The sequence below is a fragment of the Arvicola amphibius genome, chromosome 3, assembly GCF_903992535.2.
Source record: "Arvicola amphibius chromosome 3, mArvAmp1.2, whole genome shotgun sequence".
Classification (NCBI taxonomy): Eukaryota; Metazoa; Chordata; class Mammalia; order Rodentia; family Cricetidae; genus Arvicola; species Arvicola amphibius.
The window spans coordinates 111,719,842-111,862,568 of record NC_052049.1 but is presented as its reverse complement, the minus strand read 5'-3'; the positions used below and the strand labels follow the sequence as shown (position 1 = coordinate 111,862,568).

The 142,727-nt window shown below is 50.5% G+C and overlaps 1 protein-coding gene and 1 long non-coding RNA gene across 2 annotated transcripts; one reads left to right on the top strand and one right to left on the bottom strand.

The window, feature by feature from the left end:
- Positions 1 to 34,466: 34,466 nt before the first annotated feature.
- Nectin1 (nectin cell adhesion molecule 1) lies at positions 34,467 to 97,854 on the bottom strand. Its single transcript, XM_038322325.1, has 6 exons — positions 96,196 to 97,854; positions 50,717 to 51,067; positions 49,946 to 50,248; positions 49,536 to 49,653; positions 47,732 to 47,883; positions 34,467 to 38,322 (listed from the first exon to the last, which is right to left on the bottom strand). The coding sequence occupies exons 1-6, from the start codon at positions 96,269 to 96,271 to the stop codon at positions 37,778 to 37,780; spliced, it is 1,545 nt and encodes a 514-aa protein (XP_038178253.1). The 5' UTR covers positions 96,272 to 97,854; the 3' UTR covers positions 34,467 to 37,777.
- On the top strand, positions 97,011 to 104,753 carry LOC119809504. The gene is made up of 3 exons (XR_005284640.1): positions 97,011 to 97,831; positions 101,603 to 102,563; positions 104,656 to 104,753. It is a non-coding gene; the product is annotated as an uncharacterized LOC119809504 (long non-coding RNA).
- The last annotated feature ends 37,974 nt before the right edge of the window (positions 104,754 to 142,727 follow it).

Sequence of the window (142,727 nt, the reverse complement as noted above, 5' to 3'; positions counted from 1 at the left end):
TGTCTCCTGCCCCTCCCCCACTGCTGGGACCCAGCTCTGTCCCACTCCAGCCCACCGTGCAGCGGGCATTGTTGTCGTCAGGAATTGGGAAGAGTACGGTGGCGCTGGCAGGATATACCTGTTGTCCAGAGCTGGGTGAGAGGCTAGGGGTCAGTGCTCAGGTGGGCTCAGCTGGATGGTGGCATACTCAACAGCTTCTCTGGGCCCCAACACAGCAGTCTGTGGCCCTGGTGCAAGTTCCAGGACTGAGGTGTCCAGCTCTGCATAGTGAACGTCACTGTCTTTTAAGCAAGAACTCTGGGAATTGGGCAGAGAGCGGAAGGGGGCAGGGCGAGATGGGAGTGTGTATGTGTGTGTAGTGGGAGTGGAGGGCGGAATGGAGGATTGGGGAAGAAGGGGGTAAGAAAAGCAATTCATTAGTGACAGCAGAAAACCAAGGTATGAGAGAGATGTTGTGGGAGAGAGAACGGGCCAGAAGGCATCATTTCTGTGTTCTGCTAAGCTGTGACCCTTTAGACCAGTGACTCTTACTTACCTGTGGGTCATGATCCTTTTGGGGGCTGAATGACCTTTTCACCGGGGTTGCATATCAGATATCCTGCATATCAGATGTTTACAGTACAATTCATAACAGTAACAAAATTACAGTTATGAAGTAGCAACAAAAATAATTTTATGGCTGGGGGTCCTCACAACATGATGAGTTGTATTAAAGGGTCCCAGCATCAGGAAGGTTGAGAATCCCTGTTTTAGACCCTGGGTGTGGGTTTGGAGGAGCCAATGGGCCTCTTGCTCCTCCTGGGCTGGGTTCTGAGGATTGATTTAGATCTCCTCTCTCAGTTTTCAGGGGAAGAGAGGGGCTCTGATGTGCCTGGGGTCATGGTAGCTTTCAACAGCGCGGCTGCAGAGGAGTCGGGACGCCTGCCTTTTGGTTGTAGCTGAGCCACTTGCTGTGACTTGCCAGGCAGATTGTTCAACCCACCCAAACTCAGTTTTTCATTTGTGACATGCAGACATAAAATTTATGAGCATTATCACTCCCGTTAGAGCCCAGGCTTCCCTCCCATCCTGGGCTATTTGCGGCACCGCTTTACTTAGGCTCTTGGTTTGATGTGGAAATTACCAAGAGAGGCTGAAAGGCAGACACCCTCCGCCTCTTGGCTGATTAATTCAGCACTGGAGCCCAGCCAAGCCCTTCTTCCCAGGCCTCAGTTTCCTTTCCAGCAAAATGTGAGGCTGGCCTGACTGCTCGAGGTCCCTCTGGATCTTACCTCTGGTTCTTTCTTCATGGCTGCCACCTCCTGCAAGACTCTGTGCTGGTCTTTGGGCAGAAAGACAGAATGTCCTGTCTACAGAGCCCAGGAGGGCAGGAGACAGGAACAGGATTAGGAATCCATGCAATTGGAGGGGACCCCTCCTAGATTGGCCCTTGACTGTGCCTACTCTTGGTTGGGTCATCTGAGCAACAGACGAGGTCCAGTGGTTGTCCTCCAGTAACGCCCAGGTGAAGCCCATCAGTGCCTGAGTTCAGGGACAGGGCAGAGCTAAAATGAGGACAATTAGCTTCCGATCTGTCACAAGTGAGAGTCACACCCTGGCACTTTTCTCTGCAGCCTCCTGTCCTCTGAGTCAGACTGTAGTGTGTGTGGGGGTGTGTGTGTGTGTGCAATATCTCTTCCAGAAGACAAGAGCCCTTGAAGGAAGTTGGTTAGAGACAGAAGGAAGAGGATGGGTCTAGACTGGCAGGTGTCTTCTAGGTCCTAACTCTAAGCTCAAGGGCTTGGAAAGTGGCTGTGTGTGGAAAAGAGAAATGCAGGCAAATAGGGCAGTCTGCATCTAGCAGTGTAGGGAATGTTGACTGAACAGAGGATAGTTGCATGCTAAGACGGTGTGGAGCCGTCCTACTGTGGCCGGGGTCCGTCTGACATGTGGAGTGTATGCTCATTTCACATCCTCTCATCACAAGGGTGCCTAGACGTGGGGTTCCAGTGAATGGGAGGTCAGGAGTTTCTGGGGACTTTCCAGGCTCCATAGAGCCCACCAAGATTCCTGTGGAGAGACCACCAGTATTCTGGTAAGCTCTCTGTAGGTCCTTCCCAATGACCCTAGGAGATTGAAGGCAGGGTGCCGTCAAAGGTGGTTTGGGAACACCTTATCTAGGTAAGTGGAGGGTAGAAGGGGTGTTCACTTTACAAGTTTCAAGGGCTGGGGGCCCAGTGAGTCCTGAACACATGATCTGAAAAAAGTTTGAATAAAACCTCCCAGAAATGGACAAGAAAGCAGTGACCTCTGGTTCCTGTTGGGTAATGCCAGGGGCAATCCAAGAAAATAGGCACAGAGGGTGGAATGGAGATTTGGGTCTAGTTTCCTCACTGCTGGGCAGTAAAGACTCCAGCTCCAGCAGCAAGTGGGGCATGCAGTTACTGGTGCACATCTGTAATGCTAGAATTTGGGGGCCAGAGGCAAGAGGTCAGCCTAGTCTAAATAGGGAGTTTCCAGCCAGTGCGGGCTACAGAATGACACCCGGTCTCCAAAAGCAAAACAAAAAATGAAATCCCCCCACAACAAACAAACAAAGGGCCAGAAAGATGGCTGAGAAGGGAAGAGCATTTGAGACACAAGCCTGATGACCGCCTTCAATCTCTGTGGAGAACTGACCCTGGGAAGTTGTTCCCCTACCACCACACACATATACAACCAAATTACAGTGACATTTAAAACAAGCCAGTGCCCGCCCCCACCCCCTAATTGCTTGGCACGCAGCTTTGGCACGTAGAGGAAGCTCTAGGCCAGCCTGGGTTGTGCAGTGAGTTTGAGCTAAATGAGACCCTGTCTCAACGAACAATCAACTCCAAAAATAAAACAAGTAAAAACAAAGCGGGGCACAGAGTCCCTAGCACAAGGCCGAAGCCACCACTGAATATTCCACCAGTGATGACCTGGGAGAGCATGTTGGTGGAGGGACCCTCTGAGAGATAATGAGGCAAGATATCTGAAACAGATGCAGGGGACACTGACTTTGGGGACAGCAGAGGCGGCTTGTTATGGAGTTATGTGGACACTGAGAGGAATAGTGAACCCTCATCGGGAAAGGCTCAGTAGGAAAGCCGATCTTCTGGTAGCTTCTGATAGCTTCTGGTCTTTCTGCACTGGAGAGGATTCAGCTGAGACAGGACCTGGGAATAGGATTCACAGAGAGCCAGAGGGCTCATCTTGGAGCAGAGTTTGCTATGATGAGGTAAGAACCGTGCTGCAGACAACCCTAACCCAGCTGAGAGAGGATGGACAGAGGTCCTGGGAGCTGGGTCCCCAGAGCAGGCAGAGGCGGCTCCTCTTCCCTGCAAAGAGCTACTACCGCTTCATGCAAGAGGCCACCTCAGAGACTTCTTTCCCAAAGAACAACGCTGGCTGCAGGCTGGTAATTAGGGTTAGAACCTTATATGGCCCAGCTGGGAACAAGCTGGGCCCAACTGAGGAAGAGAAGTAACGTCCCTGAAGTAAGGAATTATCTGGCGAGCACAGCAGAATCGGACGGATGCTCCCGGGTTAGTTAGTTTTCCTTTTGCAGTGTTGTTTTTGTAGGTTGACTTCCACTTTCTGTCCTCCCCTCTTAGCCATCTGAGTAGCTGGGATGACTGGTGTCCAATTCCACATTTGCCTTCAGGGTGGACTTAAAGGATTCTGGTCCAGGAGGACAGAGCAAGAACCAGATAAGAAAGACATTGACTTTGGGGCCAGTTTCTCAGAACCTGGGGTCTGACACTCTGGATCTTCGTTACGATTTGAGTCTGAGATGTCCTCCACAGCCACATATGTTTGGTCCTTAGCTGAAGGATATTTTTTTCCAGTCGTCTTAGGACTGTGTCACTGCGGGAGGCTTTGAAGGTTATTCCTGCTTCTGGGTTCTTCTTTCTGCTTCCTGGTTGGCCATGCTATGAGGAGGAGTGCCTCTACTACCACACGTTATCTCGCCATGATGGACTCTACCCTCTGAAACTGTGAACCAAGACAAACCTTCCGCCCTTAACTTGCGCCTGTCAGGTATTTTGTAAGAGGACAAGAGACATGACTAGCGGCACCCCAGCAGACAGGCAGTTCACCACCAGGGCTGTGACCTGTCCTCCACACGGGAGTGTAGTATTGGGGTTGACATACTAACACCACATTGGCCTCTTGGTCTGTGGGGGAAAGCCAAGTAGAAATCACAGGAGCTGCCTGTAGGTAAGAGAGTGTGTGAAGTGTCACCCCTGAAGACCTAAAGGATGCAGGCAGGTGCTCCCTGTCTTAAGTCTACTTCATTTGTCAGTCTAGTTTATGTAGAAACCAGTAGACTCTAGAGTGACAGCCGATGCCATGGCCTGAATGCTGGTGGCCTCTAGTTCTTATGTTGAAATCCTGCTAGGAGGTGGGGCTCTGGTAGATGAGTGGGGACCCATCCATTCTTCTACTATGCAAGGGCAGCAAGAGAACGCATCATCTAGAAAACACAACACGGTGCCCCATGAACACTGAATCTGTTGTGAGTTGACTTTGGGTTTCCCAGGCTTTGGAGCCATGAGATACATAATTCCTTTTATTTATAAGCCAATGGTCTATTAGATTTTTTTTTAATAGTAGCCTGGACAGCCTAGGACAGTCAACTACTTACTCTGGATTCAATCAACTGTTAGTTAGTCCCAGTTCATCTGCTGGAGCAGTCTCTCAAACGCTAGCCAAAGGACTAGCTTGGTAGCAGTACATTTAAGCATAGCTTCTGAGTTAGACTTATTTTGTGTGTACATGTGCTGGTCCATGCAGCAGGCCACAGAGCATGTATGGAAGTCAGAGGACAGCTTGCAGGAGAGAGTTTTCTCCTTTCATCACGTGGATTCCAGAGATGAAACTCAAGCCATAGGCTTGTAGGAAGCACCTTTATCTGCTGGCCCTCTCTCCAGTGCTTTAGTAGTACTTTGAAAGGCCTCTAAATGGAGTTGTGTCCCTTAAAAGAAGAAAACATGAGCCTGAGATCCAAAATGCACAAGCCAGCAGGAGTGAATTCTGTCGGCCCCAGTACCAAGTGGGGAACTTTGTGTTTCCATCCCCACATGGAGCTCTGCAAGGCAGAGGGTCCCATTGGGCCAGAACCTAGGGCCGCTGCCTGACCCATAGAACTCCTTGTATTTAGGGACTAGCAAGCAAGGTGAGGAGTCTTGTGTTGGTAGGGTTGATAGCAAGAGAAGGCCAGCTGCTGCTACTTGATGAAGACAAGGAATGTTTAGAATTTACACCTGGGCTGGGCGGTGGTGGCGCACACCTTTATTCTCAGCACTCTGGTGGCAGAGACAGGCAAATCTCTGAGTTCAAGGCTACAGAGTGAGTTCCAGGATAGGCTCTAAAGCTACAGAGAAATCCCGTCTCAAAAACAACAACAACAGCCGGGCGGTGGTGGCGCACGCCTTTAATCCCAGCACTCGGGAGGCAGAGGCAGGCGGATCTCTGTGAGTTTGAGACCAGCCTGGTCTACAAGAGCTAGCTCCAGGACCGGCTCTAAAGCTGCAGAGAAACCCTGTCTCGAAAAACCAAAAAAAAAAAAAAAAAAAAAAAAAAAACAAACAACAACAACAACAAAAACTTACTCTAGGTCTTCTTGACACATCTTCTGGCCTGACTGTGAACTAAGAAACACAAAATGCCTGGGTGAGAAGGGCGGGCTTATTGAAGACCCTGGGCCCTCAGGAATGGAGGTCTGATCATTTTGCTGGCTTAGCCATCAAGACCTGGCAAGGAGGTGGCTGGATGAAGGGAGTGAATGGACTCAGAATGCAGGAAGTGAGCTCAGGGTGGTGGTGCATGCCTGTAAACCCAGAGCTTGGAAGGTCGAGGCAGGAGGATCAGGAGTTCAATGTCTTCCTTAGCAACATTTCAAGTATGAGACTACCCTGGGCAACATGAGACTGTCTCAGAAGCAGACAAAATGAAACCAAACAAACAAAAATAAAGAGAAAGAAAGGTGAGGGCAATACCAATCCTGACCCTAAGGTCTTCCATAGCTACAGGGCTCTGTCTCTCATGAAAGGGACCATAGACAATCTGAATTTGGGTGGCCTGGACATCTCTGTGGTCTCAGAGATGCTATGGCAACTGTCTATAGCCTTACCTGCCACCCTCTGGGTCCCCCAACAGTATTTGTGCCTAGGGTACACAGGCACACATCTACTCAGTGAGGACTGGTCAGTGCAGGTCAATTCCTATGGGATGGCCATGATGGACTAAGTGTTCTCCATTGCCTGACCAAACTGTGTTAACATCCGAGATTTCCGAGGCAATTCTCCTCTGGCCCCTTCCTTTCACGAGCAATAAGGCAGCCTTCTGGTCAAAAGCTTTATTCCTTCTGTGTCCCTCAGAGTCATTCTCTTAGTGACCCTCTGCATGTCTGATTTCACTGTGGCATCTGCTTCTTGGGGGAGACTGGAGACAAGTTAGTGGCTTCAGAGTCCCAGGGGTGATTGAGTAGCATCTTCAATTTCTAGCCTGGACTATCTGCTCACAGGGATAAAGGAGACATAAGCCTCTCTCCTTAAAGGCAGGGCCCTGCCTCCTCTCCCCCTTCTCTCTTGGACATCATGGATCTTCTGAGATCCTCCCTAAGATCTAACCTAGGGTTGTGCAGCTTTCCAGTAGTACCTGGGTAAATTCCTAGCCCAGAAACTTCCACAGGCATCCAGGAGAGTGTCAAAGCCTGGGTTAGCACTCTTGGGTAAATGTGCAGCATGGTCTTGGTTCACACAGAGAGGAGAACTTAGGCCCACTCAGCTTAGGGCTACTGAGCTTGGTTGAGCATGGATGAGCCTGAAGTTGCTAGCCTGGAGGCTTCTGAAGTCTTCCTGGCCTCTCTGGAGCTCTGTCTCAGCGAAGAGCAAATGCTCCCTGACTCCCTCTCTCACCAGTTGTTGAGGAGAATTGATGACAACATCAATAATGTGACTTGTATACAAGCTGCACGGACAACAAACCTGAGCACTGGGGATAAATCCTTTCCTGGCCAGTAATTGCTCTGTAAGGCAAAAGGAATTACACCTTTCTTGGCAACAAGAGTGGAGTCTCCCACGGAGCCCGGACTCTCCTTCCCCTGGAGATCTGCGCACCCCACACCACAGGCCATTCTTTGTGGCCTCTGTCCACACCGATATCCTTGTTACACTGCCTCCTGGCTCACTCAGGACACAGGGAGGAGACAGATCCTCATCCCATCTCCTGCCCGCGACTGGTGAGCAGAGGTAACTCCCTCTCCTCTCAGAGACTCTTGATGGATAAGCTTACAAAATAGTGCTTCTCACCATGTGGGGCTCCACCCTCTAGCATATCAGATATCCTGCATAGCACATATTTACATTATGATTCATAACAGTAGCAAAAAGACAGTTATGAAGTAGCGATGCAGTGATTTTATGGTTGGGGTCAGCACAGCATGAGGAACTATTAAAGGGGTGCAGCGTTAGGAAGGTTGAGAACCCCGTTGTAGAGGCTTCTGTTAGTCCAGTTGCAGCAGAGGCGGAGAAGAGCAGACTGCTCAGGAGGGAGGCTTAGAGCCATGAGTGTGGAGCATGGTGCTTGGTGGGGACAAGGGACGAGGAGCGTGTAGTGGGGTCTGAGGGGTAGGTCCTGTCCTTGAGTGGAAGCTGCAGGGTGCAGCCTGGCTCCTCGCAGGTCCCCAGGGAGGCCTGTGACTGCTCGGTGGAAGGGGCAGCTGGCCGGGAGCGAGATGGAGGAAGTTGTGGTGGGGATTAAGGCCAGGCACAGCTGTCTCAGCGCATCACAGCGATTGTCACGGTGTGTCTAGGCCTGCTCTACAGGGGACCCCACTGGAGTCTATCCACAGCTCTTTGCAAATTGCAGACTTCCATCATCTTTTCTCCCCGTGCCACAGCCTGGGTCCCTCCTCCCTTGATCCCCCCACACCTCAGTCCAGCGGGTGAGGCAGAAGGAAAATTTTGCAAATCTTGGAAGGGGGGTGATTTTCTCTTCTGGGGATGGTGGACCTCTTCACTCTGTTTTACCTCACCCACTCCCAGGCACCTTGCCCACGCCTCTCCTTGCTGGACTGGACTGCACAGGCAGACAATGGACCTGGGTCCTTCTGCATCAGTAGGAAGCAGAAAGCTGCACAGGGCCTGCTCTGGGGCCCATGTCTTTCCTTCATTCCGTATGTGTCTGGTGGTCGCGCTGGCTACTGCACACACAGCACCTTGAAGCAGGCTCTCGAGGACCTGGAGGGTGTCCTAACGCTCTCTGGGTGGTCTTTGTCCAGGCTCTCAAGTTCATTGAGCCTCAGTTTCCTAATTTATCCAGTCAATATCAACAAGGCTTGTGGTTTAGATTGCTGGGAGATGAAACAGCGTTTGGAGAACAACTGGCACGAGGCCTGGGGCCCAGCCAGCACTGCACTGCCACTTTGATCTCCTTTGTGGGAGCTGGCAGCGCCATGCTGCCTTCCCTCCAGTGGGGATGGAAGTGGAGTAGGGGTTGCTTTCTGAGGAGTCAGTTTCACGTCGCTTCTTGGTCTGACCAGAGGGTGGTCTTTTGTACCCTGCATTGTATCAGAAGGTGGAGGCTGGGATGTCCTTTGGGTGCAGTCCCTCGGAAGGGAATGTGACCGCCCTGGGGCCAGAATTTGGCACCTATGTTGGGCCTTCACTGGCACTTCCAGCCAAGAGGGAGGATAGCTGTGTTGAGGAGACAAAAGCCTGCCTTGGTCACCAGTGCCAGGAGAGAGGGTGTTATCTTTGGGCCCAGCCGCTCTGGCCTGGGTCTCTAGGCTGGCACCATATGGTACCACCTTCAGTTCCCAAGCCTTCTGAAAGGAGCTGGCCGTGGGCAGAGGTAGCAGCCATTCAAGTGGTGCTGGCCCTGAGAGCAGCTGGGAGTGGGGCCAGGAGAAGGAGCCATGAAGGAGCTTTCTGGTGGCTGGTAGAGCCTGGAGACACGGGTGTGGGCACGGAGCTGGGGGTGATGCTTGGGGGAGTGAGAGCTGGGCATAAGGTTGGTATTAGCAAACTTGGAAGTCCTATCACCCCTCTGGTATATGTAGGATGCAGCACCCCTTGCCCAGGGGGACTGAAGTAGGGCTTCCTTCTCCCCATCCCTCCTGACTAAGGATCTTGTGTTCTTTCTCTCCCCACACCACCCTGTGTGTGTGTGCGCACAAGAAACACGAAACACGTGAGCCACAGCACACCGAGTCAGTGCTCTCCAACCTTATGCGGATCACCAGGCTTACCTGCCGAGGCATCTTATTGGCATTCTCCCCCCCTCTGAGACAGGATCTCATTGTATCCCAAGCTTGCTTCAAATTCTCTGCATAGCCAAGACTGACTTCAAATTTTTCGACCCTGCCCCCTTGATTTCCCAAATACTGGAATCACAGGAGTGCAGCACTATGCCAATTGAGCTTTATTCCCAGCCCAGCATCTCATTCTTTTGTCTGTTTTCTTTCCCTCTAAGGCAGCTAGACTGTGGAGGAGCTGGGCTATGGCACTGTGCCTAGGGTTTAGCCAACCTTACCAAGGGTCGGTAGATGGGGGAGACTCCCAGGTCATAGTAGGGGGGCTGTAGGGGCACATCTTCTTCCTGCTGTCTCCCCAGCTCTAGATGGAGACCCTGGAAGGAAAGAGGACACTGCACAGACCATTCATTCCGCACTATGCTCTAGATGATCGTTTCTGCCCTGGGGTTGGTGGGGATGCTCCTCCTGGTCCATGGGCCCCATATTCACCATAGTGGTGATTGGTTTAGAGATGATAAAGGCACCCTGACAGGAGCCAGCACAGGTCAGGCACCTCACAAGTGCTCAGGGATTAATACAGTCTCATGTGGCAAAGTAGCCCCTAAGCAGCCAGGGCTGGTCTTGAGTGCTCTCCCTCTTGATTTGATTTTTTTCCTCCCTATCTCTCTTCATCTTTTTAAAAAGAGGGTCTCACTATGTAACCCTGGCTGTCCTAGAACTCACAAAGATCCACCTGCCTCTGATTCCTGAGTGCTGGGATTAAAGGCATGCGCCACCACACTTGGCTTGCTCTTTTTTTTTTTTTTTTTTTTTTTTTTTTTTTTTTTTTTTTTTGAGATAGGGTTTCTCTATGTAGCTCTGGCTGTCCTGGAACTAACTCTGTAGACCAGGTTGGCCTGCCTCTGCCTCCCAAGTGCTGGGACTAAAGGCGTGCACCACCCCCATCCAGCTTGGCCTGGTCTTGAGCTCTTGGTCTTCCTGCCTCCATGTCCAGAGCACACTATCTTACCGAATCTATTCAGTGCTATACCTTGAACCTGGGACTTCATGCATGCTAGGCAAGCACCCTACCAATTGAACCATCTCTCCGTGGGTGGTTGGGAGGCAGTGAAAGTTTCCTCTGAGGACTCTGGGTTCCTGTGAGGACTCTGAGTAGGACAGCCTGAGTTTGCCGCTTTTCAGCATGGGGCCATGGAAGGCTTTGACCTAACATGGGGACACTGACTGGTGCATGAGGGCACCATACTCCCTTCACGACAGACTCCCTCCTTGAAGCTAGCTCTCATTCCCCCACCGCCGCCCCATTCCTGTCTCCTCAGGCCAGGGATCTTGCCCTGTGCTACCCTAGGCCTACCTGAAAGGCCTCAGGGGCTGATTGGCTCTGCCTGTCTGGAGGTGGCTCCAGCTTCTGGTGGGGAGACATGTCCATCCTAGAGGAACAGAGCGAAGGTGAGTTCAGTGCGGGTTTGAATGGGGACCTTTGTTCCCGTCAGGACACCTGAACATTACTATCCTCAGAGCCCCGAGTCCTGCTCCCAGGCAGCCGCAGGTGGACAGTCTGAGGTGTGGCTGCACAGCAGTGGTGAGGAGAGGTGGAGGGCGACCTGTCCTTCCCAGGTATCCTTGCGATAGTCCAACCCAGCCTACCTAGGACACTGTAAGAATTCTGAGTCTCAGCTCTCCCAGCTCCCAGCAATAGTGAGAACTTTACTGACTGCTCCCAGGGCCAGGGGAAGGAAAACCTAGGGACCAAGTGTGGGCCAGTGACCATCTCAGCCGTCACAGCAAATCGTATTTAATGCCATGTTTTTCAAATGAAAGTTAGTGTAGAAATCCATGACGAACAAAGTAACATTTTAAGTAAAGAGAGGATCAGTAACAGCATGCTGAGGTATATTGGAGCCTGAGGCAGTGGAATCAGTCGTTCGAACTCTGTCTCTATTTAAAATGTGGATGTTTTGTTCATCCTAGATTTTTTTAAAACACTGATTTTAATAAAGAAAATATTGCATTCAAACTTGGCATGAGGGTTGAGGCAGGAGAATGGTTTGGACCCAGAAATTTGAGGCTAGACTGAGCAACATAGTTAGACTTTATCTAGAAAAAGAATAAGAAAACAAAAAAAATCAAAAATCAAACAAATACATCCATCAATTCATATGTATATATATAATATATAATATATAAAATGAAAGAAATATAATATATAAAATGAAAGAAAAGAGTTAAAATGTTATTGATGGTGTTGGCTAGCGTTTGGGGCTCCTCCACGAACTTTATACCTCAATGGCTTCCAGCCCCACTGTTGGTCAGTGACTAGGTCCAGCAGTTCTCAACCTGTGGGTCGTGACCCCTTTGAGGCACATATCAGATATTCTGCATATCAGATATTTACATTACGATTCATAACAGTAGGAAAATTACAGGTATGAATAGCAAGGAAGTAATTTTATGGTGGGGGTCGCCACAATATGAGAAGCTATACTCAGGGTCACAGCATCAGGAGAAGGTGAAGTTGTAACAGCTATATAGCAGTTTCTTGGGGCCACAGTCTGCCTCACTTTGAGCTGGTGTAGGGTGAACTGCGTCTTTGTGACAGGATGTAGGCAGAGTGACTGCACACAGGACTGTTCTTCCAGCTGAGACTACTAATGCCTGTCCCCCTCCCACACGGGTTGAGGAGCACTTGACCCCCTGAATCCCTGGGAGGGCAAGTGCTTGCTGGGAGTTTAAGAGCCATGGGGGATGGCAAGGAAGATAGGCTTGTCTACACTCACCCGTCTACGTCAGTTCCTAACTGGTTCTTCTGCTGCCAGCGGTACAGAAGGAAGACAGCCAGAGTCACGACAAGGACGAGGACCATGGCCAATGCACCCCCAATGAGCCTGGATGCACTTCCCGGGCCCCCCTGGGGGAGGGGCTTTTCTGGAACCAAGAGACCAGGGGGAGACAGAGAGAGAGGGAGAGGAGGAGAGAGAGGCTCATGAGCCAGGGAGAGTTAGTAAGGTCAGCATCCCTGCGACAGCATCCCGTGTCCCCTACCACACTCTGGTTCTAGGAGGGTGATTGCCTGTTTCGACCAGGAGGTCAGATCTCTCCCAGAGCTGTCACTCCAGTGCATGCCTGGATCCAGATCTAGGGCAAGGAGGTGTGTGGGGGGGGACCCAGGGTTGGCTGAGGGTGCTCCGAGATGGGGTCCCCACCCCCTTATTCCATTTCTGGCCCTGTAGGGGAGATCCCTGATGAGGAGTTTAATTCCTTCCCCTCCCCACCCAATTAACCAAGCAAATGAGCTAATTGGAGCCCTGCCCTCACAGCTTTGAAGAGGATGGGATCCTGAGGGGAAGAAGGCTAGGAGATTAGATGGGAAAGGGGTGCCTGGAGGCTCCTGAGGGTACCCTTGTCTCTTCAGTCTGGAGGAGCTGAGTACACCTCCTGTCTGGGCTGAGGTGTGGGGCAGCCCCTCTCAACTTGCTCTATATGGGGTATGCCATGTCTCTGGGCCTTAGAATTGTTGGGGCATGGGGAGCGAGGTCCCAGTCTGAACCGAGCTTCCAGCCCACCGTGTGCCAGGAGTACAAGCAGCCTTCTGACTCTGCAGATTTGGCACGTGAAGACACGGAAGGTGCCAGGCCCTTGTTCCTCCCTCTGCTGGGCTCCATGTCTCACCTCTGATCTTTGTAACACTCTGAGAGGAAGAAACTGAGGAGGGAGTCAATGGAGCCCTTTCTCTCCTTCCTCCCCTCCACCACATTATACCTAATTAAACATGGAGAGGACCTGAATAGAGATGCTAAATTGCAGTTTGCAATAAACATCATGTAGCCAATTTTCCTAAAGTGGATTTGACGAGTATCGTCCCCTCCTCCACAGTCCCAGTGCTGTGAAGGAGAGGAGGAGGACTGTCTGGCAGGTACCCCAATACAGCCTGGCTATCATAGACTCTGTAGCCCCCCTTTAGTACTGGCTTCTGGTATTCAGAGGACAGTTTCTCCACAACAGCTCCAGTCTCAGCATCCCGGCATCCGTACACAGCTGTTGGCCTCTGGCTCTATTGGGAGGGTTGTGTCTCCTGGAGGGAGGCCTTGCATGGTAGTTATAGGCTCTTGGGGCTGGGTTGCACACGTGTGTGCATGGTGTGTGCATCTATTCACAGGAGCTAGGGTGCCTGAGGCTCCCTTAGACCCTCTGCCTCAGCATCGTGTCTTTTGTTCACAGACTGGGATACTCTAACCAGATAAACAAACCTTGTCCATCTCGCCTCTAAACGCTGGTATCTTGCACGAGTACCTCTCATCCGTATCCCCAACCTTCCTGCTCTTCCCCACCTTCTGTAATGCTCCCCTCTCTTTTCTCTTTGGGTTTGGCAGGTGCAGACAGGTAGGAGCATCTGGATTGTTCCACAGTTGCACCAGTCCTGGCCACAGAGATATGAGAGGGCGTGGTCGTGCCTCTGAACTCCACCAGTTCAGTTCTGCCTACCTCCAGGGCTGCTTTATCATCAGCTGCTATCATGAGCTAAGCGTCTCTCTGCAGCCAGTCTTGTCCCTTGAGCTGTTCTCCACTCTCCATCCCAAGTGATATTATTTCCTTCCTCCCTTATTTTTTTTTTTCAGACAGGGTTTCTCTGTGTAGCTCTGGCTGCCCTGGAACTCACTCTCTATAGACCAAGCTGGCCTCAAACTCACAGAGATCCACCTGCCTCTGCCTCCTGAGTGCTAGGATACCACCATGCCTGGCTTCCTTTCTTTCTGAGGATTCAGTCTCATGTTGCTCAGGCTAGTGACCTTAGACTCCTGATCCTCCAGTCTCTTCCCCGAGATTCTGGATTACAGATGTGTACCGCCACAGTCACTTTATGCAATGCTGGAGCTCAAACCCAGGGTTTAGTATAAGTTAGGCCAGCATGCGCTCTACTGCCTGAGCTACATCTCCATCCCCAGAGTGATCTTCCTAAACTGCAAATCTGATCAGTTCCCCCCTCTCCCTTACAAGCTTTCGAGGCTTATGGAGGAGTGGTCCTGGTGTTTCTGTGTCCCCCTCCTCTGACTGTGCTGGATCCTCACAGCAGGATTCCGGCTACCTCTCTTGCTCAGGTATTGTGGAGCTGCTTTTTGCTGGGGCCTCTCGCATATACTCCTCTCTACCAGGTCAACCTGGCATCTGCTGGTATCTATTACCTCCGCTCCAGTGGCTGTCCTTCCTGGCACTCTCTTTCACTGTCTGTTCTATGGACTGTGCCTGAGTAACTAGTTCGACATGGCTGTCATGTGCAGGATCAACTAGTTTAGTGGAGGTTGGCTGGCCGGTCCCCAAAGGGCAGTTGTGGAAGCGAGGGGGCCCAAGCACTGGAATCTTACCTTCCACCAGGGGGCGCTCTCACCATGAGCTGCCTTTATGTTTTCCTGGATAAGACCCAAGTATATCTGGTACCCTGTGCCCAGTAGAAGCAGGCTGGCATTTTGGAGGTGCTGAGTGGGAGGAATGGCAGAGGAATGAACACATCCCCTGTTTGGCACTCCTATTTCAGGTGTCCCTTCTACCAGTCCACCCGTAGGACAGCGGCTACACCAATGGGGCAGAAGGGAGGGGCAGCATTAGGGCCAAGGACTGGCGTCTCAGACCCATGCACACTCTCTGCTTATACATGAAGGACCAGGATACAGGGCCTTCACCCATCACCCTCTGGGATCACTTTGGCAAGGAAGATGGCAGCTGTCCTAATAAGGGGCCTGGTATCCAACTGTGTGACATATAGCAAAACAAAATAAATATCCGGGGAGGGTTTGTATATGTGCTGGAGTGGATGCGTGGGTGGGATTAGGAGAACTAAGGCCCCCAGAGGGTAGAAGGCTCCAAGCAAGCCTCACATGAGCCAGGGCCAGGGTGAAGGCCTTTGACTTTGTTTCTTCTAGGTTTGCCCTCTCAGAAGAGCTACCCACATTGTCCCTGGGCTCTGCCTCATTGACCTGGAGGATCCCCCTCCCCCGACTCAGGGGAATGGGTACTAGTAGAGAACAGATAAGAAAAGGAATCTAGAAAAGAGAAGGCCAAGGGAAGAAGTTGGCTTATGCCTGTGGCTTGCCAGGCATTCTGCCCGGTGCCTTGGCTGATTTCTGGTTCATTTGATCTTTACATTGAGCTTACGGAATTAGATAATGTTCTTCTTGATGAGCAAAGTCCAGCTTAGAAAGCTGAAGTCATTTGTTCAAAGTTGATCGGAGTAAACTGGGACCCAGGAGTGTGTGGCTTTCCCTGGCCCAGACTATCAGGATTTCTTAGAGATCCTGGTTCCCTTCCACTGCACAGACCTGCTGTGGCCACCCTGTCCCTTTGCAAATGGGGCCCCACCTAGCCCTTGCCCCCAGTGAGGGCCCCTAGTTGCTTTGTCTCGGAGCCTCCTCTTGACAGCTGTGAGGAGGGGGTCTGGCGCTGGCCCCAGCTGGAGCACTGGCACCAAGCCCCCAGACACTCTCTGGTTACACCGTGACAAATGTGTTCCCTAGCCTCAGCTCCACGGGGTTTAGAGCGGGCTCTGTCACCTGCAGGCAGCCGGACATGGCTGGGAGGAGAACCAGTAAGGGGCCAGAGAAAGCTGGGAAAGCATGTGGAAGAGGAGCGAGGGCTTCCACAAAGAACCTGCACTGAGTGTGAGCCCAGTCTTTGCCAGCCTCGTGAGGCTGCCTGTGTGCCGTGCCTCTTGTTCTACTGAGGATGCTCAGAGAGGTTAAGTCACCAGTCCAGAGTTCCACAGCCAGGATCACCACTTAGATCCAGCGTGACTTTTCTTCTTATTTTTCTCCTCTCCTCTCCTCTCCTCTCCTCTCCTCTCCTCTCCTCTCCTCTCCTCTCCTCTCCTCTCCTCTCCTCTCCTCTCTCCTCCCCCTCCCCTCCCCCCCTCCCCTCTTCTCCTCTCTTCCCCTCGGTCTCCTTTCCAGCCTCATGTAGCCCAGGATATCCTTGGCTCTACTACATAGCCTAGACTGACCCTGAACTCCTGCTCCTATTGACAACAAGCTTTTTCCATCCTGCAAACCGAGCACGTGGAATCCAGTCAGTTATGAAAGAGGCCAGGGCTCCGGTCTGGTGGCTTGGACCAGAGACAGGGAAGGACCAAGGCTCCTTCAGGCACCAGTCCCACAGGCTCCCTGGAGAGCTGGGGATCTTATTCTCCCCTCCATGCCTGCCCAGGTGACTGTGCTCTTGACTCAGGGCTGTAGCCTGCCTCCCAGCTTGTTGCCTGTTCCTGCTGAGCCTCCTCTGCAGTCACACCTTAAGCTCTAGATGCTAAACGCTGGGGCAGGAGCCTTTCCTTGGGGAAGGTGGGATCAGACATAGACACAGCAAGTGCCCCACTTTAAGATACCTGCCTCGAGAGGTCTTTACAAAGCCCAGGATGAGGATGGAGACGAGAGTGTTTATCTCTGGGAGTTCAGGTTTCACAGAGCTGGACCCCTTGGTGGGGTTTTGAGAGTCTAATAGGAGTTCCCAAAAGTAGAAAGGGACAACAGTACAGACAGGATTGTGCTACGGGGACAGGTGTACAGACTGTGAGGTAGGTGCATGAGAAGAAGCCTAGTTATTGCATATGGCAAGGGAATGGGCTCCAAAGTGGGTGGGGGTAGGAAGCTGGTAGTGGGGACTGGGCAGAACATGCTTAGAGGTTTAAATGGTAACAGTCTCTCTCACGGTGTCCCTGCCTGGGCACAGAGACCCTGCCTTTCTGAGCAGCTGGATTGACTTCCCCAGTGTAGCTTCCTCAAGAGCCCTTTACCCAGGGCTGTCCTGGGTGGGTCACCTCCTATGGAGCAGGCCAAACAAACTTTCTGAGGGAGTCTATGGGTCGTACAGGAAAGTAGCTGCCCTGGTGGAGGGGAGGAAGAAGATGGGGCTTTCATTTTGGTGACTGTTTGGTTGGGCATAGGAGAGGGCCGGACAGAGGAAGGGCTGGCTGAGTTCTCTGCTCAAGGCCCACCCAGTGGGTCACATGGCCACTTCCCCAGCCCAGATGTACAAGGTGGTTTCTGTCTGCTGGTTAGAGGGAGGGCTGGCGGAGGGTACTGTGGGAAACCTAGCCTTCCACAGGCTCACCCAGCTCTCTAGGTCTAAGTAGAGCAGGTGTTTCATGATTATTTTTTTCCCCTTAGCCTTTTGAGACAGGGTTTTGCTATGCAGCCCAAGCTGACTTTGAACTAACTGCCACAATCCTTCTGCCTCAGCCTCCCAACTGCTGGGATTGCAGGTCTGTATCACCACACCTAACTCATTTTAGTGTCACAGTTGTATGGAAGCCTGGGTCACATGACCTGTTTCATGGGAGCAAGAAACTTCTGGCGGTACAGGTCACAACAGATGTGAGGCTGGGGCCAGGTGACGTACAAGGACATCAGGACTTCTGGTGTGGCACATCACGATCAGTAATTAGCAGCCACCGCCCCTACAGGCCTGTGGCCTTGGCATCTAGACTGAGTGCCTCAGCTCCCTCAGACCGTGTGCGAACTCCTTTGCCTGACCCCAGTCATTTCCCACCCACACAGCCCTGCAGCTTGTTGCTTGTTCAAGTTCTCTCCAACACTGTCTCATTTCAGGTCTGTCTTCCCAGGACCCCGAGTGTAGCTGGCTGCTTTATAAGCATACTTGGGGTTGTAGGAATGCCCCCTTTCTGCCTAGAGATGACTGTATCTCTGTATCTCTCCTCTGCCTATGGGAGCCAACTCTCTCGGGCTCTTCCTTTTGACCTGGGCTGGTATAGAATCTACCTAGAGGCGTGTGGAAAAGGAGCTATAGTTTGCTTTTCTTGTTCTAAGTAGCCGATGGCTGTGTGACTCAGACACAGCCAAGCTCTACTGTTTCCTTCCCTTTGGCTACAGGGCTAGGTATGGTCTCTATTCTACCACCAAGGTGCTCCTGGGCTGGAGCTGCTAAGAGCCTCTAAGCACCTCATTCTAGAGCACCTGCCTAAGGTCTGGGCTGTCTGTGCCTGGCTTGGTGGCCCCTCCAGTAAGAAGAGCCTTTCTCCTTGGTGTAGAAGTTGCTTTGGCTTGGATGGTGGCCGGAGGTCACTTTGTAGTCACAGTCTGCAGTCCTCGTCTCTTTGCTCTCCTGCCCTTGACTTCCACTTGGCTTGCCCGGGGCAGGCATAAATGATGTAAAGTGCTCAGCCCAATGCCTGGCACATAGTCAATATGTAATAAATGGTTACTATTTTTGTTATTAGCTATTCAATAAGTAGCAATTGATGGTGACGGTGCTGGAGGTGATGATGATGGGGATGAGGCTACTGCTGCTGCTGGTTGTGGTGGTGGGGATGGGGGGATGATGATAATGGGCACATTATCACTGCTTCTCCCCTCTTTGGAGATGATCTGGGTGGAGATGAGATGGCTCCTTTTCTTCTTCCTCTCCTCTTCCTCCTCTTTTTTTTTTTATGTTTTGAGACAGGGTTTTATGAAGTCCAGGCTGGTCTTGAACCCACTATGTAGACACAGCTGGCCCTGAAGTGCTGATCATCCTCTCTCTACCTCCCAAATGCTGGGATTACATGGGTGTACCACAATGCCTGACTCAGAAACATGGTTTGACAGAAGTGACACTCAGCCAAATCATACTTGCCACGGAATCATCATATCAATTGTGCCATACATATACTTTTACTTAAATTGTCTCATTTGACATCTCCAGTGCTTAACCTCTGTAGACAGATCAGTAACTGAAGCTCAGAGAGAGTTCATGACAGGGTCGAGGCCGCATTGCTGGTGGAGATGAGAGAAGAACTGGGGGAAGCCTGATTCTCGGGGCAGTGTTTTGGGTAGCATGAAGGAGGATCCTGCCTGAGTACCTCCCCCCCCCTTTGGACCAGCCTCCAGCTCTCCCGTGCTCTGCAAGGGAGACAGGCAACTCAGCCTTGAGCTTCCTTGCAAGGCATTCAAAACCTCCAAGGGCCAGCATCTCATCTGGAAGATGGGGATAAAACACATAGGTTTCAGGTGTTATTCAGCTAACACATGTTTGAAGCTTTCGCATAAGTGCCTGGTCACACTGCTGACAAGCATCTCTTCTTGTAGGGCCGCTCAGGAAAATATGCATGCTAGTCTTCTCCTGCCCATAGCGTTCCTTAGTCTCCTCACCATTATGATTGGCTCATAAAGACACCATTATGAGTGCCTTTATAGGCTTAGGATGAAAGACTAAATGTGTGTGTGTGTGTGTGTGTGTGTGTGTGTGTGTGTGTTGAGGACAGTCATTTTCCATTGTGCCTATGATGTTCCTCCTCTCTGGAGCTCTTCAGAGTGGCCAGGCTCCCTTGCCCCTCCTACCTAACCGTTGCACCTTGAGTTGTCATTACGAAAGAAGAGCCAACTTAAACTGAGCCCTTCCAACGTCAGACGCAGCTGGAGAGAGTTACTGGGATTTCATGCACATTCCTGGGGGAGGAGGAACTATCTTCCTAGTGGGGGCCTTGCCCTGCAGGGACCTGACCCTCAGCCTCTTGAAGGGCAGGGTATGGCCCAGCCAAGTGAGAAGATCAGGAGAAGCCCCTGTGTCACACAGCCATCCTTTACCCTTCTGGGAACCTTGGTTCCTCTCCTTTGTCAGCTCCTGTTTCTTTCCCAGCTGGTCTCAGAGAGCTGCCTTGACTTAGGAACAAGGACCCGAACTGGAAAATGTGAAGGACAGTGTGAGAAGGCAGAGGCCTGATTCTCCACCTTTAGTGACACCTTCTCTGGGCTGAGACAGCCTGTTTGTGCCTCTCGGGAAGGAACAGATGCAGGGCGTGATGGCCGCTGTAATGTGGAGAGGGAGCAGGCCACAGACAGCAGCACCTGCCAAGTCCCAGTTCTTACTGTTTTCTGGATAGGAATGGCGGGCAGGGGAGGGAGCCTAAGTTCTGGAGTCACTATCCAGGGTCCAGCAGGGACTCTGGAAAGAGCAAAGGGCTCAAGACTAACCTCATAGAAACTAAACCTCACTGGTAGTATGGGCTCACCTGGGAACAATGCAAACAGCAGATTCAAGACCCAGGCCAGGCTTAGATCACTGGAGTCAGGTCCAGGAGCCTTGGGGTTGAGTCTGGGGTCTTTCTCTGGGATCCCTAACCACCTTCCCATGCTCAGCTGTGGGAACCCTTGTATATTTTTCCTGGGAAACCCTTGTATATGGGGTGGAAATACCCAGGGAAGCACCTCTTCAGCCTGCTAAGGGCTCAGATTCCCATGGCCTACCTTCCTGGGACTGAGGACTGAGAATTTTCTGTACCACAGTTAGGAGAGTATGTGCCTAGCTTGCTTTAAGCCCTGGGTTCCTCTGAGGCAGTGCTGTGGACTTCCTGAACTTGAGGTACTCTAAGCAGATCTTGAAGTATCCTTGGTGGGGAAGGACCTCAAAAGGTCATTGAGTATTGACCCATCACAGCATGGGTGTAGAAGTCAAGAGATAATTTTGAGGAACTGGTTTTTTGCTTTGACCATCTGGGCTCCAGGGATGGGATTCCATGTGAAGATGGCATTCCTGGGCACAGGACCCTTGTTTTGTATCTCAGGTGAACTCACAGGGACTCTGGAAATGAACATCAGTGTCTTCTTTACTCTGTTGGCTTCAAGTCTTCAGGTTCTTCAAAGGAAGCCTTGGGACTGCAAGGGACTCTAGACCTGGCCCCACCTTGCGCTTGTGTGTCTAGGCTGTGCCCTAAGATTCTTGGCTACTGCCTCAGACAGGCCTGGGGCTCTTCTATGCAGCTAGTAAATTGCAAGTCAATGGAACCTGTGGGCCACAGTTTCAGCTCAAGTCTTTTTTAATTAGTTATTTTTATTTCATGTGCATTGGTGGTTTTGACCTGTATGAGGGTGTCATATTCCCTGGAATTGGAGTTATAGATAGTTGTGAGTCGCCATGTGTGTGCTGGGACTTGAACCCAGTTCCTCTGGGAGAACAGCCAGTGCTCTTAACCACTGAGCCATCTTTCCAGCCCAAGTCTTTCAAAAACAACCAAAACCAAAACAAAACAAAACAGAGTTTTACTCTGTAGCTCAGGCTGGCCTTGCATTTACTGCAATCCCCTGTTTCAGCCTCCTGACTGAGTGTTGGGTTACAGGCATAAGCCTTTATACCTGGATCACCTCAGATCTCTAGTGAATGTTTCTAAGGACAAGAGTGATGGAAGGAAGGAGAGAGTGTAAATAAGTTACTAAAACATTGAGTGAGTGAGAAAATGAACACACTTGTTTCAAGAACCTTCCTTGTGTGCTTAACTAAATTTCGTGTGCTTTGAATTCCCCATAAAATCCCCTAGTTCTTCAGAATGTGAATTCTCTCTCTCTCTCTCTCTCTGTGTGTGTGTGTGTGTGTGAATGCATGTGTGCACACACGTGTGTGTACAGTGAGTTGAATACATTGCAGAATGCTTGGCTTGGAGTCAGAAGGCATGGGTGTAAGTTCTACATCTGCTATGCATTACTCTGTGACTTTGGGCAAGATGTCAACCACCTCTGACCTTGGGGCAATCTCCAGTTAATTAGGTCAGGCAGGTCTGCCTCTTGCTTACCTATCCAGGGGGTTATGGAGATTATAGGACACAAGTTTCCATTTCAGAAGTCCAGAGAAGCTAGTCATTTGAATCCCTGCTTGCTGTTGACATGTTCATGTGGGGCTTTGCTCTGTCCTAGTTCTGTGGGTTCTGACATTTTCTCCAGATCACGTCTGTTTCACAAAGTTACCTTGAGATTATCTTTTCCAAGAAATCTTTTTTCATGATTCCTTCCTGCCTCTCAAAACTCGATTTGATATTAAACATGATTCTCACAAGCTCAGACTGTACCTGCCTGCCTGGGGCACTTACTGTTTTGTGGATGAGCAGAAACATGTATGGGGCCCACATTCCCCTCCCAGGAATAAGTAAGGCTGGTGTGTGACCCCTTTCCTGGACCTCTGCTTAATGTCTCTCCTTGGTATACACACACCACACACCACACACACCACACACCACACACACACACACACACACACACACACACACACCCCACTCCTCTCCCCAGTGTCTGCCTAGGTAGCAGCCTGACTTTGAACTCACTGGTCTTGAACTCAGGACAATCCTCCTGTCTCAGACCCCTCAGCCCTGGAATTACAGTGTGGGTCACTGAATCTCCCCTTGTCTTTATTCTTTGCCTTTTTTTTTTACTTTTATTGAATTTGCTCTAAAATAATTCTATATGTGTATGAAGTGCTTTACGACTACTGCATCTGCTCACCTGCTCACACCCTATGAGCCTCCCCTCCTTTCTACAACCTCCTTTCCCACATTCATATCTCACAGAGCCCAGGCTCTCCTCGAATACGTGATGTAAACGTGCTGAGGATAACCTTGGACTTCTGATTTTCCTGCCTCTACTTCCCTAACACTAGAATGGTAGGACTGGTTGTGTATCAGCATGTCCAGTATATGCAGGGCTGGGAATTGAACCAAGCTAGACCTCATACTAGAGAGCAGTCTACCAAATGAACCTCTGGCCTGTCTTTGGTCTTTATAGTGGTGGTGGCCAGGAAAGGGAGGGACCGCAAAGAGGTTAGAGGAGTGCATAGCCTTTGAGGCAGCCTAGCTGGAGTTGACGCCAGCTCCTCTCTGGCTGACTCTGTAACTTTGGACAATGCTGTCTGCTCTTCGTTTCCCAGTGTCTTTGGATGATGGTTGTAATACTAATGTCTCCCAGGACTGTGGCAAGGGGCTAACATAGTAAAGTGTTCTGAACCAGACCCAGTCCTCCGTGCGTGATGCTGTAAGTCAAGTTGCTATTAATATAGCCGAAGTCACTGTGTGATTTCTAAACATTGTATAAACATAAGGATTTCTTATCACATTTAGGTTCCTGGGATTCAGTGTCCTCATTTGAAGGCAAGGGGAAATGATGGCTGAGCTTCCACCTGTTCTAAGGCTTTATACCATGAGTTCTCTGTATGTGTGATCTGTATTGGAGATCACCAAGTATCTGCGATCTTCAGTCTCTGAGGATATTCAGGAGGCTGGCGAGATGGCTCAGTGGGTAGGGGTGCTTGTGCGCACAACCCAGTGGCCTGAGTTTGCTATCTGGAACCCACAGGGTGGGAGGAAACGACTCACTCTTACAAGCTGTCCTCTGATCTTCACCATGTACTGTTCCACCCTCACAAACAAAGATATGGATGTAAGAGGCAGGTGGAAATCTATGAGTTTGAGGCCAGCCTGGTCTACAGAGTGAGTTCCAGGAGAGGTTACAAAACCACAGAGAAACCCTGTCTCGGGAAAAAAAAAGATGTAAATGTAAAAAAATATTCAGAAGTAATCATACCTGGGTACGATTGTGTATGGCTGCAATCTCAACAGTTGAAGGACTAAGTTAGGGGAATTCCCATCAGGGTAAGGGTTAGGGTTATGAAACCTGGTCTATGTGGTGAGACTGCATTAAAAAAGAAAGCAAGGCATTGGCTATGGTTTGGGTCTGCTATGCCCCCCGTAGACTCGTATGCTGAAGATCTGGTGCCTGGTGCTGACTGAGAGGCAGTTGAGCCACTAACCTCACAATGAAGTGATCCATTGAGGAGCTCAGGGATGAATGGGCTGCTAGGAGGTGCGGCATGCTAGAGGAAGTGCATCACTGGGCTGTGCTCTGGGAAGGTACAGTGTGCCCGTGCCCAGCTTCCTGAGCCGTGAAGTGAGCACCCTTCCTCTACTATGTGGCATTTGGTCTTTCTCACCCAGGCCTGGATACAGAGCAGGCGAACAGTTTAGAACAGAGTCACAAGAAACCTTTCCTCCACTAAGCTCTCCTCGGGTATTAGGTCACATTGGTGGGAACACTGAGACCACCTCTGTACTGAACACATGCTGACCCTTCCTTGTTGAAACAATATGTCATAACAACTATTTACATAACACTTATGCTGTATCCAGTGTTAAAAGTCATCTAAAGTTGGTGTGAGCTATGCGGGAGGATTGTGTGGGTTCTGTGCAAACACTTAGGCATTTTATAGAAGGGGCTGGAACACCTATGGACTTTGGTATATGGAAGTCTTGGACTCTAATGAGATTAAGGATGGTCGTCTCTTAAAGACTAGATGATAGATCTTTTGCTGGAGATTTTCACGTGTTGAGCTTTGAGGACAAAAGCAAAGGGCACAGGGCAGAACACCAGTGGCTCCGGCTTTGAGAGAAGCCTCCGACCTCTGAGAAGGGCTGGTGGCAGGGGTTGGAGGGTGAGCTCCCTAGTTAGTTGGGCCCTGGTGCCATGCTTATCCTGGAGCCTCCAGGAAAGCCAGTACCAACCAATCGGCTGCTCTCAGTTCCACAGGGTTTCAGGATGTCTCCTGAAAGACTTTTACATAAGCGAATCCAGTTTTCATTGCTTAAACCTGCTTCTTCCTCCAGTGAACAGAAAGGAAAACTCTGGGGACAGAGTAAAGGCACAATTTTCTTAGGGGTCTATCTCTGCCTCCACTACAACATGGGAAGACACTCCTGCTGTGGTTTTCCCCGTAGGAAGGACTTCTCTCCTCATCTTGTCATAGAGGGGGCTTGGATCATTTTTGTTACCACGGCGGATCCTTCCTTTCTCCGCAGGGGAAGACAGAGTGGTGGTGGGGGGCTGTCGCTGATGAGGTGGGTCAAGCAGTGTGACTGGGCTGTTCCTTCCCCCCACTGCTGCTGCAGTAGCCAGGTTCCTCAGCAAGCCTGCACTCACACTCCCGCCCCAGGCACCTGGCCTCAGCATCCACTGAAGTAGACATAGGCTGTGGAATGGGGCATGGCAATTCATCATTGTCAGTCTGGGGGAGCTTGGGGACTCGCTGTCCTAGCCCTGCAGCTTTGTCTCCATGTCAGGAGAAGCCACCATGCTCTCATGTCCCCAGCTCTCTGCTCCACATGTAGACAGGGATCATGCCCTAGTCAGTTCTGTCATGGAATCAGAGAGCTTACTTGGTGAGACATAGAGTAGGGGAGGAGAGCCCGGCCCTGGGATTCAGCCAGTCCTCTCCAGTGCTTTCCCTGCCTCCTGCCTGGGGTCCAGTTCTAAGCAATGCTCTTCCCTTGCAACTCATGATAGTCACTGGAGAAGAAACGTGAGGAATATTATGGAATATTAGTTTAAGATGTGTCATATTTGTTTATACTATGAAATATTTGTTTAATAATATAAAGATGTGTTGTATTCTTTTATGTTGCATTTTCTTAACTCTGTAAAGTTGTGTTACTTTGCCTGCCTAAAATACCTGATTGGTCTAATAAAGAGCTGAACAGCCAATAGCTAGGCAGGAGAAAGTATAGGCGGGGCTGGCAGGAAGAGAGAATAAATAGGAGGAGAAATCTAGGGACTAGGGGGAGGAGTGAGAAAAGGAGAAGAAGAGAGAAGGATGCCAGGGGCCAGCCACCTAGCCACCCAGTCAGCCATGGAGAAAAAAAAGGAATGAAGGAAGGAAGGAAGGAAGGATTAAATATAGAATAAAGAAAGCTAAAACAGTCCAGAGGCGGGGGCTGGAGAGATGGCTCAGAGGTTAAGAGAATTGCCTGCTCTTGCAAAGGTCCTGAGTTCAATTCTCAGCAACCACATGGTGGCTCACAACCATCTGTAATGGGGTCTGGTACCCTCTTCTGGCCTGCGGACATACACACAGACAGAATATTGTATACATAATAAATAAATAAATAAAGTCCAGAGGCAAAATGTAGTTTAAGAGAAACAAGATAATTTAAGCCAAGCTAAGACTGGGCATTCATAGGTAAGAATAAGTCTCCATATATTTATTTGGGAGCTGGGTGGCAGGCTCCCAAAGAGTAAAACAAACAAACAAAAAACAAAAAACTACAATTCTGAGTTGTTTAGGAGTCAGCTATGGGGGTGGGGTGAGGGTGGGGTGGGGGTGGGGACAGAGAAAGTTTCTAAGCAAATTCTACTGGGCAGTCAAGGCAGCAACCTTAACACCTCAAGCCAGTCAGCCAGCCACTCAGGCTGTCATGTTCTTTACTGCTGGGTTTCCTTCTATTCTTGGACAGCCCCTTCCACCCTCTTCTGACTTCCTAAGTCTCCTAGTAGGGACTTGTCCTAAGAAGACTCAAGTTTACCTGGATGGGCAGACATCAGCCCTCCTTCTGGGAAACATGTACCAGTAGGCTTCCAAACTCTGTGTGTGTGTGTGTGTGTGTGTGTGTGTGTGTGTATTCATGTGTGCGTGAAGGTGTGCGTGAAAGTGTGTGTGCACATGTGCTCATAAGCCAGAAGTGGACATTGGGTCTACCTTTCTCTGTTACTCTCTCCCTTAGGTTGTGAGATAGGGTCTCTCACTGAATGTTGAGCTCACTGATTTGGCCAGACATCTGGGCAACAGTTCCCAAGGATGCTGTCTCCTGCCTCTGCCTCTGAAGCACTGGGATTACAGGAGGGTGCCAAGCTCTTTTATTTTGTTTCTATAGAACTCTTTCAAAAGATCAAATTATTTATTGTCATGAAAAAAAAAAAACAATCGAAACGTCACTAGTCATCAGGAAAATGCACGTTAAAGCCACAGTAAGACACCACTAGGTCCTTGCTAGGACAACTGAAAGTAGAAGGGAAGATGGTGGCAAGGCAGTAGGGCCACGGGCACTCACACACTGCTGGCAGGGTTCTGCTTAAACAAACCAGGCTGTATGTCTGTTTCTAATCCATTCTCAGGCGGGTGCCCACAGACACAACTGTGATGGGCCCCACAGTTTCATACGATGTGGGTAGCAACTGGACGTGTAATCATGTCAAACAGGTGATCCCTGTCCACAGAATATACACACTGTGGCCCCCCCACACAACAGAGTAATACACAATGAGGACACACGCACCAGAAGAGAACTGACTCCTGCAGACTGTCCACTGACATCTACACACATGCCACAGAAATGCACATATGACATATGTGTAACACACACACACAGACACTACTACTACTACTACTACTACTACTACTACTACTACTACCAACAACAACAACCACTAAAATAAATCTTTGAAAACTATCAAGGAAATGTATATTTCATGGCTCCAAATGAGGGTCTTGCCTATAGGTGTAGTGTGTGTGAGCTTCTGTCTTTTTCTTTTTTTTTATTTATTTATTGGTATTTTGCCTGCATGTAACTCTGTGTGAAGGTGTCAGATCTTGGAATTACAGACAGTTGTTAGCTGCCATGTGGGTGCTAGGAATTGAACCCAGGTCCTCTGGAAGAGCAGTCAGTACTCTTAACCACTGAACCATCTCTCCAGCCCCATGAGCTTCTGTGTTGATAGGGAGCTGATTGTGTGTGTGTGTGTGTGTGTGTGTGTGTGTATGAAGCTGAATCTTGACAGTCTAAGCATTTTACCCTTTGCAAATGAGGAAGCTTATAAATTAAAAGTGACTAACTCATACACAAAGTCCTGATAAGTAAAACAGACCAAAGCTGAGACCTAGTCTCTTACTTCCCCTAGGATACTTCTATTTCTTTCTCTAATTAATTATTTTGCAGGGCTGAGAATCAAGGCCTTCTGCATGCAAGGCAAGAGCTCCATCATGAGCTACAGCTCCGGGCCCCTCTTTCTACAGATGAAACTTTGCAGGGGGTGGAACCCAGAAGTCTTTGCTCTGAAGTAAGCATGGTCTTTTGTTCTGCAGTTGGTCCCAGCTCCCCACTAATAAAGATAAACCAGTGTGGGGATCCTAGCCAAGGCTACCTCTGCCAGCTACCACACCCAGCCTTAAATTGGGATGAGGTAGAGCAGGGAGAAAAATACTAAGAGGGTGGTGGTCACCATGGCTTGTACGGTGCAGAGCTGGCATCTTAGCTATGATTTGACATGTTCTGACAGCTGACGTTTTCATAACCAATCCTGACACATATACTAAAAGTTATGGTGAGTAATTTATCCTCTCAGCTAAACCTAACTGAGCCCCCCATCTGTCCAGGAATATATGCGGAATGCTTGACAAGGAAGTTGTTTTTGTTTGCTCCATACATAACAGCAGCCTGTGGTGGGTACCACTCTTATTGGCTCTCCAAATAGTTAACTCTGAACCATCTACATATCCATCCATCCATCCATCCATCCTCCTGATCTTTCCTCCCTCTTCCTTCCCTCCTCCCTTCCCTTCCTCATTCCTCACCTACCCATCTACATTTCCTTCCTTCCTTCCTTCCTTCCTTCCTTCCTTCCTTCCTTCCTTCCTTCCTTCCTTCCTTCTTTCCTTCCTTCCATCTATCCATCCTTCCATCCATTCCTCCATCCATCCTCCCGATCTTTCCTCCCTCTTCCTTCCCTACCCCCTTCCCTTCCTCCTAATCTTTTCCCCTTTATCTCCTCTCCATCTACTCAGAAACTCAATTACCAGGATGGAGCCTTTCTATGTTCCATGCCATGACTATGAAGACAGCTGCTTTGGCTATGCCCACTGCACAAGAGTAGTTAGATCAGCATCAGGGAGGACACACAATTTCCCACCCCGGCACCCTAATCATCTCCTGGTCAGGCAGTTGCAGGCCACAATATTTCATCTGGCTCAGGATGAGAGGGAGATGATGTTTCGTTCTCCCAGGAACACTGGGATAACTGGGGGCTTGACAAAAGCAGACTTTATTTTTTTGGAGTAATTTCAGGTTCACAGTAAGGCTATATGGAAGGCAGAGCGATTTCCCAGAGACCCCCCTGCCCTTACATACAAACAGCCTCCCACAGTCTCAGCAGTCCCGCAGTGGAGTGGTACGTTTGTTGCAGTGGATGAACCCACACTGACACCTTGTTATCGCCTGTAGTCCAGAGGTGACTGGGGCTGGGTGATGCCAGCCTGAGTGCTTTCACAGAGCTTCCGACCAACTGCACCAAGACGTAAGCCCAGCCTGGCCTGACTCCCAAGGGTACGACACGTGCCTCATGGCCGTGGTGCTCAGTGGCTGGAACATTACTGTTCAGGCCAGGGAAAAACAGTTGGGTAAACAGTGACCATCTCACAATATCCAAAGGGCTATCCTAGGAGGCAGGCTGAGTTATTCTGTGTGCCCAGATCCATGAGTGAGACTTGGGGAGGGAATTTTTTTTTTCTGCTGGTCAGACAGCCCCTAGAAGGCCGGGTTACCCATGAGCTAATCAACTACCCATCAACAGATGCATCGGGATGCTTAGGAATAGCCCTGCCTTGGGAGAGGTCAGCCTGTGTGATCTAAAGTTCCCTTGACTATCACTTTGACAAATTCAATTCTACTGAGCACTAACTGTATGTCCCTCTTGACTTAGTGCTGGGGATGAGGAAGGTGCTCTCTTCCTCTGCTGGGACTACCGTCAAGTGAGGAAGGCAGCTTGTGTGGCTCCATTACTTGTTGCTCCTTGACTTGTAGGCTGTAGGTTTCTCCTGAGGCTGAGGGTCCCAAGGATGTTGCAAAATGCAGAGGAGCTATGTGCCAGCTAGTTTTATGTCAACTTGACATAAACTAGAGTCATTTGGGAAGAAGAAACCTCAGTTGAGAAAATGCTCCCATCAGACTGACCTGTGGGCAATCCTGTGGTGCGTTTTCTTACTTAGTGTCTGATGTGGGAGGGCTGGCCTACTGTGGGTACTTACTTCACCCATGGCAGGTGGCCCTGGGACATTCAGAAAGCAGGTGGAGCGAGACTTGGGGAAGAAGTTGGTAAGTAGCACTCCCCTACGGCTTCTGCTCCAGTTCCTGCCTCCAGGCTCCTGCCTGAGCTCCTGCCCTGACTTCCTCAGATGATGAGCTATGATGCCGAAGTGGAAGTGAAATAAACCCTGTCTTCCCTAAGTTGCTTTTGGGCATGGTGTTTGACCACAGCAACAGAAATCCCAACTAAGACAAGCTAGACTCTTCCGTTGAGAAGAAATTAGGCATGAGGAGGTCAGGGAACTTGCAGGGCTCTGAATCAGCCATCCTTTAGACATTTTCATTCACTGGGTAATACAGTCCTTCTCGGGACATGTGGGGCCAGTCTTCAGACAGGGAAAAGGGCTTAAAGGGTATAAGCATGGCCACCTTTCCTATCAAGGGAACTCAGCTTCCTTCTTGAAGCACATTCGCTTCTTTCAGCACCATGGACCAAAAGTCTTCATTCACAGAGGGTCTGTGGAACCTCCCTTCTCATCTGGAAGACTCCTAGAGCTCCCACATCTGGGAGCAGTGTGGCAGCAGAACACCTGCTCAGTTATTGCTATCTCCTGGCCCCCTACTTACCTCCAGGTGGTGGCCTCTGTGACAGGCATCATCATCAGGACATCGTGCTTTGAAGGGTAAGGATGAGGGCGGCTAATAATGATGATAATGACATAGTCGTTACCTAAGTCCTACGCACACTGTCTTGCCATCATCCGACTACTCCTCCACTTTGCTGTTCCAGATACCACACTTGTTATGTGCCAATAGGTCTCTCTCTCTCTTCCTCTCTTCTTAGAGTGTTGCTTTCTATCCAAGGCTTGTATTGAACTCACAATCCTACCCCAGCTTCCTGAGTTCTGGGATTACATGCATGCATTGCCATGCTTAGTCATGCTCCATCTCAGGACCTGCTTTTTCTTCATCACTGACACCTGAGGATGCTCCCAGCTTCATGTTGGAGGCTTGAATCTGACTGTCTTTTAGACTGTCCCAGGTGGTTTACTAAAAGCTCCCAAACTCCAGAGGTTCTGCCTATACCTGCCTGGGGCAAGGCTTAGTGTTTTAAAACCTCAGCTGTGGCTGGATGTGGAGGTGCATGCTGCCTTTAATCCTAGCACTTGGGAGGCAGAGGCAGGTGGATCTTTGTGAGTTTGAGGCCAGCCTGGTCTACAAAGTGAGTTCCAGGATAGCCAGGGCTACACAGAGAAACCCTATCTCAAAAACAAAACAAAACCATAAAATCCAAACCCAAACCAAACCAAACAACTGTGATGGCTATTCTTTTCTTTTCTTTCTTTTTTTTTTTTTTGGTTTTTCGAGACAGGGTTTCCCTGTAGTTTCTAGAGCCTGTCCTGGAACTAGCTCTTGTAGACCAGGCTGGCCTCGAACTCAGAGATCCGCCTGCCTCTGCCTCCCGAGTGCTGGGATTAAAGGCGTGCGCCACCACCGCCCGGCTGTGATGGCTATTCTCGACTGTCAACTTGATACAATTTAGAATCACTATGGAAACAAATGTCTGTGAGGGATTATTTAGATTAGGTTAGTTGAGCTGGGAGGGTCCATCCTAAATGTGGGTACCACCATTCCCTGGGCTCTGGTGGCAGACTGAAGGAAAGAAGAGAAAAGGAACATAAATGTTCACTCCTCTCTACTTCCTAACTGTGGACCTTCCTGATGCCGGGACATCACCCAGATGAAACACACTGTCAAAGAGTGAGTAACCAGGATCCAAATAAACCCTTCCTTCCTTCCTTAAGTCGCTTTGGTCAGCTATTTTGTCATAGCAACAAGGCAAGTAATTAACACGTAGGGTGATTCTGGATTAAGTACTCTGTGCTCAGCGGCACTTGTGTACATAGATGGTGCTGTTGTGTTGGCTCTCAAGGCAGATTGTGCTAGTCTTAGCCTGGAGTCCAGGGTGAACAGAATATGATAAGGCCAGAGAAGGTGCAGAGTATGGGGTGTGAAGTGTGTGTGTGTGTGTGTGTGTGTGTGTGTCTGTGCCTGGGGAGGAGTGGTTGTCAGAGGGGGAAAGAGAGGGAACAATGCCTCTGACAGTCATCTAAGAGTTGGTGGCACAGATGAGGAGTGACAGAGCAGTCCCCAGAAGACCAGGACTTGGTGGTCATCATCAAGTGTATCAACCAGGGGGAGAGACTAGGGCTTGAGGACCACAGAGGTTAGTGTCAAGGTCAAGCCTGAAGACTGTACCAAGGTGTTTCCAGAAGTGGAGTCCAGCCAGTGCTTATTCCAGCCATCAGAAGCCTTCCTCCATCCACTGTGCCACCATCCACGTCCCTGCCATTGTTTTAAACCAGCTGTTGGCATCTTTCCAAGGAAGTCTTCCTCTAATATGATTGGCAGCTCTACTCGGTACTCAACGTAGCTCCTGCGTGCCTACCTTATGCTCCACTGGGGTCTTGTATTGATCTTCGGTCAATGGAAATTTGTTCTAGATCTGTTTTCCTGTCCCCTCAGTTTCTTGACACCCCTCTTCACACTCCCCACTCTCAGAGGTGGCCCTGCTCAACATGAGCAAGCTCAGAATACATTTACTGGGGTGCGGCTGGGTTCCTAGTTTCCACTCTAGACTTCAGACCTCTGCATACAGAGTGAGAGGGTTGGACTGGCATGATCACTTTGGAACAAATAATGTCTGAAGTCTGTGTACTTGTGACCCTAATATCTGCAGAACCCCTATGTATTCTTCAAGGTCAAGGCAGAGGTCGTGTCACCCCCTTTCAAACAAAGCTAGCAATACCCATCCTGTGCTGCTACAGCTTTGCTCTGCCTCAGCTCTTGGTCAGGAGGCCAATGTCTAATTCAGAATCTAGAGTCCTTGGTGTTCTGAATTCTTGGAGTGGCCATAATCACAGACTAGCACAGTGGCCTGGCCTCCAGTGACCCAAACTGTGATTTAGGTGAAAGAATATGTGACCAAATATATGAATCCTGAACATCGAGTTTATTCCCTTAGTCACCTGCCGCGAGAGATTTGCTCGGAGAATGGTTTCTAGAGAACAGGGTACCAGCTGGGAGTAGGCAATGGTGGCATGCAGGAGGCAGATGGCCCTACTTGGGCAGGAACTGGTTCAGGATACCCACCCAGCCTTGGGTTCCCTACTCTGGCCAAGGGTTTGGGTTTGGACAAAAGGAGGAGCCATGGCCTAACTAGCAGGAATTTTCTCCCAAGCCTAACTCAACTAGGAAGTGAGTGTGGACGCTAGCTAGTATCCTCAGAGTTGGGTATCCAGCCTCAGGCCTAGGGAAAGTGTGGGTCTGGCTTCTCCAGCGCAAAGCTCCGCCCATAGAGGCTGTGCCTGAGACTAATTGGCTTGCCCTCCTTCCTCGAAGCCGGAGAAAGTCTTGGCTAATTTGCCGGAACGCTCTAGTTAAATGCCAATTAGGATGTTCTGTCCACTGCTCTCTTCCAATATATTAATAATGTAATTAAGCATTTATTGCTCGCACAAATTAAAAATTAACTTAAACAGACAGCCTGAAAAACTGAGGAAATAACCGCTTAGACAACCAATTTGCATCTCATTCGAATATCAACATCTAAACACAGCTCTGTCTGTCTTGGGTGCCTTGGTTTAGCCTTCCAGTGAGGGGCTCAGCCAGCTGCCAACAGCTGCGGGCTCCTCTTCCACGTTGGATTCTGCCTTTCTTAGGGGATCTAATCTTAGGTGTGGAGGAGGTGGCCTTGTTCCCACGTGGACCTGAGGACTTGCTAAGCAGCTGTCTTGGCTTCTATGGTCCCTCCCCCCTCTAGAGCCCGAGGCTCTATGGGGTAGATCTCTCAGTAAAAAGAGATGCCACCAGGGGTGAGTAGGAGGGGGCAGTCCCTGAAGCCCCCGTCCTCCCACCCTCAGGGTTGATTTGTCCTGCATTCCAGCCCAGGAGATGGGAAGCAGATGTTGCTGGCATGGGGAGGTGAAGAGAATGGAAGAACAAGAAGAGCCCCCCAACAAGCCCCCTGGGAGGGAAGGGTTAAGGCTGGGACCAGGGAGAGTTGTTGGGGGACAGGGCGGCAATACATCCTCAGAATAGAGGGAAGGATAGAGTCGCCCCGCCCCCATCTCCGGGGATCTGTCTAACACAGCAGGTGCTCCACTGCGTGTTTTCTTCTCCTCAGAGCCACAGGGGACCTGGCAGGGAGGAACAGGATTCGAAGGAAGTGGGCAAGAGGGCACCAGCCCGGGAGAGGGGTGGTGACTGAGGCAAGAGCTCTGGAACAGCGGCTGCCTGTGGCTCGAGCCAGAGCACGCGGTCCTCAGCTGTGTCCTTCTGTCATCCCTTTCCTGACCCCCCACCCCCACCCCGCCTGGGCCCTGCCCAGCAGACGCCAACCATCCCCCTGTGCCCTACTGCTATGCTCAGCTCATATCTCCTCACTGCAGGATGGTGCCATTGCAGCCTACCGGCGCTCAACCAGAGATGCCGGCAAGGTGGCTGGTGGGGCACCTCAATGAACCAGGTGTTCTGGTTATCTATAGTGTTCCTGCATCCTCTCTGCTGTCCGGCTGTCTTCTCTAGCTTTGCCCAAACCCTTTCAGTGACAGGATGCAAATGGACTTGTTTTTAAACACTTTATTTATAAAAAAGTACATTTTTTTCTCAGTACATTTTCAACCCATCTTTTTTTTTTAATACAAGTAAAAGGGGGTGGGACACCCCCCCCCAGGTCAGAACCAGGAGAATCTGCTGGGCTGTCCCCCAGGACCAAAGAGGAAAACGGTGACAAAGAAATCGAAGCAAAGGAAGCTGGCCACACTCAGCGGCGGTAAGGGTGGCAGCTTCTCCTGGATTTTGTTTCCATTGGTTAACATAAAAACAAAACTCACCCCCGCCCCCTCCCAAGCCCGTTCCTCACAGCCAGGGTCAGAAAGCAGCATCGGGGAGACTGGATTCCTCACCTCTGGGTGCCTCTGACCCAGGCCAGCTTGAGCCACCTGCCCTCACTAGGAGAGGGTGTTTCAGTTGGCAGTCAGGCTTGGGGAAGTCTCTACCTGGACCCCCAGAGGCCTGGGAGCACCCCCCCTCCTCCCAGTAAAGGGAATGCAGTGTCTGCTGGGCTCAGGGCGGCCCCACCCACCTGACATGAGTCCTGATTCTCCCACCTCAAGGGCAGCAGAAAAGTTATTGCACCAGTGACTGGGGCACAGAGGGCACCTTCCCAGGGCTGGGTCCCCGTCCACTGTCTCGGGCCTGAGCATTCACAAGGGCTTCTCGTTCCTCATGTGTGTACTTGTGCACACACGTGCCTGTGCTTGGTCTATGAAAGGCGGGTGCCAGTGTGCTGGGCATGTGTCCACTGATGTGTGCTGCTGTTCTTTTCAGGGCCTTCCGGTAAATGAGACTCAGAATATCAAAATCTGCAGGGAAACAGGAGTCCAGGGGCAGCAGAGGGAGGGCAATGAGAGATGACAACTGGAGAGGCCTTGGCACAGTTAACACACCAAGTTTATCCTCTGTGCAGCAAGGCAGATGCTCAGCTTGGGTTGGGGCCACGAAGGTGAAGCAGAATGCCCTCTGCTCTGCTGCACTGGGCCTTCCACGGTCACCTGGACGTCGCCACTGTCCCACAACAAACAGCGCCAAGAAAGTCCCTGCTCCTTAGGCCCAGCAACTGACGCCTGCCTCATTTCCTCTCTTAACCCAGGTAGCAGCTGCCTGGTAGCAGCACCACAGCTGGGATCCAGGATCCTGCTGCAGAGACCCCGTAAATTGTGCTTTGCTTGGGGGAAAGGCGTGCAGGTGTCTTAAGGGGAGCTTAGGTGCTTTGTCCGGGCCCAGGGCCTCCTCAGTCCGTCACGAAATAAGGAATAAGGGGGTGACAGTGGAAGGTTCGAGAGGTGCAGCAGGGTGAGTCTTTTCAGTCTTATGGTTCCATAGGGACAGAAATGCCCCTGTGGGGCAGTCAAGGTTCTGCCTCCTGCCTCGGGAGTAAGGGGACCAAGCAGAGGGGCTAGAATTGGCATGAGGAGGAGAGAGGCGCTGTGACATGGGAGGGTCACTAATACTGCTGGGAGAAGCAGCCCAGCTCCTCCACCTTCCTCTGCCCTGTGGCTAGAAAGGCCCTAGAAGTTTCTTTCCCAAACTCCGCCCCATCCAGTGTCCCCAATGCCAAGAGGGGAGAGCCGCCACAGGGCTGGCATGGCTTCAGACTTCTGCTACGTGGCTACTGGGCGGCCTGGGCTGGGACTAGGGCAGTGAAGGCCTGGCGAAATGGCCCCAGCTGGTGGGCTGAGGGGTGCCAGAGATGGCGCTTGGACTGAGAATTCAATAGCAGCACCAGGGAGGGGGGTGGGGCGAGGGCTGGGGCTCCCTTAGGAAGCCTATGGCAGGGTGGGTCAGTGCCCGTGGGGCACAGAATGCTCTGCCTCCCTCTCCCCAACACCTGCTATCCCTCAGAGTGTCACCTTGGGCCAAGTTAGTTGAGACCCTAGCAGGCAGGCCCTAGGGCTCTCACAGCCCACTTTGCCTACCCCAGGGCATAGGCATGCCCATTTAGAATGTGGGGAATTTGGGGCACAGATGGAGAAACTGAGGCACTTTGAGCTTGGGGACAGTGAGCTGGGAGGGCCTTTCTCCATGCACTCAAGGGAGGGCCCTTCATTGTCCACCTCACCTCAGAATGGCACTGGTAGAAACTGAGCAGGAGTCAGACTGTGGACAAGCAGCAGGTTCCTGGGTGCTCCTGCACTTTCCTTGAGACCTGTGACATCTATGCTGGCCTTCCTGTATGAGACGTTAGCAGTCCCCTGCAGTCTACCAGATTGTGTTTGCGGAGCTTCCATGTAGACGCCCTCGCCATATAAATACTTCTTTGCCTCAAATTCCTTCCTGGGATCCCAGCCCTGACTTCCCAGAAGAAGTCAGTGCTGCTAGCACTTGACAGATAAAGAGAAATCCGAGAAACGTGCACAGTGCTCACCGTTGGAAAGGTCGGAGCTACACTGAAATCTTAAAGCAGCAGGAGCCGGGTGGTTCATCCTCCCTGTCTCTGGATGCTTCTGTGGACTGATCCCTCCCTGAGCAGAGGAGGGTGGGGCCTGGGGCAGTGTTTAGCCTGGGCAGGGCGTGAGAGCACTGGGGGAGACCCAGTGGTGTGTGTGCATGTGTTGGAGGAGGCATACAGGGACTGTGAGTAGAGTCCAGCTGGGGTTACCTACTCTGTAGAGAACAGACTGGGAGTAAAGGAGAGCGGTATATGACAGCTAGGCCAACCTCATTTTGTAGGCCAGCAGAACAGAGAAAGCATAAAGCCACTCTTACCAGGAAAACACAGTGCCCAGGACCCCAGTAGAAACCTCAGCTCCATCATTTCACAGACAAGACTCCCCTGAATACCACAGAGAACGCCCCTATAACCTTTTAGGTGCCCTGGCTGCATCACCAGTTTAGAGTGGGGGGACATTGGGCAAAGGAGCAGCATACGGGGTGAGGTGAGGGTGCTCTTCATCTTGAAGCCCCCCTCTGCCCTCCCTCCCCAATGAAGAGAACACAAACAAATTCCAGTGTTGGGGGGTGGGAGAGGACTGGCTCCCCAAACCCTGGAGGGACGCCCAAGTACACAAGACAAGAACAGGGCTCCCAACACAGAGGGCAGTGGATGGGGTCCTTAAAGGAAAGATACAGCAACACCAAAGTCACAGTCGAACACAACACCGTGGGGAAGGGTGGGAGAGGGCGGAAATAAAAAAACGAAGCCAAGTGGGGTCTGCCCTGAGCTCCCCTGGCTCCCCAGGAGTTTGGGGCTGGTTTAGGGCAGCTGGTCAAGTCTCTGTTGAGCTCCTGGGGCAGTGGACTGTGGGGGTGGGCAGGGGGCGTGCGGGTAGGAGCCAGGGAGAAGTGGGCACAGACAGAGGCTCCGGAAGGTGGGGCTACACATACCACTCCTTCTTGGAAATGAAAGACCCATCGTTCTGAGAAACCATGTTCTCAGCCAAGTCCAGTTGTTCAGGGTCATACTGGTAGCCCAGAGTCCGGTCCCCATAGCCGTCCTGACGGGCCTCTGCTTCATCCACGGTGAAGTAGGGCCGTTTGGCGTCCTCGTCATATTTGGTGTGGGGTCCGCCCACTTTGCGTTCACCCCCTCCACCGCCCTCCTCCTCTTCTTCCTCCTCATAGCTGCTCCCGCCCAGTGGGCCGGCCTTCTTTTCATCATCTGAGTCATCAGGGTACTGCAGGTTCTGTGCCATGGGCGGGTGATGCTGGGGGATTCCTGCCTTGCTGTAGCCATTGCCATATACATGCTTCTTGGTGCTGTAGTCACCCTTGAATGTGTGCCGGCGCCGGCGCAGGGCTACTATGATCCCTCCAACCACAATCAGCACCAGCAGGACACTCCCTGCCACGCCCCCGATGATGGCTGTGGGCACCTGCCCCGAACGCCGCCCATGTTCAGGAGACGGGGTGTAGGGGAATTCTGGGTGAGGAAAAGAAATGGAAGGGACAGAGTCAGTGTCTGCTCTTCGGAAGTCAATAGGGGGTGTAGGGAGGCAGGGGAGGGAAAGGCCCAGGACAGGATGTCCACACCCCGTGTTTGAGCAGTCCTGGTTCCAGAAGTTCCTAGCATCCCACCTCCTTGAGGTCAACGTCAGCTGCAGCACTGGGCGCTAGAATAAGGCAGGCATGAGGAGAGAGGCAGCTAAGGCAGCTAAAGCACCCAGAGCACCCAGCCTTCTATCCTGACCATCCCTGGAGGTAGTGCCAGTCCTGTTCCATTCCATCATGGTGCAGGGGCACATCTGCAGGTACCCAACTGTGTGCCCGTCACCGCCACCACCCTCCAAGGGTGGTCTGCTATTCATTTCTATTCAGTGCAGGAAACAGGGAGGTTAACTTACCCAAGGCCACTTAGCCAATGAGATATAGTATTGCTGCTTTTTTGGTTGTTTTGAAAAATAAACCCTGTGCACATGTCACCAGTGTCCCTTTGCCTGACAGGTAGACATCATTGCCCCAACACCAGAAGTCTAGTAGGTATTCCAGGACTGGTTTCTTTTGCCTTCTGGACATACAGAAAATGGGTTTCCAAATTTGGCTCAATAGATACCCTGTAAGAGCTAGGCATCTGCCAGTGTGCTACAGACCAGGGTTGTGACTCTTGGTAGCAGTCCTGCTCTGCAGAGCAAGGTGGAGATCGGTTGGGGTTGCCAGGCTGGGCTATGGGGTTGAGACACCAAAGGGACAGATGGTTAGCACAAAGTAAGGACAGGCAGAACGGGGCTGTGGAGGCCCACATGTGTATTACAGACCAGGGACATACACATGTATGAGCATGTTTAATGGCCCACAGGCCGGGCCAGGCACAACACATGTGTGCACAAAGATATGCAGATAATAAGGACAGACTGAGCCAGGCACAATCACTCATATTTGTAATTTCAGGATCTGAGAAACAAAGGCAGGGGGACTGCTATAAGTTCAAGGCCAGTTTGGGCTATAGAATAAAACTATCTCCAAAAATAAAAAAAAGAAAAGGAAAAATAGAAAAAGAAAAGGAGAAGAAAGGTCAATAATGCGGGCAGAGTAGAAAGAAAAAGATAATAAAGGTGGGGGAAAAGACTAAGAGTCTGGAAGGAAGAGACGGTGGGTGGGTGACTTTTTTTGACAACCCTGTGGTCTCTTTTTTTCTCCTTTGTCTTCCAGGCCTGGGAGGTGGATGGGAGAAGGCTAAGGGAGGCCACGCCAGGCCAGAGGCCAAGAGGTCCCAGAGCAAGACACAGGGAGACGGTTCCCAGCACTACCACAGGGTGGCACCGGAGACCATGACTGGCCTTGGTAAGGAGCTGGGGTGTAGACTCAGGGCAAGCTGCTGCCCAGTCCTCTCTCCAGCCTGGCCCAGGAGAGCCAAGGCCAAGGTAGCATGCCTTTCTGGGCCCATGTGTCTGCTCCTGGGAGCCCGCTACAGCCGGCTCACTCCCTAATTCAGCATCACTCACTCCATCGGAATCTTACTCCTCCCATGGGTCCCATGTGAGTGTGTGGGGTGCTGTTGGCTAGCAGGCAGGAGCAGGGCGGAGGTTTGGAATGGGGGAAAGGCTTTCCCGTGGCTCACGGGGGCCGCAAAGAGGGGAAAACACTTGCCTGAGATCACATGGCTGAGTTGTGGCCACCCAGATGCTCCTGAGCCTGGAGCTGGTGGAGAGAAGCACAAGCCTGGGGGACTGGGTCCCCGTTTGTCACCAGTGTAGGTCACAGAGGAGACGGTCCATAAATGTTTACTGATGTCTGTCTTGACTGCCTATCCCTGAAACAGTCTCTGGGAGCAGTCTCAAGTTCCTCTTGGTTTCCTGGGTCCCATCTGCTCACTGCCCTTAGAAAGGAAGCACCTTACACATCTGTACAGAAGCACCTTACACATCTGTACCCTCAGCCTGCCTCCTCCTTCAGTTCTCAGATTGGATCCTCTGCATCTGCCTCCATGTCTTTCTTTGCTTGGTTGGTTTGGAACAAGGCCTCACTAGGCCAGGCTGGCTTTGAACTTGAGATCTTCCTGTTTCGTCCTCTTGAATGTTGAGGTTACAGGCTACCACCACTCCTGGCCCACCCTTACCTGTCTACTTCCTTATTCAGCTAGCAAATATACCCCAAATATCTTTCTCTCTAGTCATGGCATTGCTATGGAACCAAATGACATGCCTGGAGTCTCAGCAGCAAGCAGGCAATAGGGAGCTGGCTGTAAAGTGCTCAGGAGTGTAGGAGAAAGAGAACGCTGTTGGCATGCACCTAGAAAAGGCTTCTTGGAGGCTGGACTTTGACCTGTCTGGAAGGATGGTATGGTCTCAGAGAAGCTAAGATAGTAAGCGAGATGTCCATAAGGAACTTCTCAACTGTGCCCCTAGCTTGCTGCATCGAGACTCCCTGGGCCCTTGGCTTTCCCTCTTGGGCTTTCTCCAGCTGTCCTAGTGGAGGCTTTGTCTTTGGACCTCTGTCCCCTACTGTCTTTGCTCACGACAGAGCTCATCTCCATTTCATGATTAACTGTGATCCTCTTGATGTCCCAAGCCACTTCAAGTACACAGCTCTCACTCAGCTGCAGAACAGTATCTCTGAAGGTTTCTGGGATACAATTTCCCAAACTGTACCCCAGGAGACCTTGAGCCATTGACTCAGAGCTCAGCAAAAAGCAGTAGGATAAACACTCAGAACCATTGGCTTAGATGACACACGGGAGCCCTTCGCCTTCTCCCACACCCTGGACTTCAGAGACTCAGGGTGGACTAAGTCCCAGCTTCCTGGAGATTGACCCTATCTTCCTGCCCATAGGATCATCCCAGGGAACTAACGTTTAGGGTTATAGAGTTGAGAAACTTCTGGAATCACCAAGTCAAATCCCACCTGCTCCAACAAGACTGTCTGTCCTCCTTCCTCATCCTCTCTATCCACCAGTTCTCCACGGGGCTCCCAGTGCCACCAGCATCTGTCCACTCTGACTCTTCCCTCTATTAAGCCAGTGTTCCTCTCTGGCTTTGGCTGTTTGTAGAAGATTCTCGGGCCTCTCACCTTCACTGAGTCTCTACCCTCTTAGTTGTCCTACTCACAGTGAGCAGATTAATTTCCACTGTGTAGTCATGGGCACTCTCTATCCCAATGACCAGCAGCAACTCCGCATTGCCTGCTGGGCCTTAGAACCTGGCCTCTATCACAGCCTTCACGACTGTCCTCAGCAAAGGCCTGGGTACTAAAGGCTTGGTTGCTAGTTCATGGCACTACTGGGAGGTGTTGGTACCATCAGAGCCTAGTGGGAGGAATTCCGATCATTGGGGGTGTGTCCTTGAAAGAGATATGGGGATCCTGTCCCTTGTCTGTTTGCTTGCTGGCTTCCACAGAATGAATGAGTTCTTCCACCTCAGAGTCTTTCCATGCTGTCTCATCAAAGGCCCTAAAGCCTAGGTCAAACAACCATGGACTTATGGGCTGCAACTTTTGAAACTGTATGCTAGAATTAACCCACTGCCACCACACACACACACTCCACCCCCACTAATACAAGTGTCTCACTACGTAGACCAGGCTGGCCTTGAACTCAGAGATCTGCCAGTATGAACTTTTTCCTCTTTTTAAATTCACTATCTCAGGTATTTTATGACAGTAACGAAAAGCTGATTAACTGGGTGGTGGTGGTGCACACCTTTAATCCCAGCACTTGGGAGGCAGAGGCAGGTGGATTGTTGTGAGTTCTAGGCCAGCCTGGTCTACCAGAGCTAGTTCCAGGACAGGCTCCAAAGCTACAAAGAAACCCTATTTCAAAAAAAAAAAAAAAAAAAAAAAAAAAAGGCATGAAAAGCTGATTAACACATTATTCTTGCTATCTAAGTGGGCTCTCTCTCTCTCTCTTTGTGTGTGTGTGTGTGTGCGTATATGTGTGTGTGTGTGTGTGTGTGTGTGTGAGAGAGAGAGAGAGAGAGAGAGAGAGAGAGAGAGAGAGTAAGGAATTAACATAGAATCCAGCACAAAGCCAGGCAAGTATTCTACCACCAGGCTATATTCTTAGTTCTCTTTTGAGATAGAGTCTCACTAAGTTTCCCAGGCTGGCCTTGAACCTGTGATCCTCTGGCTTCAGCTCCCCAAGTAGCTGGGATTACAGACACAGCTTCAAGTGAGTCCCTATTCACAAACAAGCTTTGGCTCACACCACCCACTCTGCCCGCACCCTTCACTCTATTTTAAACTATTTCAGATTCCAATTTATTAATTAAAAATTCATCACTAATAAATGCAAATTAGGATTAGCCACAGTTGGTTCTGATTCCCCTTTCAGTTGGGATAAGAGAAGGGCCGAGGGAAGGAGCCGCTCATCCTCTGGGGCTGACTCACTGCAGCATGACCACTGTGCATAATGTAAGTTCTACCGTGGTTACTTTCCTGCTTTCCCAGCAAAGAACCAATGAAAAATACCGTGCTCTTACATTTAACTCAGCTAGATTGGATTTCCTGACCCCACTAATCACAGAATGACAGGGTTTGCTGTATCATCTGTCTGATGAGAATGGTCGGTGCCCCAAACTACTCTGTAAATTATATTTTGAAATAAATCTAGAATCTAGCCTGTTCTCGCCATTCCATCCCAACCACCTTCATCCAAGACACCACCATCTCTCACCTGGACGATTTATGGCTATCGACACCTAACTGCTTCCACCCTTGGCTTCTAAGGACTATATCTGATACAGCAGCCAGCAAGAGCCCATCAATGTGCAAGTCATACCCCGTCGCTACCCTGCCCAGAGCCCCTAATGACTGTTTTCCCCTCAAAGAATGCCCAAAGTCACAGAGTCTAGAATGTTCTCCATGACCTGTGCCCTGCTCTACCTCTGACACCATCTTGTTCTGCTTTCCTGCAGGCTGAGGGCTCTTTGCCATGGACTGGAGCTTCATGCCATCACCTACTTCAGGGCTTGGCTTGAACATCACCTACTCATGAAAACTTTCCCCACCCACCATCCTTAAAAATGCAACGTACAAGTCCCCCATCTCCTGCACAGTGACCTTTCCTTCACAATTCTTTTCCCTACATCACCCTCAGAACCCCATAAGCTTCACAAAGATGGAGTCTGGTCTGTTTTGCTCACTGATTTATCCCAAATGCCTAGATCACATGGCAATGAAATCTCTGTTAAGTTAAAGAACATATTCTCTCACACCATGGCTCTGCCTTAAAAGTGAGGCTCACTCCAGGTGGCGGAAAGCATTCAGTACACAGATAAAGGGGGCCTGGGACACACTGGGGACCTCATTTTATAGGAGTCGGAGTAGGAGGAGAGCAGTGGCTTAGAGACAGATTATACTTGGTTCTCTACCTCTGAGCTCCCCCGTCCAGGTCCTCTACTTTATTTTTCTTAAGCTCTGGAGAGGTTTACTGTTCCTGTGGGCCCTTTTGTGACCAGAGGGAATCCACGTTATTCTGACTACTTTAGTGTCTGTATAGAGCACAGGAATGGCTACGATGCCAAAGTAAACACATCAAATGAGTGAGGCGGAAGAAAGGGATGGTTAATTCATGTGCCAGCAGGGAAAAGGGACATCCTGCCCCTCTCCTCCACCCCTCCATTTGTCACACCCAGCAATATCTGTGTCTATGTCAGAAGCAGAACCATAAGGGCCACAGCTGGGTAGAGGGAAGAACCGAGCACTGGGGTCATTTGTTCTTGTTGCTGGGGGCCCAGCTGGCCCCTCTCACATCCTCTTACAAAGTAGCCCACCTGGCCCTGCTTTTGAAGGGCTGCAGGCTTCTGAGATGGACAGGACCTCAGAGCAATGGGACTTCTCATTCTGGGTCCGTAGTTCCTAGACTAAGATGGGTGACCCACTGTGAGGGGCTTTGGGTAGATCTGAGGTGATCTGGAGTTAGGGTTTATAGTCTGGAACTAAGCTCTAGGTTCAAAGAAAATGTCTGGGCTTGCTTCCACAACCAGTGTTGAATGTTTTAGCTGCATGAAGTGACCTACAACAGATCAGGCCAGGAAGTTGTGAGAACTACATTTCCCAGCATGCAATGAGATCAGCCACAGGGAGAATGGGAAGGCCTGGGGTCATACCCTGAGAAACCCTGTTGTCTTCCTGGAGCTGAAGCAGCTGTGTAGTTCCTCCATTGTCTGGGGGGAGAGGGGGCTCCTGCAAATTGGAAGAGCAACTCCCAGAGGTACGGACTCAGCTGCATCCTCAACTCCCAAACGCGTGCCATTTTGCTGGCTTAGAGACAGGCATATTTGCCCTCAGCATAGCCCCAGGCTTCCATTTGCACACTCAGCAGGCAGACAGTGGTTTGCCTGCTCACACTGGCTTACACATGCTTACAGAAGAACACACCCACACTCATGTCTGGGCACGCACACTTGCAGAGACACTCCCTGTGAAGGCCCACCATCCTTGGTCCAAAGAACTGGCCTAACTGGCATGCCCACGGGACGAGCCCAAACTTCACCAAGAGTAAGAGTTGGGACAGACACACTAAGCTTGAGTAGCTTCCCTGCCCCACTCTTGGGAGTGGCAGTAGGCCAATCTGCCACTTTCCTCCTAACGCCCTTAGGGATGAAAAGCTTAATCCTATTTGGTCAAGACCATATCCTGGACCCCTCCCCACCATTAGTGTTAGCCCTCCTGGAAGAAGGTTGGTCCTCTAGCTACTATGTTGAGGATCCCTTACCCAGCACTCTGAAACTACTTCTCAGTACAAGGCCTTGGACATGGGCTTCTTTGAGTGGCCAGACACTGTTAAATGCATCATCAAATTCCGCTAGGTTGTTTCTACAGCTTTCTTATCCCTATAACCAGCTCGGGCCTATTTCACACTAGGGGTCATTCACTGTGACAGTGACTGACTACTCCTAGTGACACCATGCAGCAATCTTAACATAGCCCTGCTATGCTGCTTCATCATGGGTCATCCTTCTTCCATCCCCCCCCTTCTATGTGTGCCCCCTGCCTACCCCACCCCAGCTGCTCTTTGTTCCACTCTCCAGATGTGCGCAGGGCAAAGCTATTACCTAAAAGGATAGTCAGAATGAAATATTAAATTCCCACTTATCCCTCTCACTCATGCATTGCCTTCAGACCAGTGGGGCTGGGAACACAGGGCCTGCCTATGCTCCTTGGGGGCGATCCCCAGAGATTGCAGAAGCCACTTGCTGATGTGGGGAAAATGGCTACGAGATCGCCTGCCACTTAAAGAATCAACAGCACTGGAAAGGTTTAAACATCTGGCTGAATCCTTCGAAAAGGCTGAAAGTTGCTCCCTGTGGGGCTGACCCACAGCTCCTGAGCCCATCAGGAGAGCGAGGAGTGCCATGTTTTCTTGTCTCTTGGCTCCTGACTAATAGATGTGCTAGCAACAGAACTGACATGGTATGACTCTTTTCCAGCTGGAGCTCTGGCATGCTTTAGGCCACCTATACTCGAACACACTCCAGATGTTATGTGCAGGCGAGCACACACCACCACCTAGATAGACCTGACCACGGGTCACACAGCAGGTACCGGGTACCCATGGCAGTTCCTCCCCATGGCTAGTCTCTTCTTCCTTCTCCTCCTCTCTGCTCCTACATCTGAGCCCCAAGGAGCAGCCCTTCCTCAAGACCACCGCCTCTGTTCCTGGACTTTTGGAGAAGGGAGGATGCACCCTCCTGCTGGCTGTGATTCTGAGCTGGGCATACTTGCCCTAGCAGGGTTTCTGATCAGTCTTCTCATGCTGAGAAGTAACATCAATGAGAGGATGCTTCTAGGTTCCTTACTTCTACCAAATTTCTAATCAGCTCCCCCCCACCCCCAGTTCCTGGGTGGCAGAGTGGGATGCTGCGGTGGCTTTGGTGTTCCTGTTGGAGGGAGTGCTCCACGATCACATGGACAATGGGATGTAAGTTGGACTACCTCTACATTACAAATAGGGAAGTTAAGGTTCAGAGAGGTAAAGAACTTATTCAAGGTCACACAGCCAAGAAGAATCCTTGTGCAGACACATTCCTGGCCCTCAGGTAACACTGCTCATCACACTTGGTATGATGGCTCCTCACAGAAGGCAGTTGTGCATTTCCTCATCCAACCCCACAGCCTCAGGGCCAGAGCTCTGGACCCTATGTGTCTCCAACTGGTCCCAGAAAGGGGAAGAGTGGTTTAGTCCGCTTCTGCTGTCTGTCCCTGTCCTGGCAGGTGACCTTGGCTGTTAGCGGGGCTCCAGCCCTGGCACCTCTACTCCTATAAGCATTCTCAGAGTCAGGGGCAGGATGCTGAAGAAAATAGCAAGTGATCACAGCCTCTCGTTCCTAGGTGACAGGACAGCCCCAAGGACAGGCCAGTGTGGTCCCTGGATAGCTCCAACTGCTCTCTGTGCAGATGTGTTCGGAATGTACTCGCAGATGATGTCCTCAGGGCTCCCCCAAACCTGTGTCTAGCTGGACTACATCGCTGCCTCGTTTCCTGGAAGCCCAGGATCACGCTGTGCATATTACACCCTGTCTCCTTTGGTGGCAGTGGCATGCCCCTTCCTGGTTTTTGGAGGTTCTTCGTGTCACTTTCTCACTCTGCAACCAGCTCAGGTCTGATACTAAAAACACCTCCTCCCCTTTTGAAGTTTGGTGGCAATTTACTCCTTGGTGCATTTGTTTTGATGCTCCTATTAATGACAGTGATAATGATGGGGGTCGCGACAATAATAACAGAGCCGTGGCCACTTACTGACAGGCTGGGTTGTGCTAGGTTATGTGACCTGCATTATGTGTCATTGGACATGCAGCCTTTCCTTCAAGGCAGGTCACACTACCCCCCGTTTTACAGACGAGGCTCACTCAGGTCACATCCCAGGTGAAGTCTCTCTGTGGAGCAACACAGCCCTCATTTCCCCTGACTGATTCACCCCTCCTATAATGATAGAGGAAGATCCGGGAAAAGAGCAATTCGGTATCCAGTGCCTTCAGGGTGCTTGCTCACTCTAGCCTCTACTTTCCTGTCTGTCTAGTGTTCTGCTGGAGGCGAGCCTCGCCCTGCAGCCCTGCAGGCTTCCTCAATTCCAGCTGCAGAACTTGGAGGATGTGAGCCCACCTGCAGACCTGTTCCACCAAGCCAGCATGACTCCCTTGTGCAAGCGTTCAGCCATTGCTGGAAACAGCACTTCCGGCCCCCGAAGGTCACTCTGACTGCACCCTATAATGCCCCCCCCCCTCATAAGGCAAAGAGGAAAGTGTGAAGAACGAACCATGGCCTGAGCTGCAGAGAAGCAGGGGGGGGTGGGAGTGGTACAAAATCACAAACTTCCCACTGGGTGCAATGAAAGGAGTGGATGTGGCTGTGGAGGAACCGGAGGATGGGAAGCGGGAGGGGCAGCCAAAGACTCCTACCTGTGATATTGACCTCCACCTGGCCTGAGCGGGTGCCAATGGGGTTGGTGGCCTCACAGATGTAGGTTCCTGCCAGGCTGTAGTTGATGGGTCCTCGGAAGAAGAGGGTTCTGTTCTGGGCCTCCACACCCTTGGGGAGAGAGCCATTCAGCCTGTAGGTATTGGGAGACACAGGGAAGGATTACTACTGACTCTTCAGCTCCAAGAGTCAGCCCCCCGGGCATCTACCAGCTCTTCTGCTGAGTGCATGTATTAGGGGCTGTTTGCAATGGAGGAAAAATAGTAACAACAATAGTGTCTTGCATCTCAGTTTTCTATTATTCAGGAATTCATGGGTTTTGAGACAGGGTTTTGTTACATAGCTCAGGTAGGTTCTGAACTTGCAGCAATCCTGACTGGGCCTCCCTGGTGCTGAGATGACAGAATTTGGGCCACCATGCTTGGCAGTTCATGTTTGAGCATCATGCCACCGAAACCTATTCAAGGCAGGTGGGTACCACTCTCACATTAACAGATGAAACCTGAGATTCAAGGCCAAGGGCACACAGCTAGGAAGCAGCAGAGCAGAGGCCAGCTGGATCTGCAGACCTCAGGAGAGTGCTTGTTCTACCGCTCCTGGGGCTTCTCCTTGGTCCGTGTCTCCTTGGTAGTGTGTTGACAACAGGGACACCTGGGTCCTGCCCCTAGTTCTCCTTTGGTGGGGCCACTGAGGCCAAGAGCATTGGGAGAAGCTATTCAGATGCGGAAGCAGGCATGGCTGAACTCCTACTGCTCATCTTGCCATTGCTGGACATGTCTCAAGATGTTTTCTTGTGGGGAACATTCTAGGAGTTTGCCAAGTACAGAAAGCCTTCATCCTTCCCTTGTTAGCTGTTCGTCAGTAAAGTCAACAGCTGCTCTGGCTACACGGCTGATGGGCAAGCAGGTTCTTCCCACCCTCACCTTCAGAAGCGGTTTGTGCCTAGAAATGCAGGCTGAGAGGGAGGGCCTGCCAGGGTCCTCTGCTTCCTAGGAAATGGTTTAGACTCACTTTTAGCTGCTGACTTCTGGCCATCCATGACAACTTCCTTAGCTCCCCCCACATCCTGAGTCCCACCTAGGTCTCTGGAAAGAATGATGGTTTGAGATGTTCAAGTTGGCTAGCGGGGAGAGATTCCCCTCTGAAGGTCAAGAACCAGACTGTAAGCCGGGTGGTGGTGGCGCACGCCTTTAATCCCAGCACTCGGGAGGCAGAGGCAGGCGGATCTCTGTGAGTTCGAGGCCAGCCTGGTCTACAAGAGCTAGGTCCAGGACAGGCTCTAAAAAAGCTGCAGAGAAACCCTGTCTTGAAAAACCGAAAAAAAAAAAAAAAAAAAAAAGAACCAGACTGTAAAGTCAAGAACGGGATAGTGGGACACAGGTGTCCACTGCTGCCTCTACCCAGAAAACCTGTACGGAAAGACTAGGAACAAAGGAAGAATGGGGTGTTCCAGAACACCAGCTTCCCAGGGGACACCTTGGTAAAAAATGAATAATGGGCACTGGGGTGGGATGATTCACCAAAGAAAAGTGACAAAATCCTTTATTAGTGATTGAAGGGAAGCAGGTCAGAAGGGACACCCCCGCTGGCATGATTATTATTAGTCCCAAACCCTAGCACTCGTATGCAGAGGTGTGTGTACACAGTCTGTGTGTTTACGTGGGATCTCTTAAATCAATCCCCATGGAAAAATCTGAGCCTAGGCTCTAAATCCTCCTTACTCCCTGGAGGTGTGAGGTCCAGCAAAGGGTATTTTCAGGGGATGGGCCAGCCCACAGCACTCACGTGGTCCAGTGGTACTCGGTGGCTGGGGGGTTAGCATCTGCTTTGCATGTAAGCTTCACATCTGTCCGCTGCAGGTACCAGTTGCCATCAAAGCCCTCAATGGTCACCTCAGGTTCATCTGTGGGGCAAGGGAGGATGTTGGAAGAGGGTGAGGTCAGGGGAGCAGTCAGGGAAGGGATAGAAGGAACAGTTAAGGAAGGGACCCCAGGAGCAGCTAGAAGGAAAGGCAAGTTGGCATTCCAAGACCTCAGAGCAAAAGCAGCAAGGGGAAAGGTTAGAAGGAGGGAGAAGTGACAGAAAGAGAGGATGGGGAACTTGCAGCATCTTGAAGGAGAAAGTCATGGGGAGAGACTAGGGGACAGAAGAGGAGGGCAGAGAGCAATGGGTGGGAGGGGCCGGCCCTGGCTCACATTGCACGTTGAGCGTGAGGCTCTCCCTGAAGCGGTCCAGGTGATAGTTGACGATGCAAGCCAGGGACTGCCGGTGGGCTTCCCGACTGGGCACCAAGCGGTAGCGGCTGATGACTGTCACTGTGCCATTGGGGTTCCGAATTTCCTGGTACTCTGCCTCGCCCTTTAGCCGCGTTTCCCAGGACACCACACTGGGCGGCTTCCCGTTGGCTGAGGTGCAGGTGGCCACCAGGACCTTGTCATCCTGTCCCTTCCTGGCTCGAAGCACTGCATGGGTGCCCTCGATCCAGTTGGTAGGTTTGGCTGTGGGCACAACATCATGGCATCAGCTGAAGTTGCCCGTCACCCCTGCCTCTCAGCTGTGCTTTGCCAAAGCCCTTCCCAGAATTTCCCTTGGGAAGTGCCTCCTGCCAGTAAATCCTTCTTGCTGCACGAACAGTCCTGTTTTAGATTTCCTAGAGTCTTTGCATCATCAAGCCAAGCAGCTTCCTTCCTTACTACGGTGTCCCATGTACCTGCCTGTGTCCTAGTCTCCAACACAATGTCCCTTAGTGGAGGGCTTCAACCTAAATACTGCCCCTGCCCAAATGCTAAGGTCCCATTTCCAATCTTGGAAATTGTGGACAGCGTGGCTTAGTCAAGTGAGAGGCACTATGCCTGGGGCTATGGGAACATGCCAACCCAACAGGGATGTCTGGGGCCACTAGGGCACATGCTAAGGATGGTCAACCCCTTTAGACAGGCAAGGGAAAGAGGCCCAGGGCATCTTACCCATCACAGTGAGATTGAGCTGGCTCTCACGGTTGCCTGTAGGAAAGGTGGCAAATTCACAGATGTACATGCCCTCGTCCTCCAGCTCCAGGCGGGAGAGGCGGATGGTGCCATCAATGAAGGAGGGTCGCAGGAACTCCACTCGTTTCTCATAGGGAGGCAACACGGAGACGCCCATAGTTGGGTTGTAGATGGCCATGTTCTGCTTGGAGCCATTGGTGGACTTCTGCCACGTGACCTGGGTAATCTTCACACTGGGCAGTGGGTTGGCAAAGCTACAGTGCAATACCACGTCTGTGCCGATGAAGCCATACATGGAGTCGTTGACCTGCACCACCTGCGTGTGAGTGCCTGGTGGACGGGAAGACAGGAAGTGGTCAGTGACGGGCACCACTCCTCACACCTACCAGTCTCTGTCCTTTGCTCTTAACTTTTACAGCAGTCATTACTTTTATGAAAATAATCACTGGGTCTGGTGGTTTGCGCCTAGAGCCCCAGCACTTGGGAGGCTAAGCAGGAAGATTGCTATGAGACTTTGACGCCAGTCCGGGTTACATAGTAAGGTCCAGGACAACCTGAGACACAAATTAAACTCATTTAGAATCTCCCCCAAAATGAAAGAATTAATTACCTGATATAAAAACCACCTGTTAACGTGGCTCAGTGGGTAAAGACATTGGCCACCAAGGATGATGACCTAAATTTGATCTCCAGAACCCACAGGGTGGAAGAAGAGACCCCCTTTAAATTGTTCTCGGACCTCCGTGTGCCCACCACAGCATACACACACATACATAAAATAAATAAATGAATTTAATAATAAAATCTCACTCTAGGTAATTCTGAAAAATACCACGAAGACAATGACACCATTCACTTGTAGCTCAGAATGACCCTGGATTCATGGTCCTCATATCTCAGCATCCTTCCCCTTCCCCCTTCCCAGAGACAGGGTTTCTCTGTAAAATAGCCCTGGCTGTCCTGGAACTCACACTGTAGACCAGACTGGCCTTGAACTAACACAAATCCACCTGCCTCTGCCTCCTGAGTGCTAGGATTAAAGGTGTGCACCATCACAGGCTGACGTCTCATTTCCTGAGTGCTGTGATTCTCCATCAATACCACTACAATGCCTGGCTACTACCTGTATTTTTTGTTTTGTTGCATGTGTGCTACACATGCACACAGAGGTCTGAGGTTGATGCTAAGTAAACTCCTCAATTGAGTTCCACCATATTTTTCTTTCTTTGGACAGGGTCTTACTATCTGGCTGGCCTGGAATTCACTGTGTTAACCAGGCTGGCTTTGAATTTGCAGAGATCTGCTTGCCTCTGTCTCCTCTGTGCTGGAATTAAAAGGCATGAGCTTCTTTGCCTTATATTTTTAGGTGAGATCTCTCAGTTGGACCCAGATGGTGTTAATTTGGCTAGCCAGATTGCTCCAGGGATCCCATCTTTGCCTCCTAGGCAGGCCACTATGCCCATCGGGCATCTGTGTAGGTGCTCTGGTCCTAATGCTTTTATGGCAAGCACTTTACCCAGTGAGCCATCTCCCTAGCTCTCTATATTTAAAAAAAAAATCAGAATCATACTGTACAGATTGTCCAAATGGTGCTTTTCACTTAGTGATGTGGGTCAGTGTTCCATGTTAGTAACATGCATCCACATGCTAGTTTCTCCCTTTCATACTGTGGATGGAGACAACATGCCCGGCGAGTCTTCCACTACTGAGCTACATTCAAGCTCTGCCTCCCCTTGCCTTCCCAAGATGCCTCTGAAGGCAGTTTTTGACTATATAGTCAAGTCTGATCTTAAACTAATCATCTTCCCACCTCAGCCTCCAGAATTTTAGGATATAAGTGGTGGCACCTTACGAACTTAGCAAGCTGTTGTTTTGTTTGTTTGTTTGAGGGTCGAAAGCTCTACTATCCAAGCAGAGCTCTAGTTAGGAGCTTTTCTGGGCCTCGGTTCCCTCATCTGACAAATGAGCCAGATGATCCAGTCTTCTCTACCTCACCCGTTGCTGGGGAACCAAACAGCATACAGGTAAGAAACGACAAGGGGGCGGGGGCAGGAACTAGAGAAGGTGCACAGATGCACAGCAGCCAGAGGGCCCCTCCCCTTCAGCTCCTGTGAGGAACCCACTCAGGCCCTTTTGTTAGGAAGCTCCCAGTCCGATCTTCCAGGTTCCTCCCAGTACAGCCTCCCTGTCTCAGAATACGGCTGTGTATACCTGACTTCTCTCTTGGCCTAGCAACTCTTGCAGGGAGTTCTTTCCCTTCCTGAGTCTCCAAAGCCCAGCCCAGCTCAGCATCTGGCCTACACAGCAGGCTTCCGTGTTTTCTTTTCTCTAGTGTAGCAAATATTTATTTCTGGGCAAACTGCAGTGGTAGCCAGGAGAATGGAGACTCCCAGGAAGGAGTGGGCAGCGGGTGGCAAGGCATAAGTTCCCTCCAGTCTCCACTACAGAGTCCTTGCTTTTGAGACCCTTAGCCTGAGCCAACCACCCCAGACCAGGCTCTGCCCTCCACTTCTGTCCATCTCAGAGTCTGTCCTGCGATTGACAAGTGACTATATTTGTGTTCTTTATACCCCACATCCTCATTTTACTGAGTACCATCAGTACCTCTGCTGACGCAGAGGCAGGAGGATGGCTTTGAGAAGCCTAGGATCCAAGAGCGGGAAGCTGGGGCTTCCCCTTGCCTCCTCTGTGTGATGGAGAAGTGGGGGTTCTTAGAAAGGTCCCAAAGCCCATGGTCAGTTCAGCACATTGCTTCCCATTCCACTCTTCCAGAGATCACATTGACTGTGGGATCTTAGGGGCTTAGTATACAACATGCTCTCAGGAAATGCATGCTGAGCCAGGCACGGTGAGATGTGCTTGTAATATTAGCCTTCAGGAGTCAGAGTCAGAAGATCTTAAGTTCAAGACCAGTGTGGACTATATAGTGAGACCTTGGGAGGCATGTGTAGGAAAGGAGAAAAGGAGAGGGGTGTGTGTGTGTGTGTGTGTGTGTGTGTGTGTGTGTGTGTGAGAGAGAGAGAGAGAGAGAGAGAGAGAGAGAGAGAGAGAGAGAGAGAGAGAGAGAGAGAGGCCGAAAACATGTTTTAGGCTTTCCCAAGCCATGTCCTTGGCATGGAGAATTTCATGCATATCCCCATTCTTTCTGCCATTCACACTAAAGTCTTAATGAGCACATTGGGTGTTCCTGCTCCCGCCCTTCCACCATTGGAAGTATCAGACACCTCAAGCAACTGGGGGCTGGGGGAGCTATGAGATGAGGTGAGGAGGGTGTATGGCACATAGCTGGGGGCTGAATTTCCGCCTACCTGTGAGACCCTAGCAGTCATTCCCCTTGCCTCTGTAGAGGAGCAGGCTGCTTGCCTGGGTCTCCAGTATCCTTCTGGCTCTAACTATCTCACGGCAGCCCCGCCCACACCCTACCCAGAAGCAGCCTGAGAGGAGGTCAGTGGGTCAGATGGTCTAGCACTCTTGCTGACTGGTCAGCTGGCAAACAATTAATTCTTCCATCCTCCCTGACAGGATAAATGGGTGCTCCCTGATGCTCCTCCAGCCTCCACTCCCCAAGCCTGCTGGAGTCTGCCCAGCAGCTGAGATAATGTGGGCATAATTGGGGAACTTGCGCCACATAAAGCCAAGAACTGGAAAAGCCAGTTGGGAGGGCTTGGGCCACAACGTGAGAGTTGGGGGAAGGGGCATGGGTATCAGGAAGCATCTTGGTGCTAGGTATGGTGGGCCTGGAGGAACACATGGCCCACCGAGTCCTACTACCCCATCTCCTCTCATCCCTTCTGCAGTTGTGGGGCAGGCAGGGGGGAGGCCCTGATGCACTGACTGATTGATATTCCTGTGCTGTTTCCCAAGCAGTGACCTCACCCTTCAGGGATAAGTTGGTGCCAGGAGGGGAGGTTGCTGCTGATGCCCCATGTAAGCTGGGGAGGTTTCTGTGCCAAAGCAGGTGTGTGTGTGTGTGTGTGTGTGTGTCTTCCCTACCTAAGTCTATGCTGGATAGAAGCCATTTTTCTCTCCCCTGGGTTCTCCCCAAAGCAGCTTCATGGTGTAGAGAGAAGCATTCCTGGTGTCCCCTCATTGTACAAAGGCATTTCTGGCCCTGCAATGGACTGGGTGGGGACATGAGGACCTTTCAGTAGCAGGCCTGCTCACATTTACTCTTGGCGTCTGTCATGGCTGGCTATTAACAGAGCCTAGGAGGTAGTCCATGGGTGGCATGTGGGGCTCCTGAAGTATTAAGGGTAAAGCCCCCAGTGTCTTGGAGTTGAGAGGGGAAGATTAGCACAATTAGGCCCCGCTTCAACACTCTAGCCTGAGGGACCTGGTTCCCAAGCTTCTGTGGGGGCTCCCTGGCTTGGACTAAGCATGCCAAATCAGATCTAAGTATCTAGCTCTTAGGCTGGGTGGCTTTCCAAAGGGAAAAGGGCTCACCCTTGAATATGGAGAGGAGGGGCCGGGTGGAAAGCCTGAGAAAAGGAACAGGATTGGTGGGTGCCTGCAGGGGCAGGTGTCAGGAAGGGAGGTCTTAGAGCATGCTCAGTTTTCTCCATGCCTGCTCCAGCTTCACGGTCTGGAAAACGACATGGGTGGCTCCCAAGCTCTGCATGGCCTTTCTGGCACCTTTATTTGAGGTGTGTGATGGGATGGGGAAGAGTCTGCAATATGAGTTTGCATTCTGCCTCTGTGCCTTCCAGTGGGCCAATGACTCGACCTCTCTGTGACTCAGTTTACACCGAGGGTACACATCTGAGAAATGGGGGTTCTAATAGCTAGTGCCTGCCTTATAAAACTGCTGTAAGGATGGGATGAAGGCGTACATGGGAAACTTAGAAAGCAGCACCAGCACAAAATAACCAATGTTGCTTGTTGCCATCATCGTCGTCGTCATCATCACCAACAACATTATCTGTGAAGCAGTAGGCCTCCCTTTCTGGGACTTCAATTAACAAAAGTTTACTGATTATCTACCTGGCATGAGGCACTGAACGGGATGCTACAGGCCCCCTTTCCTAGGACACTGAGATGGCTCTCACTCCTGACTTTCTGGTGGGCACTTCTACTAAGAACCCATGCAACTGTACCCATTACTATTCCCTGCACTTGTGCGGAGTCTCTATCCTGTCACTCAACGGATGTCTAGCTACCATGGGAAAGGCAGAGATGTCCTTGACCTTGGGCTGCGTTGATCACGTCGTGCCTGCCGTGGTAGGCAGCATGGTTTGGGGAATCTGCTGACGCTCTGGTTACCCGAGCAATAAGAAAGCTTCCCCTGCAGATTATAGAGTAGCACTTATGACATGGTAGTGCACGAGGGCTCAGTGGATGGGGCAACCTGCCACTAACTAGGTCAGGAGGGGTTAGGTCGACTGCCCAAGAACAGACTAACCCCTCTGGCCTAATGCAATTCCTACCCTAAACCAGAGTCTGGCTCAATCTGTCTCCCTAGGGACCTTGTTGTGGGTGGTAACCTTCTGGGAAATACCCTCAGAAACCTTTGAAAATGACACAAAAGCTAATCCCAATACCCAGCCCTGGTATTCATAGGTGCCTAGTGTTGACTGGGGGTCAGAAATGAAATCTAGTGAGCTCAGACTGGAGCGCCTACAGAAGGCTGTTATGTGAGCAGTGGGAAGAGAAAAGAGTAGGGGGCAAGGGGTGCAGGAATCATAGAACCTGTACCTACAGAAGGGGTGTTCTTACACCTTAGGGTACACAATGAGTCTTTCCCTGCCCCGACCTTAATCACTGCCTAGATCCTCCCTGACCACCCTATATGGTCAGGGTACAAGACACAGGTCTCTGGGACCTCAGTTTCCTTAACAGAACACAGGCGAGGTGGTTGGGGTGACCTGGCTTCTCAGAAGTGCTGAGCCAGCAAGGCAAGCGTCGGACCAGCCCCCCTACCACGTCACAGGGCTGCAAAAGCCCAAGCTCAGCAACAAGACACAAAGGCTCTTCAGTTGTGGCAGAGGAACCTGCTCCCCAGGGCCCTGCCCTGCTTGCCGTGGAGCTGATCTGCAGGAGGGTGGCAAGAGTTCCCACGCATCGGGCGTGGCCACACGAGCAGTTTCTCTTCCTGCCCTTTTTGACTTTAGAATCCCTGTCCTAGCTGGGCAAGCTGGGTCTGGGCTCAGGAGGTGGGTGTGTAAACGAGGGCTTTTGTGAGGACCACTGTGCCCAGACCTGGCCAGGCAGATCTTCTCCAGGCCTTCATTTCCTGAAGCTTGCCTCAGTGTCTCCAGCAGCGGCTTGAGCAGAGTGTTAGCACAGAAGAGAAAATAAAGTCTGTGTGTACAGGTGTGGGCTGCTGGGCTCTCTGACAAGGACCTGCACCAAAACAACTTCTCAAAGGTTTTACTTTGTTGTGAGACAAAGTCTCACACTGTAGCCTAGGCTACCCTAGAACAAGACTATGCAGTCTAGGCTGTCCTCAAACTCATGGCTAGTCTCCTGTCTTAACCTTTTGACTAAGTTTCCTGACCAGTGTGGGATTAGTTACATGTGAGAGCTACCATGACCATGACTCCTGGCATGACTCCTTCCCCCAAGTGTGTGTGTGTGTGTGTGTGTGTGTGTGTGTATGTTTAGGTCTGGGCCTGTATTGGAAATCCAACCCAGGGCCTTGCACATGCTAGCTAATTAAGTGCCCTACCAGCAAGGTACATCCTGAGTTGAAACCAATATCCTTTGCTTCTAGGGCTTTCTAGGCATGCTCCCTCCCTCCCCTCCAGGAGCTGGCAGACAAGACAGGACTTCCGGTGGTGAGGAACAGCTAAGCAAGTGGGAATGACTCACAAAGGGGAGGGGGAAGGGTCCCTGAAACCCTGCTGAGTCAGCGAGGTGACCTAAAGCTTCAGGACCCTCCCTCCCCTCAGCACAGCTTCTTTCCGAAATGTGATCCCTCAGGAAGTCCAAGCGGGAAGCATTTTAGGTAGACCGGCAAGGAAGACGTGGGACCAGGAAAGAACTCCCTTTCTGGGGCTATCTCTTCTCGGAAGGTTTTGCCAGCCTGTCATCTGGACCCGATGGTTCTGCCAGACAAGAACCCATAAGGGCAGGGCGCTTGCTGAAGCCCTTTGAACTTGTCCTTTCTCGTCTCTACGCCCCAGGCACGGTTCCCCATTAATTCAGGAGCTCCTTGGCTCCCAGGCTGCATCGCCTGCTTCCAAACTCCCCTTCATACCCAGGACAGGGCCACAGTGACCTGGCTTAGGGGGCACTAGGGGAAGACAGAAGAAGTGTCCCACTTCTTATCCCAGTGCCCAGCCAGTCCTCCCTGGGGAGCCACAGCAGGAAGGCATAGCACGCATGTTTTGTGCACAGTGCTTAGCAGCTCCATTTCTCACCTCCTGCGGTTCAGGGACCTCTGCTGGTGAGAAGGCCTTGGGGACAGGGCTTCTGGGATGGTCCCAGGGGCTCTGTGTTCCGTGCACTTTCACCACCAGCCACTCACAGTAGTGATAATGTCCTATGATCCCACAGTCAGGGGCTAATTGCTACTGTCTGAGCCCAGGCGCCTCCACCCCCAGCTCTGGGGTCACAGAAACTGCCCATGTTTTCCTCTTGGCTAAATGCTCCCCCAACTCCCCATATGGAGTTGGCTAATGATGGGCTGTGGGGCTGGCGCCGGTTGCCTTTGGGTGGGGGAGCATAGTGCGTGGGAGAAGAGGGGGCGAGGCAGCCTGGGAAAAGACCCAGGAGGAGCCAGGGCCCAGGATCTTCCAGACAGGCTGGGCCAGCCCCAACCTCCCTGGCAGTGCAGAAGCCCCAGGGATGGCAGCAGCCATGAGGGTGCTCTGACAAACCCAATCTCTTCCTGAAACCTGGCAGAACAGGCTGGGGGACAAAGATCAGTCAGGGAGCTGGACTTTGATTCTCCCATCAAGGAACAAGGGGTTGAGGATGCCTGGACCACCCCTCCTGCAGGTTCATTCCCTGTTGTCACCCCATCCCCAGGAACTCTGGCAAGCAGGGAATCTACAATGGTACCCTAAGAACATAGGGCCTCGCCTCTAGCTCTGTCTATTTCCTTCAAACTGTTAGCTCTTGGCCCATTCTACTTCCTCTCTGGCATTACACCTGCCACATCCCTGCCACCTTTCCTCTGGGCAGTGGGAAATTGGGAGAGGAAGGCTCTGGTTCTTACTACCTGGTCCCTGTTATCACCCGGGCTTGAGTGTCCTTTTCTGTAAATGGGAATGGTGGACCTGAGAATCCTGGAGGGTTTCTGTAGCTCTAGCCCGCTCAGCTCACTCTGCCTCAGTTCTCCTCCTCCTCTGGATCTACGTTCGGGAACCTGTAGCCTGACCAGTTGGTCTCAGTCTTGGTATGTTGGCCAACTGCTGGAAGTCCTGCAGGATCAAATCCAGCCCATACCCCAGCTTTGCTGTGGTTCTTTCACAGCCAACCAGTTACTCAGTCCAGCCTACAGAAGGTCCCTAACAGCTCTGTTTCCTGTGCAGCATTTGTCCAGATCTGAACTTCCCCAAGCCGCCAGCACCCTCATATCCAGTAGCCTCTCAATGTTCCTGGGCTGGGCCCCCATGCATAACCCCTTCCTTGGTAACCTCAACCCGCATGTCTTAGGCCTTTTTCATTCTCTTCAAGCCTCACCCCTGTGCCTCTTACTGGTCCACTGCAGGACAGCATTGAGTGTAGAGCCTCCTGCCTGGAGCGCCGATGTCATAGAGTAAACTTCCTGAACTCCTCAAGATCAAGCCCAAGGTCACCTAAGTGGGTTTTGAGCTCATGGCAGTCTGTCTGCCTCAGCCTCCTGAGTGCTGGAATTATAAGTGTGAGCCACTGGGCTCCAAGGGAAGAGGCTAAAGAGCCCCAGATTAGGAGGGTTGAGAAAATGAGGGCACAAGAGGCGGCTAGAGGTCTGGCTTGCTATCCCTGCTAAAAACACACACTTGTGACTTCTGTCCTTCCCCAATGCCCCAAGACTCGACTTCCTGGAGCCCTCTCCTGGCGCTGTCAGGGGTTAGGTGGTACTATCTGCTTAGAGTGCATACATGGGTATGCTCCTGTCATAGCACATTAGTCCAAAGCCTGACACTCAGAACTCACAGGGCACCTCCACTGGTTGGTGGAGAAGGTTGCCCACTTGTGGTCCTGGGCCAAGACTAGCCATTGTCTCAGGTCCAGTGGCAGCATCCTGGGAAGTGCATTATTCAAGGGGCAGAGACAGAAAGTGAGCCCTTAGCTGTATAGAAGAGACACAGCTTAAGGCCTGGCTCGCCTTGGCTGCCCAGAAATGGGAAGCAACATCCCCACAGGATGTGGGGCAGTTTAGGGGTCAGTTTGACCACCTGCCCACCTTTCAATTTCATACCTTCCTGCTTGCTTTCCAGCTGACAGGCTTGATTCCCTCTCCCTCTCTTCTGTCCCAGTTCCTAGCACCCCGTCTCCCTTCCTTCCTCACACCAGAGTAGAAGGTGAAAAATTGTTTTCTCACCTCAGCTGCTGCAGAGAGCCCTCGCTCCCACCACCTAAGCCTGTTTATGCCCGCGTGTTCACCAGCTCAACGCCCTCCCTCCACAGCCCCGGGCCACTCCTTGTCTGGCCTGGCCTTTCTTGACTTGCAGGCAGAGAGGCCTCTGGTTCTGAGGCCAAGATTCAGAGAGGTTCAGTGAGGCAAGGGCAGCTGACACCGCAGTGAACCCCACTGTCTCTCAGCAGACACAGCCTGGGTTTCCTTCCATGAGCACAGAAAGTGTAGGCAGCAGCCTCTTTGGAAGACAAATGCTGAGGAGGGAGGGGCTGGGGGCTGCTGAGAAGGCAGAGGAAGAATTCCCTAGGCTTCCCTAGGGGAACCTTCACAAGGCTCAGGACTGACATGTGCCTTCCTTGCCTCAGCCCTCAGAGTTCCAAATACAAATATTCAGCTCTCTGGTCTGCCTTGTAACCAAGAAGGGCAGGATGGGCCACCCCAGCACCCACCTCTGTAGATGCTCTTTCTTTTGGGATGGCTGCAGGGAGTGGGGGGTAATCAGGCAGGTACAGCTGCCTGCCTACAGGGAAGGCTCACTGTAAGACAAAGGACTTGGGTGGCAGGAGTGATGGATAGAGAAGGGGTGGAGAGATTTAGAGACTGGTCTGTGGAGAGGAATGGGATGCATGGAGTAATTAGTCCAGGAGCACTGACTTCCGGCTCGGTTCGGGCAGGATGAGGGTTTGCATGTGCCGCTCGTGAACTGGACAACTGAGTTGCATGGATCTCCCCAGTCCTCAGTTTCCTCATATATAAAGTGGGCTAATGACAGTGCCGTTTCCTAGGGCTGACATGAGGGTGGAATGAGACCATTCCCATGTGCTCCTAGCATGGCATCTGGCACATGGAGATGCTGCATGACGCCTGGGAAAGACCTGCCTGGATTCGGGTGAGCCGGCTTCCTGAGCATGAGCACAACTGACCTAGATACTGCTGACATTTGGGGCCAGACAATCACCTCTGGTGGGAATCTGTCTTGTGCCCTGTAAGTCACTTAGCAACATCCCCGGCACCTACACATGAGATGTCAGGAGCACCACCTTCATTTGTGACAAAAATGAAATAAAATAAAAATCATATGGAGATACTATCACATGCCCCCAGGAGAACAAAATGGCCCTGGTGAAGACCATGGGACTAGAGGAGGGGACTATGAGCTCAGGTAGGAGAGGTGAAATGCATGATGGGTATGTATGGCCAGTCATGGCAAGCTGGGTGTAGAGGGGGTGAGGAATACATACTACTGTGGGACGTTCCAACCTTCCTTGTACGTCCTGAGTAAGAAGAGAGATGCAGGCCTCTTCCTGTCTGAAGGAAGGCCAGAGCTGAGCTATGCATGGGGAGATAGGTGGTCAGAACAGTGGGCTCACAGGGTAGCTGTCTGACAGAGCACAGGCTGTGGAGAGACTTTCTTGTCTCCAGAGGATGCAAAAACACAGGGAAGGCCAGCTAGGGGAAGGGATGCAAGCAGGTAGACCTGCTGAGGGAGCATGGCCAGAACCCCTCGTCACGAAGCGGGGGGGGGGGGGGGGCTGTGAAGGCAGAGGGCTTGGTTTGCTCAGGGCTGTGCTCAGCAGAACCAAGGTGAGGCAGCATCTTCCTTCGAGGGTAAACTGCTATCATTTTGGAAGGATTTTCACCTCATTTGGTTCCTGCTTAAGAGAAATCCACAACATGTGTTCTCTGCATTAGTGGAGTGTTTGTGCTTAATTAGTGGCAAATTCTTTCATATTAAAGTCATTAAGTTTTGCTGTTTGCTCTCCTCACCCTGGGCCTGGCTCTCCTGCTTTTGCTTTAATGTGGGAAGGCCTAACTGGAGAAACACAAGTCCCTACAGCGTGGTGGGCTCAGGAGGTATTCATGCAAACATATGCACACGCATGTGCGCACACATGCACGCACACACGCACTCACACACGCATGCATCCTGTGGCATTCAGATTCCACTGGCCAGTCCTGATGACTGTCCCACCCAGGACTGGCATCTGTCCCTCCTGGCCCTGTGTCCATACCCCCAGGCACCTGCACGTGGCACTTTTGGAGCTACCTTATAGGAAAGGCTAAAGGTCAGAGGAGTATTCCAGACTACTGAGTGAGGGCCTGCCTCTCCAGCGGAGGGACAGGGACAATGCAATGTGGAACACACAACCGCACAGCAGGCTGAGTTTCCATGATCCCAGTGGGCAGCAGGACTGAGCGCAGGGAACCAAGGGCCACTGAGAGATCCTGGGATAGGAGAGAAGACAGGCCTTGCTCCCACTCCAGCCCCTCTGGAAGGATTGTCTTATCAGTTCCTAAGGCTGAAATACAGAACTTGAAGGAGATGCTTTGTAGTCCAGAACTACAGTGACCCCAAATTCTTACATATGGCATGGATGCCCTTAGAATATTAGCTTTAGGGGTCATAGCCCAACTCCCTAACACACCCAGTGTAGACCTCCAAACCATCCTCCCCCAGCTACCCAACATAAACCTCGACAGCAGTTCCAGCCTGGTTTCATGGCAACCCAGACCATAACAAAACCAGGATCATGACTTCAACCTGAGTGCTGACCTCTTCCGGGTCTTAACCACAGAACACAGCCAACCCAGTAATTCCAACCCTGCAGGGACAGTCCTAGTCTCTCCTTTTTAGACACAGATTTCCCGGGCTAGGCCTGGAATGGTGGGCTTGAGAGAGCCTCTTGCCTCTGCACTCTGAAAAGGATAGCTGGGACTACAAGAGGGTGCCACCACGGTAGCTTCCCTTCAATTTCTGTGGAACTCCAGGTCTAAATTCAGCCAAGCTTACTGTCACAGAGAAGCAGGACACTTATGACTCGGTGTGTGTGTGTGTGTGTGTGTGTGTGTGTGTGTGTATGTGTGTGTGTAGAAGATGGCAAGATCTTCAGAGGGCACTTCACGGAGAAAGAGGCTGCCTCACTGGGGCACCCTGCTGTCACCTTCAACAGGTCTGGGGACACGTCCAGGTTCTGCACAACTGACTGTCCTTCGGTGGCCTTGCCCCCAGCACCCAGGAGGCTGAAGGTGTAGTAGTGGGTTCAGGATTTCCTGACTGGCCTGAATGGGCTCAGTGGTTCCCAGTGTCAGTGCTCATGGCCAAGTCTCATGCCCATCCCCAAACCCAGACTTTTCACTTCCGACCATGAGTCCCAGCGTCACTCAACTGGGGTGAGGTCACCTCCCCAGTCCTGGGCAGCTTCCTCTGTTCCTGGCACATGCTGTCATTGTTCCTTCCTTCTTTCTCCACAACACTCAAAATCACCTTACACTTGGCAAAATGCTGAGGGGAACACCTCCCTGTCGCCACTGCAGCCTGTCCTCTTCCTGCCCTGCCTGGCAGGGACACATCGGGTGAGGGGACCCGAGAGTCAGAAAAGGCTCTGAGTCCAGTCACCTCCCCACATCCTCCCAAGTCTCCTTCTCAGCTTCCCCTTTTGGTGTGACAGTTTCAAGTGTGGGGTCTTTCCCACCTTCCTCCCCACACCGACCGTCCCTCTGCCCAACCTAAGTCTATCAGGAGCCTCACCCAGTCCTACTTCCAGCTCAGACTTGTCAAGGTTTCAGGAGTCATTGGTAGGGGCTGGCATGCCAGGGCCTGTTCCTCATCCTGCCTTGCAGAGGAAGCCAGCACGTAGGCACAGGGCATGGCGCCCAGCTGCAGAGATGTAGCCGGCTTCTGCGGCCACCTGCTTTCCTTTCTCCCATTCCCTTGTCCTTCTGACCCTGCCCAGAGTGGCCTGAGAGCCTAGGAGCAGTCGGTAGCAGTGATGTGCTTTGTGTGCAGCCATCCCTCGTCCTTCAAGTGTGGGAGGAGTATTGTCCCCTTCGACCCCCAAGATACGGCAATACCCTGAGCAACAAAAGCCTTCGGATTCCTGAAGAGACACAAGAGGGTCAAGTTCCCTGCTGGGCCCCTCCTGGAGATGGCAAGAACAGTTAGCATGGTGTGTCAGTCGCGTGTGCCAGGCCCAAGTCTGAATGTTCACAGGTAATTTGTTAATTCTCAGGACTCCTAAGTCCTAGGCGTCATGACCATTCTCTTCGCAGAAATGAACTCAGAGAGGGCAAGTAACCTGTTCAAGGTCAAACAGTCCCTGAGGTCACTTCTGGTTTGGACAGCCTTCCCCGAGGCTAGGCCTTCCATCCTGGCACCTGATAATAAGTACGCATCTTGCTCCTGTCCCTTTGGGAGGTAGCAGTGGTCTACACTTCGATGAAAGAAACACGGAACCTATCTGATGCAAGGAGTCCCTACGGGAGTGTGGGCACCAGCCCCTCTGCCAGGTGCATAGCTCCAGGAAGAGATTGAGTCTTTCACCCCTGCCCCCTACCTCTGCCTGGCAGGGCTGCAGGCCAGCTGAGCTACAAAGAGACCCGACTGAGCACTGAAACACACATCATCTCTGTTCTTCCACGCTGCCTGGCTTGGGCTTAGTTTTTCTAGTCCTCTGCTTCTCAACCTGGGAACTGTGTGGTGTGAGCTGCAAGGAACCGGAGACAAAACACTGAGGATTTCCAGGAATCATAGAGTGGAGGGTAATGGTGGCTACCAAGGAGCTAGAGTCTGAGTGTATGTATGTATGTATGTATGTATGTATGTATGTATGTATGTATGTATATATGTATGTGTGTGTATATGGATTTAATCTTTACAACCACCGCAGGAGGGGAGTTTCCCTCAGCTGCAGACCTAGGCAGGTATGTGACTGCCAAGCTGTCCTTTCCCACGGCTGGAGGAGGAAGGTGTTGGTTTTCTTTCCTGTCTCATCTTACCCCAGCCCATCCTACCATCATCAGGCTCCAAGTCCAGGAAGCCATGAGACCCCCAGCCCTTCCCTGAGTGGGCCTGGAGCTTCACGGTGCCCTCGAGGTGATCAGGGCTTGTCCCACCTCCACCACCACCAAAAGTTGGCCAGCTCCATCGCTGGCCTTCCCACCAGAGGCTGCTGGGATAGCATGCCAAATTAGCTTAATGAGTGAGGCCCTGGCTTTAATTGGGGCCCTGGGCTTTGCAGCACTGACTCCTGTTTTCATTTTTAAAGCTGGGAAGGGGTTGGGTTTTCTCTCTTCTCCCTCTCCCATGCATTTTCACCCTGGCTAATGGTTCCTCACTCAGAAAGGCCCCTACAACTGCTAATTGGATTTAATTACTGGGGTAATTAATGATTTGATTGGGAAACTAAAATGTGGTGGGTGAATTCTGGTACATAAATAGGAAAGTCAAAGGGACAGAGGACTTAGATTGAGATCCAAGGAAAGTCTAGGGTGGAGAAGAAGCAGGCTTTGGATTCTTCAGTGGTCCCTTTAGTTGGGGACTAGCTGTACTGGCTCCCCATGTGTCCAGGAGAAAAGAAAAAAAATCATAGAGGAATTAACTGGTCCAACAGTTGTAAAGAAGTTGGTAGGGATTAGAATTGAGGAGCTGGCTGAAGAGGGGTGGGAAGGCATGGCTTGGCCTGTGATGGCTTAATATGATGATAATAGTCACGAGAGCACCTGGGGAAGACTTGTTAGCCAGCCACAAGACCTTAGAAATGTAGTATGCTTGTTTCTCATGTTGTGGTTACAAAGGCCTTGCCTCTGGGTCACAAGATAGGCAAATGGCTCATCTAAGAAACCAGGTGCAGCCAGAGCAGTGGGTGTGTGGCTAGAAGGACCATACATCTCTAGCCATATGTCTCTCTCCCGCTTTGGCCTCTTTCTCCAGGTTCAAATGTTTCCTAAGTCTCCTGACCTTCCATTTCTTTCATGCTTGGGTGACTCTGCCAGGCTGCAGAACTGGGGGAATGGGGAGACCAAAGAATTAGCCAAAGAATTAGCCTCTGGAACTTTATAATAACTTATGGACTTTCTACGACTTTCAGAAGAGGCAGATGGGGAAGAAATGAAAGATAATAGAGGTGTGGGTAGCTGGACAGTAGCTGGGTCTATAATTTCAGCTGCTCAGAGTGGCTGATAAAGGACTGAGAGTTCAAAACCAGCCAGAGAAACTTAGCAAGAACATGTCTTGAAAGTTAAAACAACAAAACAAAACCAACTAACCAGGAGCTGAAGTGATGAGAGAGAACAGGCTGCTCTTACAGAGGGTCTGAGTTCAGTTCCCAGTACCCACATAGAAGCTCACAACGGTCTGCAACTCCAGGTCCAGGGGATCTGAACACCCTCTTCGGGCCTTCATGAGCACGGTCGTGCACACGATGCACATATATATGGAGGCCAATGCTCATGTACATAAAGTAAAAAATAAATACTAGTGAGCATGCTGCCTGCCCATCGCTCCCTTACCACCCACAAGACTCAGGTCTTCAGCTACAGCAGTGCTGTGGCTTCTGTATAGTTCTCCGTGGGAATTTCTAGATATACTCTAGAGCTTCCAGTCTTTACAAAACTGAGGGTAGGTAGCGCTGAAGCCAGCGAACCATCCCTGAGAAGCACCCACGTCTAATTGTGTGAGGTTAGGCAACAGATCTCACAAACACTCTGTTAAGGCAGGTGCCACTGTCATGCTGGGAAACTGAGGCTCAGGCTGGCAAAGTGATTTGTTCAAGCAACACTGCTAACAGGTGGATCTGAATATAAACCAGATCTTCTGACACAGCCTCCTGCCCTCTCCACTGCCGTGGGGCAGATCTAAACCAGTATCAGGCCTTCAATCTACCCCGCTTAAATTCCCAGCTTCCTCTCCTACCCCTCCCAGGTCTCCACCCGCCACACCTCTTTGAAGTGGAAAACTCCTACTTCCAGCAGAATCACCTGTTCTAGTCTCAGATTCCCACAGCCCCGAGCTCCGCCTTGCTCAAAGAGCAATCCTTGGGCGCTCCATGATTGGCTGTGCCGGAATCAGAATCAGAATCAGAAGCCTATGCTTGCACTGGGACCACATTCCATCTGATCTCCCTGATGAACTCTGCACTGGAGTCCAGCGCTGGGGAACAGACTCTGGGATAGTCCCCATTGGCTTCCCAGGTCACTGAGGGTTTTTAATCATGACTTCTTAGGAAGCTGAAGGATCAAAGGAGCACTGGGCTCCCTGGCAAAAGCCATGATTACTTGCCAAAAGAGAGAATTGTCTAAGAGAGGAGGGCTGAGAGCCACGAGGCTGGGGGAGCATTCCCTCTCACCTCTGCTGGCCATGCTGGCCAGCCAGGGCCATCCCACCACTCCTTCCTCCAGCATCCCGAATCCTGAAGCAATCGAAGGGGAAGTGCTGACCATTTTGAGGACGATAAAGTGGAGACATAGCACAGTGACCTGACTTATAGTTAGGTATACAATAAATGAAAGAACCAAGGAGAACCCAGGACCCTTTTCACTTTGTAGAAAAACGGGGAAGCAGGGCCAGCCACTGCGTGAGAAACAGCACTCTGAGCGTGTCTCTCGGGGGCAGGGGGGACAGGTTGGATCCTGTGCACACTGCTGAGAGACCCAGTACAGCAGGATCAGGGTGAAAAACGGTGGTACCCCATCCCCCCCCCACCCCTAGGCTGCAGCTGCCCCGGCAGGGCCTCTTGTGGGTACAAACAGGAGGTGCTCTAGAGTTCAGCCCTGGCCCCCCCAGGGTAAGGGGGTGGGTGGGAAGGAGGCCTGAAGAAGCAGGCCAAAGCCAACTCTCCCCACTGCCCCACCCCCAGCAAGAGCAGCACAGCCAAGCCTGTAGGACCAGAACCCAGCACATTGTCCTGACACGTCCAGGAGACACAGCTTGAGTGGGAAGTAAGGGAGTGAGTCAGGGCTTGGAGGTGGGTAGAGGGGGGTAGATTGGGGAGGGAGTTTGAAGGTCTGTCCACCTTGGAGGATCAAGGGGCCGGCAGGCAGCAGGCCAGGGTGGCATCTCCACATGGGAAGGCGGCACTTAGGGTCAGGGGTCCCTTGTCCCAGACCTCTGTCTCCCTAGTATGACTGAGGTAGGTTGTAGAGCAAGGCAACCTCTGGTAGGTGAGGGGCAAGGCGGGAGTACCTTCGTACCTCCACTGTGCAGGGAGAAATCAGGCCTGGACTAGATAAAAGCGAGAGTTGAGGCTTGAACCCGCACAGTGCACTTCACCGGCTGTGCCCCCTCTTGGCTGGCACTCCAGGCTCTGCCCACCATGGCAGCACAGTCTGGCCTTGGGAGTGGCAGAGTCCACACCCCACCAGGGAAAAGCCTCTTGCCCACAGTGGTGGTGGGGGCGGGGAGGTCCAAGTGAGGATTAGGGCGGGGAGACGCTTTGAACCCCAGAAAGACTGGTGGGAACTGGTTCTTGACTCACGGCAGAGAAAGGGGGTGGGGAATGACAAGGCTCCTGCCTTTTTATTATTATTGTTATTATTATTATTTCTCCCTCTTTTATGAGATGTGAACTCAAGCAATTAAAAATGCACATCTGACTTTAAGCCCTCATCTTTGTTCCAGCCCTGGTCCCATCGGAAGGCCAGCAGTTCTCAGCAAACTTCCCATTCCGAAACACAGATTGAATAAGCTTGTTCCCCATCCTTCTGGCTCTCTGAACCCTAAAACAACAAATAGTGGTGGGCAGAGTTTGTACTTCTGGCCCTTTTAATCGGAGAACTGATGGCTCTACTCCGGACTCTTTCTATGCATTGGGCACCCTCTTCTGGAACCTTCCACTTTCACTGCCATCTTCTGGAGCAAGTCTTGACACTCCCATTTTATAGAGGAGGAAACTGTGGCCCGAGGTTGGGTGAGAAATCCGCCAAGTTACACAGCCAGGGCAGTGGAACCAGGACTCGGCGCTAGCTAGGCCTTTTGTCTGAGCCGTGTCCTGGGTCTTGGAGTTCTGCTCCCTATCTGGCGTGGCAGTGTATTTGCTGAAGTCTACAAATCTCTTTCCTAAGAGAAAAGGGGCATCATAGGTTGATGTGCTCAGTAACATACCTAGTCTGGGATCCCTTTTGCCCCTTTTAGGGGAAAGGAAGAAAGCAGGTGGGGCTTGGAGCGGCAGTGTTCTTAGATGGGAATCAGCTGGTACCCAGACAGGTAGTTGGGCCATACCCGCCCAGCCTCTCAACGCTGCCCCAGGCCTTGGCTAGCAAAGGTGCCCAAGTGGACTGGAATAAAAGTCTTTGGAAAAGTGACGGGCAGATCAGATCTGACTCTCTTGGCCAGGAAGGAGCAAACTCTACCCTTCTTAGTCCCAGAAGGAAACTTCCCAACAGAGGGTTCAGAGAGGGGCTGTCATACACTGCCTATGGCAAGGCTGACCTCCACACCTCCCACCCAGTTACTGACTGAGCTCCTTCTCCTTTCAGGGTCTCCGGAGTATGGTGCTTTACCACTGTCCCTGGGCAACTGCTAAATTACCCATACCCTTTCACTTCTGGGGAAGTCTGTCCTCAATTCTTCCCGCTGCAGAAGAAGCACACCCTGTTCCACTGTGTGCTTATTAGACCTGTTTGGCCAGGCAGCAAAGCTAGGGGGTCATTAAACTCTTCCTCCAAAGGAGAGAAGTGGGAGAATAGAGAGCGAGCTTGGGAGGCAAACAGAGCCTGGTCTGGGCTCGTCTATTAACTAGAGTCCCAAGAGTCTCAGTTTCCTTACTCAAAAAGTGGGTATCTTATCTCAAAATGGCTGAAATAAAACAACACACAGCTGCCTGGTCAAGGAATTGCTCAGGCGGGGGAGTTTGATAGAGCTACCGTGGGATTAAGGCTAGAGCCAGAACCTGACACCAACCCTCAGGGCTGGTGGCACCTTTTCCAGCTCCCTAAGGTGCCATCTAGATTCATCTTTCTGGATTCTCTAAGCTGCCTTGTAGAAGTCTCAGAGCTGGACAGCTCAGCTGCTCCCCATCCAATCAGCATCCTGATTTTGACCTACAGAGCTGGGCCAGGTCCTGAGGTCTCATGGCCAGAGGGCCAGAGACCCAAGGCACTGGGCATCTTTCCCGCAGACATTAAGTGCAAGTGGCAAGTGGCCCTGTGTCTTGCCTGGTCAGGGTGCAAGGGTGTGGTAAGAAGCATGGGGCGTGGCTACGTGGTGCAAAGGGGCTTCTCAGTCTCCTCCTCAAGTTCCTCAAGTCCAAGGCAGTTCCAAGTGGCCTCAAAGGAACTCTGAGACTCCCTTCCATGTCCAGCCCACAGACACAGACACCAGCCTTGCCAGGCCCCCTACCCCCCCCCCCAGCCCCTTCCCCACTGGCCACCCAAAGTCCTCCTGCCTAACTTTGAAACCTGGAGAGCAGAGGCCCCCATGCCAACTGCCTGCTCCACTCCTGCAATCCAGCACCTCTTTCTGGCAGGCGCACAGCAGGGCAGCCAGGCAGCCCTGGTTAGAGTCACAGGATGGCCGCAAGGGACCCATTCCATCCCTGCTTAGTGAGGAGGGAAAGTGGCAGGAGGCTGGGCGGGGCCTTTTGAAAGCTACTCGGGAGATCACTGGGCACTGGAGCCACCCCAAGAGCACCACACCCACGGCTCCTGGAGTCCTTATATTTCGAAAGCAGGTATTCTAAAATGACAGCGGGGAAACTGAGTCTCAGCTGCACTCAAGGACAGCCAACGTCACAATTACAGGAAAGCCAGGATGCAAACCCAGGTCTGCTCATTCTAGACACTTCATACTGCTAATGAAGAGATGTGGCAGGGCTCTTAATGTCCCCAAGATCAGAGGGGTGTGTGTGGGACTGTGACCTTGCCCCTGGACACGAATTTTGTAGTCTGACCTCATTGAGTGTGTGCCCCACATCCCCCAGAGGTTTGCTTGGATCTAAGAGTCCCTGAGGTGACAAATTAATTTACTTTCAATGTCATTTATAAAGCCCTGACACCTGTTCATGAGTCGCATGGCCTGGAAGTTAGGAGACACAAATGCTAATCCTGGGGCTGCCTTGACCCAGTAGGCTATAGCTCTCTCTCTCCAGGCCTCAGTGTCCTTGTCTGGGTTACAGGAGGCTACTCAGTGTTCTCTCTCCTTAGCCTGGCCAGTCTGGGGAAATCTCAGCTCTGTGCAATCTCTAACCAACTCCAGCGGTGACAGGCTTGGGAAGGAGAGCGGGGTTTCATCTCTACAGTTCCTAGGCATCTGGTGTTTTGTGGGCAGGTGACAATGTCCTAGATGCTGTCGGTACTGTGGGACCCACAGAACAGGCTGAATTTTGCAACCCTCCAAGGCAGTGTCTACTGCAAGGCGTGGCCGTGGAGAAGTTTCACAGAAAACCACTCTGACACAGCAGGGCTGGGTCCGACTCTGGGAAGCAAGGCCAGGCTCTCACCCAAAGCAAAGGGCAGCTGGGGTGGCTTCCCAGCTGGGTGAATTTGCACTCGCCACCAGGAAGTGAGACAACAGTTAGTAAGACTCCTTGAGGTGAGTCAGGCCCTGTGGTGGGGGAGATGGGTGGGCAGGGCTTAGGAGACATGACCAGGGAGCTCTTGGGAGCTCTGTCCCTCCCCACTAGCCACTAAGGCACATTTAACCCCTTAATCTGTCCTCTGGAGACCACTGCAAATGTGAGGCCCTAAGGACCTCAAGGGTGAAGACTATTTTTTTTTTCCAAGACAGGGTCTAGACTCTACACAGCCCAAGGTGGTCTTGAGCTAGCAACAATCCTCCTGCCTCAGCTTCTTGAGTGTTAGGATTATGGGAGAAAACTACCACTTATAGGCTTAGGATAAAGGAAGAATTCTGAAGAGGTTCCAGCAGTTCTCCCAAGTGTCTACAATGGCACTCGATGCTAGACACGGTCCCCATAGCCTTGCATGAGCCAAGCAGTGACTGCTTCAGTGACAAAGTGACGTGAGACAGGGTGTCCTGGGGCTCCGTGACCCAGGGAAATGGACAAGGGTGTAGGGTCTCTCAGCTGGACTCCACAGGACTCCCTTTGAGTGACAGGTCTCTGTCCTCTATTCTAGGGGTGCTGTTAGGCGTGGTTGGGACAGGGACCCTGAAGCCCACACCTGACCTCTTGCAGACTTTCCTCCTTCCTGCGCTGAGGGTATCTGGAGAGGAGACAAATCTCAGGGAGCTGTTAATTAGTTCTGACAAATTAATAAAGAGACCCTAATTTATTTTCCGTATCTAATTTCCTTTTCTGTGTTTTATTTTCCTGCCCAACAAGCTGGTGCTGAGGAAATGGAGGGGAAAAGCGGAAGCAGTGGAGGGGGTTGGTCTGAGACAGCCCAATCTCCCACTGCCCCCATCTCTGGCTCCATGCCCTGCCCCCACCCCACCCTGCTCTGCTCCAGGAAGCCAGCCCTAGACATTAAGCTGTCACACCGCTCCCAATTATCTCCCTCTATGCCCGCTGGCTTCAGGGGCGACAGTTGTAGCAAGCTGGTGTTGACTCATTCTGTCACCGGCTTGCCCTGCTCTGGGAAAATGCAATTTAATGAAGTCCAATGGCAGGGCTGGAGCAGATGGGGTGTCCTAGGAAAGAGGTTGGGACAGTGTGGGGATGGCCAATAGTATCTCTTTTCTGTGGGGCAGTGTCTTTGGTCACCTCCAGACCCTAGCGAGGTCACTTGCATACTTTCCCTCACTTCACCTCCCACAAGAGCTCTGAGCAATGACAGCATTAACCTTCTCTGCGAGGGCCTCCACCTTCCTGGGCTGCCCGTTTTAAAAGCGTATGGTCCTGACAGCTGGGAAGGTCTTCCTGCTGTTTAATCTCCATCCTTTTTCGCTGAAGGGGAAGTCCATTTCCCCATGCTTTTTGATACTGAGCCCAGGAGTGGATCTGTTATGCCAGACACCACCCAGGCTAGGGTTAGAGATGGATACTGTCCATCCACTATCCAGTCACGACCGGTGCTAAATCCTGGGAGATTCCCTTTTGTTTGGGTTAGGGTTAGGTCCCTCTCTCACGCTGCCTTCTTGTTCCACCCAACCAGGGACTCTTCTGTCTCACTGTGTAGCCGAGAACTCTCTCTCTCCAGTTGCTGGACCCAAAGCCCCCCTCTACCACGCTAGCTTGTGTGACTACATTTTCAACTCCCGTGTCCTCATCTATGACCACGGAAAGAAAGCCGAGTGTGGGAGCACATGCCTGAAATCCCACGGCTGAAGATGCTGAAGCAGGAGAACCATACCTTTAAACTAGACTGCGCTATCCAGAAAAACTGTTTCACTGAAGAGAAAGAGGGAGGGAGGGAGGGAGGGAAGGAAGGAGGAGAAGGGAGGGGAAAGAGGAGGGGACAAGATCATCATTTCCTTATTCATTGATTAGTTATTGGAAAGATCAAATGACTAAAAAAATTAACTACATTTTTATTTATGTTGTATGCACGTTTGTATAGGTTGCTGTGTGCTGTGGCACATGCGGAGGTCAGAAAGCTTCTTGCAGGAGTCAGTTTTCTGTCCACCACATGGAGATTAAAGCTGGGTTCTTAGGCTTGGTGGTGGGCACCTCTACCTGCTGAGCCATCCTGCTGGCTCTGAAAGATCAAAGGACTTTCTATAAGCTGAGTCTAGGAAGCTGACCCTGACTCGAAGCACATGCTAAGTAATGCCCATGAGTCTCATGAGCACACATGGTCCTTCCTTGCTAACAGTGGGGTGCTTGGAGGCTGCCAGGGTGTTCACATGGGAGACCATGAAGAGCTGACTGGTGAGCCGCGTGACCAGGAGACCAGGGAATCCTACTGATTCTCCAGGCCCCGTGGAAAGGACTGGGGCTTCGTTTAAGTAGAGTTTTGACCTTAGGTTTCTTTGACTGACCCTCTAGAGCCCACATGCAGAAGGCCCTAGCTGTCACAAAGGGCTCCTGAGCATACCAAAGGGACAGCTAAGTAAAGGCCTTACACAAGAGGTGGGAGGCATCCCCAGAGGCCACAAAGGTCTCGGCCCTCACTCTTGTGCAACTTGCTTGTTAGTTTGTTAATGCTTTGACAAGAGGTAGGAATGGGTGGCAGATTCACATACATCCGCTGTGCACAGAGCATGGGAGAGAAAATCCCAAGAACCTCTTAGGAGCTACAAGGCCAGATTACAGCCAGGATCATAGCAAACCACTTCCCGTTGATTCCCATCCTGGTGTCCTCAAACACTAAAAGCCTCAAAGGACTGATTGTGGAACCTGCAAGGCCTGCCCAACGAGTAGTGTGCGTGGGACAGCACATACAGGCGCTCGTCACGTGAAGACACGATCAGCCTTCCTTACCCCTGACTCAGATCACACACTTACTGGGCTTTCCTCTTTTCCATTCAGCTCTCCTTGCAGTCCTGCCCAAACATCCAGGGGACATAGTTCTTCAGCCTGGAAGGAGCCACCTCTGGTAGGTGGTTCACTAAGGGCATTCATTGTACCATTTTCCTGACCTTTCACCCGAGAGTAGGGTCTGTCTTCCTCCTTCCTCTGGCCTTCTGGGACAGCCTCAGTGTTTCCTGAGATGTAGTCAGATAGATGGGAAGGACTTCAGGAGGGAGGGCAAATGGGGTCAGAGGCCATGGACTAAATTCCTTGGTTCTAGCCTAGGGGAGAGATTCCTAGACCCTTCTAGGTCCTGTGTCCATCTGTAACTATAGGACTAACATAAGGAGGGCTCAGAGTGAGTTCTCTCCTCCTTGGAGGAGTAGAGACCCCTCTACTCCCAAAGTGCCTGAAGATACTCTGGGACAAATGGGACAGATGGAAGACGCAGGAAAGCGACAGGAAGCTCACTGTGGCCATGTGGACACCAGGGGCAGTTTCCTGGAGCCCGCCCAGGTGAGCAGAAGATGTGTGCACGTGTCTGCAACATGAGCGTGCACAGGAGGGTCAGCGTGTGCAAAGGCACTGGCAGTGGCTTCCCTCTGGGGTGTCCGCTCAGTAAAATAGCACTGTTATCACAGGGTCCTATCAGGTCCTCAGAAAAATAGCACTGTTATCACAGGGTCCTATCAGGTCCAGGGATCTAGCACTAGATAAACCATGAAAATTCTCTGTTCCTGGGAAGCTTGGAGATAAGGATGGAAAAGAGAAGAAATGAGAGGTGAAAGTATCTGTAGGTGACCTGGCTTCTCACCGAGAAAAGACATTTGAAGAAAACAGCAACCATGACAAGTATTTACCAGGGAGAGCCACATTCCAACAGAGAGCAGAAGGTGCAAAGGCCCTGAGGCAAAAGGTCTGGAATTTTTGGCCTGTGTTGTTGAGGTGAGAAACACAGGAGTCCCGTGACACAGGGCCTAGACAGTTCCTCTGAGTGAGATGGGAGGCTCCAGGGGACGCGCGCACGGAGGAGGAGGCGTCTGATCTGGCTTGTTTTCCCCAGATCACCGATAACTGCTAGGAATAAACCTGGAGGGAATGGAGGTAGAGAGCTGCACCCGGCTACTGTACCAGCCAGGACACTTCATGGAAACCCCCAGGCCTGATGGTGGAGCAAGGCATGGGGAGGCCTCCAGCTCTTCATAGCCAACCTGTCCCACCTGTGCAGGTGACAGCTGGCAGCCCACTCCCTCTCCCTGCAGACAAGCTGTCTCACCATCCTGGCCTGAGGGAGGAGGCCCTTGGGTCAGCTGACACAGAGAGAAGAGCCTTCTGGGGTGGCCTCCCGGCCTGGAACTGGAGCCTGGCCACACTCCTCCCTCTCCTTACACTTTCCCAGACACCTCGAGATCAAATAACTTTCCCTCCAGGGGAAGTTCTCCTTTCCACTGGGCACACACCAGCAGGCCTGCACCCAGATTAAAAGGCGATTTGGTGACTTGGCTTCTGCTAGGGCAGGGGGTCTGTTTGGCACCTTTCTTAGGAACTGAACCCCCTTGTAAGGCAGTAACATGGGCCTTGGGCCAACCCCTACTTCAGTGTCAAGGAGTAGGGAAAGGCAGATCTCTAGGCTTTGAGATCTTCTGCCTCCAGGCCTTTGCATAGCCCAGGAAGATCCTACCATCCAGGACTCCACCTCTCTCTCTGCACACCTGAGCCCTGGGAGCAGAAGGGACAGAAAAACCCATTTCCTCCTATACCCAGAAATCACAGCGTGGGCTTCTCTCCAGTCTGTTTCAAATGCAAGACCTGGGCCTGCCCCCACGGTGGCTTTTAAACCTTTGGAAATAGCATAGAGGACATCAGAGGCTTTGGTGTGGCCGCTACTTCCATTCAGTTAATGGTGTCCATGGCACACCTGAGGGCAAACACTGGCACTCCCTTCCAGCTCATTGGTCTCTGCCATTTCTTTCAGTCCTCACGAAAACCTTTGGAGCTGGCGGCACAACAAAATAAACAAATAAATTATTTATTTATTTAGTAGTAGTTCAGGCTTGCCTTCAACTCCTGATATTTCTGCCCTAGCCTCCTAAGTGCTGGGATGACAGGAATACCTCACTGTGGGCAGTGGTCAGTACTTCAGAAGAAGAAACTGAGGGCCAGGCCCCTGGCCCTCAGATCAATCCTTGTCCCACAATTCTATTTTTTAAGACTTATTTTTATTTTTATGTACATACGTGGGTGTGTATGATATGAGTACACACAGCCATGGATGTCAGAGGTCATTGGAGCCTCTGGAGCAGAACTGGGATTACCTACAGTTGTGAATCACCTGGCATGGGTGCTGGGAACTAAACTTGGGTCCTCTGCAAGAACAGCAAGTTGGCAAGTGCTCTTACCTGCTGAGCCATCTTTCCATTAAGTCCCAACCCCTTAAGTTTCCCATATAAAGCTATGTGGGTGAGGAAGGAGAAACATTAGCATCTACCGTTCATTTGCATTCTAGTGGTCTCCATCAAGTGAGCCATCCTTAAGTGACCTTGAAGGATGAGGGGTGTGATGGGTAATATCGATTGTCAATTTGACAGAATTTAAAATCACCTAGGAGTTAAACCTCTGGGCATGTCAGCAGGGCAGGGTTTGTTTGGTTTTTTTTCCTAAATTAAGTTAATTGATGTGAGAAAACCCACTCTATGGACTGGCGTCCAAGACCAACCAAAAAGGAGGAAGCAAGCAGTTCCAACTGGTCTCAGTGTCTCCTCAGGCTGTCAGTCTCTTCTTCCTGAATGGGGCTGTGGCTATGATGTTCTCAGTCATCTTTTGCTGCTGTTCTGCCTCTCCTGCCACGTTGGACTGTATCCTCTCAAACTGTGAGCCAAAATAAGCCTTCTTCCCTTGAGTTGCATTTCCCAAGAGTCACATGGGGAGGCTCGCAGCAGGTGCAGGTGTGAAGGGCAGCTGGCCCCTCTCACTCCACCTGCCCAGGCAGCAGGTGCAGGTGTGAAGGGCAGCTGGCCCCTCTCACTCCACCTGCCCAGGCTTCACCACTGTTCCTCTCTTCTCCTGTGCTGGGCTCTGTGCCAACATATTTTAGGCACTGGCCCTCCCCTCCCTCTGGGTTTTTGCACCCACCCTTTCCCCATCTGCAGGGACTGCCTTCCCTTAGGCCCACCACTGTGACTTTCTGGCTGAAAATGACCGTACCACATCTTTGTGGTTAATCCCCATTCTGCTCCCACCTCTGCCAAATTTTCCAAATCCATTTCCCATGCTACTACTGACAACCTGGACATATCGCAGAAGCTACCTCCCCCGTCCTTTGTCCCTTGCTCCCTCATAAGACGCGACTGACCACACGCTGTGTGCCTACACTGTGCCTCTTGTTACAGGTGGAGACAACAATAGTGATGCCCACCAGAAGACAGAGGAAAGAGAACGACAGAGATAGTTTCTTTTTCTTCAGGCTAACAAGAGTCTCAGGCATGAAAACAAACAATTACTGCATGCCAAGTGCTGGGTTTTGTTTGTTCTGTAAAGTATGAATCAAGAGTGAGGGAGGAAGCTGTCTTAGAGTGATGGAGGTACTGCAACCAAGACGAGGCTTTTAGTTGGATCTCATCAGAGAGGAAGACAAGAGGGGACAGAAGAGAAGAGTACCTTTAAAGGTGTGTGGAGGGAAAGACATCGGGATCCGTGGCAGAGGGGAGAGTGTTGGGAAGGATTCAAGGGAGGTAACTGTGTAGCTAGCATGCATGAGTTCCTGGGTTCAATCTCTAGTACAACACAACACTGGTTACTCAACTGTGATGTTGGCATTTGGGAAGTGGAGACAGGAAGATAAGGAGACAGACAGCCTCCGCTACATAGTGTATTCCAGCCTGATCTACAGGAAACCCCCTAAGTAAGTAAGTAGTCCTTGTAGTAGACAAGGTTATAAACCTTACCTATGAGCCACTGGGTGCCATTAGTGCTCTCTGGGCAGAATCATCACATAATCTCTTAAGGGGGAGGGCTTGTGGAGTGTGTGCTAAGTGGAAGAGGCCACACTTTGTATGGTATCACTTAAGTGATGTGTTTAAATGGGCATGTGGGCAGGGGCGGAGAAGGGGTGACAGGTCTGGGGGGGGGGCACAGATGTCCTGAATGCTAGGGTGGTGATGATTTCTCAACTCAGCAAATATAATAAACGCCACTGGGTTGCATACTTTAGAAGGGTGAAGTTTATGGTATGTCAATTATATTGTAATTTAAAAGTACACGGAGAAGGCTGAGTGGTGGGGAGCTCTTTTCAAAGGCCAGCCATGAAGGAAGGGTCTCTATAAAGGTCTGAGACCCTTCTTCCCTCCCAAGCCCAGAGCTGATTCTGCTTGGGTAGGGTACTGGAGAGACCCTAGGACCCCACCTCCACCAGCCCCCTGCTGTAGTAAATGTTTCATGTACGTCCCGCACATGATGTCTGGGACCAGCATAACAAACAGGTCACCTGACAAGCTCCACCACTTATTTCTGAAGACAGGCAAGTCCCCTGGCAATAGAGCAGGCACGGAAAAGCTTTGCTATAGATGAGGAAATTAGGGCAGAAAATAACATCATGAAAGCAGATCTGGCTGTTGGATATAGGAGGGATCCCACATCCCCTCACATCCCAGTGTGTGGGGCCTGTCGGAGCTCCTGGGAGACCAAGGGTCACCTGACTTCAGGCTGCCACACTGTCTCCTTGGAGCCAGAGTTATCCCCACCACTGTACTTGCAGGGGCCTAAGGTGCTCCCTGAAGCAGGTGGGGAGGGGTTCAGAAGCCAGGACCCCTTCTAATGATGGCCCTTGCTGTAGGACACTGAGTCACAGGCTCCATGCTCTGAAGACACCTACTTCCCAGTGGGGGACATAGAAGGCCCTGTTCCTTAGGTGGTTCATTTGTGGGAGTTGGGGTTACCCTCACACTGTAGAGTGGGGATGTGAGGCCACCACAGGGAAACTTTGAAGTGGGGTGGGCAGGGAGACAGAAAAGGCACCTGGAAGGAGGCAGAAGCTGCAGGCTCTCATTCTGCCAGGGCAAAGGACAAGGGCAGCCCTGCACGCCCCAGTGTGCACGCATGGAAAGTACTTATGAATGGAAGTGGAGGGAGGGGGAGCAATGTGTGTGGGAGGCCACAAGAAGCCCAGGAACGGGCTGGGGAGTTGACAGACAGATCCAGGGAACTCCAGCTCCGGGACAGCAGTATTTCTTATGTCACGAGTTCACAGGTGAAGGCAGGGCCAAGACGAGGGGACGAACAGAGCAGGTTGAGAGGAGGACTTAGCTATTTTTTTCCCAGCATCCCCCAGGCCACTTCTCTCACCACAAACCTCAGTCTCAAGCCACTTGGTTGTCATGGAAACAGGATGGAATAGAACAGATGGTCTCTACTAGCCAAATTCCAATTAAACAGGGCAGAGATAGATAGGAAAGGGGGTGTGATCTGATGGGGCCACGGAGGGCTCTGCCCCACAACCCACCTCACACATATCCAGGGCTCCCCTAGGATGGACAGGAGACTTGGGCAGAGAGTCTCACTGCCAGGCACCAGTGCCCTCACGCCTTCAGTCCTTAAAGATGCAGGACAAGGAGGTCGAGGAAATGTCAGCTGTGGGGAACGCACTGGGGGATTCACCTTTAAATTCAGCACATCAAAATGAAGGCACACATGCATACGTGCACACACATATATACAAGCACTCCTGTGTGCCGAAAACACATCTACACAAACAGAAGCACGCAGGAGCAGTGCAGAAAGGTTAAGCAAAGTCATTACGGAGACACACTTTTAAGATGGTACAAAGAAAATGCCTTGGAAACAAAATAAGCAATTTATTCCCATTTATTTAATTAACATCTTGGAAGACTCTCATCAAAAGCCTTCTAATAGAGATAGAAACATACACCTGTGATCGCATACAGTCCCTGGCCTCAAAGACACAGGACAAATGGACTAATAATGTGAGCGCTGCTGCTTTGTTCCGACTGCGCACGAAGTGCAGTGGCCGCAGAGGAAAGGATAGATCTGCAGAAGGCGACTGGAGAGGAGAGGACCTACGCAGAGGGTGCACGGGGCTTTGAAGGGTGAGTAGGAGCTTGCTGGGCAGTGAGGTCAGAACAAAGCTGGGAAAGAATGCAGCCTGCAGGGGAATACATTTGTTAGAGTGGAATAGATGTGTAGAGCAATTAGTGGGAGGAAAGACCCCTAGACAAGGCCTGGTACAAAGGGTACCACTTCTGATGCGAACACGCCAATATCCGACATACAGAAACATGCCACCACTCGGTTCCCTCTTGCAAAGCCACCCAGCCACACACAGCTTGGCACACACAACGACAGTGCTCCAGTACTTAGCAAATGGGGAGAAAAAAAAAAGATGATTTTGTTTGCTCCGAAAAAAGCGAGGTGGGTATAGAGGTGTCAGGAAAAACGGAGCATCCGAAGTTCTCTCTTGGCTACGGGGTGAGAAAGGGTGCCAAGAGCGGCACAGAGACTGGGTGCTCCAGAGCCAGCTGGCTCCCATCACGTTAGCATACATTCATGAGGCACCTGCTGCTTACAAGGCTCTGAGCTGGGCTGTGTGAAGGCCTTCCTTAAGGAGCAAAGGGCCTAGAGGAAGGGAGAGGAGACAGTCACACTGAACAAACTGGGTGTCTCACAGGCAGATGTGCTAGGGTTCGGGGCTCAGCCATCAGCAGGAAGTAAGGCCCAGGACCAGGAGTTTGGAGTGGCTCACTCTATGCCCAGGTAACAGGATGGGAAGTAGCTCTGGAAAAACATGTCTGGCTGCAGCAGAAGGCTAGACCAGTGATGCACAGTGTGCTGCCTGGGGGGACCGCAGCAATGTTTTTGGTGGTTTGTTCTGTTTTGGTTTTGTTTGTTTGTCTGTCTGAGGCAAGGTAGCCTAGGCTGACCACAAACCCACAGTGATCTGCCTGCCTCTGCCCCCACTTCCCTAAATTTTGGGATCACAGGCTTGTAATCCTGTCTTGGAGACATCTATTGTCACAGTACCAGAGGATAAAGGGGTGGATGCTACTGGCCTCTAGTGAGTAGAGGCCAGGGAAATTGCTAAACATGCTTCCATGTGCGGGTGGCCCGTGCCAAAGGATGTCTGGCTTCCAAGTGAGCAGTGCTAAGGCTGAAAGGCGTAGCCTAGATCATGGGGCATGGACTGAGGTTGGCAGCAATGAAGAGCCCATGAGGGCTTCACAGTGGGACGGTGGTAAGCTCAAACTTCTCTTCATTCTGCCAGTGATGAGTGGCTGCTCAGGAATGGGGAAAGACACTGGGGAAGAGTAACAGTACTGAGCTCAGGTGTCCTAAGGACAGAGCCAGGCCTTGCAGCAGCAAAGGGGAAAGAGTGAAGGACAGCCAACAGACCTGGGGGTTCCAATGGTACAAACGGGAAGAGTCCAGGGTGGGCGGTAGCTTGGACAGAGGGGGACAGGTGAGTAAAGATTTTGGGGTGCAGGACTACACACAGGTCAGGCTGAACTAAGAGGTGGAGAGTTTCTCGTTAGCCCTCGCCCTTCCCCAGGGCCTCCCAAGGCTCCATGCCCACCTCCACACACAGCTCTTCCTCTTGGGGCTGTCCGGGTCTGTCTCCTAAGGCTTCAGGGCTCAATGTCAAGCTCACTGTTCTGGGGCAGCCTCTAGCCCCACCCTCGTGAAGGCCAGCTATCCGCATCTCCATCCCAGTCTCTGCATACTTTAATAACTCAAGCAGGTCTGACATTCTGCACAACTTCCAGTGGCCGGGAATCCCCTGTCTTGAGGATAGACCCCCACTTTGTGTATGCATATGAGGGAGAGTAGGGGAGTCCACTCTGGCGCCCTGGCCTTTCTCTGGCTTCCCTTTCTGCCACTCTGTCCCCTGATGGCCGGTTTGTAAAACCAGTTAGGGAAACTGTTCTAAGGGCCACCAGGACAGGATTATACCCAAGATCATAAGTCAGAAGCAGGAAACCTGGCCAACCTCCAACCAGCCAGTGCTCCCGTAGTCAATGAAGAAAATGCTAGAACCCCAGAACATCTGACTCCCCCGCTCTTTTTACCTTAAGTGGCAGGACCTGGTGCTACTGGTCTCAGGTGCCCCCAACATGGACCAGCTGAATAAACTCTCGAATCATGTTTCTAGTTGCTTAAAGCATTTCTTTTTGACACACAGTACCTGGCACAAAGGAGCAGCCCGAGGAGAATCCGTTGGCTCATTCCTCTTACAGGCACCATAGGGCTGCAGAAAGGGCCCACATATAATGGCTGCCTTGCTCTCTAGGGTACTTGGAGACCCTCTGTGGGTGGCCTGTCTTCCCAGCAGGAAGAATCTAGGGACATCTACAGCCTGTGGGGGAGGGCAGGGAAGGCTGGTCACTAATCTCTCTTGGAGATTACACAGCAGGCTGATTCTGGGTGCCAGAGACCAACTGGGGGATGGGAGCATGATGGGAGGCTCTTGCCTGGGATGGGGGTGGGGGAGGCGGCAGGACCAAGCAGATGGGGCTTCTTTTCTGGGACCTGGACATAGCCAGAAAGACCTCTAGGATTAGGGGCTGAAATTTGGGGACAAAACTGCCAATGATTTATTAACCAGAGTTGCCAAAGATTAACCCAAACGCCTAGACCTTTAGGCTCAGGGTTCCTCTGTTATCTAAGCTGAACAACCTCCAACCCCAACCCCCACCCCTAGCCCCATGCAATTAGGCCACTTGTGGTCTGGATCTTATCTTCCGGTGCCCTGATGGCTGCTACTCTGCAATGGCTCCTACACCCAGGATTGACAGTTGTCTGGGACAGGTTCCCCGGCTTGTCTGAGTGAACGGGGAGGTCCTCAGCCTTGTCCAAGTCTTCATTTCAATCTCTCCAATGGCTGGCTTGGCTGACTGCTATTAGCGTCTCACATCCCCAAACTCAGGCTTGGACCAGGCTGGGGGTCTGAAGGAGGGGAGGGAAGAACTATCAGACACCGTCTCTGCTAGAGGGGGACTAATGGCAGGCATGGTGGCAAGCATCAGTGAGTAGCCAGGGGTGTGGGCTCTACACAGCTCAGTCTCAGGGAAGCAGGAGCTGGGTAAGGTGGAGGCAGGTTGAGTAGATCCTGTGTGACCCCTCACCTCTCACCTGGCATACTCAAAAAGGCTTCTGAATGGCCCTGAAAGTAGAGGAAAGCTGATCGTCCCCCTCAGCCTTCGCTTTGGGGAACTGGGAGCCCAGTGGCAGTGTGGGTGCCAGCACAGTTCTGTCAGACTACCTCTGCCCCTGAACTTCCACCTGCAGAATCTGCTTCAGTATCCTAGTGCCAAAAAGTGAGCGCCCCACCCTGCCACATGCTGGGTCTGGCCCTTCCTGTGTTGTGACATGCCCCAGAGCTGTTGCCTGTACTGGGTCATGAAACACCAGAAAGCAGGAGAGGCTACTGGGAGATCACTCCACCTGCGACACCCCCTTCCCATGGGGTCACCAGACTCTCCAAAGCAGTCAGAAATTTGGTCCCCAGGAGGGCACAGGAACCTTGGAGCCCACAAACAGCATGCCCCACCCCCACCCCGCAACCTCCTAGGTAACAGACACAGGCAGAAAGGGTCCCGTCCCACCACCTTGGCTGCCCCCAAGCAGCCTCAGGGCCGCCCCCACACATCATGATCCTCTGCAATATGCTCCCTCCACCATCCCCCCTTTCCCCATCACTAACTTAATTCCTTAATTCCCACTGGAGATAAGCCGATCTTCCACTGCAATTTATAGTTAATCCAAAAGAAAACTGGGGTGGGAAGGGGTGAGGGCTAGGCTAGAGGATGGGGGTGACAATGGAGGGAGGTGTGAAGCCAGCCTGCCCACTCCACCTTCTCTTAGATCTCTCACAGTCAACTGAGAATTGAGGCCAAAATCCCAGGCTGCTCTGTCTACTTCTGGTACACAGGGTTCAGTCTGGGGCAGTACTTCTGCTACTAGCTCTCCAGACAAATTGTTCCCAAAGACAGCACCAGAGACTGAGAGGTGTGTGACGCTGGGCCACCAAAGCACATGGGGTTGGGAAGAAAGCCGTGGCTTGAGGTCTCTCTGAGCAGATGATGAGGGCATCAGATGTGTCCCAGGCAATTTCAGGGGACGGCGAAGGAGCTGGTGCATCAGGACACAGATCTTGGTATAGTTGTATAGGGAGTGTAGGGCTTCCAAGGAGAGTGGAAAGCTCCCTGTCCCTAGAGGGGTTCACACTGAAGCTGGAAGCTCTACCAACTGGAAGGGGTTTGGGAAAGGGGGTTCAGAATGTGAACATGATAGTACTTTATTTGATTTTGCCTCCAATACTGAGACTCCAGAATTTTGACCGACCTGCTCTGACCTCTTGTGGTTCTGCTGGGAGGCTCTCTCTAGTCCTGGGACTGGTGGGGAAGCAGGGGCTCTCTTCGAAGGGTGTAGGAGAACCTGACCTAGCTCGACTATCCTTAAATTCTAGACAGGGAAGATTCAGGGAGATGAGCGTTGACATGACCCACCAGGCTGCAACACGCTGTCTACACAGCCTCCCAGGCATCTGTTTTGTGGGCATTCTTGCTTAAGAGAGAATTCACCTGAGGTGTCATATGCTGTATGTGAGGGCAGAGGGCAGAAGGCTGATGCCATCCTCTGCTGGCCAGGACATTATGTGTGCTGCTGTGTCCTTGGCCGCCATCTCCAAGGGAATGTAGGAATGCACCACAAGGGTGGTCAGGAGTACGTGGGAGAGTCAGAATCTTGAGCCTCTCTCATTTAATCGTGGCTTCCAACTTCTTAAGAAAGTAGACCAAATGGCCCTCAAGAGGTACCAGGCACCAGGTGATCCCCTGGGGTGGTGGTAGGGAAGGCACATCTCTGCCCCTAACCTGGAGGAGGGGATATCTTGACCATATGATGGGTTACTGCTGCTAGAAGAGGCTCCTCCTCTGGAGACTGAATTTTCCTTCTCTAAACTCAGGGTCCATAGATGAAGAGCTAATGATGGCCCCTGATATGGCATCAGGCTCTCTATCAGCTTTCAGTTACTTCCTCTTTCAAAGCCACCACCCAAACCTAACAGTTAAGGGAACCTACGCTTACAGGTCGTATGGCATCGATCTGCAGGCCAACACAGGTCACTCGTAAAATCTTACGACCAAAACAACTTGTGGGTTCAATCTTGAGAAGAAAAATAGTGAAACACGTTGTTACTGATCATCCAGGAAAAACAAATTGCAAGTGACCTCCGAGTGTCTCTACATGGCACTGGGGGCAGAGCAGACATTGGCTAGGGTAGGCAGCAGTGGTCGGGGGCTACCTCTCACCTTCTGGGACCCAGACTCTGAGCCAGCATCAGCAGCTTGGCGAGAGACCCCGCTCCATGAAGATGTCGAGCAGCTAATCAGGAGCAGACACATACACACATTGCATGTGACCTCATGTGTGCACACACACACACACACACAATCATAAACCTCCATAGTACACACACGGGAGACACAAAAACACTCATGAAGAACACACATAAACCACACAGATTATTACCACAGCGCAAACCGTGTCCACAGTGCTGAGGGGATGGGGTAACGGAGTGACAGGGCGTGGATGCGGTAAGAAGCGCTGCATGGGAATGATGCTTCCATGCAGGGCTTGGGGCGGGGTGGATATGGAGAATTCCCAGCTATCCCTGCGGCAGCAGCGCTGTGAGGTGGGCGCCAAGGATCGCCACTGCATCCCCTCCTTTATCACCCCTGCTTCTCTTCAGTGCAGACCCAGGCCCATTATCTGCCTCCTGGGAGGGCTGGGTAGGGTGCTGTGGCAGGGACAGAGGAGGGAGCAGGGGAGTAGGGTCTGTAGCCTAAGTTCCCCTAAAGGCCCATCCATCAAGTCGTCGGAGATAATCAGTGCTCAGCTGGTTCAGGACACTGATGACTCTCTGGGCACCACAGACACAAAGAATAAATTTAGGAAGGGGCTGTGTAGGAGGTATCTGGGTAGCAGGGCTGCTGTCTTGCCTGGGAAGGGAGAGAAGGCCCATCCATCATTCTGAGAGATGCAGCAATCTAGGCCAATGAGATGGCGATGCTTCAGGGCGGGGGTGGTGGGCAGTAATAATAAAATCATCTCGTGCACGGTGTGGCTGCTCCGTCAGTATCTTATTTACACTTGGGAGATGCCTGTCTCTGCCTGTGCTCCAACTGAGACTCCCAGAGAAGCTGTACAATACAGGCACCATAGATGCAAACCCTTTTTTGCATAGGGGGCCCCTTTGTGATCACTGGGCAATTCCTGGGTTTGGGGAGGATCCAAGCAGATCTGCTTCTTCTAGGGGCTCTCAAGTAGATTCCAGTCTGGGATGGCTCCAGCTGGTGTTTGGGCCACAGGGGCTGCATTGTGATTCAAGCTAGTGGAGCATGGACAATCTGAGGGTCTGGGAGGAATTTCTCTTTGGCTTCGGAACCGATCAGATGACTCTGCTTCAGCCCAGCTAACTTCCCAATTAAGCCAGTGGAGCCGTGAGGCCAGAGTCCACTGGGTGACCTGTAGGGTCATGAGGGCCCAGGAAAAAGCACTAGCTCTGGGTGACCCTGAGAGGGCAAAATGTTTACGCCCTGTGCAGAGGCCATTGTTAGTCTCGAGCCACAACCTGGGGAAAGGTCTGAGCTTTTCACTCCCAGGATTGTCTCTGCTGGGCTTCTTCTCCGATTCGGCTGTACCCTACTTTACCCGGCTGTACCCTACTGTACGGCTGAGGATAACAGGGCCTGAGGGATGCACTGCCCCCAACTCCAGTCCCTGGCCTCCCTGGGGCAGAGGAAGCACTGGTCCTTTCATCCCAAGAGATCAAAGCTTCCTACACAGGTGAACACCCTTAATCCGCCCCTGCAGAGGCCCCTCCCTTTCTATCTTTTGGGAATCCTAGGAGACAGCAAAAGGATATAACCTTCCAGAAGCCTAAGATGAGCTCAGGACCCACCTAGGATACCTTGATACCCGTTGTGAAGTTTACTGAGAGAAGCCACTGCCCTGCTTCTTGTGTCTGCGTGGAGCATGGTGGGAGGCTCCCACAATGGCACTGGTAGTGTGTAGACTCAGGGAGGAAAGAGGGATAACACGGTATCTTATCTGTTCCAGCACAGCCAATGGACACTCCTGAGGTCCAGGAGGGGTAGGGACATGAGAAGGGACAGGATGGTCCAGGAACATGCTCATTGCGCTTCTAAAACTTCTAACATAGCTAAAGGACACCACATAGCTCCCAGGCCATGCAACCACAGGACGGGATTATGTGTGATCCTCAAAGGGACACAGATGTAAGCAGTAGCACGCTAAGCACAGAGTTGAACCACTCTTATTTTTTTTTATTTATTATTATTATTTTTGGTTTTTCGAGACAGGGTTTCTCTGTGGCTTTGGAGCCTGTCCTGGAACTAGCTCTTGTAGACCAGGCTGGTCTCGAACTCACAGAGATCCGCCTGCCTGTACCTCCCGAGTGCTGGGATTAAAGGCGTGCACCACCACCGCCTGGCTTGAACCACACTCTTAAGGTACTATCTTGCAAATGCTCCATGCTTCGCAAACAGGCTCCTCCACCATTTATTTGCCCACAAAGCTCTGGAAGAGAAGCAACTCAGCCAAGTGGAGGCATCATGGACACTGGGTCTGACTTCCTAGACCCAAACTCTGACTCTGCTCCTCGTCAGCTTAGTGACCACAGGCAAGTCACCTAACCTGTCTGGGTCTCATCCTTCCAGACATAAAAGTCGGCACACCGCATCTACCATGAACATTCCACGTGATCTGTGATGATTATAAGTTATTAGATGATGCTGCCAACAGTGTCTGGCACCCAGGATCTCCGAATACAACTTTGCTTTCACCATCACTATTATTCACACACCTGTCCATCCACGCGGCAGCACTCCTAGCCAACTATGGGGCTGGCTCTGTGTTAGGCCACGAGAAAACTCAACCAAGAGGTACTTGTGGCCTTGTGAAGAAGAAAAAACCCAGGTTCAAATAACGATGAGGCACCAATGAGGCACAGCAAGGCTGATGAGAGAAGTTCTCCACAGCTGGAGGGCGGACCATGCGGGCTTCATGACGCTATTAGCTCAAATTTAGTGTTTAGAGTTAAGCCTTTAAAGGAAATAGTGGATAAGGGGCAGGAATGGAAGGTGCAAAGGCACTGGAGTGGGGGAAACACTTGGCCTGAACTGAGGAGTGTGCAGGAGAGGGCACTGAGCTACTGCAGGGAAGGAACAGCCATCATAGGCTCCTGAGCTTGTAAGAGTCCTTCTCGGGTGTATCCTGGGAGTATAGGAACACAGGAGCCTGGAGTTAGGACCAGATGCAAGCCAGGAGCTGCAGTAGCAGCCTCACCAAGGAGATACTGTCACCAGAGTTCATAGCAGTGGCTTGACCCGGAGGCACCTTCTCTTACACTCATCTTAGCAGTTAACTGGGAGGGGGTGACACCTGAGGTGTGGCTCAGAGGCAGAGAGGGGAACCACCTCCCCATCCCAGTGTCACTTAAACAGCAGAAGTGGCTTAAAGGGGCTTCCAGGGAATGCCCTGGAGCCATTACTGGCCCCTTGCCCCCTTCCCTCAGTGCAGAGTTGACTGTGTCTGCCCAAAGAGATCATGCTTCCTTCTCCACTGACTCACCTGGCGGTCCTACCAGCTCACCTGCCAAAGTGTGGGCTGCCCTACATGACCCTCTTATGGGAGCAGGGCAGACCCGGGAGCCTGAGTGTGCTCACACCAGTTATTTGAGTCTGGCCTGCATTTTCCCAATAAGCCCGAGGCACCAAGAGGGATCTTGTTTGTTTTTCATGCTGACATCTATGGAACCATGCTGGTGTCCTGGTAGTCTGGGTTTTGGGTGAGACTATAAGGAAGGAACACGGGGTACAGGCAAGGCTGGCTGTTCATGGGCACTATCACCTGCTATGAAACAGATAGCCCTATCTTTGGAGAACAGAACTGGTCAAGGCACCAGAGTAGGTGGGACAGGATATCCTGCCAAGGGTACTAGGTGGTTCTTGGTAGGAACTGGCTTTCAGTCTTGGATGAAACTCCAGTTAGAGATGAGGAAAATGCTTTTGCCACAGGGTCTCTAGTCCTCTATCCTCTGCCTTTTGGATGGAAAGACAGGCCAAGATTTAGTCCGAGGCCACTGAGGACCCCGGGTTGTATCTCTGCTCCAGTTTTAAGTGGGGATGGTATGCTGTCCCTGTCCCCAGGGCCTTCATCCATGGGGTGATGATGGTGCAGCCTACACTCAGCTCCTTTCAGGGAACAGCCCGGGAGGGAGCTGGGTCTTCTCCCTACAGGCAAGGGGCAGCTTTGCGGTGCAAGCATTCCAGGACTTTGGAGGGATGGCCTCCATTTAAGCCCATCGATTGACCTCAGTCTCTCAATGGTACATTCTTGTGCCTATGGCCAATGGCCCATTTTGCTTCCTGGACCACGCCTGCAGCTGGGTCCCAAAGGAGCCACGAGCCAGCAGAACTAATGTCCTCTAATGAGATTCGGGCCAGAGTGGTCAGGCGGTTTTATTGTCTGTGGCTGGGTAATGAGACTCCTCATAAACTGAGAGTGATTTGGGGTCTGTGTAGGCTAGAGGTGGCGGGGGTTGTCCGGGCAAGGGAATTGACTCAAAGTGCCAAATTGTACCCCCAAACCTCTCTTGGGTGCTCCATCCACCCCATGATGCTTTCTGGGCTCCTGCTTTCTGCCTGAGCCAAGCCCACACCCTGTCCTGGCATGCCCATACCCTGGGGCTCCACGCTCACACCTCAGGGCCCTGCCCTTGTCTCAGCCCACATTTCCAGGGGAGGATGCTCCGTGTCTCCCTCTCCTTCACCGCTCCACTGGTAGGCTTATCCTGTGCCAACCTGGGTTCTGTGTCTCCTCCAGAAGCCCCTCTTCTCCTTGTTCTCCACTTTACCCCTCACCTCCTCCTGGAGCTGCCATACCTGCTGTAGGGCAGGAAGGTGGCAGCTAGTGGTGGCTGACAAAGCCAATGACTATATCATGGGAGACAATAGTGACCTGGCTCAACCCCTTCTGTGTGCCCATCCCAGCTTGTTCCTTCTTTCTGGTCTACTGGATTCACCCCAGAAGCCTGGTGCCTAATATGGCCACACTCACATGGGAAGGCAACAAGTCATCAAACTAAGATCCACTTTCTTTGTTTGTGAAAAGGGAACAATATTAATTCTAACACAACTCACACAAATTCTAGCTGAAGCTCTGAGTGGAGAGCGGTACCCACCACACAAGGGTTCCATCTGCATTACTTTCATGGCCGTTTAAGTGGAAGTGTTCAACTTGTAACAGAAGACTGGGAAGAGAAGGAGGTAACCCCAGGAGGGACTCTCTTTATCTGGCCTCTACCACCTCACCAAAAGCTGTTATCTCCCCTCCCCTCAGATGTAGAAGTTTAAAGAAAAGCAGGGGGCAGAGAGTCCCAGGTTCTCCCTGCCAGCCCTGCCTGGGCCGCTGCCTCTGCAAGCACTCCAGATGGGCAATGGAGCCCCAGCTGGGCTGCAGCCAGGGAGTGAAGCCGGTGCCTGGAGAGCCCTGGGCAACATGCTGCAGAACAAAGGCTGCCCAGCACCTGCTGCCTGTGTAGTACCCGGCCTCCACAGGACTGGCCTGGGCAGGTACCTTCAGCCAGTCAGGCCACCCGAGTCCTCCCACCGTGCCAGCAGCTCCCAGGTGGCTGCAGCCACTCAGAGGAAAGACATTGGGAGAGAACCTGGGCTCTTCATTATTTTGTGTTATCACATGCTAGCCTTAAGCTAAACACTTTTAGTTCATCATTCTCCATCTCATCTTGAAAAACTGGATATCATAGCAACATTTAGTTCCATTTTACAGATAGGAAACCTGAGGCGCATGCAGCGATTCTGCTAAGGTTTCTCAGCTAGTCCTCAGTAGAGCTGGGATTCCAACCTGGCTTGGCCAGTTTTACTAAGCTGGGCCACCGAGATGGGGTGAACACTTGGTTACGGGAGGACAGCTAAGCGACCTGCTTCTCTGCCCTCTACTGAGAGTCTGAGAAAGGCACAGTTCTCATGCCCTACCCCTGGAGAATAAAACCCTATAACTTCCTCTTCTGCATTTCCCAGGATAAAGATTACCTACCAATTGCCCCCAAGACCCTACCCTCTGCTATCACACAATCTCTGGGTCTGTCTTGGATCTCTTCTGTTACACTGGGTTTGCCTCTGCTTGTGGAAGGGTCAAGGTTCTGAGAGTGTATTTGACATCTTGTCTCACACTTCTTCATTTTCCTCTTCTTCTAGCTCCACCAGGCACTCGGAGCTTTAAGGGTTAACTGGATGCAGGGGTGTTATCTCCAGCTTAGGGCATTCCCTCTGCAAGGTGATCTGGCTCAGATCTTAAGTTACCTCCTATCCCAGCCAGCACATCTGCTGTTGGCTCTGCGGGCTTGTTCTCTATGGAGTGGGGTTGGCAGCCCAGGGGAATACTTGTGTGCTAGGCTTGGGCAAGGAGGCTAAGCCCCCAAGACTGCTGTTTCCTATTCCTTGTCCCTTTCTGCCACCTCCTTTTCTAACAAATGGGCTCTCTCCTTTGGTTGCCCAAGCCTAGGATTCTATCAGGTACATTCATATTGCTGACCTGGCCACCCACCTGGCTCTGCAGACTTCTTACAGGGACCAAAGAACTCGCTATCTTTGAAAAAGGACAGTGTGGTATCTAACTCCCCAAAATTCCTTTCCCTAAGTGTCCATGCAGGAAGCAAAGATCCATAAGGAGGAACTGAAAACCTATGTCCCCTGGCCCCTTCCAGACATTTCAGGATCTTGAGAGCCTATGGAGTAGGCCAGGCCCATTATGGCTCCAGCATTGCTCTGATGGCTGAGGAGACAACAGAAGGTTAACAAGAAGAGAGAAGGCTTTCCAGGTGTTGTCAAGATCTTGTGCTCCTCCCTGTAAGGACTTAGGGGAAAGCCAAGGACAGAGAAGCAAGAAAGCAGCACCAAGGCTTCCTGGGACCCAGCAGCTTTTCCTGGAGTAAGCTAGCTAAGAGCAAATTCTGGGTCTCTTCCCAAAGTCACCCTCAGGCATTGTCAAGGCTCAAAGCTACAGATGCAACCCATCTAGATGCCATAAAAAGTTAGTTATGTGTAAACATGCGTTTGGTACTTACAGCCCCAGTTCCATGGTGATCGCAAATATGAATACAGATACTAACTAATTCTACTCCTTGCAGATCTGTGCTTGTAACAGTGAATTGGAGGTGACCAACATCATCACACAAAGCCCCATGCACATGTGTATACACACCCACTCTGGAGCAAAGGCGAGCCTGTCAGAGTGTTAGAGGCCAAGTCCCACAACTGGCTACAGAACATTCTTACCTGGAGTGCTGGCTACTGTTCAAAGTTAAAGGTGGGGGAAAAAAAACCCAACAGGTGATGCAGACACCTCTCTGCCCCTTCCTCAGTTGAGAGGTTTTCAATTTGCCAAGCTTACCAGGAAAGATACCATCAGAAGAGCAGAAGCTACAGTCACACCTCCCTTGGGTGTTTTCGATTTGTGCTGAACAATGAACATTAGTCAGCTGCTAAACAATAGCAGCATCATAGATGCAGCAATGGGAGCCGACCCTCTGACCCTCCAACCCAGCCCGCTGGCTCAGCTGTGGGCACAGCCACGCTGGCAGCCTACAACTGGGCCCACAGGCCAGGCAGCCCAGGCGACCGCCCAGGTGGACTCCTTGTGCAGAGCCAAGTGGCCATGGAAGGAACTGGCAGCCTACAACTTGTCCCAGCTTGCTTTAGGAAGCCACTGGCTACGTGGACTAGTCCAGGTTCAGAAACCTTCTAGGCCACTCGGCCAGGACTGTGCTTATGCTCTGCAGTATTCAGCCTTCCCTCCAGCCTTGAGGGTTAGGCCTTGGATCTGACTCAGATGCTCTCCGCAAGGCTACCTGACTAATAGGCCAGGAGACGGCTGTGGTTGACACTGCAAACCCCAGGCCAGGAGAATGGATGCTGCTATGATGCCCGGCCCAGTAAATCCAAGCCCACCATGGTCTTTGAGAAACAGGCAAAAGGAAAAGAACCCAACAGCTTAGCTCGGGAGGAAGGGGGGGCTTCAAAGGAAAGTACCAGGAATGGGTGCTGTGCACAGGCAGCCTAAAGGGAATGAATGCTGTGGCCTGACAGGTCTTTGCATGGTGAGCTTGACACCTAGGGTGTGGGTTTCTTTCTAGACCAAAGGTGTGGGGAAGCCAATTAGAGAGGGTGTGGTATAGGTGGGACACCTACTTCCCAGGCAGCTTCTCCACCCCATCCTCTTCTGGTAACACTGTGGGTAACACTGACCCTCTCCTCTAAGTGAGCACCCTGGAAGGAACCTGTCATCTCTGGGAACAAAGTCCTGGTCCCTTTCTACCCTACCTGTACTGTCTGCCATACAGAAACACACTTCTCTTTGTACACTTCAAGAGCCAGATCAGCTGTGTTACGAAGTCAGGAGTCATCACATACACTGGGGGCTCCTTCCTCTCCACTTCCACAGCCCAGCAGAACCCAGGAAAGAGCAGCAGACTGGCAAATCCCCAGAGAAAGGCCAGAGTAGGAAGAAGCCGAGGAAGGAAGGTGCACAGTGGAGATGGGGTGCCAGCTGGGCCTCCCAGCCTTCTCAGTCGGAGGATCAGACTGAGTGTAGCCATACCTGCCTGTTTTCTGTCACAGCGGACCTCAGAAAGCAAGCAGAGTACCAGACAGGCTCCATCTAGGAGCTAGGTGAGCCCAGGAACCTTGGTTGCCTCCACGGTACCCATTCACCAGTCACAATCAGTGGCAGAGCACCTATTAAACACCTCTGGGCTGTGATTCCTTTCTGGACATCCTAGCTTCTCACTGGATTTTTGGTGGGGGAGCAACTGCTTTGAGCCAGGTGAGTGTCACCTCCCTGTCTTGTAGGTGGAGCACACCGGGCCTCTAACCCCCAAGGATGGAATTAAACAGGCTTCAACCCATGCTCCAACCCAAAACGGAGAAATAGAGCAACAAACAGAGAGGGGTGAGCTTCCTTCCTCAAACCCTCTGGCCCTTTGTCCATCCCAAGATTAGGTTAACCCCTCGTGTGCTAAGAATCCTTTGGGCTCTTGGCGAGTTCTCCTTGCTCTGGGTTCTGGGAAGGGTTAGGGATTTAAAAGGTTCTCTTAAGCTTGTGCTGACCAGGTACATTCTAAAGGCTGAGTTTCTGTGTGTATTGCACTTGACATCAGCAGCAAGGAAGTGGATGAAAACCTCTCATTACCACCCAGACCATTCTGGCCGAGGGTTCGGCATGCTCCTGTGAACAGTGTGGAGTGCCCCCTCCTGGGACACCCAAGGGGTGAGTACTCCACACTACCCAAGCCCCTGCTTCCCCAAATCGCTTTCCTGGCACCCACCACTGATGAAGAGGTTCAGTGCCCTAACAGTGAGCTGGCTGGCAGAAGGAGGCAGGAAAGGAACTAAATGAGGCCAGGCTCTTGTCTTCCAGGAGTGCATCCAAGCCACACCTGGACGGACAGTCAGACCAGTCTCTTCCTAACAAACTGCCTGGCAAGCCTGCAGAATCACACTGGCTGGGAAGCCAATATTCTTAATCCAGCACCTTATTCTACCACCCCAGGTTGGCAACCACCAGTTACAATCAAGCTTCCCCTAGCCCCCCAAAGCCCCATCTTGCTAAGGCCAGAGCTCATCTCTGGTTTGTTTCCGGGAGAAGGAGTGGCTAGAGAGATGCTTCCCGCACCTTGACCCAAATTAGTGTCCTGCTGGCAGCCCAGTGGCTTCCCCAGGGACACAAGGGGTTAAATCCAGGCGAGGGGACTTGGTAGGATTTGCCTCCTAAACGCATTTTCCAGTTCATTCCCCAGCACAATATGCCTGGGCCGGTCCCAGCCTCCGCCCCCACCCCATCCGTCAGAACGGGCCACCACGGGCCACCTCAGGGTCGGGCGCGGAGTTAACCCCTTTTCTGCCAGCAGCTCACACCTCGAGGAAAGACTCACGGGACACCTTCGGGGCCTCTCGGGAAAGTGGGTCATGCGGCCACCTGGCTGGCATGAAGCCCACGGAGCTTCCTCCTGGGGGAGCCCTCTGCTTTAGAAGTGGAGTTCCAAGGCGGAGCCCAGTCCCGCGCAAGGCCGGGAGTTTGCGATCCCAAGGCGGCCCAGCCTCACCCTCCAGAAAAGGAACCGCAGGTGAGCAAGAAGCTGCTTGTGCCGCAGGAGCTGGCTCCAAGCGCCCGCTGAGGGGCGATGTGGTCCAACAGGGGGCCCCCCGCGAGCCCGAAACCGTCTGACAAGAGGCCGCCAAAAAAAACGAAGCCCCCTGCAATCCTCCAAGCCCACAGCCCACCAGCTCCGAGACTGACGCCCTCCCCCTGGGGCTGTTGTCTCATACCCCAAGCCCGTGATTACGGTGATTATTTTGCATTTATGTAACACTCAGTGTTTCCAAACTGCTTCTCGAGCTGAGAACTGGTTATTAAATAAATAGAACCCTATTACATATTATTATTTTTGTGAAGAACTAAGCGAAGAAAGTGCTTTCTTGCTACATAGAGACGTGCATCCGATTGCTTCCCTGCAGGGCAGGCTGTTCGGCTTCTCAACCCCTTTCTCCACTGTGCCACCTCCTGCCCCCCCCCCCCCGGCATCTAAGCGTGACCCAACTTTTCTGGCTCCGTTCGCTCCCTACAACCCAGTCGTGCCCGTCATCTAGCTCCCAGTCCCGAGGAGACTCTGGTTGGGTGGGGGATATGGGGTTGGGAAGCAGAGGAAATCGCCTTACCTGGGAAGAAGGTGGCCAAACCGAGAGCGAGTCCCCACCAGCGTCCAACGGCGCCCGCAAGCCCCATCCGAGCCATCGGAGGGCGGGGGTCCGGCGAAAGGGGCGGCCAGGAGGGCGCTCCTCGCGCTCCAGAAACCAGCCTGGAAGACGAGGGCGGATCGCTGGCGGCCGGCTGGCGCTCGGTGGATCCAGGTCAGCCGCAGCCGTCGGCCGGGGCGGGATGGGCTGGGTGGGATCCGCGCGGCCGCAATCCGGGCCCGGGCTGCCGCCGGCTCAGAGCCTCGGCAGATGCCCGCCGCAAGTTGCACGAGTCATGCCCCCTTCGCCTCCTCCGCTCTCCTCCTCTTCAACCCGGTCCCCGCCCTCTTCTTCCACGCAGAGCCGGGCTGGGGAGAGGGACCCACCCCCGGCGCGCCCGGCTGCCCGACTAGCGCGGCGCAGGCTCCCGGCCCTGGGCGCGCTCACACCCTCCCGCTCGTCTCCAACTTGCAGGCTTCCATGGCCGGCCGTTCTCCGAGGGTGGCCGGGCGGTGCGGAGGGCTCGGGGCCCAGGCGGTGGTGTGCGGCTACGGCGGCCAGCTGCCCTCGAGGCTCCGGGCTGCGCGGTCTTGGAGGTGCGAGGGGAGCGAGCCGGGTGCACCACGGGTCCCCACCGCTGCCGCTGCGCCCGGTGCGGGCGATCCGCAACAATGTGGAGCTGCCTGGGAGCCGAGGCGAGCCGCGCTTGCTGCTCTCCCTCTCTTTCTCTCACTCGCCGATCCAGCCTCTCACCCGCTCTCCCGTGATGTCAGCCCGGGGGGAGGGGTTAGCGTTAACCCCCTCCTGGCTCCCACGCGCCCGGCCCAACCCTGGCCGGGTCTCCGCCCGCGCGCCTGCACCTCACAACCCCAGGCAGCTGCGGCTGCGAGCGTGGCCGTGGGGTCCCGCGCAGACCCCTTCGCTAGTAAGATGCCCCTCGAGTCGCCTTTCGGCCGTGGAGAGGGCCGGAGGGCGGGCTGCCCTCCCCGGTCGCTGACAAAGGGAGGCAGTGACCCCTAGCGGCCGGCAATGGGGAGACGCTGCTCGGTAGGGGTGGAGTTAAGCTGGGGAGGGGGCGGCCGTGGGGAGCCGTGTGAACGCTGGATCTGGCATTGTCCGAGCTCCGAGGGCTTTTTTAGCCCTTTCCTCCAACCCTGAGCCCATTTCACAGATGAGGAAACAAAGGCTCAGAGGAGGGCGTAGAGCGTGGTCCCGGGTAGAAAGAAGCAGAGAACAGTCTAGAACTCAGCTGTCAAAGCATCTGCACCCCGAGATGTGGACGTAGGACAGAAGCTGCTTAACGGAGGAGGATCAACCGCGAAAGCTGTCGAGAAGCGGAGGGAAAGCATTAGTGGATGAGCTCAGGGCACTCAGGTTTCTAGTGGGACGTCCTTTATAATCCTCATTGCCTTCAGAGGGTCCTTGTCCCGAAATGGAAGCATTCTGCTTTCCCTCAAAGAACAAGAAACCAAGTCGGCTACCATTGCTCGCACCTCGTTTCTGAGCAGTTTGCGGGATTCCCGCGAAAGTGGTCCATCCAGTCGGTGTCCCAGAACGGCCTGGACTCTCCGCCCCATCCTGTTCGCCACCCACCACATCCGGGTGGCTTCTTGCCAAGGTGACTGAGCCGGAGGGGCCCTTAGCAGTCTGAAGCCTGGACCTTCTGTTCCCCATCCTTGGCCTGGGAGAGGCAGACAGACAGGGTTTCCCAGTCAGGAGGGCTGAACACTCCCAGGAGGCCTGACCAGACAACGCCCCCTTTGCCCTTTGCCCAGCCCCAAGGGCACAGAGGAACGGGGAAGCAGCCACATTCTGATAAAATGTAAATTTCCCTTTCCGGGAGCGGGAGGGGCAAGAGGGTGAAGGAGGGTGACCCTTTCCCACTACTGAACTCATAGCCTCCCAAAGAAGCCACTCCACTCCACTCCCCCGAACACTCACTCCCTGTAGCCTTTTAGGTTTCACAGGCATTAACTCAGGAACAACGCTCTAACACACTAACTGCCAGACCTGGGAATGCATTGTGTGGTCTCACAGTTGATCCAGAGGAGCTGGGTCTAGTCTGGGGAGGGACACAGAAACAGAAGTTCCAAGGAGTCACTCACCACAGTGTAGTGGGTTTTCAGAATCACCAGGAAAACATCACCTTAGCCTGAGCTGGGCTGGACCCTTCTATGAGAAGGGAGCCCTGGGACTGACTGAAGGTCTCAGACTCAGTCCCTCAAGCAACTGGATTTAAGGTAGGGGTCAGCACAGGGAAAACCACAAAGCTGAGCAACAGCTAGGGTATTAGGTAGGGAGCTCTTAAAATGGGTCCTAACCCAGCCTCAGCTTGAGGTAAGGTCAAGTCTGTAAATCAGAATTATGCCAGGTAGTGGCCGCAGGAGGGTCTTAAGCTGGGGAATGCCCTGTTAAATTTAGCAAGTGGTGGCCAGGCTCCCAGCCAGGAAGCTCCCATCTGGCTGGCAAGTGCTTTTAAGTTTTCCAAAGCCAAAATGATTTTCTTGCTTGTGCTTGACACATCATAGGGTTGGGTTCAAGGGGGTTACTTCAGATATACCAAGCTCTTTCAATTTTCCTATTTCTCTAACATATTTCCTCTGCTGATAGGAAGGAAAATAAGACCAGGCAACAGAAAGGTGCAAGGTGTGGTTCCAACTCTTTTTTTATTTGCTTCTTTGAAATAGGGTTTCTCTGTGTTGGGTATCCCTGGCTGTCTTGGAACTCACGCTTTAGACCAGGCTGGCCTCGAACTCCGAGATCTGCATGCCTCTGCTTTAGGAGTGCTGAGATTAAAGGTGTGTGTCACCACTGCCCCGCCCTTTGCACGCTGACACTACTTCACTTCTGTGCTCACCAGCCTTGTCCCATGCTCATGGTTTCTGTGTGGTCCTCACAATACCCTCTGGCATAGACATGGCAGAACCATCAGCTTTTGCTTTCAAGCTGGAATGTGACAATTAAGTGGAAAGCAGGACTTCTGGACTCCTGGGCTCCTAGCTTCAGAGATGGGACCACAAGCTGGGTGGTGGCGGCACACACTTTCCATTTGGAGGTGGGGGTTCGAGACAGAATTTCTCTGTGTAACCATCTTGGCTGTCCTGGAACTCACTTTGTAGACCAGGCTGACCTTGAACTCACTGAGATACGCCTGCCTCTTCCTCCCAAATGCTGGGATTAAAGGCGTGTGCCGCCACCACCACCTGATCACCCCCCCCCCCCCGCCTTTTTTTTTTAAAGACAGCTCTGACTGTCCTAGAACTCACTGTGTAAACCAGGCTAGTCTTGAACTCACGGCATCTTTCTGTTTCTGCCTCCTAAATTCTGGGGTTAAAGGCCTGGGCCACCCAGTTTAAGAGGTGGTTTTTTGTTTGTTTTTGTTTTCTTTTCCTCCCCAATCCTAAAGATTCCATTTTTGTTATTTTGATTATTGGTTTTGTGTTTGAGACAGGGTTTTTGGGTTTTTTTGTTTGTTTGTTTTTTGTTTGTATTGTATTGTTTTGTTTTGTTTTGTTATTTTGACAGGGTTTTCTCTGTGTAACCTCCCTGGCTGTCCCGGAACTTGGTTTGTAGATCAGGCTGGTCTTCTGCCCCAAATGCTGGGATTAAAGGCATGCACTACCACCAACTGGACAGACAGGAGGATCTCTTTACATAGCCCTTGCTGTCCTTGAAGTTACTATGTAGACCAGGCTGACCTCAAACTCACAGATATTCACCTGCCTCCACCTCCTAAGTACTAGGAATTATAGCTGTGCATCACCATGGCCAGCCCTGACTTCAAATTATTTTTAAAATATGTATTTTATTATTTTTAATATGTGCATATGCCTGTGAGTGCAGGCCCTGAAGTGGCCAGAGACATCAGAGCTCTTGGAGTTGAGTTACAAGTGGGTGCTGGAAGTTGATTTCATGTCTTCTAGGAGATCAATATTCACTCTTTTTAAAAATTCATTTATTCATTCATTTATTTGTTTGTTTGTTTGTTTATTATGTATACAATAGTCTGTCTGTGTGTATGCCTGCAGGCCAAAAAAAGGCACCAGACCCCATTACAGATGGTTGTGAGCCACCATGTGGTTGCTGGGAATTGAACTCAGGACCTTTGGAAGAGCAGGCAATGCTCTCAACCTCTGAGCCATCTCTCCAGCCTGCAATATTCACTCTTAACCACTGAACCATCTCTTCAGCTCTGGATTCAGGTTCTAAAATGCCGGTACCGCCCTGAGTAACTGTGTGTCTTTAGATGACAGCCCTCAGTAACTATGTGTCTTTATACAATAGCCCCCAGTAACTGTGTCTTTATACAATAGCCCCCAGTAACTATGTGTCTTTATACAATAGCCCCCAGTAACTGTGTCTTTATACAATAGCCCCCAGTAACTATGTGTCTTTATACAATAGCCCCCAGTAACTGTGTCTTTATACAATAGCCCCCAGTAACTATGTGTCTTTATACAATAGCCCCCAGTAACTATGTGTCTTTATACAATAGCCCCCAGTAACTATGTATCTTTATACTATAGCCCCCAGTAACTATGTGTCTTTATACTATAGCCCCCAGTAACTATGTGTCTTTAGACAAGTTCATTCCCCCATACTTGCACAAGCTGTCCTATAAACCTGTCATTCTCTCTTTTGCCTCCCTTGGTTCAAATTTGATCTATCCTTCAGGTTTGCAATCAATTGTCAGCTTAACTTCCATGTGCTCAGCTTCCTTATCTGAGGAATAGATAACATACATGTTTTAGGATTGTGAGGATTAAACATTGGTACACACTTGGAACAATGCCTAGCATACAGAGAAAACTGTTTTAATGTTGGTCATCATCATTCCTATAATCTCTGTTTCCACATACACTTGTCTTCTCTGCCAGAGGGTTATGTGTGTGTGTGTGTGTGTGTGTGTGTGTGTATAAAGTATGATACAGACATTGCATTCCCATCCTGTGCATTTAAAGTATATTTTATTTTGAAATAGATTTGGATTTACAAAAGTGGTATAACAAAGGCAGAAGAAATGGCTCCATGGTTAAGAGTATTTGCTGCTTATCCAGAAGACCCAAGTTCAATTCCCAGAGTCCACTTTAAGTGGTTCATAATCACCTGTAACTCCAATTCCAAGAGACATGACATACTTTTCTGCATTTACACATGTACATACACATGGGCATAATTTTTTTAAAAAAAAGATCTTTAAAAGCATAAAAGAGAGTGTAGTTTTCATTGACCCTCAACTATTTTTTAAATGTTAATGACTTATATATGAGCCATGTAGCAAAATTAAGAAATTAGCATTACTATGTCTCTATTAAATGAACTAAAGAATTTATTTGGATTTTCTCAAGTTCCTCACTAACATCTATTTTCTATTTATTTTCTCTTCTAGGATCTAAATCAGGACACCACCTGGCATTTAACGCAAGTGATCTTCTAATGCAAGCGATCAGCTCCAAGCATGAGGCCCCTTCCCTGGCCTGCCAAATTCAGGCCATTATCATGGCCTCAGCAATGTCTCCTGGATCCTTCCTGCTTTAGAAGCCTCACATTTCTCTGTTCTAGGGCTTTGCATAGGGGAGACTTCACTTTAATGGGGGTCATCAAATTTATTTCTTCTGTAAACCTCACCCCCTTTTTTGGTCAGCTTCCTTTTCTTTTGGCCTTGGTTCACTTGTGCCACGTCCTCGTGGTAGGTAGACCAGACTTGTCCCCTGTCTTCCTACAGCTCTTTTCTGTATTCCTGCAGTCTCATTGGTGATTGATTATTTGCAATGTTTGATCCACTCTAGGCCAGGGACAATATCTCTTTGTATCCTTAGGACCTAGGAACACAGCGCACACCCACTAAGCACCTGATGGGAAAGCTTTTGTCTTCTCCCTTGCATCCTGTGTCCCCTCCTGCTGATCACATGCTCTCCCGGGGCCTCGTTTTTCTCATCTGCAGACTGAGGAGGCCTATGTCCCCACTGGATTTCAAGGGCCCCAGCTCCCTGCTTCAATAGAGCCATGTTTAAAGAACATGTTGTTTTCACACACTGTAAACATTGGCCTTCTGATAAGTATTTCTCTTAATGGGATTTGAGGATTTGGCTGTTCAAAAAGTTTGAGACTCCTGACTGATTACTGTACTATAAGTTATGATTGCATAAATGTTCATGATTTCACAATTTCATGATGGTTGGTTTAAATAAATATTTTTTCCTTTTTTTCTTTCTTCTTCTTCTTTTTAAAGGCAATAGTGAGCCATTGAAGATTTTTGAACAGAGAAGTGCTTATTGGGAACTGCTGGAGCTGGGCTTTCAGGAGATGAATCTGGCAACGATGTGAACAGGACAGACAGATGATGATTGGTCAGTGAGGGAGGAGGGGAGCAGAGAGAGTGGGTTGTCATGGAAGCCAGTAAGAAGAGAAGAGGATTTAACTGAAGAAGAGGAAGGGGAGAGAGGGGCGGGGGGAGTCAAGGGCGGGAAGGCCACTACCAATAGTGACGGATTCTGCAGGTGCAGGCAGGGATCAGATGGCTCTTGGAAACAGTGACTGAAGCACCAGTGACCTTTGAGAGAATGGTGTTGACCTCCAAGGGGGAGCCAAACCCAGATCCAAGCAGGGGTCAGAGGAAGAGTGAGGGGAGTAGTAGGTGTCCTGCTTCCTAGAAATTTGGTATGCTGAGTAAGCAAGATGATCAGAAGCACAGAGAGAGCTAGCCAGATGCGGCCAGCAAAGGGGCTCACTTTCTCCTTCTGAGTGGGAAATGAAAGACCAGTGAGGGGCTGGGGAAGCTGGTGAAAGAATTGGAAGTGAAAATCCTTTAGGGAGAAGCCCTGGAAGTGGTGGTGGTGGTGGGAGGGCAATAGGATGAGGGGTGGGACCCAAGCCCTGGAAGTGGTGGTGGGGGTGTCGAGATGAGACAATGGGATGGGGGTGGGATCCAAGCCCTGGAAGTGGGGGTCGAGGTGAGACAATGGGGTGGGGGTGGGACCCAAGCCCTGGAAGTGGGGGTCGAGGTGAGACAATGGAATGGGGGTGGGACTCAAGCCCCAAGTCCTGGAAGTGGGCGGGGATGGCAATGGGATGGTGGGCGTGGTGGGACTCAAGCCCTGGAAGTGGCAGGGAGGGGGGAGGGGGAGACAATGAGATGGGGGTGGGTGAGACCCAAGCCCTGGAAGTGGTAGAGGGTGGGGGAGGCAATGGGGTAGGGGTGATGGTGAAACCAAGGGTAGAAAAGAGATGAGGTATGGATTTCTGTGCATGGAGGAAGTGAGGAGGAGAGCATGGGTGGAGAGCGTTGGGGAACAGAACACAGGAGGGTGAGGAACAGGATCACTGGTGGAGGTGAGGGCTGGAGTTCCCTGCAGGGAGAGGTTGGAAGGTGGCTTCAGATTTCACAAGTGGGAAGGCTGGAGAGAGTGGAGGGGAGGCATGATCAACAGTGTCCCCCACCCCCGGGGAAAGGAATGCACGTGATGGGTGTGCCTTTCCTGGGGAGTCAGGACGGAGGGTGTCCGCTTAAGAAAATTCGGGTTCAATTTAATCTGTCAAAGATTGTTTAGAGATTCGAGCTAAGAGGCAAGGGAATGAACTCCAGGTCATCTTCCCACTGAGGCTGCAGTCCATTCATCAGACTGCTCCTGATGGAATCTGGGTCTGGCTTGGACAGTGGGTCTTACCTCCCTTTTGGGCTCTGAGAACTGACATGCCTCAGTGTTACAGGCCACTCCCAGAGCAGGCACTTGGTCTTTCCTTTCTTACCTAGTCCAGCCACAGGGGTAGAGAAGGTGGCAACTGATCTGCCTGGGAGCAGCCCTGGGAAAGCACACTCTTAGGAGAGTCTCCCTGAGGCACACTCTCAGCTTCTACAGGCCCTTTCAGACAGGCAGCTGTTGGGCCTGGAAAAGGCCCAAAGTCAACACAATAATGACTTCCCCTCCCGGCCATCTCCCAGGCCCCTCTGTGTCATTCAGTAATTAGCTAATAAAGCTTACTTTGATGTGAGGAAACCCTTATGAAATCCCCAAGGTTCCCCCAAACCCTGAACTCTGCTGGAAGGAGAAGTGCTACACTGATTAAGAGGTTACCCCACCCAGGGTCTCTGGCCCTCAGGGTAAGGTCAGCAGCCGTTGAGGTGCAAGGAGAGGAAGATGGTGAGGATGGTGGAGGAGGAAGGGAGGAGCAGCAGGACCACAAACACAAACAGGATCAGAAGACAGAATCCCATGGAGAAAGGATGCCCAAAGCTCTGGCCAATCCCTGGGATGCCCCACCTGCCATAGGAACTCCCTTTCCTCACCTGATAGGCCAACATCACCCTGGGCTGTGCTCTTGGGGGGAGCTGGAAACCACAGCCCCTAATTACTGTTATCATCGCCATGGTAGCTGTGGTGATTACAATTGTGCTTCTGTATCCCACAGTGCTTAGCTGCATTTAATTATTGTTATTCCTAGAGAGATCACCGCAGAGCTTCCTCATTGCCATGGCTGCCATTGCTCTTGGGACGACCAGCTGAATACAGCTGCACCTCACCCCCAGGTCCAGTGATTTAGTAAGTCAAAAGGGAACCAAGATGGTTAACTGAAGGGCAGCCTCAGGAGATGTTCCAGGGACCTTAATGGCTGGTGGAACTGAAGTCCAAAGGGTTTTTTTTGTTTTTTGTTGTTGTTGTTTGTTTTTGATACAAGCTCTTATAGGCTGGCCTCAAATTTACTTTATTTCTGTCTTAGTTAGGGTTTGCTATTGCTGTGAATAGACACCATGACCATGGCAGTTCTTATAAAGGAAACATTTAATTGGGGCACTCGCTTACAGTTTCAGAGGTTCAGTCCATTATCATCACGACAGGAAACATGGTGGCATGAAGGCAGATGTAGAACTGACTACATCTTGACCTGAAGGCAAGAGGAAGTCAACTGACTGTCACACTGAGGGAAGCTTGAAAAAAAGAAACCTCATAGCCTGCCCCATCCCCTCTGCAGTGACATACTTCCTCCAACAAGGCCACACCTCCTAATAGTGCCAATCCCTTTGGGGACTATTTTCTTTCAAATCACCACAGTAGCCAAAGGTTACTTTAAGCTTCTGATCCTCCTGCCTCCACCTCACAAATGCTGAGATTACAGATGTGTCCCCGTAATGCCTGGTTTCCATATTGATAGGAATGGAACCCAGGACTTCATGCGTGCTAAACGAACCATCTACCAACTGAGTAACATCCTGTCCCATCTTGAACCATCCGATTCTCCAGAAAGAATGAAGCCTGGAAGAAAGTGCATTCCTTCTTGCTTCCGGTCCAGGTGCCTTCCTAGCATTCAGGCCTTCTTTTTGCCACCCTGAATTCCAAGGAGTTCTTTGTGTGACCTGCGGCGTCGTGCCTGCCCAGGGTGGGGGTTCTTAAACTCTGCAGCGGTGATTAGAGGAGGGTTGAGTGAAGATCTGCATAGATGAGTCGTCTTAGGTCATGAAAATGGGAAGGATTGGTCCGCGCTTCGGTGGCAGGGACCCAAGGGACAGAAGATTTTGAGAAAGGAAGAGGACATATCATCTTCCTATCTAGGGGTTAAGGAAATTATAAGGGGGTGTCTTCTTAGTTGGGGAGCAGACTTTTCAAGAGCCATGTGACGCTAAGCAATAGAACTCTTAAGTGTAGGTAGAGAAGCTTGACCTCTCCAGCTCGGCTCCCATCCAGCAGAGAAGGGTACACTGTGGACACTTGCCCTGGGCATGCTGAGCTGAGGCTGGGCCCGAGAGTTAGGGCTGTTACACTTGTTGGCTTCAACCTTTCCAAGGAAGGATGGAAAAAAGCTGTGTCCCTCTGTCTGGGAGCCCACATGTCTGTGTAAGGACAGTGTCCACATAGCAAGCTAGCTCTAGCAGGCTTTACGGAGGTGCTGTTCCGTGTTCAGGCTCCCTGTCATCAGACAGTGGCACAAAGACCCTGGCAAGAAGAGAATCCATGTCAGGTTTTTATAGTGTGAAGCAGGAACAATCAAGCAGGGTTCACATACTGTTTTATAGTTCTCAGAAAAAGGCAAGTGTAGAAAAGGTTATGTGGAGGAATGAAAATAAATTGTGGGTGAAGATTTTTTATTTTAATTTTATTTAAATTTTTACTTTAATACCATTATGAAGTTACTTTAATAATTTAATTTTTCTGTATTATGAAAAGTGCTTTTCCTGCAGAAATGAGCTCTGAATTATATTTGATTTAGGTTAATATCAATGCCCTGTTCTCCTTGAGCACATGCCTCTGGGAAGAGGTGCTCTAAGAAGGTGGCAAGTGGCCTGGGGTGACAGCCAAAGCCTAGACAGTGCCCATGCAGCTAACTGAGATTTAAAGGAACAGAGACCATGTGTTGTTCTGTTGCTTGGGGGGCGGCCTAGCCAGGGGATGGGGGTATGATATAGAGTCAAGAGAACTGGGGTAGGGTTCTGGATCAGCCATTTGTTAACTGTGAAGCTGGGGACAAGAGTGGCCTGCTGTACTGGTTTGCCTGAAATTGAGGGGACTCCAGGACACGAGGCTTCCCTTTGTTAAAACTAGGAAGGGCCATGGAAAAACTAGGACAAGTCACTCACTTCCTTTTTTGTTGTGGTTATTTTTAAATTTATTTATTTTATGTGCATTATTATTTTGCCTGAATGAATGTCTGTGTGAGGTTAACTGGAATAAAAGTTACAAGCAGTTGTGAGCTGCCATGTGGGTGCCGGAAATTGAACCTGGGTCCTCTGGAAAAGTAGCCACTGCTCTTAACCACTGAGTCATCTCTCCAGCCCCTCATTCACTTTAATGAGCCTCACTTGTGAGATGGTGCACCGCAAAACCCCATTTCTTCCTACTTGTTGGGAACGATAGGCGCTACTGGGACGAGGAAGGGTTAAGGAGGAAGGAATTGGGGAAAAATGGTTCTCTCTGGCCTTAAGACCTCATAGCTCTGAAGCTTGCCTAGATTAACACTACAATTTATATGTGAAGAACTTATATTTATGGGGACCGAGGATGGAACTCAGCGGTAGAGATTTACCTAGCATATGAGAGGCCCTAGGTTTAATTCCTAGAACCCAGAAAGGAGTTACAGCCAATCTACAGCCAGGTACTATGCCCCTTTCCTTTCCTGGGAGCAAAGTCTAGTAGGGTAGGCAGGGATCAGGAAGTGGGATCATAGGGAAATTAGGAACCTGTGGGATTGTCATGTGTGTAGGGACTTGTTGCTAGTCTAGGAGACTGGGAAAGGTTGGGAAATATGCCACAGAGGCTGAGGATGGTCCAGTCAGGCATGTGAACCTGGAAGCCAAAGCAGGTCCATGAAAGGCAGGAGGCCCACAGGCTGGGCACCTAGGGATTGGGAGGATGCCGATGCTCCTGGGCGAGAGTTCAGGGTGACTGGGCTGAGCAAGAGGAGAATATGAGCCGGGCGATGGTGGTGCACACTTTAATCCCAGCACTTGGGAGGCAGAGGCAGGTGGATCTCTGTGAGTTCAAGGCCAGCCTGGCCTACAAGAGCTAGTTCCAGGACAGCTAGAGGGGCTGTTAAACAGAGAAACCCTGTCTCAAAAAAACGAGAAAGAGAGAGAGAGAGAGAGAGAGAGAGAGAGAGAGAGGAGACGAGAGAGAGAGAGAGAGAGAAGCATAAGAGAGGGGCTGGGAGATACATGCTGTGTGGGCTTGTCAACTCCTGAAGTCTAGAGTGAGTTCCCAGGGCATTCAGGAGCTACGGTAAGGCCTGTCCCTTCAGCAGCTGCTCCCCCAAGACTGCTCAGGCACCGCTTTGTCCTGCCATCTCCAGGTCCTTTAAACATGGCAGTACTGGCTCTGTCTGTCTTGTTCTGAAGGCTTTTGAGTCTCCCACCTGCTGCACACCTCTGCTGCTCCTAACCTGCTGCATGAATCTACACCTTCCTTTGGCAGGGGTCCTGACACCTTCACAGACAGTGACTCCAAAATGCTAAATTCTACCCATCCCAAATATACTGCTGCCACCACCTTGTGTCTGTGTGGGCTGGATGGCTCACAGAACTAGTGCTCAGAGCCAGCCAGGGACTCACAGGCAGCTGGTAGACAAGGAATAATAATATTAATTGGTCCAGGAGTAGGGAGGCAGGTGCGCGCCCATTTATACATGCATTCACACATACATGAGAACATGTATGTTTAGTCTGCCTGACATTTTTGCTTACATACGTACTGAAAGTCAGGAGAGCACACAGAGGCCATCCCTGCTATTTGGATGAGATGAAAAGGCTTTCAGTTACACTAGATTTATCTGAGACATAACTCTTTCAATACAGACATACTTGTGTTGAAAACACCATTATACAGCCTCAATAGATGCTTGTGTAAGAAGTTGGCCCGTGGGCCTTTTCACGCCCTTAAAGACACATCACAGAAGTTAAAAGGAGCATCTGCATCAATGCCTGGCATGTAGAAGTTTTGTATTGTATTTTATACCATGTATACCATTATATGAAGACACTTTTGTGTATGCACACACACTCAGAGACACGTATCTATTGCCTCATCTATTGCCTTTGGAAGCAGGTGCAAATATGAGAGCTCCACCCTTCCCCAGAACAGGTGGGTACTCTTGTGCACACAAACAAGCTCACCCTCGCTCTTGCAGCCGTCCTTTCCCCCTATTGCGCCTACATAGACTCTCTCAGCAGTGATAGTCTTAGCAAACTCAGGTCAGGTGATCACTTTCTACCTTTCCAAGGCCTTCACGTCTGGAATCTCACTGGGACCTTAGAGCAACTCTTGGGAGTAGATGGGAGGAACAGGCATCATTGCTCCACATTGATGGCTGAAGAATCAGAACCAAGAGATGAAGTTCTGCCCCTGGGAGGTAGTCAGCTGTCAGATGGTGAGCTTCTTGGTGGTGAGCTTCCTATGGTCACCTTGGATGCCAGCTTGATGACTTCCAGCCTTCATTATGGAAAGCAGTGACCAGGACAGTGCCTGCTGGAGTCTTGATTCCTGGTCCAAACATTTCCCAGAGTCAACTCAGGCCAGCGGAGAAGTGGGAATTGGAGGCTGATAAAGGGAAACCGCCATCATTAGAAATCCCATAAAGTCTCATTTACAATCCCTGTCAGATGAAAGGAGCAATTGAATGTGTTGGAGGGAAAAGCAAATACCGATTTCCTTTAGGACACCCAGCCTTACACAGCTGATCCCAGAGGCCCCGGAAAGGCCTGTGGAGGAGGGAGGAGGTTGCCCTCCCTGGACTCTCCCCAGCTCTGTATACTTCCTTGTCCTTGGGCTGTCTATGAGTCTCAAGGCTCTGGTTGAGGGGAAGAGAGGAGGAAAGGACAAAGAATGGGATGTCCCCTCCCTCAGAGCCCTCTTTTGCAACACACTTACTTTGGCTAAAATGAAGAACAGTTTTCAAGCCTCTAAATACTTGCTTGCCATGTTCTCTGAGTTCAGGCAGACTCTTGGACCCTTCAAAAGGCCATGAGGGAGGTTCCCTTTCAAAGCCCGTGCCCAGTAGGGAGGTAGCCTGATGGGAGGGCAGGGAGAGTGACTGTCACTGCTGCTTCACTCTGGTTGGTCATCACAGTTAGACCTCAATATCTGCAAAATGGGGCCTTGAGGGCCAGTTGAGATGAGACGCACAGACCCTGGTAAGGTGCCTGGCACACTGCTGCACCCCAGGGTCAGACCTTGCCCTCTGTGTTGCCAGCTTCCTGGCGAATGCCTTCACTGACAAGTCTGGGAGGTGGCCTGGTGAGAAGGGCATCACCAGCCTCCTGGGTGTGCCTGATGGGGTTGGGAGGGAGGGAGGCAGGAGGGGCAGGGAGGAGACATCTGTTTGACACTCTTGTCGGCATCCGTTACCTGGTGTGTATTTTCCCAGGAGCTGATTACATTACAGCATGTGTTGATAAACATTTGGAGTCGGAGCAGAAGGAACTGAGCAGAATGTTAAGCGGATGGTAGTGTGGTCAGGATATTCGGAGAAAGAGCTGACTTGGAAGGGCTGTGAGAGATTCTAAGCATCTCAGCTGAAGGCTTCTTAGCCTGGCTGGTCCTGATCTCCTTCTGATTCCTCTGCTCCGATGTTCCGGTCCTCTGGTACAAGCCATCTAGTCTTGGTCCAGAATCAGCCAGCACCTATAGCAGAAGAGGTGTGGAACTCAGTCTGTCATGGATCCCAGGCCTCAGTCTGCCATGGATGCTCTAGTGGTACTCTGGACCAGTCCCTTAAGCCACCCTGAGCCTCAGACTTCTTCACTGTAGTGGTCTTAACATCCACTCCTGAGTGGAGCAAAGGCTAAAAGAGAAGATACTCACTATGCCTTGCACATGGAATCAGGATCCACACTTCCTTGTTTTAGTTTGCTGAGGAAGCCTAGATGGTGGTTTTCTTCTAGATGTCAGGCACCCCTTTTTTCATCTCAGCCTTGACCTAATAGGGGCTTGGCTGGTATTCTTCCTGATGCAGACTCCCCTCCTTCCAGCCATGGCTGGGATTGGAGCCTGCAGCCTCTGCTGAGCATGGAAGGCACTTGTCCCTGGAGGTGAGTGCTGAGGGCTTCCTCCCCTAGCACGTGAGCTCCAGAGCACACTCTTTGTGCCAGGTCACAGAGTTTAGGGCTTAGCTCAGGCTGACTGCGACAGAATAACCCATCCGAGTTCAAGAAGGCCTCGTTTCTCTCTGGGTCTGGATTCCCAGCACCAGCTGTAACTCTGAAAGCTTTCTCCAAACAACCTTGGGTGACATTTCTGTGTGCAGCTCTAGTTTCAGAGGCTGTGACCTTGAGGATAAAGGCTTTTATATCTTCAAAGGAGTGTAACTGTCCCTATCTCCCATTTAATGGACATGTACAAACTCAGTTTGAACGAGTGACTTCGTGAGTCTGGCTTCCTATGTGCCTCTCATCATTCTGTGGCCACTGCTTCCAGGTGCTCCAAATGGCCTCCCAAACTGCTGGGCCTGCCCCAAGTTGCCTGAGCACAGTGAGGCCAGCGCCACCTAGCGGGTGTGGGGCACGGGGGCTGCACGTCCGGGTCGTTCCTGGTATATAGGACCATGGAGCTCACCACTGTGGTCACTGCGCAGTACGGAGAGACTCTGGCCACTGCCTAGTTTTACTTCGTGTTCTTTGCATCCACAGAATGCATAGACTTTCCCGGACAAACTCTTTCCGGGTTGCAGGGGTCACTTCGAGAGCAGTAGGCCCGGGTCCCGTGCCCCAGTGTCCCAGTAGCATCCTGTACCCCTCCCCCCACACTGCGTGTCCTAGCTCCCTTCCTCTCTGTGCCACAAAGAGGCCATTGACTGGCAAGAGTAGCCGGGCTGTGGTAGGGAAACTGAGGGGATAGGCACGCACGCGCGCATACACACACACACACACACACACACACACATTCACGAACACACTAGCGCGCGCACACACATTCACACGCACACACTCACAATGCCTCTTTGCAGCCCCATCACTCAGGGGGAGGGCAGAGTGGGGACCCGGTGTGAAGGAAGAGATCTGCCTTGCGATTGCAGGTTCCCTGCCCTCTCCCTCCACGCCTCATTTTTGCAAGCGCCTTTGGATGCATCCCCAGCTCTAAACCTCCATTCTGGCCAGCAAGCCACCCCCATCCAACCCTTCCCGCGCCGTCTCTACCCTCCCTGAAAAGCTCTTTCGTGGCACTTAGGGGCCCCTTTTAATGCCAGGCAAAGGCGATACTGTTAGGAAAGAGGAACCGCCATGCAGCTGCTGCACAGATAAATACGATGCAGCAAAGCCTGTCGGCTGCTGTGGCTCACCTGGCCCTCCCCAGGGATGCCCAGAAGGCTGTGTACAAGAGGAAGTCTTGAGGCTGGGCGAGGTGGGGGAGGGGAGGAAAGATAGGAGGAGAGCTGGGGCAGGAGTCCTTGATGCCTCTTCTACCTCTTTAATTGGGAAACTGCCAAGGCTTCAGGATGGCACTGGATTTGTGCCCGGCTGTGGGGCTTTCTGATCCTTCTACAAAAGACTTGGTGACTCGAGCTAGGACAGCAAAACATCAACGTTCTGGACCCTACAGGTCCGTCTACATATCCAAGGAGCTGGCTTCCTTCCTGGTCCCAGCCCTCACAGCTTCCAGCTGGGCAGCTGGAGGTGGGGGGCGGGGCGGGCAGCTGGTTAGGGTAAAAAGAGCTGTGGGAGTGGTAGGGCACAGGCTCCTGGGACGAGCTCCTTGATCTCTCTCAGCTCCTGCTGGCCACCTGCCATTGTTGTGTGCACAGGAGTTGGCTGGGAGGTGCTGGCTGGTGTGCTTTATGGTGTGTCTTCCTGTTATCTGTAGCCATTGTGGAGGGAGTGTCCCAATTCATACGCAAGGGTTTCCTCATGTAGGTGCTGATGAGAGTTTCCCCATATATTCACAGCCTTTCAGGATTGGAAAGGACTCCCCCTCCCCGACTCATCTAGATTCTTCTCGATTATCCCTGATGATTGCAAGTTCACTTCCTTCCCAGATGGCCCATCCTGCTATAGGTTGGAATGCTGAATTGGAAACCGCCAGGCTACCTGGACAATAGCCTCACCCCCTCTGCAGGAAAACAGGGCAAAGACCGCAGGACCAGGAGCGGGTGCCAAGAAAAAGTACTTACGTGGAGATAGCAACAGGTAGAGGCCCTGCTACTAGTAGGGTGCTGTGGGAGCCTCTATATTCACACCCATGATGGTCATAAAGGGTCATTGAAGGGGTAACTCAAGGGGAAACTGAGGCCCAGAGAAGTGAAGGCACTGGCCCAAAGTCTCATAGCCAAGAAGTAGCTAAACTTCAATTCAAAGCCAGGAAGTGTGGTTCTGTCTGAGTTCAATCAGTACCACACACACACACACACACACACACACACACACACACACGCACACACACGCGCGCACACACACACACACACACACACACACACACACACACTAATAATACATATCCCAGTACTGTGGACAGAGAGACAGGGTACTCGTGTCCAGAGAAAGAACGATGGAGAGAGAACGAGTAAGCAGGCACACATGTGTTTATATTCACCAGGTTGCACAAAGCAGAGCTTCGTGGGTAAGCAGGGATCCTAGATAAGACACCAAGACAGTGGGAATCACCTCCTCCTTCTCTCCTCCTCCCCACACCTTTTCCCGGTTCTTCTTTTTCCTTTGTCCTTGTTCAGGGATGAACCCAGGGTTTCATGCATGGAAGACAAATGCGCTATTACTGAGTGCCCCAGCCAGACCCCTCTTCTTTTTGCATTTCTTCTCTGTACCGCTTTTTATTTGCTTCCACCATTTGTCACCTTCATCTTAAAAAAAAAAAAACCAAAAATAAAAACAAACCACTTAAAACAAACAAGCAAACAGAAACACGGCCTCCCCCTGTAGCATAAACTAGCCTAGAACATCCTTTGTATCCCAGGTTGGCTTTAAACTCATGACAATCTTCTGCCTCTGCTGGGATTGTAGGCATGCAGCACTATGCCCAGCTAAATTGAAAATCTTCTTTTCAGCGTGTATGCTCTGAGGTTTTCCCAATCCTGGTAACTCTACCTGGGAGCTGCCAGGCCAAGCAAGATGCACTGGTCTATCCAGACATTACGTGCGTACCCACTGAGGTGGTGTGGAATAAATGTGGTTGGTAGATGGGAAATAAATAGGGGGCTCTGTATTTATGTTCCGTGCCAGCCACAAGTTGGACTGTGCACGGTTCAGGGAGCTTTATGTTCAATTTTATGTCTAGACAGAGTTTGGGATGAGGTTATCACTTCTCTAATTAGTGCAGGAAGGCTTCCCCAGGCGCTGCTCTGGGAGCTCTCCTGCTGTCTTGGCTTTACCATCTGTCCCCAAGAGTAAGACTCGGGTAGAAAGGGGCAAGAGAATGAACAGTGGAATTGGAGTCGAGATCTGTCTTTTTTTTTTTCCACCTTGGTTTTGCCACCAGTAGCCATATGACCTTGAACAAATTATCTGTCTTTGGATCTTCTCATCCTCGTTTGTAATACAAAGGGGTGAGCTGATTCAGTTAGTGGGTATGTTTCCTGAAGTCTGTCAAATGGAACTACTCTTTCAGCTCGTGTAGGTGGAATTGGAGTTGTGAGTCCTGAAGAGGGGTTACCAGAAGATGAGATGTGAGCTGGGGTTAGGGCAAGGGCAGTGGGAATGGAGCTGGACTTCAGAAGTAAAGAAGAGACATTATCTAAGCGGCCAGTGGCTCCTGCATGGGATGGTCCCTTGGATGGAACAGTATGCCCCATGGAGCACTGGTTCCTTGCCACCTAGCTCACTCCTGCTCTGTTCTCACAAGCATCTGCTTTGGCAAGAGTGGCACCCCTCAGATCCCTGTTGGAAGAACCCTGGAGTTTCTAGGGTTCCTTTTCAATGGACATTTCCTTCTCTAACCCCTGGATTTGGAGCCCGTGTTAATTACTGTTCTCCCTCCCGTGAGGGAAGCAATCAAAGGAAGAAAGTATTTGTTTGGGCTCACAATTTGAGGGTCTGGTCCATCATGGTTGGGGAGGCGTGGTGGCAGGCATTGGTCATATTGAGTCCATAATCAAAAGAGAGAGAAATGAGTGTTGGTGTTCATCTGGCTTCCTCCCTTTGCCCTTGCTATTCAGTCTGGGACCACAGCACATTGAATGAAGTTGCCTACATTCATGGAGGGTCTGCTCAGTAGAAAGCTCTCTGGAAATGCCCTTACAGATGCTTCCAGATGTTTCCTGGGTAATTTAAACCCAGTCAAGTTGACGATGAAGATTAAGCACTGCAACCCTACCCCTTGTGAACTTGCTTCTCAACACATCATTTTAGAATCATAACATTCCACACGTGGTCCTCAAAGCCTCATGGAAATCTTGTAATAAATTGTTCTAAGTACCCTCTGAGCCTCAAGGCAATCTCTTAACTGTGCGCTCCTATAAGATAATTTTTAAAAAGTTATATACTTCCAATATTTCTATTGCAAAAAAAAAGAGAATCAGAAGTATATCAAGGAAAGATTGAACCAAAGCGAGATTGAAACCCAGCAGTGTGAACATCAAACCTTGAAGCTATGTGGCATCTGGAGCTTTGATGGCATCATCTGGGCTCCAATGGCTGCGTGCTGCCCTGCTCTGTTAATTCTTTCTGTATCATACCTAACTTCTCTCAGCTTGGTTCCGCCTAGTGCCTCGAGCTTCCCTCAGCAGATACCCCACATTTGGAGTTCCCCCAAACCTGAGATCTTCACTGCAACCTGAAGGTCATGTCTGTAGCTTCATGTGATTGCCTCTCAGGCCTTCCTTGCCTGAGAATCCAACCCTGCTATTCAGTGTGGTTTCAGCAGCTTTCTGGAACCTTGGTGCAAATCCGTACGATCTGTAACACTTGCATTTTACATGCCTGCAAAACCAGCACTGTATGGATGCTGCTGCCAAATTCTACGGCCAGCTTGAGGCAAATTCTGATTCCTTTTTGCCATAGCTGTTCTGCACTTTCCCAGACTAACCTGGAAAAACACTTTCCTGGGTGATGTAATTGTTTTCTAGCAGGGAACCCTTTTCATGACTTTCCCATATCAGGCTCTCTCTTTATAAACTAATTTGCATTTTCACAACTTAGAGCCTTTAATTGAGGGAGGGGGAGTTGCTTTGCTCTAAGGGCATATTTCCTATTACACCAGTTTGGAGCATGAGGTTGATCTTTAATGGCATCGATCTTTGTAACAATTATGGTTGCTTTCTCTTCACTGGCCTTTCTGCAACCTTAAACTTGCTCACACTCCTTTCTTTATCGGACTGCGTATTTCCCCATATATGTTTGCCCGCTCTCGCTGTTTATCTGACTAAGAGCAGTGTGGAGTAGTCGTGCCACAGCCTGGATATCACGCTAACTTTAGTCAATTGCTTCTAAATTCAGCCTTACTTGAAATTACAGGACACTGACAGACTGTGACCAGATTCTTTGCCAGAACATACACAAGTAGCCTGTAACCCACTTCTTGATGGAGTCCTTGTCTTCTTGTAAAACCTTGGCCAGCATTTTCTTGGACATTTTGATCTTTCAGATCCCCAGCAGAATGACCTATTAAGTTCTGCTTATAGTATCTAGGGTTTCTTTAGCCCAAATGCTCCAAACTCTTCCATATTTCTTTTACAAACCAGTGTCAGAGTTTCACAAAACAACTTCATATTGTTAGGTTCTTCAGAGCAACATCCCCACTCCTGGTACCAATTTCAGTTAGTTACTTTACTTTTTCTTTTTTCTTTCTTTTTTTCAAGACAGGGTTTCTCTCTAACTTTGGAGCCTGTCCTGGAACCAGCTCTTGTAGACCAGGCTGGCCTCGAACTCACAGAGATCCGCCTACCTGCCTCTGCCTCCTGAGTGCTGGGATTAAAGGTGTGCGCCACCACCACCCAGTTTAGTTACTTTTCTTGTTGCTATGATGAAATACCTGAATTAAGCAACTTAAGGAAGGAAGTCCATGGAGGGGGGTGTGTCTTGGCTCACATGTCTTGAGGGTGCAGTCTATTGTGGCAGGGAACTGTGATGAGATTAACTCTAGCTGTGGCGGTAGGAACTGGGGCAGCCGGTCATGTTGCGTCCCCAGCTGGTCACTAAGCAGAGAGAGATGAATGCTCAGCTTTTCCCATTTTTCTATTCAGCACAGGACCCAGCTCATGAGACAGTGCTGTCCACATTCTTTCTGTGTTAACTTCTTTGAAAACACTTTTACAGACATGCCCAGGAATGTGTCTTCTAGGTTATTTTAAATTCAGTCCTGGCTGGGTATAGTCAATGAATACATTTGATCCCAGTACCTAGGAGGCAGATGAAGGTGTATCTCTGTGAGTCTGAGGCTAGTTTGGTTTATATAGTGAGTTCCAGGACAGCAAGAGCTACACAGTGAGACTCTATCTCAGAAAACAAACAAACAAACAAACAAACAATTTAGTCCCTCTGGGATCCTGTGGTAAATAAGTAGTCCTAGACCTTGCTACTAACAAACTCATATCACCTAGGTCCAGTGTGGCCTGGTCTGACAGGAAGTGTCCCTGTCACAGGGAAGTCTATGAGCACTAGACCATTCTACACGGGACTCAGTCTGGTTATATAAGAAGCCTTTTACCTTAGAACCAAGGACTATGAAAGGCCACCAAGTAGAAGATCCACTGGGGACAGATGCATATACATCTTTTCACGCTCTAGTGAGGTTGTGCGGTTACCGAGGGGAAGTCTGGGGACTAGAGTTTCTGCAGAGGGGAAGGTGAGAGTGGCTGGAGGTGCTGGGGAAAGTCTCACTGGCTAGAGCAGTAACCAAGGAGTGGGTACTAGGTATGTGTATTTTGTGGATGGGTGACCCATAATTGATTAGCCAGACTGAGCTTGTGGGGGCCTTCTCATCTCCTTCCCTGTTCCCATGTTCTACTCCTAGCAGAACAGAAGAATAAATAGCCCTTCTCAGTCTTCAGAGTAAGTCCTACACTATCTGGGCACCAGAGAAGTTCTGCTTTTGTCTAACTCCAAGTCCTTCCTATGGCACGTCTTGTTCATTGTACATTGCACAGTGGGTACAAGGTTTGATGCCAAACCATTCCTAGGGCCAAGACTTCCTCAGTCACCCTGCCTCCCTGGCAGTACCATTGTAAGGAGTGGAATAGGGTACAATTAAGCTCCCAGCTGTCATCTCTGCAGGGGCAACTATAGGAACATCTTTGTGTCTGTGCTAGATGGGCCCACCCCTCTCTCCCGGGTGCCCACCACTGTTCTTTAAAAGAAAGGGACTGCAGGGATGCTGATCATCTGTCTTATATTTACAAAGTGGCTGTGCCAAGTGACACTTTGCTTCAGGGCTGTCCTACCCACTGGCGGTCTTCCATCCGGTCTCTGCTCTCCAGCAGAGGACGGTACAGGTTTTGAGCAGCTCACATAGGAAACAACTGTGCATCCTCCATCCTGTCCAACCATAAAGATAATGAAAGTGACAATGAGGTGATGTCTGCTGAGCTTTTATTGTGTGCCAGGTACTCTCAAAGGGCTCAGCATGTGCATGTGTATGTGTTTCCTATTGATGCTATAACAAATGGCCCAAACTCAGGGGCTCACAGTAACACCCTCTGTCTATCTCTCAATCCTGTCCAGGATTAGAAGTCTGATGAAAGATTCTCCTGGATAAAAGTTAAGGTGTAGCACTTGTTTCTGGACTTCAGGGTCTAGGCTGGGCTCTTCTCAGGGGAGGCAAGAGCTGGGGGTTCTGTTTCCCAGAGACTCCTGCTATATCAGCTCTGGGTGGCCAGGCTGGGTCAGCTCTAGGCTAATGGGGATGGTTTACTGTGTCTGGCCATCCCTCATGATGGAGAATGGGCCTTGGGCAAGCATGGGGCCTGCAAATCACAGAAATTATGACCAATTAAAGGGGGAGGCAGCAGCTCCTGGCGGAGCTTAGGGCCACAGAGGCAGCTCTGGAGCTTTATCGATGCTCCCTCCCACTTTGTGGTCCAACTGGGAGGCAGAAACATGCCAGCTCAGCACAAAGCCGTGTTCGGATGCTCTGTGTGAGATAGGGATGAGTATCCTCTCCTCAGAATCCACAGTTCCCACCTGCTGCCTCTCTCAAACATCCGCAGGGACCACTAATGTCAGCATTCATCCAGTGGAGCTTCTTCTTAGCCTCCTGTTGCAAGCTATTTTCTTTCCACACTGGATCTGTCCTTCACACAGACCTCTGGAGGCCCGAGCCTGGGGACCTGGAGGAGGGAGGGAACCCACGTCAGTCACCTTGAGGTTGTGGCTCAGTCAGCTGATCTCTACTTCTGCCTCCCTCAGTGTGCCTATCCCACATCAGCAGGAAGGCACTTTTTTCTTCTCTGTGTGGTAACTCTGGGACAAACCATTTGTCTAGTTTGATATCTCCAGGATAAAGGAGGGGTACAGACCCTTTGCATTTGTGTGATTATGGCAAGACAGTGCCCGAGGCTAAAAAACAAAATCCAGGTTAATCCTCTAGGTTCCCAAGCTCTCTACAGCTCTCACCCTTGTCCTTTAGTGTTCTTGTCTTTCATTAGACCCCCCCCCCCCGCCCATTGTTCTGAGTTGAGGGGAACAGAGCTGGGTCTATGCAATGGAGGTAGGAGAGGCTGGTTTTGTAAATGTCCCTTGAGGGGCTGGGACTAATGGAACCTAAGTTGAGCTGATTATTGACCCTGTTCTCTGTGTGGAGTTGGATAATGCAAGGGTATTGGGTGTCATGCTGTCTCAGCTCTGGGTTCTAGGTTCTGAGTGAAGCCCTTGGTGCTGGGCTGGTTACCTTCTGAAGAAATAAAGCCAAGAAGAATAATAAGAAGGAGTTTCAGTGTCTGGCCTCCATCTTTCAGAGGTCCCTGGGCAGAGTATTAGCTGATTCTTTTTCATCACCAAGGACCAAGGAGCCCTGGAATTCTGGCCAAGCTGATGGATGAGAGAGCTGGGCAAGAGTACTCCAGCCATCATCAACCTGGGAGAACTGGAGGGAAAAAGAAGAGGCCAAGTACAAGAGGAAGCAAGACCCTCAGCTTCTTGCAGATACTTCATAAAGGCAGCTCGTGGTGGTGCAGGCTAGGCTCTGGGCATCACTGCCCCATCCATACCAGGACTCATCTGTCTTCCTTCTGAGCCTGTTGTCTAGGGTTACTGAGTGACTCCTGGTTCTTCCAGTCTGATTTCAAGCAGGAAGACTCACCTTGCTGCCCTTGAGTAGGGGGCTCAACCTTTCTGGGTATCAGACTGAGCACTTGTCTCACAGGTTATGATGGAGATTAAATAATTCAAGTATGTATAACATGTAGAAGGGGAAGTGCTATATAAGTATTACCCATAATAATAGTATTACTCATACTATTTAAAAGAGCATATTAGGAAGCCAGGGAGATGGCTCAGAGGGTAAAGGCTCTTTGCCATGTAAGTCTAAGCTGGAGTTTAGCCCCTAGAACCTATGGTGGAGGGAGAGAATGGATTCCCTCCCCAAAGTTGTCTTTTGATGTCCCTCCCCCACACACACTGTGGCACATGCATGCATACACAAATTAAAAAGAAAAAAAAACACATTATGTTGGCTTAAGATCACAAAATGTGGGGAAGGAAGACAGGGGAATGAATATGGTCAAAATACATTATGTACATGTATGAAATTGTTATAGAACAAATTTTAAACATGTCTTTGAAAAGGAAGAAGACTGCAGGGTTTCCAGGCAAGCAGGGTTTGTATGACCTTAGTAAAGTATTTTCACTGTTCTGAGTTCCTTTTTTCATTGGCGAAGTGGAGACAATAACTGTAACAATAAACAGTAACACACCTTGCAGAATACATTTTTTTTCCTTCTGATGAGGCGTTGGGTTGGGATAGTTGGCAGAAAACAGCTATGACCCACAAGGAGACCAGCTGGTGCAGGAAGTCCGCAGGAAGAGGACCTGCTTACAACTGGACAATGGGAAACCTCAGAGGAGGAAGCCTGGTTCTGCCACACCCCAGCCCCAGTTCTGTGGCCCTGGGATTCAGAAGTAAAGAAGTAGCCATTGAAGTGGGAGGGTCTCAGTTCCTGGCATGTGCCTTGGCTAGATCATCAGGGCATAGCTGAGCTTTGTCTACTTCATGTGCCTGTGGATGCTTACATGTACACAGATGTACAGACACAGTGGGGATATTTGGGACTTGTCCCTTCCAGATAGCCTGCCTTGACTTTCTACATTCATTTAGTCTTGTGCTAAAGGCCCTCTGTAAGCAGAGACTGTGTTTTCATTTCCTGGCCACCCAGACCCGAATAATCACATAAAAACTATATTAATTACAGCAACAGCTGGCCAACAGCTCAGGCATATTCCTAGCTAGCTCTTATATCTTAAATTAACCCATTTCAATTAATCTGTGTATTGTCATGAGGCTGTGGCTTATTGGTAAGGTTCTGGCGTCTTTCTCCTTTGGTAGCTGCATGGCATCTGCCTGACTCTACCTTCTTTCTCCCTGCAGTCAGTTTAGTTTTCCCACCTAGTTCTATTCTTCCATGCCATAGGCCAAAGTAGCTTCTTTATTAACCAATGGTCATAAAACATATTCACAACATACAGAGGGGAATCCCACATCAGTCCTGAGAATGCTTGGTTTCATTAGGATTTCGATCACCATGACCATGATAACTCTTATAAAGGAAAACATTCATTTGAGAGGGGTACCATTTCATAGGTTTAGTCCATTATCTTCATGGTGGGACTTGGCAGTGTTCACGGTGCTGGAGAAGGAGCTGAGAGTTGTAGATCTTGATGCACAGGCAACAGGAAGCAACTGTGTGCCACACCGAGTGTAGCTTGAGCACAGGAGACCTCAAAGCCTTCCCCCCACCGTGACACACTTCCTCCAACAAGGTTACGCCTCCTATTATTGCCACTCCCTTTGGGGTTGGTTTTTCCTTCAAACCACCACATTATTTACCTTCATAGAAATTTTTTAAATATGTAGATTTTACATGATTATTGGAAGACTGAATTAAGGATGGAGGTTAGTCATAGAGGGCTTCCCTAGCATGTCATGCTGAGGGTCCTGGGTTCCTTCCTCAGCATTCTACCTATGGTGATGACCCTGGCAGATGAATCTTATCCTTTGTTGTGGCTGTTTTTTAATAGATTAATAAATAATAATCATAGTTAGTACTTATTTAACTTTTATTATGTGGCATCTGTTATTCTAAGCCACTTCTTTATAATATACCACAATGTGTGATGGTTTATGCCTATAATCCCTGTACTTGGGAGGCTGAGGCAGGAGGATTGCTGTGTGTCTGATGCCAGCCTGGGCTACATAGTGAGTTCTAGGCTAGCATAAAGTGAGAAGACCATCTCTCAAAACAAAACCAAAATAAAAATCACAATATGTCTATGAAGCGTCTATTAATACAGGTGAGGAAGGGGAGCACAGAAAGGTTGCATGGCTTATCCATGTTACACAGCCCGGATCAGACAAGGGGGCTGGAAATAAGGCAGTTTGGTTTCTGCCCCATTGATCTCTGTAGCCCTTCTGCTGTGCTTTCTCTTCCAGCCAGATCGCTTCCGGGCCTCATCACCCCTGGCTCACACACCTACTCCTCTCTCAGAAACCTCCAGTGCTGGGTCTGGCAAACAGAAGGGACGTGACCTCTGTTGTCCTCACGGCATTCCTTCTTGGGACTCTTGCTCAAGGCAAGGACAAGTCCCAGCACAGACCTGCTATCCTTAGCACTGTGGGTCACAGCTGAGGTGAGGAGCAAGGTACAGGCAGGAAACGGAGGGGATCTGACTTGGGCTGTGCAAGTTTGGGCCAGAGCAGAACTGATCAAGACTCCTGAGAGGGGCGGGACTCTGCTCCCCACCCCGAGCCCCAGTGTTACCTCCAAGGCAAAGGGAGCCAACCCTGGAAGCTCACCACTGTGACCCTTCTCTGGCTCTGACTGCAGGCTGAATGCTGAGGCCAGAATCTGTACGCTCACCTCTGCTCTATGATCAGTACTCAAACCTCTCGAGGAACCAGAGTCTTCATTTACGGCTCGGTGAGGTGGTGTCTAGAACATATGACTTCTAAGGTCACCTCTAGTTTCAGGCAGGAGGTGTGACTTGGGAAACCCCTGGGACAGTGAATTCGAAGCCAGAAAGGAAGTGTTTGCTTTGTAGTTGGTGCAAAGCCAGGGGCTTCACGTTCTTTATCTCATTATCTCATTTAATCCCCTACAAGAAGTCTATTCTTTTTAAAGAAGTGAAAGGAGAAAGAAGAACTTGGGAGCCTAACTAACTTGCACAAGGTCACCAGGTTTAAGAGGCAAACTTTGAAGTGGAGGCTGTGGCTCAGGCCTTTGTTTACTCCATTCATTATCTACATTCAGAGTCAGGTGAGGAGGATGGAGGTGGAACAGGCATTTATAGTTATTGCACTGGCTGGGGTGCTGTTGCCATCCCCAGAATAGAGAGGCTTGTCCCAGAGTTGGGGACTGTCATATTAGCCCCTAGGGAGGAAGAAGTAGAGGGGCAGAGGAGCATCTTGGGATTGAAAGAAAGAGAGACTCTGGGTAGTAGTTTAAGGTGGGGCAGGAGGGGGGAGGGGATAGGTGGGCTGTAACAATGACAACAGGGAAGGGGACCCTGGAAGTGTCTGATCCCCCAAAAGTGTGAGAGCACATTGTTGGCTGTCGACTGCAGGGACAGCCACAGGTTCCCGAGGCACACACCCATGTGGCCCACGTGCACAGGCATGCTCTGTCCTCTTCTGTCACAGCCTGCTGTCACAGACACAAACAAGTCTGCTCTTGGCTTCCTCTGACAGCAGCTCAACCCTTGGCTCTCCCGTTCCTAGTACCGCCTACACACAGCCTGTGCATGATTTGTGATTTGTGCATGTATGCATGAGTGCATATGTGTGCATGTGTACGTGCACGCCCATGTGCATGTATGTGTATGTACTCATGTGTGAGCACATGTATGTGGAGGTACATGCCTAGTTTGTGTGTTTGTCCTTGGCCTTCACAATACTCTGCTAGCCCTTCATAGTCCCTCTTCGGTTTGCTCAAACATCTTCAAGCAATTTTGATAAACACACATACAGACACACACACACAAAACTCTCTCTCTCTCTCTCTCTCTCTCTCTCTCTTTCACACACACACACACACACACACACACACACACACACACACACACACACAGCTCTGTCTGCTAGTCTTTCTGTCCAGTCCACACCTCTGGGTTCCAGAGAACCCCATTCACTTTAAGGGCCTGGCTGTCTTCTCTCTGCTGTGTCTCTTCCTGTGATCACCTGTCTCTACATGTCCCCTGGGCTTAGACAGCTGAGGGGCTGTCAGGCCTGCCTGCTGTTGACCTTGAAGCTCCAATAACTCTCGGGACACTCTCTAGCCTGGCTGTCAGCAGGGCAGGCTCCTTCCTGGATGTGGCATCCTAGGAGCATCTGGAGAGAGTATGGCGATGTGGGTGGGGATGGCACGGCTGGCAGGGATTTGTCTACTTTGGATTCTTTTCTGTGAAATTTTTGTCTCTTTGCCACAACACTTCATTCATTTCAGCTGATGTCACCGTGGTGTGCGGGAGCGCATTTGACATCAGGGAAAGCTAAGGCAGATCCCTGACCCAAGCAGCAGGAAGCCCTGGCTCCAGTTGCAGAGGTTCTGTCTGCTTACCAGATCCTCCAGGGGCTTAGTTAGGGTCTAAGGCTTTGGAATTGGGGGTCTTGAGCTGTGAAACTTTGAGGATTGGGGAGACTTCATCAACCTCTTCTCTTCTTCCTCTTCCTCCTATGCTAACTCCTCCTCTTCCTTCTCCTTCTCCAACTCCTTCTCTTCCTCCTCTTCTTCTTTTAGACGGTGTTTCATTATATAACACTGACTGTCCTGGAACTTACCGCATAGACTAGCTGACCTTGAGCTCACAGCTATCTGCCTGCTTCTGCCTCCTGAGTGCTGGAATTAAAGACCTGCCCCACTGTACTCAGCTTCCAGGAGGCTCCTTTCACTAAAATGTGTCTGCCTCCTAATCTCTCCAATCAAAACTCTCTTGGTGATTTTTATGTACACACAGACATCACACGCATGTACATGCTAACCCCCTTGCAAGTCTACATGCCGTTTAACCTTGCCAGGTTTTGCAGGAACTGTCTAACCCAGCTGGTCCTCAGGCTGTTTCTGGAAGGGGATGTTTGAGTAGAGTAAAGAGGCTCTGTGTGTGTGTGTGTGTGTGTGTGTGTGTGTGTGTGTGAGAGAGAGAGAGAGAGAGAGAGAGAGAGAGAGAGAGAGAGAGAGAGAGAGAGAGTCTGTGTGTTTATAATCTACATTACTTTATGTTATGGTGCATCCCTGTTGAAATATGTCCCGAGGTGACAATGGTTCAGAGTTCATCAGTTTCCTCTCGTTTCCCTGTGTCCTCTCCCCTACCGTTCAACACCTGTCCCCGCTTCCTACACCCATTGGTTGTGAGCACAGGTAAACTGGAGGGGCCTGGGAAGGTCGTGCAGGAACCACAGGATTCTGGAATGTCACCAACAAGGGACCTCCCTGACCTCTCCTTTAGTTGGCAGCCTTCCAAACTTCTTCCCGCTTGGATCCTGAATGCTGGTCAAGTCTTGCTTAGACATGTAGGCAAGCAAACCCCACAAAAGGCACGATGCTTGTGGTAGAGTGGGTCCTGCCCAGTCCCTCCCATCTGTGTGTCTACATGCCCCTGCCTGCATTCCCCATGAACACCACCTCCCTCTGACAAACAGTCAAACCCACCTACCAACCCTGGCCACCCTCCTCCCCTAGGCTCCTCATCATAGTACCCTCAGCAGGAGGCTCAGCACCTGGAGACACGGTAACGCAGGTTTTTAGGGTGGGTTTGATAGTGTAATAGAGGGAATTGAGGGAATTGTAATAGAGGGAATCACAGCATTGGGAGACAGGCAGAAGGGGTGCCATAAGTTCAAGGCCAGCCAGGACTACATAGTGAGGTGGAGGCAGGATCCAGATTTCAGGACCTCATCCAGACCTGTTGAATCCGAGTGGTGGGGGTAGGCCCATTAGAGAACCAATGGGCTTGGCTGGTTCAGCGCTCCCTCCCCTTTCCTATACAGATGAGGCCAGAAACCTAGAAACTGAGGCAGGGCTTGCTCAAGGTTAGCATGCCATGCAGCATCATGGACAGGTTGCAATGCCAGGTCACTCACCTGTGACACCTGGGTGTAAGGTTGGGGGTCATCCATCTATCTGCACCCCTGTCCCCGGTCCCCCGAGTTGACATGAGTATTCAGCAGGAGTTGTGTTTGGAGCCATTTTGGTTTAGTAAGGCTGAATGGTGGTTAGTGAGGGATCCTTCCAGGCCTGGTCATTTAAGGAAGGGTATGCACAAGAGCCCAAGACTTAGAATGTGACTTGTCCTTACTCATATGATAACTCTGGGAAGGCTTCTGGGAAGAAGCACATTTAGGAGAAGACAAAATCTGAAGAAATAGTAGTGTATGTTAGCGAAGCCAGGGAGAGCGGCTGCTGGGGGCAGGCTGGACATGGAGAGAAACCTTGCATGAGCTCCGTGAAGAGGGGAGGAGAGCATGGGGGTACAGGGCTATTAGAGGCACTCGGCTCGCCAACCCTGCTACCAGGTCCCCAGAAAACCAGAGACTCCTATTTCATGGAGCCAGGGAACATTTAACATCGCCAGCTAATTAGCCAGTGCCTGCTAGGGACAAGGGAGGAGAGGGAAGCTCGGAGCCAGGAGGCTTTGAAAAGGAGGGCTGCTCCGGCCTGCTCGGTTTCAAAGGCAGCTTCTGAGCAGCCTTGCACGTTTCATGTTCATTACACCCTCACTTCCCAGGTTCCAAAGACAAACAGTGGGTTTGAAGGGGTTTGCTTTCCTTTTTAGAGACATTTCCTTCTGAGCTGAGCTTTCAGCTGGGGAGGAGGCACAGCAGCTGAGCAACTTGCCCTTCCTAATCCCCAGCCTGGGTGGAACTCAGCCCCAGCGTCTTGGTACCCTGCAAGCTTCCAGCTCCTGCCCTGCCCCCTACTCGTACTTCCACATCCTGCTCCAGGATGAATGAACAGAAATCTCTGGCCAGCTCTGGGTGTATTGCTGCAAGATACAGCCCTCGTACTGCTAAATCCTAAGCATTTTGAGGACAGGACCCAGCATTCTTCATTTGCATCTTCCTGCTTGTTGATGCTCAATAAACATGAACAAGTGAATGGAAGGAAGGAGGAATCAATGTGCCCATCATTTGCCTGTGGCTTCCTGATCATTTCTGACTGTTCCCAGCTCTGGTTTGTATGTCCCAAGGAAACTACATTTCCCTGACTCTCTTAGCTTCTGGATTCTAGACAAGTTCGGACAATTAAAGTCACCAAAAGGAGGTAGGTAGAGAGAGAAGCCAAGATCTTTCTCTGTCTCCGTGGAGCCATATTTCTCTCTTTTTTAGCTTCTGTGAACAAGCCCCTCCTCCGTCTGGTTGACTACAGTGCTCCATGTCCTGTCTGGTGGTATCTGGGTTGAGCTCTTAGAACACGGCTCTAGGTCCACCCCATGAAGGGAACAGCTTCCTATGTGGCTAATGTGGGCTCCCTACCTCTTCTGTCATAAGAAGGAATTGAGCCCATCAGTTAAATTCCTCTGTTTGAAAGCCTGGAGTGGTTTCTGATTTCTCAGCGGACTTGGGGGGGTTAGTGAACGAGCATGCTGTGTGACCCCTTCAGAAACAGGCTCTGCATGAGCTTCCAGCTTTGAGTAGGCTGGATCTGCTGGGGACCTGGAACCCTTCTGATGTGAAAGCCTGCTCTGGTGGGAGCCCCGCTCCCAGGTCTCTGGCAAGTGGTGATGCTCCAGCCCCAGGGACCTTGCCTTCCCATCTTGGGACAGCTCATTTGTTCCCTGTGAGCCTGGTTCTACTCCCCGCTGAAAACGGTAAGCTGGTCCATCTCTCACACCCGCTAGGATAACCTCTAGCAAAAAATCAGACCACAATAAGTGTTAATGAAGCCTTTGCACAGCTGGTAATGGGGATGGGAAATGGTGCAGCTGGAAAACACTGTGGTGGTGCCTCAAACAGTTAAACATAAAATCATCACAACATCTTACTATTCTAGTTCTGGGTATTTATTTTTGAAACTGAAAACAGAGTCATCAAAACTTATTGTACACTAATGTCCTTAGTAGGTATAGTAGCTAAAACATGGAAGTAATCCATATTTCACTTACCACTATGAGATCAGTACATCTGCAAAATGTGGTGGGTACCAAAAGAATACTATTCATACTTTGAAAAGTATTCTGTCTATCTGTCTTTCTGTCTGTCTATCTATCTATCTATCTATCTATCTATCTATCTATCTATCTATCCTCTCTCTCTCTCTCTCTCTCTCTCTCTCTCTCTCTCTCTATCTGAGACAGGATACGCCGAGGCTCAGCTGGTCTTATATTTATAGCAGTGCTCCTGCCTCAACTTCCTGTGTTGGGATTATAGGTGTAACCTACCATACCTGGCCAGGAATGGGAATATGGCAGAGGCTACAACAGGGATAAGCCACAGGACATTTTGCTAAGCCAAATAGGCCAGGCATGAAAGGACAAATTCTGTATGATTCCATTCATGTGAAATACTCCAGGAGTCAAAAATTACAGGAAGTAGAACTGCGGTTGCCAGGACTGGGGGAAGGGGAGACGGGAGTCAGTGTTTGCCGGTCCAGTCTTTCAGATTGTAGCATGAGCACAATTATAGAGATGGATGGTGACGACCGCACAACCTTGTGTACTGAGTCCTGTGGAATGGTACACTCAGTGGTGGTAAGTTGTACGTCCTGTGTATTTTTGTGGTATGGCGTGTATATATTAAAAGCTCAATAGTATAAGATGTGCCACAAAGGCACAGCGAGGTGCAGCGAGGAAAAGCCGTCTCTGCCTGCCAGACCCTGTTCTGGTCTTTCAGTCTCCCTCCGCGAACGCTCACAATGACGCTGCTGGGTAGTTCATCTTATCCTCATTTTGCAGAGCAGACTGGGTCTCCGAGAGCTTAAGTGACCTCTTTCCTCACTCGCAGCCAAATGGCTGCTTGCTTCTGCCCTGTCCCTCTCACTCCTCTCCTCCCTCCGTGCTCGCTGCTCTGCACAGTCTCCTCCAGTCTCCTGATGGCCTGCCTGCCTGCCTGAGCTCCCCTTCTCCCAGCCTGTCATTCTCACCCCTGCAGGGCCATTCTCTAACACACAGATGAACTGTATCTCTTTGCTTAACCCCCTCCAGTAATCCCAGTTGTCTGGGAGTAAGGTCTGTCCTCTGACATGACAGGAAGATGAGTTAACTGTCCCAGCTCTTCCCTACCACTGTCTCTAGTGTCTCTAGCTGTGGCTCTTTGCTTTCCCTTCACACCCTCCCCTGTAATCCGACCTCATAACCATACAGAGTCTCTCCAACAGAGCTCAGAAAGCCAGGCTGGGGTTGTGTATTCTTATCTTTGCGAGGACTGTCCTTTCTGCTCCGGGATCCCCCTTCCTCACTGCTGTAGGATGCTCTCAAGGCATGGCCATCCACGCATCTCCCTCTCCAAGATGTCTTGCCCAGCTTCCCTGAGTGGCATTGGATCCCTTTCCTTTTACCTATGTAACATCTATCTCTTTGTTCTTGTGGCATTCAACACAGCATATTACAAGAGTCCATACATATTTTGGTTTTCACTTGTCAGGCTTCTGAGGAGTAGGAATTACGGGTCAACCATCCATCCATCCATCCATCCATCCATCCATCCATCCATCCATCCATTCACTCTAGACTATTGCTTAAGCCCTAACTTTATACCAGGCACCACATGGCTTAGTTACAGCCTGGAGTGCACAGTCTAGTATGTGCTGAACAGTCAGTAACAGTAACAAGCTCGTGCAGGGCAAGTCAAGGGTGTGGAGTCCCTGGCAGCTGCTACATCTGGATATATCATACACTACTTCTCCAGGGTACTGGTGTGTCTTAACAGTATTTGTTCCTTTGTCCCCTGGTCTGCCGTGAGGGACTCTCTAACTCATGTCTCCAGGTCCTGGCACATAGAGAGACAATATAAAGATGGGTTGCCATGATGATGCTGTGGTACCTCTGGGTGTGGGTGATGATGGGATTTGCTACCTGGAGTAGCCCAGGTTACAGGGCAGGGCGGTCAGGGCTCCAGACAGACTTCCCCTCCCCCTCTCCTTCCTAATGGCAAAGCAATACAGAAAAAGCAGAGTCCTTCAACTCTGTCCCTAGCTGTGTGACCTTGGTCAAGTCACAGCCTCTCCAAGTGTCAGTTTCCCCATTTGCAAAAGGGAGGTAGCATGCGTTTAGTACAAGGAGGTTTAAGCTGAATAAACAAAAAGCTATGGACAGGGCCTGGCCTCCAGTGTGAGCTGTGAGCTCTGAGAACCCATGGCTCTTCTTTCTCGAAGGTTCCCAGCCAGTGCCCATGAGGTGTGTGTCTCCTTGCAGATCCGAAGCTCCCTCAGCTCCCCCGGGGCTCTGCGTGAAACTAGAGTCCCATCTTTTCCTCTCACTGGGCCGCTGCGGGTAACTGGGGCTTAATTAAGCCTGTTTGACTGGGGTGTGATTATCGAGTGTCGGGTGAGTCAGCAGAGTGGCCAGGGTGAGGATGAGGGGGTTGGGGGTGGCAATTGCCCGCAGCACGAGCCCACTTCGTTCTGGAGCAGGAAGGGTGAGCAGCCCTTTTGTTGTTTCTGCTCCTTCTGCAGCTGTCACCAGGGGCCCCACCTCCTGTGCTGTGACTGCACTTGCCCTTGCTAGGCACTGTAGGTGCCTGGGTAAAATAACCAAAAAAGGGTCACACGTCCTCACCATCATGGACCACGCCCACTTTGGGAGGGGGCAGATAAGTAAGAAGGAGAGATTAAGATGCCTGTCTTCATCCCCACCTCAGGCAATAGGAGATCCTCTGGAGAAACTTCCTGAATCCTCCCAACATGCACTGAGCTGACAGTATTTCCTTACCCTCCCAGTCTTCCCCAGTGTTGCAGGCACCCCCTTCCCCCAGGACATGAACTATGTAGTAAAGATCTCCAGGTCTTGGCATAGGCTCAGAGCAGAGTAGCTGCGGAATCTTGGTTGGTTAGTTGGATGAACCTCAGTTCAGGAAGCAACTGGTTGCTTGGCTCTCCAGAACAGGGGCAGACAAACTGTAGCTGGGGACCGAATTCCACCTGCAGCCAGCCCGTCTCCTCTGGCCCTCAAACTGAAAATACTTAAATTCTTCTGTGTGTGTGTGTGTGTGTGTGTGTGTGCGTGTGCACATGTGTGTTCATGTGTGTGCAGGTGTACATGTACATGCATATGCGGAGGCCAGAGGACAATTCTAGTTGTCATTCCTCAGTGCTGTCCACCTTGCTAGGCTGGGACTCACCAAGTTGGCCAGAGTGTCTGTCCAGCAAGGCTGCCTATCCATGACCCCCCAGCACTGGGATTATAATCACACAGTCACACCTGTCCATGACCCCCAGTACTGGGATTATAAACACACAGTCACACCTGACTTTCTCACCTGAGCTGTGGGCATCTAACTCAAAGCAAGCACTTACACTGACTGAGTCTTCTCTCCAACTTCATTTAAAACACGCTCTTAATTGACAGGTAGTAATTGTACAGACACAGGGGTACAACGCAATGTTTTGATACATGTGTTCTTTGAGAGTGTCTGTTTTTAAAGAGCTGTAGTGAAAAAATAATGCAAGATTCCTTAGCAAGTAAAGGCACTTGCTGCCAGCCTGTTGACTCAGCTCGAGTCCCAGGACCACATCATGGTGGAAGGAGAGAACTGGCTTTCTTTTTTCCTTCTTTTTTTCCTTCCTTCCTTCCTTCCTTCCTTCCTTCCTTCCTTCCTTCCTACCTTCCTTCCTTCCCCTCCTTCCTTCCTCCCTCCCTCCCTCCCTTCCTCCCTTCCTTCCTTTCTTCCTTCCTTCCTTCCTTCCTTCCTTCCTTCCTTCCCATCTGTCTTTCTTGAGAATTATTTATTTATTTTATGTATGAGTGCTCTATCTACACTCACGCCTTTATGCCAGAAGAGGGCATCAACCCCACTAGAGATGGTTGTGAGCCACCATGTAGTTGCTGGGAATTGAACTCAGGAACTCTAGGAGAGCAGTCGGTTCTCTTAACCACGGAACCATCTCTCCAACCCCTTGTCCTATGCTTTCTACATGAACTTCATGGCATATGCCTTCTACCTCCAAATAAACAAAATATATATTTAAAAAAGAAAAGAAATCCTTAAAAAAACAGAACAACAACAAAACAAAAACAAAAATAAAAAAAACCAACTAAAGACAGGTAGCATACTATAGAGACAGACATGGCCTATAAAGCTTAAGCCACCACAGAAAAAAATTGTGTCCTCTGCTCTAGAATCCTGTCTCTGGCTCAACTTCCTCACCCATGAAACAGTACCTGAGTTTGGTACCATGATGGTGACAAAGGCGGCACGGTTCTGTTTTCATCTCCTAGAGTCATGGCTGTGCTCTTCCTCCAGCATCAGCAACCCCAGCCCTGTATAAGGCAGGTGCTCAGGAGACGCTGACTGTTGATGTCAGGGTGTGGTCATCCTCGATGCCCCAGAGCTCTAGCAGACGACACCCAGTTGATACCCAATCTTGAACACTCTGCCTGTTCCTAGTTCACCACCATCGTGCTTTCTGGCCTGTAATATGTGAGGCCTATTCAGGGCTCTGTGAGTACCCTCAAGGGTGTGGAGGAGGAGGGAGCACTCAGAGCAGAGCTCTGCTACCACAGGGCTTCGTGAGATTATAAAAGTAACCGAACTCCTGGAGTCTTTGTTTCTGCACCTGACACACATGGAGAGTGGTCCCCTAACTTTTCCCTAGGGTCCTTGGGGAGAACAAAAAGAGATCATTAAAGAGCCTCGTTGTGCAGTTTGCAGCGCCATTTAGATGCTGGAGCTGCAGGTGCTTCTACTGTGGGAGATAAGGGAGCTCTGCTTTGCTGCTGGTTCCACTGATGTCATGTAGCTGGTATGGTGGTTCCCATAAGGACAGTTCGCTCCTTGAGAGTCACAGGGTGAGTGGGATTCCTGGGTGTTTGTGGCCCTAGGCGACCCCTGACTACCCTCTGTCTTCTCCAGTTAGGAGGCCTGAGCAAGGTGGGGAAGGATTAGGGTGGGTGCGCTGCCTGAGTTCTGATTCCCAGACATTCCCTGGAGCCAGGATAAAGCAGGCAAGGCCCTCACTGTCCTAACTACCCACTGAGAGGGTGGGCCCAGCCTTGCTACCCAGTGGGTAGCCCCACCACCCTGCAATTCGTTCCCTAGTAGCTCGTGTTGGGGTATGATCTGGCTTCATCTTCCCAGAACCTTTATTGGTCTTTGTTTGGTATTTTCTTTCCAATGAACATCTGTTTTCTAAACAAAACAAGAGAAAACCCATCACCAACAAAAACTAAACAAACGCTATATTGACAGAAATAGTAATAACCTCCCCTGACTTTTTTAAATATTGACTTTCAGGGAGGTAAAGCCACTTACCCAAAGGACTGGCATAACATAGCCATCCCTCCTGCCTCCCCCCACCCCCCACATACACACTCGCAAGAAAAGGTTTCAATCTGTGTATTCCAGACTGGCCTCAAACTCATGACAATTTTCCTACCTTAGCCTCCCAGAAGTCCTGGGACAATGAGCCACCATGCCCAGCTAGGATATGATTTCTTTACTTCTAGAATTTTCTGCAAACATCCAAATGTCTTTCTTCATTTGCTTCTGGTTTCCCCATAAATCTCTTTTCTTCTTGCCCCTCCAGGATGCCCTTCTGCTCACCCGAGCTGCTACAGTGCAGCGGGCTCCTGCTACATTGCCCATGGTGACAAGGGTGGGGCTTTGGGGACCTCCCTTGCTTGGCCCTGACTCCTGGGGTTCTGGAGTAGGGATGGCTGGGAAGACACATGCTGGAGCACCGGGAGGAGATGTCAGACCTCATTACCATCACATGGAATATTGTGCTGCCAGGGGGCCCCGGTGTCACACTGCATTAAATGGCACTCAGGGCCTTCTCCCTCCAGCCAAGAGATCAGCTGGCTAGCCCTCCCCTTGTCCCGTTCAATTCCATGCTCAATGGCACTCTTGACCCTGGGGAGACAGTCAGGGTCACTTCATAGCAGCTGAGTGACCAACTTGGGACATCATGATTTCCCGACAGTCTCATCTGGTTTCCCAGGGACCAGGCTATCACTTTGTGGTTGGCAGAGCGCTCAGGACGTAGGGACTTGATCCTTCTTCCTGTGGGTTCATCTCACAAGCGCTGTCCGCTGGAAGGGTGGAAGAAGAGTATGTGAAAGCTTCAGGCTTTCCTGCCTAAAGAGGAGACTGTCCATGTCTCTTGTGACCCTCTCTGCCTCGTTTGCCTACAGCCTGTCTGTATATCCCTATTTCCTCTGTATACTTTGTTAGGTGGGAACACCAGAGTGAGAGGATCACACAGATACACAGAGACGCATGCCAGGACCAAAGCCATTAGCTGGGAGTGGGTCATGCTTTAGAGTGGCTGGCATAGGAGTGGAGGCATGAGGAGTAGGGGCAGATGACCTTCGCTGCCATCAGATTGCTATACCCACCCTCCTCATGAGGCGTTCCCCACTGGCCCCTCTGGATCTGGCAAGGACCCCAGCCCCCATCATTGTCACCGAGGTGTCAGTGTTTCCAGCACTCTCCCGTCTCCAGTCCGACCCACCCCCACCACTGTACCTAAGAGGGTACTGACACCCTAAAATGTTGTCCAGACCTTCCTCTGCTTCAAATTCCTCACTAGGTCCTCAGCACTGACAGAATGACATCTCAACCTGTGAGCACAGCACTGTGGCCCATATGGGTCAAGTTTAGCTCTTGTTCTCTGCAGCTGCCCCCCCCCCCCATTGCCCATGTTTGGGCTATGGACCCAGCAACCTCAGACACACAGTGCTGGACTGAGCTGACGCCTACCATCCTTCGTCCTTCAAGATACACCCTTTCTGTAAAACCGCGGCTGGTCTCTGAGCCCAGTGAGCTCGCCACACAATTGGTCACAGCTGTGTTTCCATGTTCACAATCATTCACAGTGTTTTGGTTGCTTAATGTTTCTCGCAGACTCCTGACAGGGAGCTGCTAAGCGTTGAGACAATATCTTAATCACCTGTACCCTCACCAACACTCTATGCCTGCCAGCACGGTTGACACCTATTAGAGGATTGGAAACGGCTCAAATTAGCACACTCATCAGACTAGGGACACTGGAGAGGTGCTTCAGGATTCCTCCTGTCCCCTTTTCCTACCCCCATCCCCTGCATAATGGGGTATTTGGGGTTCAGACCCAGGATTTCCCCCAAAGGGATTTGGAAACTGATGCTGGCTTCCCAGCAGAAGAGTAGGGTCTTCAGAGAGCTGTCATCCTCACTCCTAGTCCTGGGCTCTGTCCCCATCTCTCTGTGACATCCCTGGATAGCACTCTGTCCAATTTCCTGGCATCCAGAATTGAAGTCAGTCTCAAAGTCCAACTCACAAGCCCCAGTATGAGGAACTTCATTGCCAATGACATCATCAACCTCTACCAGCACCAAAGTAGGTCAGGGCTTGCTGGCAGGGGCAGCCAGTACTGACTGTCCAGCATGCTGGCCATGTAGTTGCAGTTTTCAGTGGTGACAGTCGGGCACAGAGTGGGGGCATAGTAGTGAGGGGAGGGTTATGCAGGTGGTGCAGAAGGCCTGATGCCACGGCTAAGGCAGGGTGAAGGGCTTCCCTTGTCTGGTGCTTGTGAACTTGTAAGCTACTCAGCTATTCATCTGTTTCTTTGTGCTTGTGTGTGTGCATGCCTGTATGTGCATGTGTGCATGCCTATGTGTATGTGTGTGTGATTGTGTGTGCCTGTGTATGTGTGCACATGACTGTGTGTGTGCCTCTCTGTGTGTGTGTGTGTGTGTGTGTGTGTGTGTGTGTACATGTGTGCATGTTGGTGCTTATGCACATGTGTGTGTGTATGCATGTGGAGACCAGGGGTATCTTTCTTTGTCACTCTCTGAGACCTTATTCTTTGAGACAGGGTCTCTCACTAAACCTGGAGGTCACTGATTTGGCAGGATTGATTGCCCCATGAGCTCCAGATTCTGCCTCTGCCCACTCCCATCTTCTGGGTTTACAGATGCTCACTTATTATGCCTGGCTTTCACACGGGTTCTGGGAGCTGAATTCATGTCCTCATGCTTATGTGGCAGGAGTTTGACTGCCTGAACCATCCCCACAGATATCTTTTTTTTTCCTCCTTGTTTTTGGGACAAGTTCTTCTCTACATAGCCCTAACTGTCCTGGAACTCACTACATAGACCAGGCTGGTCTCGAGCTCACAGATATCTGCCTGCCTCTGTCTTCCAAGTGCTGGAATTAAAGATATGCCCCACCACGACTGACATCCCCTCCTACTTCTTTGTTTAGTAAATTACAACTGCTTGCCTTCAAGGCATTGTTCTAGGTGTTGGGATAGGAAGAAGAGATCTCGGTCTAGAGAGGGAGGCAGAGATATAGCCAACCATAGCGAACCAAGCCAAAGTGACTCCAGGCAGTGACTGGATGCTCTAGGGAGCAATGGAGGTCTGAGAACTGTGTGTCCTGAGGGTCAGGTGTTTGTGTAAATTCAGCAGCCAGCCTAGGAACCCAATTTCTGCTTATAAGTACCCCACCTATAACATGTACTCTTGACCCCACCTCTAGATCAGTCTTAAAGGCATCCTCCTGCTCCACTGCTGCCTTCGTGGTCCCAGCAGCATACCTGGTGACCGCAGTGGCTTCCCCAAGCCCCTGACTCCATGACGTCATGGATCAAACCCAGGCCTTTAGACACGCTAGGTTGTCTTCCTCCTCACACTCATCTTCCTTGTTATGGAAGTCTTCTTAGCCTTGATCTGATGGTTGTCTTGTCTCAGCTTCCACTCTCACTCATTTGGAACCTCGTCCCCACATGTCAGTGAAGCTAATCTTGTTTTCAATATACATTTTATTTCCAGCAGATAATGCATGCCCTTGGTACAGAGTCAAATGATTAGAAACAACAAATCAACAGGAATCAGATTGTGTCTCTCTGTTGAATGACATCTACCCACCTACTTGAAGTAAATGACTTGGAAGTAAATGATTTCCCACCCACTTGGAGTAGAGCCCAGACTCCCTGCTGGACCGGCAGTTCCCTCCCTTACCTGGAGTCAGTCTGTGTCTGTGGCCTCTGTGACCCACAACAGCCTCCAGTACAGTGTGCCTCTCGAATAAGACATTTGCTTTTTTGCCCACGAGGGCCTTGTATTTACAGTTGCCTCTGCTTGGGAAGCTGTTCCCAGACTTCTGCGGAGCTGCTTCCTGTCAATCAGGTCCACCTTAATCTCGTGGCATTAGTTACTTTTCTGGTGGCCATGACAAAATGCCTGACAGAAACAACTAAAAGGTAGGAAGGTTTATTTTGGCCTGCAGTTTTGGGGGGATTTTAGTCCATCAGAGCAGGGGATGCATAGGTTGAGTAAATCATGGTCGTGGAAGTGTGCAGTGGAGGTGTGTAGTTGGTTTTCTTTACCCTTGATTCTTTGCCCTTTGGGGGGCCTACCACCCAGCTCCCCAATAACTACACTTGGAAGCTTATTGTTTCTTGTGAAGGCTCTTCCTTAGCTTGGCTTGTTTTTAGTCAGTCTTTCTTAACTTAAATTATCCCATCTACTTTTTGCCTTTCTCTATTTCTGTTTACTTTTCTTTACTTCTTACTCCATGGTTTGCTGTGTAACTGGGTGGCTGGCCCCAGGAGTCCTTTTCCTTCTCCTTCTTTAATTCCTAGATCTCTTCTCTTTCTATTTATTCTCTCTACCTGTTAGCCCTGCCTATCCTTTCTCCTGCTTTGATATTGGCTGTTTGGCTCTTTATTAGACCAATCAGGTGTTTTAGACAGGGAAAGTAACACAGCTTCACAGAGTTAAACAAATGTATCATAAAAGAATGCAACACATTTTTGCATCAATAAAACAAATACTCCACATCAGAAAAATCATCCGTCATGATCAAGTCGGCTTCATCCCAGAGTTGCAGGGAGGGTTCAACATATGAAAATCTGCCAACATAACCTACCATAAAAACAAGCTGAAAGAAAAAAACATGATCATCTTATTAGAAGCTGAAAAAGCCTTCAACAAAATACAACATTCCTTCATGATAAAGGTCTTGGAGAGAGCAGGGATACAAGGAACATACGTAAACATAATAAAGGTGATATACAGCAAGCCAACAGCCAACATCAAACTAAATGGAGAGAAACTCAAAGTGATCCCACTGAAATCAGGAACAAGACAAGGTTGTCCACTCTCTCCATAGGTATTCAATACAGTTCTTGAGGTTCTAGCTAGAACAATAAGACAACAAAAGGAGATCAAGGGGATACAAATTGGAAAAGAAGTCAAAGTCTCACTATTTGCTGAAGAAATGATAGTTTACATAAGCAACCCCAAAAATTCTACCAAGGAACTTCTACAACTCATAAAAACCTTCAGTAACATAGCAGGATACAAGACTAACTCAGTAAAAAATATAACCCCAGTAGCCCAGACACTAAGAGAAACAATTAGTAAATGGGACCTCCTGAAACTGAAAAGCTTCTGTAAAGCAAAGGACATGGTCAACAAGACAAAATGGCAGTCTATAGAATGGGAAAAAATTTTTCACCAACCCCACATCAGACAGAGGGTTGATCTCCAAAATATATAAAGAATTCAAGAAATTGGTCATCAAAAGAACAAATAATCCAATAAAAATGGAGTACAGACCTAAACAGAGAACTCTCAACAGAGGAATCCAAAATGGTTGAAAGACATTTAAGGAAATGCTCAACAACCTTAGCCATCAGAGAAATGCAAATCAAAGCAACTCTGAGATTCCATCTGACACCTGTAAGAATGGCCAAGATCAAAAACACTGATGACAACTTATGCTGGAGAGGATGTGGGGTAAAGGGAACACTCCTGCATTGCTAGTGGGAGTGCAAACTGGTAACTCCTTTGGATTTAAGTGTGGCGATTTCTCAGAAAATTAGGAAACAACCTACCTCAAGACCCAGTAATACCACTTTTGGGTATATACCCAAAAGGATATTCAACTGTACCACAAGGACATGTGCTCAGCTATTATCATAGCAGCATTGTTTGTCATAGCCAGAACCTGGAAACAACCTAAATGCCCCTTGACCGAAGAATGGGTAAGGAAAATGTGGCACATTTACATTATGGAGTATTACAAAGGAGAAAAAAATGACAACTTGAAATTTGCGGCCAAATGGATGGATCTAGAAAGCATCATATTGAGTGAGGTAACCCGAACCCAGAAAGACAAATATCATATGTACTCACTCATAAGTGGTTTTAAAGCATAAATCAAAGAAAAACCAACCTACAAATCACAATCCTAGAGAACCTAGACAACAAAGAGGACCCTAAGAGAGACAAACATGGATCTAATCTACATGGGAAGTATAGAAACACAAGATCTCCTGAGTAAATTGGGAGCATGGGGACCATGGGAGAGGGTAGAAGGGGAGGGGAGAGGAAAGGAGGGGAGCAGAGAAAAATATACAGCTCAATAAAAACAATATAAATAAAAAAGTAAAAAAAAACACAAAAAATGTTCCACAGCATAAACAAATGTAACACATCTTAAAATAATATTCTACAACAGAGGTGTCTCATGCCTTGGTGGACTGGAGACAGAAAATTAGGTAGGAACCAGTCTTAAATATAACTTTCCAAGTCTAGGCCCTAGTAACCTGCTTCTTCCAGGTAGCTTTAAAAACAGCTCTGCAAGCTGGGAACTGAACATTTAAAACCCAAGCAATGGGGTTGTTTTAGATTCAGAGAAGAAACTGATTCCTCAGAGAGGCCTTTCCTGGCACTAATTTCAAAGTAGCCATAAGACACTTTTCTGTCATGACGCTAAAGAACAATAACTTTATCGAAGTCTAACTGATATTAGAACCTACACATATGTTGCTTCTTCATTTGGATATTTTTAACATGTATGTACAGTGTGAAACCATAACCTTAATCAAGTCAGTATATAAAGAGCCTGGGATCAGCTCAGTGACTGGGCACTTGCCTAGTGACCGTGCTGCCTTAGGTTCCAACCCTAGCATACACACATACCCTGACCCCACAAAAAGAATAAAGTTTCCTTGTGTACGTTTGGTTCCTTTCTGTACTCAGTAGTCGAGCACGTGTCTAGTATGTGTGAAGCCCTGCCTTCAATCTCCAGCTCAGAAATAAAGACAAAAACACACAAAACCAAAAGTATTATTTATTTATTTATTTCCCCAGATGTGATAGATCCTATCACTGATTTGGGAGGCAAATCTTTGTTATTTTGAGACCAGCCTGGTCTACATAGTGAGACTCTGTCTCAAAAGACAAAACGAAACAGAACAAAACCAAAGCAAACGAAAAACCCACCACCACCACTGCCAAAAGTTCTACCAATGTGAAAAAGAACAGCTCTGCTCGTTCCCTCCTGGTTGTGTTGTTTTATGTCCCCCCAGCATCCACATCTGTGTGAGAATCCCTGTTCTGTCACAGCCTCGACTAGAATCAACGTAGTCACTCTTTTTAGTGATTCTATTAACTGTGTCTCGGTTCCTCATTATGATTTTAATTTGCAATCCCCAGGTGACTAATAACGCTAAGAATCTTCTCATGCTCTTTTTTTTTCCCATATAGCTTCTTTGGTGAGTTGTTCAAATATTTTGTGTCTTCCATTTTAATTGGGTTATTTTCTTGCCATCGAGTGCTGTTTATGTTCTGGATACAAGTCCTTTATCAGCATTGTGATTTGTAGGTATTTCCTCTCAGTGTCTGCTCGCCTTCTCATTCCCTTCACAGCGTCTTTCTAACTCCAGAAATTCTACATTTTGTTGAGGCCTAATTGATCACTTTCTTCTTTCATGATTGTATCCTTGGTGCTACAGCTAAGAAATCCTCACCTAATCCATTGGTCATGGAGATTTTCTCCTAGGAACTGTATAATTTTACATTTAGGCTTATGATGTATTTTGAGTTAGTTGACTGTTTTTCACTTAGTTATCAAATAAATTTTGCATTTTTATATGGTTTGTAATATGGATAGGTGTTCTTTTTTTTTTTAACCTTTAAAAAATAGCAGCTGACCAGACATGGGTGTTCTGCTCTGTTCTATTTATTCTGTTCAGTGACCTATTTGTTTGTTTGTTTGTTTTTTTTTTTGGTACTGGAACCACAATATCACAGCAACTGTGGCTTTATGATAAGTCTCAAAGTCAGATCATGCGCACCCTTCAATTTTATTCATTTTCAAACTTTCGGGGTCTTCTAGATCCTTTGTATTTTCAAATAAATTCTAGAGTATGCATGATGATTTTGCTTTTAAAAAAGGGCCACTGGGATTTCGATCAGGGTGGCACTAAATTGATAGATCAACGTGGGTAGAACTGATGTCCTAGCAATAATGAATGAGCCTTTTGATTTATTGACACATTATGTCTCAACAATTATTCAGGTTTTCTTCCATTTCTTTTTAGCAATATTTGTAGCTTCCAGTGCATCCTTCTTGCGTACCATGGGTCAGATTTATCCCCAGTTAATTTTTAATACATCGCAAAATATACTATTTTTAAAGATTTTAGTTTCCAACTGGTTGATGACAAAATACACTTGATTTCTGTATTCTCAGCTTGTAGCCCATAACCTTACCTGGATTGCTTATTAGTTTTTATAGATTCTATGTGTAGATGATCCTCTCATTTATGAATAAATATGAGTTTATTCCATTTTTCCTACTCTCGATTACGTTTCTTTTTTTTTTCTTGCTTTATTACATTAGCTTGAACTTACAGGGCCAATGTCAGACAGAGGTGATAAAAGCAGAGATTCTCTTTTTATTTCTGATCTTAGGTGAAGAGCATCCAGAATTTCAACATTAAATATGATATTGTTAATAATGGCACTACATCTGAGCTATATCCTCAGCCCTAGATGTTATTTTAATCTTTACAAGAATATTGTAACATCCTGGGTATGGTGCCTCAGATCTGTAATCCAAGCACTGAGGAGACTGAGGCAGGAGGATTGTTTCTTGAGGTTAGACTGGACACTATAGCAAGAGTCGGTCTCAGACAAATAAGCAGCAGCAGCAGCAGCAACAGCCATAAAAGAATACTGTCACATAATGTTCCCATTTTATTCCCATAACAACTGAGGCATAGAGAAATGACGCAAACAACCCAGGACTTCATGATCTAGTAGGTGAGTCAAGTACATGATCTAGGTGTGTCTATGTGATCTGTGTGTGTATGTGTGTAAATATGTTCACATGTGCACATGTGTGTTCATGCATGTGGAGATCAAATGTCAGCTTCAGGTATCTTCTGCTATTGCTCTATTGAGACAGGGTCTCTCAGCAAACCTGATGCTCACCAATTTGGCTAGATGAATTGGCTGGCAAGCTTCAGGAATTCTGTCTCTGCTCTCTAGCTCTGAGGTTGCAAGTACCTGCTGTTGTGCTGACTTTGACTGGGGACCTAGAGATTCAGACTCAGGTCCTCATGCTTGCTCAGAGAGCCCTTTACCCACTGGGCCATTTCCCAGCCCCTTACATGGGGTTTCTATGGCTAGTGTTTACTTGATAGGACAGTAAAAGATTAATGGATCATAGAAAACTAGACAGGGCTCTCAAATGGTAGTGTAGACTCACTTGGAGAACCTAACAAAGGAGTCAGGAATCCTACCTAGCACAAGTTCCTCGGGTGGTTTGGATGTGCCTCATCAATGGAGATACCTAACTCTGCCTATTCAAACACAGGGATGTGATACCTGGTATGAAGGGACCTAGAAACCCTGGAGGGAGGGGTGAGATCTGAGTCTTCAGAACCCCAGCCCTGAGGATGGGCCATTTGCAGACATGTGCCTACAACTAAGAATCCCTAGGGCAAGTTGTGCACAAAGTCAGTGGCTTATGAAGCACTTGCCCTATCTCCTCTGCTATTTTCCCAAGTGGTTAGTG

Coding starts and splice junctions, on each gene's coding strand:
- Nectin1 (XM_038322325.1), bottom strand. CDS start 96,271: ATGGCTCGGATGGGGCTTGCGGGCGCCGTTGGACGCTGGTGGGGACTC. Junction 50,249..50,716: donor GCTCAATCTCACTGTGATGG/GTAAGATGCCCT, acceptor TTGTGCCCACAG/CCAAACCTACCAACTGGATC. Junction 47,884..49,535: donor ACCGAGTACCACTGGACCAC/GTGAGTGCTGTG, acceptor CAATACCTACAG/GCTGAATGGCTCTCTCCCCA.